Here is a 144,179-nt window from a genome sequence, read left to right as displayed (position 1 = left end):
TTCCTCCATCCTCGCAGATAAACACTAACATCTCTAAGACTATTCCAGCCAGTGTGGAAGCATCTAACTCATCTAAATACAGTATTTTTCTTCCTTCACCTAGACAGAAATCTTTAGTTTTGCCAGAGAATCCCTTTGACAACAGACCAGAGCCCAAATTCTCTTTCCCAGTCTGATTTCTAAAGGCTCCAGCCTGGAGTTCTGCATGTGTAATGGATGGGCCATCCTCTTCTGAAGCATTCAGAGGAGGCCAGCCTTTCTAGTAGGCTCCTTCCCTAAAAGAAGATAGTACAAAAGTAGACGTTCTGGGTTGGAAGTGCTCTGTAGATAAAATCCAGTGCTTAGCGATTTTTTTTCACAGATGCCCAATGCTTGCATGAGTCTAAAACCTGTAAGTCTTTCAATCGGTTTCTCAACTGTTATCCCTTTGATACAGTGCCAGTTTTCTCTTTTAAAACTTGTTAGAAAAGAAAAGCTCCTCAAGATAATAAAATGTTTTTACTTATGAATCCATAGAGAAGTCAGAATAGACTAAACATGGACAGATAAATAATTTTCATTGTTATTAAAGGTTAACTCAAGGTTTCTGGCTTCATTTTGTGTTACATTGTTCAATGTGGTAAAAAAAAAAAAAAAAAGAGTTGTGTTTTTTCCATTCTTAAGCAGACTCATAACAGGAATAATGTCATTAAAATTGTTCATATGTATTCCGTTCATCTTGAATGTGATTAGATGCCTTTATCTACTGTGCCATACAATTTGTTGTCTACTTAGCATCAGTCATTTCTATGTGTTCTGAGAGCATATTGTATATAATTTTAGTGTTACTAATGAATTCAGCTCCTTTTCTGAAGTCACTGATTCAGTTAAATATCAAAAGAGAAAACCTCATATTCCTTAGAATTCAAGAAATGATCTTAAATAACTGACTTTGAGCAAGGCTAAGCAGGCCCGTATCTTTCCCCCTTTCTGAGAATATAAATAATGGGTATCACTTAAAAGTGAAGCCTTTTAGTATGTTTTGTCAATCTTTTTTGATCAGTATCAAGGATTGATATAAAATAAAGGTATATTAAGTACCAGTCACCTGAGTGCCTCAGGACTATGTTACTATGTTAGTAGGCTATGAAAGAGCTGTACTGGATGACTAAAGGCCAACATAAAACTGTAAGTCTGTCTGTCCTGGTTTTAGCTAAGATAGAGTTAATTTTCCTTCTAGAAGCTGGTATGGTGCTGTGTTTTGGATTTAGTATGAGAATAATGCTGATAACACGCTGATGTTTTAGTTGTTGCAGAGGAGTGCTTACACTAAGCCAAGGACTTTTCAGCTTCTCGCTCTGTCCTGCCAGTGGGCAGGCTCGGGGTGCAGCAGGAGCTGGGAGGGGACAAACCCAGGACAGCTGACCCAAACTGGCCAAAGGGATGTCCCGTACCGTATGATGTCATGCTGAACATATAATATGGTGGGGCTGGTCGGGGTAGAGGAGACCACTGCTTGGGGACAGGCTGGGCATCGGTCAGCAGGTGGTGAGCAATTGCATCATACATCACTTGTTTTGTACATCTTATTGCTATTACTATTATCATTATTATTATTATTATTATTATTATTATTATTATTTCTCTTCCTTTTCTGTCCTACTAAACTGTCTTTTTCTCAACCCATGAGCTTTTACTTTTTTTTTTTTTTTTCTGATTCTCTCCACCATCCCACTGGGAGTGGGGAGTGAGCAAATGGCTGCGTGGTGCTGTGCTGCCAGCCAGGTTAAACTACAACACTATCATGTACCTTAATTCTGTACAGTCTACCCTTTGAATTTGCTGGAAGTTTTATGTAAAAATCAGTAGCAGAGAATCTTAGTTTTCAATCCCATATGAAAGTTTATTTTAGGCTGAAGGGATTAATGGTTCTTTGTTTTCCTCTAGTGAAGGACCAAAGACTACAGTACTGTAAAATGTGTAAACAAACATTTCTAAAGCCAGATGAATATATCACAGCGTGTCATTTGCATCTACAGAACTTGCTAGACTGTTTAGATATGTCTTACTTGACAAAGTCCTGATGCGAATGGGGTTCAGAAGTTTCACTGTGTGTTTTAAGAAAGGACAATTTATCATTTGAGAAGTAAGATTTCAATTTTAGTTTGCTTGCTAGATCCAATGTCATACAACAAATTATTCCTTTCTGTAGGAAAGGGATCTCCCCCCACCTTATCTTCTCTTCCCCATTCCCACTCTTCTTGGCCCTGGTCCTGCAGTATGAAAGGATCCCTTTGAAACAATGCTGATTTATATGAGAATCCATGTAGGGAATAAAAGTCTGACTTCTTGAGTCAGAAAACAGGTAAGGACATGTATTTATTAAATCAGAATGCTGCTGGGAATGTCATAGATCTCTCATCATCCATTTCAAACAAGTATTTAGCTGCTAATTAGATTAACTATCTGCTTAAACTGGGAAAAAAATGGAAAGTCAGAATGCAAGGGAGTTCAAATTGTTCCTACTGTAACACTGTCATCTGAACCAAGTCTGTGGTATTTAATGTTCTTAGGGGATTTGTTCCCTGGAAATAGATGGGTGAGATGGTGCATTGAAAGTTTTCTATTACTGCTTCATTTTCTAAATACCTATTTTTACATTTTAACATTTAGCTCCATCAGCCCTCCCAGACGCAAGTGGGACAAGCAGCCTCACAATCCAATCTCCTGCATTTGGCTCACAGTCAAGCATCTATGTCTCAAAGCCCAGTGCGTCAGGCTTCCTCTTCTTCCTCCTCATCCTCCTCCTCTTCAGCTTTGAGTGTTGGCCAATTAGTCAGCAGTAAGTATTGCTCCCTGTCTCTCCTTACTTCTCCCCCCTGTTTGTCCTCCTTACTGCTGAGTTTCCTGATCTGCTTTCCTTCCTTTTTTTTTTTTTCCATATATTAGATTGTATATTGCTAACTAGAGTGACTCTTACCAATAAGAACTCCTAAGTGCTGTGATGGATGGGGCTTAAGGTAAACATGCCTTGAGAAATTGCAAGCAATGCTAAAAATGCTCATTAAAATGGCAGCAGCTGTTAATTGACTTTGTCAACACTGAGCAATTCTTAAAACTCAAACGTAGTTTATGTTTTTCTGAAATTAGAATTTTTTGAATAAGTCAGTGTAATTATATTGCTTAATATTTGGTGGGCAGAGTCTCTTACTTCTGCTTAAGTTGCTTTTTCTTTATTGTTTGTTTGCTTAGTTATTGTAGCAAACTGTTTTACAAAATGTAGCACTGCACAAATCTAGAACAAGAGACCTTTCTTGCCAGGAAAAGCTTGTACAATTTAAGCAACCAAGAACTGTAAGATGTGGGAGAGGAGAGAGCAGCATGCTGCAGTAAAATAACTGAGTTTCGTGCTTGGGATTGTAACAGCTAACTTCCTGGCCAGCCCTTTCTTCTAATTCACACATTTCAGAGTCTTCACTGTTACCTAATTAGCATTAACTTTGGTCTTCACATAGCAAGAACAATAGGCTGGAAGTACGCATAAGAAGTATTAACAGTTTTTGCACATCTGCAAAAATCTAACTGTATTGGATGACCTTGTTCAAAGATACACTGTGTGCATACTTCGAGTAAACAGTGTAGCTCACATCGTGTTGGCAATGGAAAATATATGACTGATGCTAGCTTGTGGAGGGCTTGGAAAAGATGTTTTGTTTAAAAAAAAAAAAAAAATCTTGATTGGATTACTTCAGAGATTGTTTACATGGGAAAATTACTAGCAGAGCTATAGTGGTAAAATTATGCTAGTATAATTCCCAATGTGAATACTTTTATTCAGAAATAAACACAACTACATGGGTAGCTGTAAGTACATAAAATGTATAGATATAGATATAATTACAGTGAAATATACTGCTATTGTTCTGTCAGTACATTTTCTCATGTAGACAAGCTTCTGGAAAGAAGTTGAATAAGATGCTTCACATTAAAAATTCATAGTTACCCTTTACCTATGTGGGAAAATTGACTAAAATAGCTGGTGCAGAATAAGGTTCTTCTCAATTGCTGGTCCAGAATAGCTTGCCTTGCAGACACTGTTATAAAAAAATATATTCTACAATAACTGTTGAGGGGTACTCTACCCCAAAAAGTTATTCCAGTGAATTTCCCCATGTGGATTAGCACTCCACACAATAAAAGCAACCTGGAAGAAGACCTTTTAACTTTACAAGCTAAATCACTTGAAGTTTAGGAGATGCCAGGAAAAGAGTACTTAGTCCAACTATATCTAACTCCCCTTATAACATGTATTTTGTAATAACCAAATGTGTTGTGATTAAAATCACAGAATCACTATTTTTTTTTCCTCATCCTTCATTCTTTGCATCATTGTTCAATGGAGGAGTCATGTAATATGGGAGGACACTGTCCCAGGGTTTGTTCCCTACCTGGTTCACTAAACTGTTGCCCAGTTTGTGTGACATCTGAGGTAGGGACTTGTAGAAGGGTGAGGGTTGGTCTTGCTTCTGGCAGCAGAGAGCTGTGGAGCTCCAGCTCTGTCTGCAACATAATTACGGTGCAATGGCAGACAAGTCACATACAACAGATTTTTCACAAGTGTTGCCTCAATATCCAGCTTGAGACTCTGGACTTTAATTTACAGAAGAATGTGGCACTCACAATTCAAAGTGCACTTTTACTGTGGAACTGTATAAAGCACCATTTAAAGCCACAGTCTAAAAAATCATCTACTTGACCTTGACTGGGTAGCCAAAAATGCCTTTGCCTTAATATCTGTCCACTCGTCTGTGAATGAGAAGGGGAAGACCCTCATCTTACAGAAACATAAGAAAATAAATTAAGATTTCAAAAAATAGAAAAGCTCAAGAGGAAATGAATAACTATGTCTTTGGTGAATAGCTTTAGCAGAGGTCTGGGGCCACACACTGAACAAGTTAAAAGGCAATAATTTAATCAGTTCCTCTGTAACGAAGCGCAATTCATCTTGTGCGCTGGACAAGGCAGGAGTCTGTGGAAAAAAATGGCCCGGTGCTCAGACCAGCACAGCAGGCTACTGTTGTCCCAGCATTTTTAACTTCTTAGTGTTTATTTGTGCAACTCAAAGGTTGTTCTTTTAGCTTCATTTTTTGCTTGGATATATTTCAAGGTTGTTACAAAAGCAGAATAGTAATGTGAGTCAGTCATATGATGAGATAATACTTATATTCCAAGCTGGAAATATGAGATCTTCTGTTGGTTGAATGGATGAAGAAGCTGATAGGTTGTGTTATCGTCTTGTTTGTCCTGCTCTAAAAGGGAATAAGGCACACGCTGTGCTCATGGGTTTGGCTGAGGGCAGAGGCATACAAGGCACAGGAATATCAGTTCAGGGGAGAGAGGGAGGTGCACAAATTAACATAAACTTTTTTTACTTGTTCCTCTCAGGCTTGACTTCTTTAACACCTGTTCTGTTCCAATCCCATTACTTCCTCACACCATTCTTCACACAATCTACATTCCCTTGGCCGCGGTACTTCTTTCCTCAACTTTCTCACTGCTGTTCTTTCCCCCACAGTCCATCATCCCTCGATTTCTATTCTCACTTTAGTCATCTTCCAGCTTCCAGATGGTCTCTGTCCCTAGACCATCTCTGTATTCCTTTTACCAGCATTCTTATCAGGCAATCACTGTCCTCTTCTGTCTTGCTTTATCACTAATACTGCCTCTCTTTTCCCCGATTTTCTTTCCTCTACCCTAGTGAGTCCTACTTTCTGTCTGTGCACATCAGACCCTCTTTCCCTCCACTCCAAACCCAGATTCCCGCTCTTTTTCCCTTCATTTCTTTTTCTTCAGATTCAGGGTTGTTTGGTTTTTTTTTGCCTCTTCTGTGTCCAAATCCACTTCCACTCTCCCTGAAAGTCATTGGAATAGTGTGGAAAATGATGACCAGAAGAGAAGCAAGTCAGTCTCCTTGTCTTTACTGTCTTCATGGCCCAAAGCAGGCCAGATCCACAACCATAGCAGGAGGCGTTCTTCTCCATCTCCTGCAGTCTTAGGCTCCAATGTTCTCAGTACAGAGAAAAACATAAAGAAAACTCCATGCAGAGGTGTAACAAATCTCTACCAAGGAAATAGAAACTTTGGAAGCTCACCTGGCTGTTAGAAACAGATTGTTACTTGGGATGGCAAGAAGTCTACTACAGACATGAAAGTTATCTCCCTGACAGCTATCAAGGCCCAGCTTCAAATGGCAGGAATACAGAAGCTTCTAAAACAATCGAGTTTTGTGGTTTATTTATTTATTTATTTTTAACCTGGGCAGAACAACATATTTTATTTACCTCATTCTCAGAAGTGGTTGAGCTCTCAAATTTGTCTTATAATGGCAAATGCCAGGCAAACTTAGCCATAGTTAATACCTTGACAGTGATCATGAATGGAACAGAGAAGATAGTTGGAGTTTTTCTCCTTTGCCCAAAACTGAACAACAGCTTGATTAAATCAATAAGTGGGGAACTCAGGACAAAGAAAATACTTTTCATACAAGTGGACGGAGGGCTGTGTTGTCCATGGGAATTAATTCACTGGGACTCGGCTCTTAGGAGCATTCCAAAGGGGGAGGGTGATTATAGGAATTGCCTGTAAAAAAAGTGTGATTATAATGGCAAAAGAATATAAAGTTATGGAACTTATTTTTCAGGCTTCATCCAGTCCCTAGTTATTCAAGACCAAAAGGGTGCATAATGCGAGGGAGAGATCAACAAAACAGTTATCCTTTATAGTTATCCAGCATATTCTTGATAACATTTAGCCAACCACAAACTGGATTTAACAATGCTTGCATAAGCCTGCTTGAGGTGACCAAGCAGTAAGTACCAATGTTCCAGAGAACAAGAGAGCTACCCACTGGTTTCTAGTAATGTGAAAAGAGCCTACAAGAAAGAGGAAAATACAGTCATTTCAGCAGGAAAACATCAAACCGCCTGTGTAACAAAACATGAAAAGTAAAGCGAGATGCATTTTTTACAGTTTTTCATTGTTGTTGATAATAGCACCTTTTTAGATAAATAGTCTTAATTGATCTTCATGAATTTGAAAATTGCTTTAGGAGTATAAAAACCCATTTGCATACAACTGTGCCTGTACATGGGGAAACAAGTGAACAGAAAGTGCCTCCCTGTTGCAGGCACTTTCCCACTTGTAGAATACAGTCAATTTCTGGGTGCAGATCCCTGAAGGGTAGGGTCACTTCTATGCCAAGCACATGGCCCGTGATGGGACAGAACCTTCTTGGCATCCCAACACCCCCAGTGGCCAGCAGAGCTTTGTTTTACAAGCCTTCAGTTGAAACCTAGAGCCTGCCAAAGTCCGTCCAAAGTCTTTTGTGGGATAAGGCCTGCAATGAGTCAGTGGTCATGAAATAAATCCATAGGCCCATGGGCAGCAAGAAACGGAGAAACAGAAAACAAGAGGCTTGTGGCCTCCTGAATATCTCTTTGACTGTTTTACCACTTGTGAGGCAGGAATATGGTTATTTTCAATTTCTCATTCATTCCAAAGCTGTAGTCCAGCCTTCCAGAGTCAAGTATCTCAGTAGAGATGCACCATATTCCAGAAGCTGTTGCCAAATGTAATAAAGTTCAAGACAAATTCAGCTACCTTATTTTATTAACTGGGTTGCTTACAGCAACTTCAGTAGTTAAATAATTGGTTCAGGCAAGGCTCTGCACACTTACTGAGAGAGAGTAGCACTCTCTACCAGAGGTCATGTCATATGAGTGAAATTATTAAAATCCCTTGTTAAAGGGATCAGGATTGGTCTTTAGTAACTTCAGTGTTTCAGGTTCTTTGTGTTTATTCATTTCAGTTTTCATTCTAGTCATATTTTCTTTATGATATTACATTTTTTTAACATTTCCAAACTTCTAAGAAAGTGCATTTCCTTAATCTCGTACTACTTCCCTTCATTTATTTTATAGATTTATTCCTCTTGTGATGTCCCATAATATTTTATTTTATTTTATTTTATTTTATTTTATTTTATTTTATTTTATTTTGTTTTGTTTTATTGTCCTTTTTTTTTTTCCGTGCACTGTTTCATTCTTCATAGCTTCTCCCTTCATCCTCACTCCATCATTCCTCACCAGCAACCAAGGCTAGCTCTTCTTAAGACAAACTATTATGTTTCCAGAGAAAGGACATTTTAAAAGAAGGACTGCCTAAGTAATGACTGCAAGATTCATCTCCACTCTTCATGCCTTTTCTATGCATGTTTTTTTTTCATGTTGTTTTATCCTTTCTTTCCTTTGCTTTCTCTTCATTCAATTCTACATTGTCATTCCTCCTTTTTTACATTTCATTTTTTTCTTCTCAGAGGCACCCCTCTTCTTATTTCTTTACCTTTCTTACCATATATTCTCTTTATGGAAATTGCTGTTTGTTTTCCCCTCGTGCTTGGAGATTTGTGTCTCCATGAAGGTCCTTTCTTCCTTCCAAATTCATTTTACTGTTATCTGTTACTATTAAATTAAAATGCCTCCCACAAACAAATTATTCTCTTTCCCATGAGCTCCAGCCTATTTCTCATTAACAGTGTTTTGTCCCACCTCTCTCATCCAATTTACATTCTCTTGGACTTCCTCTGCCAGCTCTTTCTCCCCCTGTCTGACTTGGGAAATCACCTGTAATCCCTCCCAAGGCAGAATTCTGTACAACAGAAATTTGCTTTCTCTTTCAGGGTTCATTGATTCTCTGTAGCAACTCTTTCCTGTCACTATTAAAATCACAAAGACTTTGCATTCACCAACAAACTTGTGGAATTTTGAAAGAATTCAAAAGTGGGAGTAGTATTTCCTTCAAAAGGAAAAAAAAAATGGTTTTCAGTACAGGAGAGCCTGTGGATATTTTTCTTCTTCTCTGATCACCCACCTTCACCATTTACCAGGACATATGGGGGAATTTTAGCTGCCTTCCTTTTTGTTCTTCTGCTATACATATGTCCCATACAGTGGCCCCAGACAACTCTCATCTTTGTTCAGTGCCTGCTAGTTTAATAGACACAGCAGCAATAGAGTATGGAGCCATAATGTACCTTGGGAATATTTACTCTAAATACTGAAACTGTAGGTCCTAACCACTCAATGAGTTTGGTATTCTTTATTTTCCTCTTAGCACTGTGCAGCCTTCTCTAGGATATCCACTTAATTTGAAAAGCATCAGTTTATTTACAGTCTTCAATCAACTACTCTTCCTAAAATGTGAAGTAAACTATCCACTTAAGTGTTCTGAGAGCTAAGAACTTATTAAAAACAAATACATTATCTATTTGTGTATATTTATGCATGTGTATATATTAGTCCACAGGGTCCAAGATTATGTATTGATGGCATTTTAATGGCAACAGAGTAAAACAGACCGGTGCTGTTATATGATATCAGTAGGAAAGGCTTCATAGTACTGTATGAGTAACACGAAGCTGATAGAATTCAAGGGACTATTTCTATGGATTTCAAAGGGCTTTGAATCACACCTGAAGTAGTAGTGGTTCTGATTTGATACAAACACTGTTTTTCCTAGAGTTCATGGATAAAAGGCTTCAGTGTTTTTGTCCACCCATTAGCACGTTCTTCCTCCTAAAGACACTATATAAGAGTGAAGCCTTTTTGTCAACAAATGCTATGCCATATATATCTACTCCCATATTACTGAAGTGCATCATAACTTTCTTTCTTATTTTAAGGAGACCTCAGCCTAATTGTTCCATCATCCAAGACCCCCAAGCAGGAAAGGACTTTTCATGATACTCAGTTTTCTAAGCATTGTACCAGAAGAATTCAGCAGAACATGACAATTTCTGTATAACCATGAGCAAGCATATGACCCCTTAGCTTTCTTAACTCCCTTGTTATTCCTTGCAGGAGTTTGAGGGGGAGAAAGGTTACAGGTGACAGCAATAGAGTTTGCTACCTTGAGAGTTCTCTGGGAACATCTGAATTGTACTTTGTCACATCCCTGACCACCCTAGTCAGAGGCCTTAAAAGGAAGGAAAGCGGTGAGGAAAGTCACCATCTTAGTGCAATTTACTCAAGGGAATCTTTGAGGCCATTATAATTTATGATATTCTGTACATGTCTCATTTGCTCTTCAGAGAACCAAAGGGCTGATAAGCGTTCATCTCCACTCTGTATCTATGAAAATCCCAACTGGAATGCTAGGTAGACTGTGGATAGGATAAGTAGGAATATTTCACATCCGCAAAGGCAATTACTTTTCAAATCTGTGTAGCCTCTCTAATAGCTCCTCACTACTAATAAGCAAATAATATGTATCCTAACTTTACACTGATTGAGTACATGGATGTATGTACAGGTGAGCTCAAGCACAGCACTGACAGCAGGAGCATGGTGCATCGTCAAAACTAGGTCCAGCCTGTGTATGTGTGTGTGTTTACCTGTACACATAGTTCATGTGGTCCATAGTTATACAGATGTCTATTTTTTAAATCCTGTTTCTTCATGTGCTTCTTTCACTCAGGCTTTGAATAGATATAGGTTGAATTTATATAGCAGAAAAACTTCTTCCTCTGTCTCTATTATTGGACTAAAAGATTTTTTATAGGACATTTCCATTATAAGGGAATTTTACATCAGGTTTATAAACCACTGAAAATAAAAGCCCTGTTACTGTACTGCTGACATGCCCTTAGCTATAGCAGCACTAGCAGGAGCCACTGTAATATAGGGTTCAGAATAGTAATGTAGTCTAGCACTGTCCTTGGACAACTGCTTGCATTTACAGAAATTGATAGGTTATTGTGCTGTAAACTTTTCACCTAAGAAGTCTGAGGAATGAGGTGAAGAACAATAGAGATATCTCGCTGGGAGAATGGCTTCACTACACGCAGGATTGCACAACACTTTGAAATCTTCCACCATCCCAGTCCCATGCTGTCTCCAGCTTGGCAAACGCTTTCATTTAGCCAGGGATCAGTAGCTTGGGGGGGGAAAAAGTTCCATTCTCCAGCTGTTGTGTCATTTCCCTTGATAAGTCCTAAATTGACCGAGTTATCCAGCACCAAAGGAGCTTTCCTGTGGTAGACATGCTTTATTATGTGCCCTTTCAGGGACAAAGGCTTCTGTGTCAGTAAAACCGCTATGGAGAGGAAGGACAGATTTATTCTCACAGCATCATAAGCATTATCTTCTGAGGGGCTAATGTAAAAGTAACAAATTGTGCAGCATTACCATCCAAAACCTAATGGCCGATATTGCAAATACGCTGCTCCTTGATTATCAACCTGATGGGAGGCAGAAAGAAAAGCTTGAAAGGCTGCTTCTCACAGAGGCATCTTTAAAAGATGATTTTTAAATGAAAGAGTTTTTTTTTGTGTTTGGGCTTGTTCCTCTGCTGGGTTAGTTTGGATGCTTGGCTGGTGGTTTGAGCTGGTTGTTGCAGAAAAGGGAAGGAAGGTTTATGAATTTCCTTATTTAGCATTAATTTTAGATAAAGTGGAAAGTATTGTGACAATTAAAAAAAAAAAAAAAAAGCAGTTTATGTTCATGTTTAGCAGTCCCCATAGACTGCAAATAAATATATTAACAGCTGCCTTTCTTCTGTATGTAATGAGAAGGGGACAGAGGCAACACAACTTGTCGAAAGTGGGGGAGATATTGCAACGCAAAAACGAGTGTGGAGCTCAGCCACTCCCTCGCTCTGAGGTGAATTGGCCTTTTCTCGGGAGTTCAGCAATGAAATATGTCTTTGAACATCTTTCACCACCACTTGGAAGCACGGCTGCATAGTTAGCATTTTAGCAATCTGAACATGCTTCATAACACACCTAGCAAGGCAAGCTTGTTTCTGTTTGGGAAAGAAGCGAAAGGGAGAAGTATTCTATAATTAAAAATAAACATGAACAGCCTGACAATGAAACATGGGGTAAGCCTAGCCCATTCGTACGTAACATGAAGAACTGACACAATTCAAAAAATATTTCAACAGATCCTCAAACAGCCACTGGAGAAGTGGATGGGGTGAATCTGGAAGAAATCCGAGAATTTGCCAAAGCTTTTAAAATCCGGCGCCTGTCCCTTGGCCTGACACAGACTCAAGTTGGCCAAGCCCTAAGCGCCACCGAAGGCCCAGCCTATAGCCAGTCTGCCATCTGCAGGTAACAAGTTACATCATAAACTCTCCTCTACTCTCTTTGTTCTTCAGAATTATTCAGTTTATTGTGAGAAGCATGCTCAGAGTCATATGTCTTTAGAATGTATTATTTATTCTTGGATTTAAACTAGCCAATGATGTTGGTATCTGGCAAATAAGATGTTCTTCTTGTGTAGCCCTGAAGTAATGTTAGTCTTTTTTTTTTTTTTTTCCTTCTTCTTTTTTAAACAAGTGAGAAAAAATATTCCTGGCATCAAGACTTAATTCAGTAGACAAGCTGGAGACCCTGCTGGTGCTGGATAAGCAGCAGCTGACCCTCTTCATACTGTGCCATTTTCTACAGATAGGGTTACTGAACAAATATTTCATGGCTGCATCCCTGCTAAGCTAAAACTTGTATTACTATGGTTAGCACTTCACATATAGGATGTTAATGATGATTTACCTAGGCAACACAGAAAGGAAAAAATTATCCTTCCTGCTATCTTGCTATCTTGCAAACCAGAAGCTATTCATCTTTTAACAACTAAATGTTTAATTAAAAAATAAAAATAAAAATAAAAATAAAAATAAAAATAAAAATAAAAATAAAAATAAAAATAAAAATAAAATGACAACCCATATATGCAAAGCAGGAGTGGAAATCTGTCCTAATCATATGAAATTATAATACAGTCTTGACAGAGTTAGTTAGAAGCAAACACCGTATATTCACGTACGTGTGTTACAGTAATCCCATGTTTATGCATGAGGTAACAAACACACTTAGGTAACAGCTTTTTCCTCTTGGGCAATGCCTTATAGTCCTTCTCCATCAGTGAAAGCCAAGAAACCAACTCTAAGCTCATTTAAGTGGATTTTGTTCTTGGTGATCCATGAAATGCTCTGTCTTTTTATCTGCTCTTTATACTTTTAATGTATTCCCCATAGAACGGAAGTGTACTTTTCCTGCAGTTTAAGACTAAGGTTATAAATAACATCAGTATGGGGTAGTGAGCTTGCAGCTCACATTTTGCTCAATGATTTTCCATAAAACCCATTGATTGTTGTTAAATACAAAAAGCTCCATAGGATCCTCTCACTTCTATGGCCTCCCCTACTGTTTTTTCTTATAAGATACCTCCCTGTAGAAAATAACCTTTATTCAGTCTATACAAGGATACTACTGCTGGGAAATTTGTTTCAAGACTTGTATATCGTTATACCAAACAACTTGTACTGCAGTATCAACACTAACAAGCAATGCCAACGATATGAATGCTATTGCTCCCTGTTGCTAAGGATTAATATTTTTTTCTTTTGTATGGCCAATTGGTAAAGAATGCCTAAAACAGGTGGAGTTTTTAGCAATTGCCAATTTGTTGTAGCCTACTATACTTTTAAGTGACAAATTGCAGTTTCCTTTGCTTATGTCTAGTTTGCTGTGTCCTCATTTCCTCCACCTACCTCATGTCTGAGAAAACCACTGGGGATGGTTTGAATTTTGCTAAGAGAAAGTTTCTTCACTAATCTATTGTCATGAAAACCCAAATAAAGAGGAAGTTGGAGCACAGACATGGCTAACTAAAACCCTAAATGTGGAGACCTTTGACAGAGGGCAAATTTTGCCCCCTTAGAGGGGTAAATGGCTCAGAACAGGATACAGAACTGAATGCAAAAGCTGGTCCCAGATACATGCAAAGTTATCTTTTTCTTTTTCTTTTTTTTTTTTCCTTCCTTTGACCCTCACAAATGGATCTCATTTTGGGGTGTAATAATCTGCTATGACTGTGCATTTCTTGTTAAGCACCAAGACATGCTGCTTCAGTGGCAGTTTGCCACTCCTTGTAAATAGCAGGTTTAACATTTCTTTTAATGGTAACAAAGGAGATTCAATATAAACTCCAGGATAATGGAAAGGGCAGTAAGGTAAGCAAGTTGAACAACCAACTTGGAGGCAGAAGTAGAGTCTTCCAGTGCCCTTTGCAGGTCATATCAGCAATACACCACTTACGCCAGTATGTTCTGCATGCAAATAATGGCACTGTCTTAATTTGGCACAATGAGTTCTAAAACATACACTTCTGACCGAAATATCACTGGACACCAAGGAAGGACACCATGCAGTCAATCCCACTTTAGGATGCCAGGAACTGGTTACAAATTCTTTGCCATGTTACTATTTGAAATTATTTCTTGTCTCATTCTTTGTTTGTGAGAAATGCTTTGTTCCTTGCTGAAATATTTTTTGCAGCTGCCACATGCCGAATATAGACACTAAAAATCACTAACTCCAGCCACCAAGTTGTTTTGCACAAAAGCATTGATTCGGTCAGTCTCACCTCCCAGGCACATTGTGATTAGCAACAGCAGCAGTGTTTGAGCACTGGGTGGGTTGGAGAGGGCAGCAACACCATGCAATAATTGTCACCTTTCCACAGTGTTAAATGCCGGACTTATGATGGTGTGGACGTAGGTGAAGTGGAGAAATACAAATGGGTGGCATCAGAGGAACTGGGCTGACTTTTTTAATGCATAGCAAGAGAGGATGAACTTGATAAATGAAAGAAACAAGTACTTATAAGAACTGAAGAATGAACTCAGCTCTTCTGCTTGTTTTTGAAAGGATTAAAGCTTTGTGTAGCTGCTTTTCCAGATGTTTTATAAGACTTGTAAAATCTGGTTTGGCAAAATACTTTTGATGGCAAAATGATATATAGAAGACCTCATTTACAGGAAATGATATCATTCCGGTACCATTTGTAGAAATCCCACAATAAACCCAGCTTGGTGCCACAGCATATTAGTAGACTATTATGTTGGGTTTCATCTGGAAAACATGAGTCTGTCTTTGCACATTGTGGGGGTAGTCAAGATAATTGCAAAGTGTCCAGCTGTTTCAGATGAACACCACCGGAGCTATGGGAATCTGTTTCCGACCCAGAAAAGGGATATAGCGTTAACTTGCAAACAGTGAAAATTGCTAAAAAATGAAAGGAAAGGAAACCTGATATTCAGAGGCTAGTAACTGCCATTGGTTTGTATTATTAAAGCTGTGGTATTTGGACAAGGTGGTAATGGGGAGAAAACAAAGGGATTAATCGCAAGGATGAGATGATAAAAATCAATTGCCTTTGATGTCATTTCCTGTAATTAGACTTAGCCTTAAGGGTTTTGAAGATCTTCAGAAATATGAAAATGGTACGCATAACCTGTGTTACTTAGTGTGCTTAGAATTTTGTTGTAGTGTTCGTTTTGTAATAGCTTAAATATCTAGCTATATAATTATATTTATAGATATACCTATCTGATAGTTTTCGTAATCCATTGTAAATTACCTCTGCCAGTCAATTAGTCAGGCAGGCAGGAAGTCCCACCCTGGCAGAGCATCAGTGTAAGACTCTTCTTTCTCAATTTTCCCTCAGACACACCATCCTGAGAAGCCACTTTTTCCTACCACAGGAAGCCCAAGAGAACACTATAGCTAGCAGTCTGACAGCCAAACTGAACCCTGGCCTTTTGTATCCTGCCAGGTTTGAAAAGCTGGACATCACCCCTAAAAGTGCCCAGAAGATAAAGCCGGTGCTTGAGCGGTGGATGGCTGAGGCTGAGGCCCGCCATCGAGCAGGTATGCAGAACCTTACCGAGTTTATCGGAAGCGAACCATCCAAAAAGCGCAAGAGGCGTACCTCATTCACGCCACAAGCCCTTGAGATCTTGAATGCCCACTTTGAGAAGAACACACACCCCTCTGGGCAGGAAATGACAGAGATTGCAGAGAAACTGAACTATGACCGGGAAGTAGTTAGAGTTTGGTTCTGCAATAAGAGGCAAGCACTGAAGAACACAATTAAACGTTTGAAACAACACGAGCCTGCGACAGCAGTTCCTATGGAGCCCTTAACAGACTCTCTGGAAGAAAACTCCTAAAAGCAAAACAAAACAAAACCACACAAAAAAAAAAAAAAAAAAAAAAAAAAAAAAACCTGCACCAACAGAAATGTAACCGTTCGAACTCTGAAAATACCTGTTCATCACCCTTGTAAGTAAAAGACTGAGAAAACTACAAGAAGGACAGAACAGTTTATAAATGTCCATGGGTTTTCCTATATAAAAACAAAACAAAAAACTACACAACACTTAGTGTGTGTGTGTGTGTCGTAGAATTAGTTCCCCAAAAAAGAAAAAGCCAGTTTTTTTTTAAATGGACTTAAAGTAAACCAAATAACTGCTTACTTTTTTCTGTATATTATGAAAATGTGAACACATTTTAAGGAAAAAAGAAAAAAAAAAGAAAAAAAAAAAAGAAAAAACTTTTATCTGTTTAAAAGAGAATACAAGCCTGCCACCTGGAGGAGTGATTGTAGCCTTTCAGGTATCAAGTGCTGATTCACTATGAAAACTATTAACCAAAGTCAGAAACATGGCATTGCAAACTAGATTGTTAGTCTACTCTTTTATGGGTGTAAAATTGTGTTATGAATTTTTACATTTGTATTTTGAAAAGATGAAAACAACAGGATTAATTTCTCTCATCCTTGATTGCACCCCCTGCAGGTGTGTACAAACAGGTGTTAAAGCCATTCCATCATGGTCACCTCCGTTTCTTTTGTTTGCATTTAGTCAACATTTTTGCAATCTCCAAGTGTTTGGGTGCCAAAAATCATTTGTTTTTATTGTGATTTTCAGGGTTTGGTATTTCTCTTCTAAGGGTGTAAATCTTGGTTTGCATTTATATTTTTTGTTTTTTGTTTTTTGTTTTTTTCTGACTCTTTTTGCTGCCTTCCACCCTGAGCTCATTCTCCACTCCTTCCCCACACCCTCATAACCCAGTACTCTTTGAAGATTTTTAAAAAGAAAGTGCAACCTAAACACTTTTATATTGATATGCTGAAATGCAATAGAGGACAAGGAAGGATTAGAATTGTGTCTGATGAACTGTTAGCTCACACTGAACATTGTGTTTATTGTCAACTGCATAGCTTGGGATTTCTCTGTCCTTTGGCCACAAACCTGGAGAGGTTACCAAAACTCATTTTGTAGTATAAACATAAACTACACACTTGGTTCAGTACTGCATCTATATCACGGTTCTGTTTAAAGCAATTTCTCTCCAAAGTCTGCTAGCCAAAGAAATTTCTTGAGATTCTGATGAAAACAAGCAGACCAAGAAGTGATGAGGATGGTCTGATCATTACATTACAGTGGACTGCCTCACTGTTAGTGCTTGGTTCCTTCTGCCTTTTTGGTCATCCCAATATTTATGTTTGCCGTGTTGAATTCTTCAATGGGAGGGTGGGTTTCTGCAGGTATCTGCTGTGATCACTGGCTAGATTAAGCAATCAGGATTTAGGAAACCCATTGAATATCCTTTGGAAATAGTGAGGTTGGTCACCTGCAGTGTTTCAGGTGAATTCTCCTTTAAAGACAACTTTCTATGACTTCCATGTTGATGGGACAAGCATCTTCTAAAATACTGTGATCATTGGACTTAGGAGTGTACCAAGGCTCACATGGAGAGAAGGGTGTTAAAGGTTCTGAATGGGTTATGGGTGACCCATGAAGGTTACCTGCAATTTTCGTCTTGTGCTGATTTCTGCTCCAGACTCTGGACTTTAGCCCATTGTTAGGATGTGAGCTGCCTCATGATCAGGAAGCCCTTAACATCTGACATTCTGTTCAACTTACTGTAGAGGAAGTAGAGTAAAAGTTCTGCTGGTATAACTCCTGATTGCATTCACTGACCTCAGGATTGTACTGGATTTTTGGTTGTCTAGCCAAGACATTGAAGAAGGCTTACAAAGTACTGGGGTTTTCAAATAGCACCCCTCTTACAAAATTATGTTTTCAAGAACTCAAAAAGAAATAGTGAAAGAAAGGGGCTTCCACTGATTTCACTGGGCTCTGAATTTGGCCCTCACTATTTTATTAATGGGATTTGCCTTGTAACATAGGGTATTTGCTGCATGGCTGGTAGAGTTCTAAGGTTTCATCTCTGCCAGAAACTGCATCTAAATGTGAGTGCTCCCAAAGGTCAACGTTGGAGAGCACTGAGGATCCAGTACTCGGGGCTGGGCTCATGTCCAGTGAATGCATTTTAGGCTTTAAGCTTCAGCAGGGTATGTTTAAGGATATTTTCAGTATTGCTTTTATGAGGAGGAGAGTGTGAATTGTTATTGACTCTTTTCCGACTGTTGATATATAATTATCTGTTGGGGGAAAAAAAAATAAGTAACCACAGGTAAATTGTGTGAGGGACAAAAAAGCCACTTTACCCAAGCTGAGCATGTGAAATAGCCTCACAGCAACATCTGACCCTCTGGGTTCTCTTTTTCCCCCCTCTACCCGTGGATACCTCTATCTGTGGATATATATATCTCTGATATCTATACCAAACAGAGCTAAACTTATGGCCACAATTTGATTTACATAATGGTCAGGAGACCACCCAGCAGCCAGCAGGGACGCAAGGAAGAACAGATACCAATTTGGAAGTGGATGCTCCTGAAGCCCTACCCATGTCTCCAGTATGCTGCTAATTGTCTGGTCATTAATGCCATGAACATTTTACCTGTTCATCCACCCTAGAGACCGTATGCCCTCCCTTTGCCCCTATCATCAACAGCCTGGGAACAAAACCATCAACCATTTGTTGTCTAAAATCTAAATTTCCAGTTCTCCCAGGGACTGTGCTAAATTTTGTGAAGAAAAAGTCCCCCTAGAAGAAAAGTTAGCTAAACGGTGTACAAAAGCTACTAAATGTTTAAAACTATGCTGGCAGCAGTTATGTAAGCTCTCTTCTGTTCCACAGTACATATCGGAAGGATATAACTAGGACAGTTAAAATGTAAAATAAATATAAATCGCCAGCTTGGAAGAAAAAATGATGTTCATCCCACAGTCTTAAAACCATTCATGTGCAGTGATTTTTTTTACAGTTTTCTAATTTTGTATTATGTTTTGTAAATTATTTATAAAGTGTTGTAATGCTTCTTATATTAATTTTTTTATAAATAAATTTTTGCTATGAGGCATAAATGGTGCCTGAACAGATTCTTAGGAAGACAAATTACGTGTGAGTCATACATCTTTTGGGGGCCATAAATATTTTGTTTTATTTTGTTATCAGTAACATTTCTGGTTTCCATTTGTAAACAAATTTCATGTATTGATTACATTTGAATACCTTTTAATTTTGCATGTGACTAAAAGATAAATTGCTACCAGCAAATGAAACAAAAGTCTCTTCAGTCATATGTGAAGGTTTAATGGTTTTCCAATTTATTGATCATTGAATTTTTTAATATATATATAGAGAGAGAGATAGTTATTATTTGAATAATGAACCAAGGGTTCACTTGCTGTTCTGATTTTGTCTTTTTATGTTTTTTCACTAAAAAGCTATTTTGGACAGTTGAAGAAATCAAATGCATTCAAACGGTTCCAGTTTCTTTATGTTATTATTGAAAAAAAAAAAAAGGAAAAAAAAAAAAAGAAAAAAAAAAAAGAAAAAAAAAAAAGAGAGGGAGAGGGAGAACAAGAAAGCAAAAAGGAGCTAGGAAGGAACAAGTAGAGGCGTATCAAAGAACTCAAGCTATAACCAAAAAGAAATATGTAAAATGCCTTTGCTCGTCTTCTCAATGCTGGACCAAAGCTCAATGTATGTAGGTATATGCACATTGTATAGATATGGCTAAATGTTGCTGACAATCTTGCAATACTAAACTGTTACTATTAAAAAAAAAAAAAAGAAATACAAAAATAAAACTGTTCATCAGTGTTTTACCTCAGCACTCTACTTGTACCCAGTTATTGACCAACATTCAAATAAGAAGATAAGAGAGGAAGTTAATTTCCATGTCATGGTTGACTGTAAAATCTGTTTGGATAACATTTTGTAATGAGCTTTTTGTCATGTGGTTTGCTTGTTTCCAACTTGAGATTATGTGGGGCACATTTGTTTATTTATTGTTAAAAAGTGATATTATTATTATTATTATTATTATTACTATTATTATTATTCTTATTTTTGTCCTATGTGCTATAATCTACAGAATGGTCACCAGGGTCACTTATGAAGCACTGCAAAGAGATCTGTTTTTCCATGCATGGAGCATGCAGCGGGAAAGATGGCAGTACGAAATGGACTGTATTGTGTTCTTAAAAAAATGCTAATAATTCCAAAAGGAGTTGATGTGGTGGACTTGTGACCAAGAAACCAAACTGGATATTTAAAAGCTCCTTACTACTCTGACTTTGAAACCAAAGCTGATTTATCTGCACAGGTTGCTTAACATGAAAAATAAGTAAATAAATAAAAAATAAAAAACTGACAAAAACTGTACTTAATCTAGAGCAATATCTGTATGGTCAGTAAAGCTGCACTTTGTGTATTTCTTAACAGCTTCAGATCTGTCACTTTTAATTTGTACCATAAAAAATAAAGAATTGTTTGACATGAAAAAGAAGCTCCTTTCATGTGTTTGTCTTAAATCTCATGCATTATTCACATCATCAGAGCTCATGTAATTTCACATCCGTTCAATACAAAAATAGCTAAATGCTTAAAAGAAAGGAAGAATGAAAATCCGTTTGCACCGATGAGCATCACTTTATCTGCAAAACTAAACGCTGTTTCTGTACCCCGAGTGGGCATGTACATTGGTGATGTCTTATTTTCTCCACAGATATGCCAAGCAGAGGATCTGTGGAAGGAATATTGCAGAGTCATGCAGGTGAGTGTGTTTTATCGCCCACGCTGAGAGGAGCAGAGCGGGTGTGAAGTCCCCAGCCGGTGAATCTCCCAGTACCCCCCAGCTCCCATAGCAAAGCCAGGTAAGCAATGGAAAGGGAGTATGGCAGTGAGCTTGGTTCAGCCTTTCAAATGGCTTCCATGTCTTTGCAGAGCTCTTGAAGCTCATTTTTTTACTTATTCCTACTCATCTTACTCATCTTACTCATTTTGTTAGCGATGATGATGTTAGGTAGCAGAAATGCCCATTGTTCAGGCCATTTGCACTGAGTCATGTTGAATTCTGCCTAAATGTGTAATTCTGAAACACTAACAATTTTTGAGAAATAAATTAATTTTTTCTTATAAATTTGTGGGAGCAAGGCCTAGAAAAAGAAGTTCTGACAGCATTAGAACATTTTGTTTAACACTTCGGAACAACACTTTTGCAGATTTTTCCTCTGATTTTGTTAAACATTGTTTTACATTTCCAATACCATATATTGAATAATCAAAAAGGAAACTAAATATTTACTTAAACCAAAAATACAGGGAATATCTGGGATATTTGTTTATCCTGATTTTTTCCAGATGGCAATTTCCCTTGTCTGTTCATTTTTTACTACATTTTCAGAGATATGAAAAAGGTAAAGGAGAAAGGTAATTTTCCTGTAGACATGATGATACTCTCTTTATAAGCAGGGCAGAGATAACAGAGATATAATCTTTTGTTAGACCAGCTTGTATACGTGGAAAAATTAGTAAAGCTTTTAAGTGCAGAAAACTTTCTTCAGTCTGACACAAAAGCAGCTGAATCCAAAGCCAAACAGAAGTTGAGAACAAGGAGAACTAAGTTGTTAGGGTACCATGATGATTTGAAGTCACATATTAATATTATTTAAAGTGTCATTTATTTGTTCTATGGGCTAAGGCATAATATACCCGTTTCTGTTCAGAAGTGATGAGTACAGGTTTCTACACAGCACCTGTGCACAGGGAGTGCTTACACCATTCATCAGCCATATTTCAGACCCATCTACTTACATGATACAAGGATGTGAAGACTAACCCTGTGTGCTTTCCCAGAAGGCATTAAAATGTGAAAATGTATAGTTTCATTCTATAGTGATAAAGCACAAAGCAAACATAGATTAAAGGCTTCTTCCCCCCACCCACTTAAAAATGCAGAAATTTGTCCTTGGGTCTTATTTTAGGTATTTTAGGTGCCTCACAGGCACGTGATCCTACCTACCATTACTTAAATTACCCGGATCTGTTTTGTCACACGAAATAGTGATTTTGCAAATTGAATCAATTATTTTTACATTGATCACTGAAAGCTCAAAATAGATCCTGCTGAAATGAAACTGTAAGACCTCACACCCCATACTGACTGCTTAAACATCATATTTCTAGAGCATGGCTATGGCAGTACTCTGCAGCTCCCTAAATGCAACATTAAGGACAAAGATCTTTAGAAGCACAATTCTTTCCATGGTCTCTCTTTTACACTTCTTGCAGAAAAGAACATATTTGCAGTATTCTTATCACACAATCATAAGTCCTTCCTGTGCCCTGTCCGTCCCTTAAGTCAGGTGAGATGGAAAGAAAGCTGGAACCAAGAGAACTACACAGTGAAGGCTTGTTTGTATGTGGCCTAATCCCCTGTGCAACCACTTTATGACTGGTCACAGTCTAAATTTTATCTGGGAGAAAAACTTATAGTATTAGCAGGGTTTTAGTAAGAAAAAAATCTCTTCTGCTGACTGAAACTTCAATTAAGAAAGCATTCAGGAAGCCAAACAGACTGATAAAGAGGGAAGGGTCTCTTGGGGTTTGGTTTTTAATCTGAGAATTCAGATTCAATATGAATTGTTCCCATATGAGATCATGATGTTCTTGAAAGTAATTTAGATTAAGGAGTAAGGAGGTGATGTTTTTTTGTTGTTGTTGATTTATTTCCCCTTCTCTCTCCCTCTGCTCTGCAGACTTGGATGTTTGGGTTTGTTTGGTTATTGTTGTTCGCAGTCCTTTACAGTTGTATTTTTGCCACACAGTGGACAAAAGTGGTCAGGACTGAGCAGAGTCACCATGTAGCTCAGCAGCAGTGACCATGATTTTTAATTGAGACCCAACAGCTCTGGTTTCTTCTGAAATGCCAGCAGCAGCTTTGACTAATCAGCTAGTGCAGCTGCAGGGCGAGGCTTGGAGCAGCTCATGTAATACTAAGTCCTTTGTTTTCTTGTGTTCATGAGGACACTGAACTACTTGTTCAGCAGGCATGACCAGTGACCACAAGTCAGAACACCAGCTGATTTCGCAGTGCAAAAGCCATATGCACATGCACACTCACTGTGGGTAGGTCTTGGCTCAGGCCACAAACACACACACACAAGCTCAAGGGGCAGCTAAAAATGGCTTTAACTAAAATTGTTAGGGACTACACAAATAGGCCTGTCCCAAAAGAGCATGAGATCCTCTTTCTGTGGCACAGCAGCTTTAAGTTGTGGTGTGATCTCCACCATGACCTCCACCAGGCCTGGACTTCCTTCCTTCTGTTCGAATGCCACGTACTGATGGCATTCAGCTAACGAGCCACTGGCTTTCAATTAACAAAAACTCCATGCCCTATCCAGCTTATCATCCCACAAAGTGGGAGATATTTCCTCTCTTAGAGATGGTCCCAGGTTGGTTCCTCTATTTCCTCTCTTAGAGATGGTCCCAGGTTGGTTCCTCTATTTCCTCTCTTAGAGATGGTCCCAGGCTGGTTCCTCAAATGTTCCCAAGATGCTGAAGATCTTAAAGGGCAGTGAACAAGTTGGTGACACTGCACACATCTGAATTGTCTGGTGACTTGCAATTGATCCTGGGGGAGTTGGCACTGTCCCTACCACTGTGAAGTCCCCAGCTGCCGTGTGTAACCTCTGCATGCTCATCCTTTTTTCCTTTTTTTTTTTTTTTTTAATTCATTTAAGAACTTGTGTTGACAGTCAGTCTTTCCCACTAGTTTTTAATGCTATTATCTTTAAACATCTTGTGTACATTTCCATTGTTGACACCTTTCCTGTCTGTATAAAACTTGTCTTTTCACTACCAACTGTTATGAAAAAAGACGAAGGCATGAAGACCCTTTAATTTCTTTTCTCAAAGAAGGCACTCCACTGTTTTTGTGTTTTTTTACCGTCTTGCCTCTGTCCTTTTGATATTTTCAGTTCATGTCTTCTTAAACAAGGGAGCATGAAACTATATCCAAAATGACCCCCAAAATTCATCCAAGTTAAGATACCTGAAGAAAAGCAGTCATTTATTGAATACTAGCAGCTACTCTCAGTAACTAGTTGTGGAAACTTGCGGGACTGATCTTGCAAGTGTGTAATGTAAACAACTTTATTTGCCTAACTACTATTACTGATATCTTGATGCTATTTTCACAATACTTTTAGTGACGTGGAAATCTTCACAGGAATGGACCTATCCTAGGCATTTGTGAATCAATACTCATATTTATCACTTTTTCTAGCTCATCCATCAGTATATCCTGATATGTCCTTTACTGTTTTTGAAATACAAAAAAAAAAAAAAAAAATCAGAAGGGACTATATCTCAACAGGAAAGGTATGTGCATACTCTTTTTGAGGTCAGTACAGCGAGTGGTTTATGGCTCCACAGACGGCTGCCAGAAACACTTGCTGATGAAGATAATTTCGGGGGCAACGTGGGGAAAACAGGATAAATGCAAAGAAATGAGCTATTAAAAATTTTTAAAAACACTCATTTGTTGCACTGCATTTAAGATCCTCCCTTCTGAAGGTACCCTAACAAATTTACATACTGACCACTAATAAGAGACCTTACAGCAGTACCATCTCATGCCTTCTGTCTATATAATGCCAAGTATGTGCCTCAGCAATCTGACTCTGAGCATCATCAGCCAGCCTTGGCATCAAAACTCATCAGATGGTCTTTACAAACAGACTGATGAACACAAAGATCAGGGATCAAATATCCACGCCAATTTATGCACTTTACAGCTCACAATATCATCAAAGAATTTACTCAGTGGGTAATATGTAATAAAGACCACTTCTGAGAAAGGAAAAAAAAATAAAAACTGGCAGTCTTTTGTTTAAATAAAAAAAAAAAAAGAGAGAGAGAGAGAGAGAGGACGAAGAAGAAGGCAAAACTGACAGAAAATGTTTCTTCCTGAGATGTGTTAGAACAGCTGTACACAGTAATAAAAGCCTATCAATTGCTTGATATCAGCTGAGCATACACTCACTGTACATCAAGCCTGTGAGGATTCTGTATTATTTATAATATACTTTCTTCTGCTGTGGTTAAAGGTGTGATATCAAAAGCAGGTCCTGTGGCCCCAGACATCAACTGAAGATGAGAATATGACAAGTTACATTTATGACTGGAAAATTATTGAATTTCATGATAAAATTGAAACCTGTCTGTTCTGAACAAAATAAAAAATTTTAAAGGTAAATGTTGAGCCTAAGACTATTTCACTGGAGTAATAATAATAATTTTCCCAAAACTAATTTAAATTCTCCTTGATATTTAATCATTCACAGTTTTTAGAGAATAGGAATGCATTGTCCATTTTCAAAGAATCACATGGCATAGGTAATTAATTTTTGATTGTATACAAGTTGATGTGTGCTATTTTAATTATGTAAACATACTCTGTGATCTTTAGAAGTGAATGTATCTGTACAAAAATCAGCATCTCCATCCCAGTTTATTCATCTACCATCATGTCTCAGGTAAGTGATCGGTTTTGCATGTATTTAAATGTTTATGTAGCTGTGTTAGCTTGACATCAAAAAAACAACTCATTGCATGCTTGCTCTCTTCATCTACTTAGATTTTATATAGTTTTAATCTCAATTCAGTTACTACGTTTTAATCTTTACAACATTGGCCAGTCTCAAACTAACCTGATAGAAGGGAATAAGCCTCACAGATAGCTAAATTCCTACAGGTTTAATGCAAATACCCTAGAGAAGAAAGAGGCAGATTAGAGTCCCAGAAGAGAAAAAGGCTGTGGAAAGTTCAACCCTTATTCAACACCAGAGAATCAACATGGGGCTGGGAAAAAGACTGCCCTTCTATAAAATCTTCAATTGTAGAGGAAAAAAAAAAAAAATAACACTGAACCCACAAGTCACTAGGAGATGTGCATCCTAGGAAAAGAGATTTCATTAGTTCCAATGCTTACAGTGCTGCGTATTTTTCATGTGATTTACAGCCCCGTTCACCAGTGCCTTGGAACAGGCATACAAGCAAGGACCACTGGGCTGTCTGGTCTCACATCCTTCCTTTCACAAAGCCCACTGATAACCTCTTCAGAGGAGTAAATCTTGCAGGGGGGCATTTAAATTACAATGAATGGGCACAAACCTTTTCCCAGCACAACAGGTAAGCCTTTGTTTTCTTTAATACTGTTTCTTATTGTGGAGAGGTGCTATGTTTAAAAGAAGGCAGTCTGTCACTTCCATTTCTGCTGCAGTAGTTACACTGTAAGTTAGGGGGAAAAAAGTTTCCAGCTGAATGATAATAATAAAAAAAGTTCCATTCCTATTGCACTGGAAATGTGATTAAAAGGCAGGGAATAGCCTCCAAGTAGAAACTGTTTATGAGGTATTTTATTAGAAAGTGTGTTTTTCTGGCTCAGGGTTCAAATCAGAAAAATAAGATACTTCTGAACACAGGAGACAACACTAATTTTCATTCATTAACTTTACTAAATCTGCAGCAGGCTTGAGGCCATTTTTATTTGCTGTTGTCAGCAAGAAGTTGCATGCTGGATACAGTTTATTTAACTGGGGAAAATATTCAAGCGGACAAGGTTGTAAGTTTACCTTAGGTAGCTTTGTTGCTTGGCTGCTTGAGTGTTGGTTCCAGAAGTGGGCAGTATTTGGACATTTCTTTTCAATGCTGTCCTCTTCTTTTAAAGCTCATCTGCTTTCAAAGCATCTCTGAAGCTTGCTGCCTTCAGCACCTGTGCAGTCAAATGGGTTAGAGGAGGCCAGCAAATCCATATCCAATTCAAATTTTCAGAACAAAGGTTGATTGTGCTTGGCAGTGAGGATTATCTTCGAACAACAACAACAACAAAAACCCACGCTGTCCCTACTGTGGAGCATGGCACAAGCCACAAGTACTGTGAGGGTAAATGAAGCCCCACCACCCTTACAGGCAGCTCTCTGCACTGGGGGTGCACCCTCACAAGCTACCTGCTCACAGACACTGTGGATGGGTTAGGACACCTGCAACGCAGGCACCCTGAGCATGTGTTCCCCAGCTCATGATGTCTGAGGTTACCCTGGCACTGTAGCTGCAGTTTGTATGCCAGTATGGGAGATACAGGTAAGGGAGCAAATTTATTCCTCAGCTATGGGCACTGAGGAGCTGGGAGACACCAGGGAGCTGATCTTGCTGTCTCTAAAATGGAAAATTTAATATGCACTGATAAATTAGCAAGTTTAGCTAAGAAATACAGCTGATTAAGTTAACACACAGTTCTGGAGACCTTTTCTTTCATGAGCTGGTAAGATCATTCTTAAGTATAGTTCAGATAATCAACATACATTTTTTTCCCCCTTTGCTCAGTCAGTCCTAGTGATTTTCCTTCAAATTCTTCCGTGTTTCATCCACAACTTTCTTCTGCCTTTGATGTTTATGGCACAACCTAACTGGAGTCAAAGACTAAGAATATAGCTAGCAGATGCGATGTAGAGTCTTCCCCAACACCCTGACACCCAGATCAACTAGGCAACAATTTTCAGAAGACGATGATCCATACATTTATCTTTGTGTAGACAAATGTGGTCTGCAAACAGATTCAATAGTAGGATAGGCTACTACCCACGTTTTCATCCCTATACCCACCCGCCTAACATTGCTGCCTCTTCAGATCTTGCAGCAGATACTCTCTTGTTCTCACTCACTAACTCATTTCAGTTGGGACAACCTCAACAAACACTTGGTATCCCAATTTTCTAAGCTAACCCACTTCACTCTGACTGAAACATGTTGAAGAGCAATTACACAAGCTGCTCCACTGGCAGTCTGGAGGCAAAGGTGCAAAAAGAAAGGAATGAGGAAAAGGCTGAGCACAGAAGTGTCATCTGGATCCAAACACTCAGCCCCCCCGCACCTCCTCCCAAAAAGCAGATAACTCTTCTCTGCCTCAGTGTTTCAGCATGTCCTTTAGGGAGATTCACACCACCTATGATTGTGCTTTGAATTTTCTGCTGTCTTACATCCTCTCAGTAATATTTAATCTTTTATTTTCCTTTGGCAACATGAAGAACATGCCATATCTGTTTTGAAGAAGGAGAATTATTTGTTAGAGGACTGACATGCCAGAAATACCTGTATTTTTCTTAATGAACCTCAGAGATTGTTTCACCTGAATACAGAATTCTGTGAGAAGAACTGAAATGTGATCTTGTTTTCCATATCAATATTGAAGCAGTTTGCCCTTTTTCTTTATTAATTTTTTAACATTATGACATGACCAAAGCCCTTCTTTGTCTCTCAGTCTCATAAATTCTAACTTAAGCTGCCATTCTGGTGAAGATGAAAAATTAAAATTCATGATTTTTATTTCATAAGGTAAAGTGGCCCTGGACATGAGCACATCTGAGTAGAAAGCCAATTGTTGACCAATTGTTGACACTCACTGCAACCCAGGCTAGGAGGAGTTTATTGCATATGTAAAGTATCAGACAAGTAGAAAAATCAAGACCTGCAGTTCTCTATATATGATATAGCAGTTACAACAAGAGAGGGAAAAAAAAAAAAAAAAAAAAAAGGCCTATCTATGTACCCCTGCATAGACCTTGTCCTTCCACATGAGACTCCTGACAGAGTGCAAGCTCGTGTCGAATGTAACAATAGTTTTCCTGTAACAGATACTGCTCTGCTTTGAACCTGGTTTGTCATCAACAATTCACCTCACATAGGACACCAAATGGTGTCCCTCATGTGAAAACAACTTGTAAACTAATAAATAAGAGGAAGAGATATTTAATAATTGATAATGAAATGGAGTAAAAGCAGTGACCTTGGCAGGAAACATTCTGTGTCTTATTAGCAATTGCCAGAGCTAGTCATCCATCCTCCTTAAATCCATTTCCTGAATGTGTTGCATCTCTTGAATTTATACTGATGTGGCATCAAAGCATGAACATTGCATTTCTGATGTTTGCTGTCTTGCAGTCTAAATCCAGCAGACTTTGCTCCTCCTACCAGCAATGGCTGTTTCATCTATTTTTCCTACATACAGATATATGCTTCTCTAAATTCTCCACAAAAGTCTAACTGTAGAAGTATTTGTGGGTTCAATAATTTTATTGATCTCTGTAGCCTCAGGTTGCGTAGTGCCTGAGCACAACTGGAGTTTATGGACTACTGGCACGAGGTATATATTTCAGCATTCTCCTTATAAGCCAGAGGAAAAATGAGGGCCATATTATCCCTTCTACGAGTTTTATGGTGGAAAAAAAGTGCATTGTAGACAATGATTACTCAGTACGTTGTGCAAAAATCATTGCCAGGGACCAAAAAAACACCTTCTATGCAGTGTTGTTGGCAGTACAACAAACATTCTACACCAGTCTTTTTATAAGTAGCATTAATCTTTCCTGCTGGAGTTGGCCACTGTTAATGCACTGTCATGGTAAGGCTGTATGTTTAAACCATTCGGATGTCCTTCCATTTTAAATAAACTATTTTTCAGGTATCTTACAACCAAACCATCTATATTTCCTTTCTGCATCTTTTAGAAACTTAACAGGAAAGGCTGCTAGATTAATGTCACATAGGAAAGGGTGCTGAGATTAACCACAATTACCATATACATATATAGGAATATATATTCACACAAATTCAAATGAATATATATGTGTTTATGCAAATATATATATTTGTGTGTTTATATATATAGATACATACAAACATGCCATAGATGGAAGTATACATATAAAATTTTCAGATGTAGCTATTGCAGCCACATTTGAAACCATTGCTGAATGAATGGTTGACCCACTTAATCTTTTTCTAAAGAAATGCTTTGCTATGTTATTTTTGTCTTTAGTTGCATTTTGAAGCACTCACCCCTAAATTAAAGCTCGGGAGGTTCCATGCTTTAGAAAAGACTAGCCTTCACTTGTCTCCAGAACAAGAGCAGCCTATTCTCTGAAATAAACCTTCCTAACAATTTTTCTCAATGTGTTGTGTATTTTAAGGACTCTGCGGCGGCAGCAGCAGGGGAACAGGTCAAGTATTTTTGATGATTTCATTCCTTACACCACACAGCTAATTATTTTGGAAGGTGTTTTTTTTCCTTTCATCTTTTCATTCCACACAAATATGGATTGATTTTTTTTTCTTCTGCCATTGCCTGCAGCAAAGTGAAATGCACACATAAAATAACCATATAAAAGTCTAACAACTTTTTTCAAAGTGTTTTCTTACACATCCTCCTGGAACAAAATTCACAGAAGTTTGTTGTTTGGAGGGGTTGCAAGAAAGTGGGGATAGGATATTTATACATCTGCCTTTGGAACATTTTTAAAATAATAAAACCTCTTACGAGCAGCTGCAAGGAAGAAAGTGAGAATTTGGAGATTAAACTATAAGTGGCATCAATGGCAGTAAACAATAAATGAGAGTTGAATGAAAACTGGAAAAAAAAATCTCCTATATGTGTTGAAATTTGTTGGTGAGTTTTGATTAGTAGCCCCCTCAGTGCTTGCTTTCTGAAGGCATTTGGGATTTTGAGCTGCAGTGCCATCTTTATTGTCCAAGTCTAAAACTCAAATAACCATTTACTTACACAAAAATTCAAAGGGCAGAAGTGCTATCTTCACTAGCTACTTTGAGGGAGGTTACATAAAGCACAAATAAGGTAAAGAGCAGAAGCATCTTGCTGGGGTGTAAAAGTAGCCACTTCTGTATTCAGACTTGAAAATCAGGAGGGGTCTGATTTCCTCTCAGATTCAGTGGAGGAGTCCGGTTCAGTGGTGAACTGCAAGTTATATTGTGCAAGAGATGAAATTCAAGCATAAATTATCCTGTCAAGGTAGCCTGTCACTACTAGAAATTACTTGAAGCAATCTGCACTGGTGTTGAATGATGTTGGCTGTTGGTTATTTTCCACTACCCAGTATGATCTGAAGTAATAGAGCTATTTACATGAAAGTACATAAATTACTTTATTTAGCTCTGGGAACAATGACATTTTCCATCCCAACAGCCACTTGGAAGCTTGTAGGGATGCATCCACAGCTTCCAGAACACTGAAACCCAATTTGTGTTTGCATTTGGGCAGGGCACCCCCAAAGAAGAGCCCTACAGACTCTCCCTAGAATGGCAGAAGTCATCACAATCCCGGGCCAGACCGCTCCTCCTGACACCACGGACGAAACGTTCAGATGAACGCAAAGTGAGCTGGAACAGGTCTTCAGGGGCTGGATGTCTGACAAACTAAGGCATGCATCTCCTGATTGTCTTTGTCAGCTCTTAGTAGACAATGTTTTAACATTTACAGGTAACTGAATGCTGCCATTTCCAATACACTTGCAGTAAGAATCTCTCTCATCATTAATTTTACAGACTTCTATAGACTTTAAAATGGTATTGACATTTAAAGCACGCCAACTCTAATACTTGCAACCAACATAGACGTCTGCATATTTGAAAATAAAGTTCCACTCTGCTGGCAATTATTCTGGTTTCTAGAATTCAGCATTTGTCTTGGTAGGTAATGTGTGTGTGCATGCCTGTGTATGTGTATATTAGAAAATATATGGAAAGCTGGAGGCAATTTTAAAGGCACTCCCCTGCAGATTCAGAGCTGAAAAAGAGTCTTGAAAAACAGTAGCCATCTTATGAGACAGAGGTTGAGCAGGATGGTCCATCCTGGAAAAGCTCTGTAGGACTGGCAGAAAGGCAGCTTGCCTGCAGGAATCTCTGCCCCATCTCCCTTCTAGGGAAAACACAATTTGTGGTTGTATTTTCTGGCTTTGTCAGTTTGATCTAGGATTTGTTTTCTCAAGGATGAGAACCCACTGCAAAGGCTGATACCAGCAGGGCCCTGAGGGTGCCAGCAGCCCTTACTGGCCCTGCCCTCCTGAGGGCCTTCCCTAGTCCTTGCCCATTGCCCAGGACCCCAATGCAGCCCAGCCTGGGGCCTGAGGCTGATCTCCAGCTCCCCACAGCCTGATCCACAGGACAATGTCCCAGCATGGCCTCAAACCTGCCTCATCACCATGAACATCACCATGACAACTAAGAAGCTGTCCTGACCGCAGCTACTCGCCCTCCCCAAGCCTGCCCTGTTCACCTCTCTCTGGGATGGTGGGACCTGACCCTGGCTGACAAGCCTGTTGGCTGGTTCCTCCTAGCACCAGGGTTAGCTTTGCTTTGGACAAGGAGCAGTTTGCAGACGTTTCACTTGGGTCTCCATAGTGTCACCAGAGAGGCTCTTTCGACAGTTAGACAAAGAAACCTCTGCTTCCCCTGGCTTGTCCTTACTGTCTACATTAGAAATATGTGTTTCTTTGGACCCAGAGGCAGGACTGGGCAATGAGGCTTGATGAGGCACACAGACCAAACAGTAATATTTGATTGCATACTCCCAGTCTTGCTGTGGGCACAGACACACAGTGGAAACAGCCACAGCAGTTTAAGATCTTGATTGATCACCAGCTGATAGTTACCATCTGCCTACCCTTCCTACTTTTTGTTGTTGTTGTTTTTTCCTTTTTTTTTTTTTTTTTTTTCTTTTGACTTGCATCTTCTTTCCTCCTCCTTCCCCCCCCCCCAAAAAAAAAGAAAAAAAAAAAAAAAGAGCAAAAAACAAAACAAAACAGAACAAAACAAAAAACATGCTCCAGCTGTCCAGTTTCAAGTATCCAATGGCTCTGAATTTAAGGGTGTGGTTGGCCAATAAAGCTGAGTCTGTGACAGCTTGTAGGTCTTCAGAGTGGCTTGTTCCTGCTTCTAGTCCTAGTAGCTTTTTTCTAGCTACTCAATCTTTTGCTCTTCTACCAGCTCTGATGATTGTCTAACTGTGTAGTAAACACCCAGCTAGTTAATCTAGAAGAAAGTATATTGGGTCAAGGACTTCCTGAGTTATCTTTCCACTGAATTGCTAAACTGAGTTTGGCTTATCATGCTCTCAGAGGAGCACCGCAGACAAAGCACATAAAGGTGCCAGACCTCCCACTGATATGACTGAGCTGTAAGTTCACATTATACACTTATACGTGCCTATTATATACTTCCTCCAACATAGGAGGAATTTAGCATTTTATTAATGATCTGAAAGTAGGAGTGGAGTACATCCTCAACAAGTTTGTTGATGACACACTGAACTGGGAGGTGCCCTCCCTGGAGGAACAAGAATCTGGATAGACTGGAGCATTGCATGGTCAGTGACAGCATGAAGATGAACAAAGGAAAATGCTGGGTTGTGCATGTGGGACAAAGTCATGCTGGACACAGGTACAGACCGGGAGATGAGTGGCTGGAGAGCAGCCCTGCAGAAAGGGACCAGGGAGTGGGTTGCACTGAAGACAACACAGCCAGCCAGTTAAAAGAGGTGATCCTCCTGCTATAGTTAGCATTGGTGCAGCCTCACCTAGAATACTGGGCACAGTTCTGACCTCCACAATATAAAAAGGATCTTAAGGTCCTTGAATGCACCCAGAGAAGACTGTCAAAGCTGACAAAGGAGCTGCAAGGCCTGTCCTATGAGGAGAGGCTGAGGATACTTGGGTCCTCCAGTCTGGAGAAAAGGAGGCCAAGAGGTGACCTTGCTACTCTCTGTAGCGCCCTGGGGAGGGGAGCACAGAGCCGGTCTCTGCTGCTGGTCACCCATGGCAGGATGCATGGGAGCAGCACAGAAATGCACTGGGGAGGTTCAAACCTGGGCACTGGGAACATTTATTTATCTGAGGGTGGTTGGGCCCTGGAACAGGCTTGCTAGAGAAGTGGTTGATGTCCCGTGCCTGTCAGTGTTCAAGAGACATTTGGACAATGCCCTCAATAACGTGCTTTAATGTTTGTTTAGCCCTGAAGTGGTCAGGCAGTTGGACTGGATGATCTTTGTAGGTCCCTTCCAACTGAAGTCTTCTACTCTATTCAAAATATAAAAGTTCCCCAATGCTACCAATTTTTGTCATACTCTGACCTTTCGATCATGCTGGGATGAAGCTAGTGGATTTTATCCCACCCATGCTACCAACTAAATGCTAGCCCCCCACTCAGCAGAGCTGATGACAAACAAGGATTTGATACTTGCATTCCTGAGATGTGGTATATAGAGTCACCAGAAACATGGTTCTTGTTCTTCAGACAGGGGTCCTCAAAACAAGGGCATGAGAATAGACTGCGTAATTGAAGGAATGAAATGTGAAATAGAAAGAGAAGAGCAGAGGCAAAAAAGGGGGGTAAGGGGAGGAAGGAAAGGGTAAACAGGATTTAGCCCTTAGGGAAACATTTACTGCTACTTGGCAGTTGATTTTGGAAGTTTTTTGTTTTTTTTTTTTTTAAAGATGAGGAATGAACTTACAGGTTAATAAGGATCATTAGCAACCTGAGTTATTAATAAGATACCTTGAATTATTAGCATCTTTATAAGTTAGGGTAAGTTGTAAGGTAATTGTAGACTTTTGCAAGACCGCACTTTTACCTGACTGGCCATGATTACTTCACTTCTCTACATATATTTGCTTTGTGTTCATTACGTCATCAATTATTTCACTGAGATTATTTTTTAGGTTTCCCCCCACCCTGCCACAATTACTCAGCAATGCTACAACACCACAGTGCAGTTGAGACTGCCTCTTAGTTTCAAGCAGTGAGTCCTGACCTAAACTGATTAAACAGATATTCCTTTAATTAAACAACTCGCCTTTAGAGAAAAAAAAAAAAAAAAAAAAAAAAATCAAGAAGAAAAACTGAAAGGATACGTGCAAAAAAGTGCACACTATCTTTTTGATCTTTTACATTCCCTGACTCCACACTACATAGGATATGCCACATGACATGTTTTATGCTTTGTGCATCCTTATGTGGGAGTGATTGATAATGAATTAATAATATATTTTCTCAGAAAGTATCTGAAGTTAAGCTCTGAAGTCAAGATGCAGACTTCTAGCTTCTATCTGAAAGTGGAAAACACTTTTCCTTCACTACTCACTTCAAAAGGTGAAGAACTCAACATGCTTTCAAAATGAATTGAAAGTGGGGGTCCTAAAGGTGATTTATTTTTTTGACACCACCTTACTTCCCTTCCCATAAAGATTGGTGCTAATCAAATGCTCTAGTTGTGACATCAACACCTTAAATAAACACATACCCACTTGAAGTCATGGAGAATATGACTACTGACTCCTGGGTGTCAAAATTTGGTCCAGAATATCTATCTTCTGCATGATTACATTTCTACTATTAGGTCTGAAAAATGCAAAAGATGTCTTCATGTAATACCTTCTCCTTCCCACATTGCAAAGAGCAGCAGCAGGAGGCTAAGGAATTTACACAGCTACTGATTCTGTTTAAAGAACAGTACCCTCTCTGTTAAGCTTGACTTTTAAAAAGTGAGAGAAAGTTTTGGTCTAAGCTATGGATGGTATGGAGGGCAAGGGATTATTTATCAGTGTGCCCCTGAGAATCAGGAGACTTTGATTCTGGTTCTGCCTCTAATTGCAGCATCCCTTCCCTTCAGGAATGTACAGCCTGATACAGTAGCTTGCAGAGACTGATGAAGACATGAAGGAGACTTTGACCACATGCAAGAATTGTACACTATCACTGAGGCTTTGAACAGCCTTAGTGTGGAAGGTGTATCAGAGGCTCAGGTATTTTGAACCCATGACTGGGTTCTGACATAAGCCTCTAGGCAAATGGTAATACAAATAAATAGCAGTGGACAGGCAGCTTCTGAAAAGCAAGGCTCACCCTTTTAGGGACAAGAAGCCTGTGGAAATGAGGAGGTCAAGTCCTTAACAAATACGTAAAATCCTATTAGAATTTTGATGGCTGAGGATGTGATTGATTTTTGCTTTTATTTGTCCCCTTTCCATTAGCTTTTTAATCAAAATGAAATCTAATCACAGTCAGTTACTACTCTGCTGACAGATGGTAACTTGTTAAGTCATGGTTGTGTGATTGTATCCATCACTTGCCCATGCTCTGTGCCAGAGCCAGCGTATAGTCTCAAAAGCTTTATTAATGTAACTTAATTTTGCTCAGAAGTGACTCCAGACACTTTCCTACCTCTACTGTGAGATATTATCTTATTTCAGGTTAAGTTAATAACTGACCAACTAAATGTAAGATGCTCCTTAAGCCATTTAAGTTTTGCCTTGAAGGCTGGAAGATAAATGAGTTTAGAAGTAGTTTTCTTACACTGACAGTAAGTAAATCACTACACTTTTCTGTATTTCTAAAGTTTAAGTACACTTGAAGAAATGTCAAGTTACAGTGGTTCAAAACCATATTGTCCTTCAATCAAGCCACAGTAACAAGCTGAGCGCGTACTCTTGTAAAGTAAAACACAAGAATATAAATCTCCCTTTGCTAGATAACCTGCAGATTAACCTGTTTCATTAAAGTGTAAACCAGTATGAGTTACCTCGAAGTCAGATTGACCTCAGACGGTGTCTGTGGTCAGTTAACACATCTCAGCTGATGGGGATAATTAGTTAAACCATTTGCTATTTCAAAATGGCTTCACATGCTAAGTGCATTAACCAGTTCCATATTTTAACCACTTGAAGGTTGAAAGGCATTTCAATTTGAAAATTTCTCGTAGCTCTAATAAGCTTGATTCTGTCGCAGTCTGCCTAAAAGCAGTGGAATTCACCTTTTGGAACAGATGCACAAATGGATCTGTCTTTGATGTGTTTAGAGCTACAAAAGTTTGATGTTTTCAATTAAAACAAGTGCTATTTACTTCTATACTTATGGGTAATAGAGCACTTTTGACTTTTACAAAGTGCGTGTTATTAAAGCACTTTGCTAATGTACAAAGGCACTTTCATAAAACAAGGAAGAAAAGAAGCAGTCCTCTTTCAAACTGTCTCTGGAAAATGAGATGAAAGTAGAAAAAAACTTATGAGAAAAGAGTTCTTTAACAATAAGAGAGCTGTCTTCAACTGTTCCCTTGTACGATTTCAGTCATCATCTTTATGCCTAGAAGCACTTTTATAAACATTTGTAACAATTTAAACATATTCTATCACTCAAAACTTTTCACACAAGGGCTCTTCACCCTAACCTTTTTGATGAGGCCAGAAAACACTTATCTTGTGGTTTCCAAGGTATTCCTAAAATAGTACAATAGAAAAATAATACAGTATTGTTAGTGTTCTGGAGTAACTAGTACTGATTTATTATTTAATACCATCTCTGAAGCTCTATGTGGACCTCGAACTTCTGCAAATCACCATTTATATATTTTCATCAAATATTTCCTATATTGTGCTCTGAAATTGTAGTTTTCAGGAATTTACGTCCTTATTCAGCCAGGAACAGGAAGCGTTTCAATCTTTTCTGAAGCCATATTCCTCTTCTGCCATTCTTCTTGTCCTCTCTCGAATTTAGCACAGATGACAGAGTTCCACCACTCTGAAATCCACACAGTCAGGTCTACAACTCTTAACTATCTGATAGAATATGCCTAAAAACATAACTGTTATGTTAGGCTTGTTGTGGCTGAGTTGATGGAAGGAATGTTGTGTTTTTCTCCAAAGTTTTTCCTGTTAGGCCAAGAAAGGCTTTTATATTTCTTCTATTCCCTCTGAAGCTGAAAGACTGCTTTATAGAGGGGAAAAAATGATTTTCAACAAAATAACTCTCAAATTGTGACTGTCTCTAAAATAGCAGAGAAAAAAAAAAAAAAAAAAAGTATTATTCTTCAGGTCATATAGCAATGTTTCCAGTAATGTGGCGTTTCTAATGGAGAAATCATCAGCAGAGATGTTGTTATTTTTCTGCAAAGACCTTTGTGCAAGATGCTTAAAACCTCTTCCATTTCAGTTTCAGAATAAGGCAAAAGGATGGGCACCTTGCCCACTCTCTCTTAAATATATGTATTGCTTCTCATCTATAAGAAAGGAGCTTTAACCTGGGAATGATGATTACACTGCATTATTTTGCTTCTGCAGTGGTACCTTCAGAAACAAAAATGCCCTATGTTAGTTTTCTATTAAAAAACAGATTCTGATGGCTTCTTCTTCACATCTTGTCCCATCAATCTTCCTGTCTCTAAGTGATTTTTAGCTTTTCATTCTGTTATGTTTTATTGTTTCATAACAGATTTTTCATCTCTTCTCATTGGTATAAGTAGTCAAATAAATAGAACAAACAGCTAGAGCAGATGTTTAACATAGAGCATGTGGTGAAGCAGATACAAAGGGGTTTGCCTTGTAGGAGAATCTTAAAGTAAAGCATAGCTCTTGGTAGCTAGATTTCTGAGCCCAAAGCCAAAAAATACCTTTTGGGGAAAGGATGCATTTTCATGCTTCTATGTGCGTAAGCATTTATTTCTTTATTTACTGTAGAATAAAATGTCATCTCATAAAAGCATCAGCTGCAAACAGAGATGCTATTACAGGTTTTGTATTATTAGCACCCAAGAGTGCTGGGGGTGAGGGAAAGGTGCAGGAGCAGCAGGGGGCTGTTGCCATAAACAGGATTTCACAGAGTCATGAGTCCTTTCAGAGACATCTCTAGCTTACATTACTTCTAAAGTTAGCATTATTTCTCCATTCCAAATAATCAGAAATAAAACATCAGACAGTAAACACTCCCCCAGTGACTAACAGTGTTGTTTGGGTCTTTTCTCCCCCCGCTTCCTTGCCCCCCACTACTTTGCAGAAAGAAAAGACACTAAAAGTTCCTTCTGTGAGTTGCCAAGGTGCTCCCAGCCCATTGTGCAGAATCATTGTCAGGTTAAATTAGGGAGTACAGACTCCATGAGTGTAAAAAAATCAATACTTGATGGAAGATTGCTCCCCGGAAAATCTGTTTTGATTCCAGGATTAATTCACGACCAAAGGCTTCTGCAAAATGACATGCCATTAGTCAGAAAATGAACACATTCTACCCTTGAAATTGGATGGAAATATGTCAGGTGATTGACCTATTCATTCTCTTCGCTCTCTGGGCAGAGAGAGTAGGTGTGGTAGCTGTGAATTAGGCCCGCGAACCAGGTCCATTTTCCAAGCAGTAAGAAAAAAAAAAAAAAAGAAGAAAAAAAAAGTCCAATGTGAATTGCAAGTATTCTCTAGGCCATTGTTGTAAAGCTATTGCAAATGCATTCCGTCAAGGTAAATGCATTTGTCTGGAAGGCCTGACTCTCTTGTGTTTTCTAAATCTCAGAATAAACCATACTAAAAATCTTAAAATAAAGCAGGGATTTTTTTTTTCTTCTGCAAAAAAGGCTTGCAATATTAATGACAATGTAATTTGTTTGCAGTATATAAAGTAACATTCCATCCCCCCCGTTTGCTCACCAGTTTCTTCTACAAAAAACTTTCACAATGCAAAGCAGTGCTTGGCTGCGCTGGCTGTTCTATGCTCGGGCCTCTCTGAACAGTCCCAGCAACAAGAAGAGTGGTAAGCCATGGGTTGTGTGTGTCCCAGCCTTGCAAGGTGCCAAACCCTAGAACAAAAGGGCATTTTAATCTTTGTGTTTATGTATTCTGGGTTTGAACTATGACTGCTTATACTGTTGAAACATGCTGAATGTGTGAAACTGAAAGGTTGTGACATTAGATATTTGTATTTATTTATCTGGTATGGAACTGCCAAGGTGAAGCTCACCTCTTGGTAGAGAGACTTTTCCAGTAGAGATAGGTTAGAGCAGCTAACTCTTGAGCTGCAGTGTTAGACCTTATTAGCAGAGTGGGGAGGCTCAATGTCACTCACAGTGACCTGATAAGAATGCACAGAAATGGGAGGGCTTCATCCCCAAAATATTGATGAATACAAAATTGCTACATAGGCTTAGCTCTTTCAGAAAGAAGGAAGTCACTAGCAGAGAGGGTTTTTTGTTTGTTCGTTTGTTTTTGTTTTTGTAAACTCTCTGAAGACCATTGTGAGGTGGTATCCTCACTAGGATTCAAGAAATCTGGAGCTTTGCTTTTAAAACACCCAGAGGCCATCTACTGTGAGAAAACATGGTATGAACAGGTAGGATGGGAAGCAATTAATAAAATCACCAGAACGCATGTTGGAACTGACTGAACACTCAATAGCTGCCTAATCTACCAAACTACTAAGCACTGACATGTCAGGGGACCAATTCTCTAAAAATTACATTCCTTTAGCTATAATCCCTATCCAAAACTGGCTTCAAAGTAACTTTTGAGACTTTTTGACCTAATATGTGAAATCTTCCTTTTTTTTTTTTTTATCATCTCTTTTAAGTGTGGTATGATGTCTGTTGGCTTTCTCATAAAGATTCCACAATATAGGTTGAAATTAACATTTTAATTTTTATATCCAGTTACAGTGATTCTTTCATTCAAATTTTTAAAGCCACACATTGTGTAAAGAGCGGATGAGTGAAGGTGATGATCTAGGTTGCTGTGCAGGTGGATTTATTTCTCGCCTTCTACATAGGGTCAAGCTCAGCTTTTCAACATGGCCACCAATATCCATGGGGGAAAAAAGCTACTCCCTAGTACCACAGGAGTGGCTTGTGATCATGATACTGGAATGCCTAACTAATCCTTCTTCCTCTGACAATTTCACTGGCTAAGTGTCTTCCAAGAAAACCATTTAGATTTACAACACAGAGCTTAAAATCGGGAGGAGACATTTCTCTCCTCAGATTACAGTGATCTTCACTGACAGCCCACTGCAGCATTTCTATTATAAATGTGCATCAGACAAATGTTGTAACTTTCTGGTCAAGCAGAGAGGATCTTATCAGGCATGTTACACAGAATTAACTGCTATTTAACTTGGTAGGAAGCCTGGAGATGTAAAACCACCAAAACAGCAAAAGAGAATAATCTCCTATGCTAATATTATAGAGTAGGACCAGTCGATCCCTCTAGAGTCTATATCCCAATGACACTAGCAGAGGCTGCTAATTAAAACAACTCATCTTTAATCCAAAAGTCAGTGCAGTTTCATTGTGAACAGAATTTGTCTCAGCTGCAATTTTCTCATCTAAAAGCAGGATGTCATGTTTCCATTTACTGTGAGAGAATAACCTGACAAAGAGGGATGCCATGCTAAGATAACAAGGGTGAACTGGCCTGCAAAGTTCATTTCAACTAACTATTATTTTTAAGAGGAGTTTTATGTGATTAGCTTAGACTGGAGTCAGAAGCACTAACATTAAGTGAAATTAATTGCAGTTTTCATGTCCACATCCACACATATGCAGAAGAAATACAAAAATGAGCATCTCTTAGAAGCACTAAGAAGGTTCCCTGATTAAAGTTACTCTGCTATTCTTAATGGCAAAACTCCCACTGATTTCAATGAAAACAGGAAGAATCCATGAACTGTTTTGAGCTCAGTAGATGCTAAATGTTAATCAGGTTAAAAATGTCTTGGAGACAATTTGGGTTTGATAGAAAGAAAAGACCAGGCTTAACCTGTGGCAAAACCGGTTAGATTAGGTGTTAAAGGAAAAAAACTTCCTCAATGCAAGGTAAGTGGACAGCTGGGCTTAAGAGCCTATTTAAGCAAGCAGGAATTATTTAAATGTATCTGATTGTACAGTGAGGATGGTGAGACACTAACTGGTTGCCCCATCATTGGAAGTGTTCAAGGCCAGGTTGAATGTGGTTTTGAGCAACCTGATCTAGTGAAAGACATCCCTGCCCATGGCAGCGGGCTGGGCTAGATGATCTCTAAAGTTCCCTTCCAATCCAAATCACCTTGTAATTCTGTTTTCAAATATAAACTTCATTTTGATCATTCTGTACCAGTTTTGATATTCTCTAGGCTTCGTTTTTAGGCATTCATCTAGAAATTTATACGTGCAGAGGATGTGCAGGCATAGTAGGTGTGAGAGAGGTTTACTAGTTTCCTTAGTGCCAGCTCTCAGACGTTATGTATGTATAAGAACTTCTAGGCAGCAGCTACAGAGTGGATGCATGTTTCCAGACATCTGCTTATTGCTGACTTTATATTCCAGGCTCTTAAATACTCTCATCTCCTTTCCTCCATTTCTTCATTTTCACTCATTTCCACCTCTCACTTCTTTCATCTATATTGTCTGAGCTTCTCTTCCACTTGGGATTATGGCCCCCTGAACATCTAGTCTCAGCTCTAATTGTCCCTAGTTTACAAGCTGATAATCAGACTAGTTTTATGAGTCTAGTCTTCTTTATGTGAAATTATATTTCTTTACACAAGTAGGAAGTTGCAGGAAGGAAGGGATTTGCCTATATTTCTATTGAAATATTTCTCACTGAAAAAAAAAGAAAGAATAATAATTTGAGACTAAGGAGCTAAGAGGTTTTTTTTAAGAGAAGGCCTTAAAAAAAAAAAAAAATAAAAAGTATATGCAATTTTATGTGTACTTGTGAGCATCTTTTGTGGCAATGTGTCAGTAGGGCAGCTCCTCCTACTTTCAATAGCTGTTAGCCAAGGCTCACTCTTAATGGATCTAGAATTTGAGCTAAACTGGCAAATTATTCTAAGAGTGTTGGTAGAGCTTGTTTTCAAAATAAAATAAAATTGTTCTAAGAGCATGGAAAAATGCATTCAAATAATGATTTTTAAATGGCCTTAATTGATTATTTAATTACTGTAGCAAATTCTGTATATAAAGCCTTTGACCACAAAGATCTCCTAGACCTACAGTGCTGAAATACATGCTCTGAAGGGCTCTACCCTACCTCATTTTCCCATACTCTCTAAATATTTGTCATTGTTTCTGGCCCATCTTCCTATCATTCTTGTGCATGGCCACAGCTTTATATTCATATGTGTGGTCATCAACCCAAATGTTGTAGTGTGCAAATTCAAAGCAATGCTCCAGTGCCTCTACTGTGAACACCCTTTCTTCCCGTTCTTGTCTGGATCTCTCACCTCTTCCATAACACAGGAGTAACCTTCCCCTAGGACTGCTCCTGTCCATATCACAAATATGATAGCCACCTACAAACTGTCAGAAAAACAAACTCATCTTTACCAGGAATCAGCAGCCTTTCCCCCTTCTGCTGATCATAACTGCAGGCTATGCGTGTGCCTCATGTCCAGTCATGATTTCTTGAGCTCTCTGGACATCAGCATTTGAGTAGGTGACACATACAGTGATCTCTGGACACCCAACATTAAAAATAAAATAAAATAAAATAAAATAAAATAAAATAAAATAAAATAAAATAAAATAAAATAAAATAAAATAAAATAAAATAAAATAAAATAAAATAAAATAAAATAAAATAAAATAAAATAAAATAAAATAAAAATAAACTTTCCTGACAAATATGCCTAAAGAAGGAGGTATAAGTATAGTGAGACTGAAATCTAGGTACCATTTTATTAAAATGCTATTAAAGATGCAGGCATTTATTTCAAAAGACTGAAAATAGACCTCAAAGCTAATGATTATCAGAAGAACAAAAACCCCGTTAAGCCAGAAAATTGACTGTATGGTACAATCACATTTCTTTGTGAAGCTCTAAATGCTGTCCTAGAAAAATCCCTGTAAATTAGTGACTCTGCAAGAAAATCTAAAGGAAGGTGAACTCTTGGCATAGCTTCCAATCACAGTTTGCACATATAGTTCATAACAGTTAATGACATTTTTCTTCTCTTCAATTTCACATAAAAAGATAAAAAGGAAAACTGTGAGAATTTGTCTATAGCATGATGACTGTGGTCAATATCTTGCTATTTGCTCTGTCAATGCCATCAAAATATTGTTTAATAATTTAGAAGCAACCATGTAATTTTCTTCCCCAGTAGTAGCAAATTAGGCACTTACTAAATAATTGACAAAAATACCTAATTCTAGGGATGCCTTGAGGAACATACTATTATCTGACAGTTTTTAAAACTTTTCCTTGCATTAGTGATTATATTTTTGAATTATTTTCATGCCACTTCTTACCGGCATAGGAAACTGCACAGCTTGAGACTTCAACCTTCTCATTTTCAGTAACTAACCATCTTCTCTCACAGAAATAGAAAGGGAGTCATGCAGAGGATTCATTAAAAAGTAGATATAAGAGGGCAAGAATTCACATAGGCAGGGGTATACACTTTCAGGCATCATATCATAATGAATTAAGTTTGCATGCTTATTTCTTTGAAGACATAGCAAAAAATTAGAATTTCGAGCATGCAGACTTGATCATATTAAATGACTTGTACGTTTTAAGGCACTATTTTAAGAAATAATACAGGAAATGTCAACAACGTAGAAGAAATACAAATCTCGTTTTACAAACAGTTTGAAGAAGACAGTTTTAAATAATGCAGCAAACCATACACTTAAAAATCCCTTAAAAATCTTTATAGGAAAAGCTTGCCCATAGTTTCACACAGTTGACTTCTTCCGAAAACGAAGATGAAATACCGGTATCAAAATGCATTAAAAGCACCTGTAACTTGGTAATGTAACTTGCCCAAAATGCTCACAAAGCCAGCAAAGGAATTCTCTTGTGAAGCGATGTCTGAATCTTCTTTCAGGAAGAAAAAAATATAACATTTAGCTGCATTCACTTGTATTCTACCCACACTTCTGAGGCCATGCATTCTTATCCAACAGAACCATAGAAACTGTGTGCCACTGCCTGCTTGCACCAAAGGTGTTTCTAGGAATTTCACTGAAAAGACTTGCGTAGATAAGCTAGGTAGAGTTGCTCAGTAATAAAGGCTCAGCAGTTATCTTGGAAGAATACTTGGCATGTTGTCCTCAATTGTTTTTGCCAAAAACCTCTAGGAACAAGAAGTGGAGTAGATCCTATCAGCACTTTAACCGAGATCACTATAATTTAATTGATGAGTTCCAGTAAGACTACATTTTGTTTCTCAAGGAGAACAGATGTTGCTGAAGTATTTATTATATGGGTTCCTAGAACAGATCATTACAAAATATAACTGAACTATTCATTGGAAATTATTCATTTTTATTCTCATCATTCCATGTCTTCTGTTTTACTTCCTTTTGCACATGTTGAATCACAAAGAATCTGTTGTGCCACCAGTAGCTGGTCAGTAGATGACAGGTGAATTTTATAGCTAAACACTCTTTTCCTTCAAACTCAAATACTGCAAGATTCTTTATGCAATCTACTCCTTTAAATCTGGCATCCCAGTGCCTTGGAGGATCTTGATTGTGTACACTAGTACACTACTTCTGTGTTCTAGTGATTACTTCTAAGCAATCTCTAAAACAATGGGTTATCTACTTTGCAGAAACTAACAGGAATTTCAGAGAACTAGTAATCACTCAGAGGGTAGGGGAGAAAGAAATAGAGTAAAAACCCACCTCCTTCCTGCTCTCGGTGTCACCTGTTGTGTTTTTTCCAGTGTAATGCAGTTGATTCTAATTCCACAGTAATTGAATTACTTTTCTATCCATGCCAAAGAGCTCAGAGTTCTGCCCCACATACTGTATGAAACTCACGTAACACACACAGCTCTGTTGTTGAAAGCTCAGAATTTCTGTCTTTAGTTTGTGACTTTAACTGTTCTAATCAACTGTCGCAAAAGGGAAGGTGCTTGTTAGTTGTTACTTTTTTTTTTTCTTTTTTAAGAAAGAAAATCCTTATGCTTAAAAATGTTAGTGTCTAAGTGGTACAAATTACAAGCCTTGCCATTCACAACTTACTGCAGTAATGAAGTGGAACGGGTAAGTTGCCATCTGCTGCTGTTTGGCTGTAGACAGTTTTCTGCAAGACTAAGTTAACTGGTCAGCAGCACATCTGTTTTTCCTGTGATCTGTGATGCCTGTAATTGCCCACTGCAAAAATATAAAAGCATTATTTTAAGATGAAAATTGAGAATTTGCAGCAGATTGTTAGAGGCAACCAAAGCCAGCAGGGCGTCTCTGGGACTGCAATTTCCAGAGTTTTCTTCTGTTCCACTTCTGGATGGTATCTTGGAGGAACTGTGTGCTCGTATTTCAATAAGACATTATGGTTTCTGCTTTGAAGACAGAGAAAGAAAATTTGTAGCCATTCTACAGATTCACTGGGATAGAACAGGGGCAATACTTACTATGTTTGTTTTATTTCAAATTGGCTAATTAAAGTGTTAACATCGTCACAGCTGAGCTCAGCTACAGTAGATTGCTAATAGCAACTCATTATCATAACACAGAAGTCAGAAGTAGTCAGAAGTACTACCAAGACTTAAATATCTAAGCAGAGTCAGAAGTAATTTTCCCTCTGTTTTTAATGACGTTTTTAAGAACAGAGCAACTTTGCATACAGTAAGGCGTGTTCCCATTTAATAACTCAAAAGCCATCCTTGTAGATCTGTCAACAAATCCAGTTTATAATAGGGAATCCATTTTGATTTGGGCTTGGGGAAGGGGGTGTTTGGTTTTGTTTGTTTATTTTGCTGATAAGGCTACTTGGGAAAAAATGTTATAAAATCAAGAATTTTTAAGCATTAAATCTGTGGAGTCTTATGAGATCCTTGTGGAAGAGAGGTATTACCTTTTATACTTAATTAGTTTTTGTTCCAAGGATGAGAACAACAAAAAAGACAAAACACATTTCTAAGAATCTCAGGCAATGGCCAGATTTGAGCAGCTAAAGTTGAATTCTTTGCCCATATACATATGTTGTGCGTGTACTGTTAGCAACCAAGAAAAAAAAAAAAGAGTTGAAAATAAACAATCCCAAGACAATCCCAGTAGAAAATATCATATGAAAAAAAAATAAATAAATTGGTCTTAGTCACTACAGAAGTATCTGTGATATTATACAGCTTCCTGTGACTAACATACCTATATCAGAGAGATATAGGCAGTATTTGTCTTACTATAACAACAGAGAACAAAATAAGCTTTAAAACAGAAATAACAATAACTATTCTGTTGGATGTGTTTCCTGTAGGAAAACATGGATAGCATAAAGATTAGGCTTCTATGTATATGCAAGAAATATGAATCTTGCAAAGGGAAGTTAAACTGAAGAAATTAAACCATAGTCATTTTTATGTCTTCTTTGGAGCATTTTTCACAGGACAGGTCCAACTAAGGCGTAAATTAAGCTGAGGCAGGGGAAATTTAGGCTTGACATTAGGAGGGGGTTCTTCACAGAGAGGGTGGTTGCACACTGGAACAGGCTCCCCAGGGAAGTGGTCACTGCACCGAGCCTGTCTGAATTTAAGAAGAGATTGGACTGTGAACTTAGTCACATGGTCTGAACTTTTGGGTAGACCTGTGCGGTGTCAAGAGTTGGACTTGATGATCCTTAAGGGTCCCTTCCAACTCAGGATATTCTATGATTCTATGAAATTTCATCTCTCATAACAGGCAGAAATCTCAATTTACAGATCATTGTCAGGGTGGGAAGCATTGGATCTGAAGGCCCTGCTCTGGATGCTGTGTGGGATGAGAAAGTAAAGCACACAGAGCCATAGAATGACTCAAAATATTTTGAGTTGGAAGGGACCTTGAAGATCATCTAGTTCAACCCCCTTCCACTGGACCAGGTTGCCCAAATCCCCATCCAACCTGGCCTTGAACACCACCAGCGATGGGGCACCCACTGCTTCTCTAGACAACCTGTTCCAGTGCCTCACCAGTGCTTCTTTACCCTCTGAGTAAATTTCTTCCTAAGATTGAATCTAAATCTACTCTCTTTTAGTTTAAAGCTGTTACCCCTTGGTCTATGAATACACTCCCCAAAAGAGTCCCTCCCCATCTTTCCTGTAGGCCTCTGCTTAAATAAAAATTACATAAAAATTGTATCAGTGAAAGAAATCATTACAGTAGCTAGTAAAGCCTCTTTAAAAGACTCAAAATGCCCATGAAAAGCCTTAAAAATAAAAATTAAAAAAGGTTATTTTAGCTTTAATACAATGGTATAATTTTGTTTGGAAGAAGATCATCAGGTTTAGCCACACACTCAAAGCAAGTACAGCTTCAAAATTTAAGAAACAGAGCATTCATCTGCTTGGTGAAATTAAAAAAGAAAAAAAAAAAGTGCATATTATAAAAAGAAAAAAAAAAATGAAATAATTAAAAAAATTATTTTAGAGCACATATATTTTGTGGAATCATTTTTATCATTTGGTTATTTATTATTACACTGTCTGCTCTCTTGTTTTTTCTATCAGTCTGATTTCAGTGGTAAAGAAGAATAAAGTGAGAGAGAAATAGAGAGGAGTTACAAAAAAAAAGGTGGAAGACTAAAAAAAACAGACAAAATAGAGTTGAGGCTGAACAGAATGCTTTATTGTTATCACAAAATCTGAAAATGTCAACTTAATTTAATATTTTGGACATTTTAAAATAACTTCTGTGGAATACATTTTTTCACACCACTTTTCATCAAGCAGTAACAATCTTACAGAAACCTGGGGCTGGCCTTATTATGATAACTATGAAATTACACTTTTTTTAATTCTAGTATGTGTTTTTTTAATAAGAAACCCATGTCTGCTTTGTTGTTGTTTTCCTGACTTTCTCTACCCCAAGGTTTCCCAGATACCTGAGCTAGTTGTGGTTTCACCTGTGACAATGCTTGTCACAGCTTGTGGGTCCAATTACATTGACTATATTGTCACTCCTCTCTAAATTCTCTCTCATCTCTCTCGAATGAAAACAAACAGGTTTAAAAAATTGTCTCTAACCTTTTGGGAAAATAAGTATGCAGTCTGTTAATTTCAGTGAAATGAGAACAGAAGGATAGAAGGATAGAAGTCCTTCCTCTGAATAGGTCTAGGGAGAGATGAGACCAATGGCACATCAGGTACACATGGCAGGTAAAAGAGAGCAAGCAGACAGTGAAGGAGACCTTACAGGTTTGGTGGAGATAGCTAGAGGGAAATCAAGAGAGGCCAGGAAGGAAACAGTTTACAAGACAAGAGAGACCAGTAGTTTCAAAAGCAGCCAGATTAAAGACCAAAAAAAAAAAAATAGGCAAGAAGTTTTTGAATTTGCCCAGTAGGAAGAGTTGTGTCTTCAACAGGAGCAAACTCCTACTGAATACCTGGGTCACAATCAAAAAGATATAGATCAGATGGAAAGCAGAAAAGGTATCAAGAAATTAAGTGACTGGCTAAAGTGGAAAGGTTGTAGGAACAAGGCTTGTAACAGCATTGTATGCGCTTAGGGCAGTAAAATCATACATTTGGTAGGTAGTTGCTAGCCCACATTTCCTAGCTGTCATGTTCCAGCTCTGGCTTCTATGGTTCAATGAAAGAAAACTAGCAGGACAGGAATTGAACAGGAACCTCTAGTTAAGGTGGATGTTAAATGATATGGCAAAAAAAAAAAAATATGTAAGGTTCATTTAAAATATATATGTAGAGCATACACTGCAAAATATACTTGGCAAATAACCTTGCGTGAATACCATAGGTGAATTTGTCTTTGGTCATGAAAAGACTAAAATAGCACACCTAATTACTGAGCAGACCCTGGTAGCCTTACAAGTCATACAGTGTACATCTTCTTGTTACAATATAAATCTTTGCTCCCCACCCACTGATGCTCCTTGTTCCAGTAATCATTTGTAGTGAAATTCTGGGGAGAACAACTAATAGAGTCACAGCAGTATACCTGCATTATAACAGGAGGGGACAGTCATTACCAGAGGAGAATTTAAACAACTCAAGATTAAGTGATGCCCTGGCTGTTCTCATCCAGACAAAGACCTCAATGGACTTAGGCATTTCTGGTTTCAAAATTACCCACTATCCCTGGAATTTTTGTGGTTGTCTGTGTAGAATAATGCACTATTGACTATTGGTGAGAAAAAAAAAAAAAAAAAAGAAAAAAAAAAAAAAAGGAAATGACTGGTACTGTCCCAATTAGAGGAACTTACTGTCAGTTTTGACATTCACTGCTATCTGGTAGGACAAAATTATCATCATGACTTCAGTTGAACTATCATACAACATACCCGGGCAATTAAAGCAGTAATAAGCAACACCCTGGATAGCAAATGGTAGGGTATTTTCTGCCTATGCTTTGAAGTATGGGAAGGTAGTATTTGTTCAACCAATACCTATTCTTTGCAGAATCTGTTGATGGGGAAAGTTGCAAGGGTCATTTTCTTGATGTAAGATGCAGGGGGGGAGGAGTCTATGCTTATTACCCCCACTGTCCCAATATCTATAGTTAAAGTTGGACTGACACCAATGCATATAAATGGATGTTTCCACTTTGCCTCATGAATGTAAACATAGACTCAGTACGTGCAAAAAAAATAAAAAATAAAAATAAAAATCCCTGAAGGGAAGGAAAGGGAAAGCACATTCATTGGAATATAAGATGAATAAACTAATATGAATAAACTGGAGATGAACCTAGCCATTAATAAGGAACATTTTTAGTAAATCTCCCACAGATGTGGTGAAAAATTTTGTGAAAAACAGAAAAAAAAAAATTTTACAAATGTCCTTTTGAACTAAAGCATTGTCACTGCTAATATGAGCTAAAATTGTCATATTTATGTGCTTGGTTGATTCTATAATTCAACTTTAACCTGGAGTGCTTGAATTTTGGTGTATATTCATGGAAAGATCGTGACCTAATGCTGATCAATATATATAAATTGATTCATGTCTAATGTAACTCTAGTTTAGTTGATGGGCTACTTCCATTTGTGGTGTAACTAGAATGACATCAGGACAGATATTTATAGGATAAATTACTTGCCTTGTTTCAGTAGAAAATCTGAGCACAAAGCAGACGAGTGTTATTATTAGAAAAAATTACTGCTTATCAGTGTTTCCTGGCCATCTCACAGAAGTTAACACTTTCACATTTTCATTTCTTTAGACAATCAGCAAGTTTAAGGACCATGTAAATGTTCTAAAATTCAAAGCTAAATGGCAAAGAGCCTTGTTCTAGAGGCATCATACAGAAGTTTAACGTTGCCATAGATAGGGCAGAGGTGTTAAAAAAATGCAACAATAAAGCAAAGGGAGCAGAAAAATAAAGGCAGAATTCAGAACGGTAAGACAGTACAAGCATATCTATTTTCCTTTTAAATTGATGTTGAAATGAATGTACAGCACAATATCTAAATTCTTGCCATGTTTAACACGATGTATAGCTATGTCCTGCAAATTTTCCTACCAGGTTCTTTTCACAAAAAAGAACTGGATAGGGCAGAGCTGGATTTCTGATTACTCATCTGGTAGCAGTGAAAGGCCTTGACAGATTCCAGTTCATTCTGATGCAGTTTTCTGTCACTACAAAGAAAACAAAAGCAGACTGATACATAGCCATACCTGATAATGTCTCCCAACATCTGAGACTGTCCAACTCAATGGCTTTACAGTTTTTACCATGTCAAGAGAAAAGTCGTATCAGAACACTGTGTATACCCAGGCAACTTTTCCCTTCCCAGTAGCCTCTAAAGAGCTACTGAAGGAATATGAAGCAATTTTGTGTTGAACTAGGAATTTAAAATGCTCTGTTTTTCCAAAGATTAGATGCCTTCCAGACCACTGAGACCTGCTGTGGAGAATGTAGACATGAAGAAATCTGTTTGCATATATATACATCCTAGTTCAAGAACAGTGTTGGAAGATGAACACACATTGAATGTAACTGTTCAAAAAATTTTCTTCAAATTTTCTTCAAATCTTCAAATCTCCAAAAATTGGAAATTTTGAAGAAAACTTGTGGCTAGGGAGATGTGAAGAATTCATCCAATTCTTTCACAGTCAAATATGGCCACTGTTGGCCCACATTTTTATAATTTTTACAGGTCTTGTCTCAAAGCAACCAACCCACTACATGATGTCTGGTATATAGGGATGCCACAACTTTGCATGTTCTCCTACCTTTTTGTCAGGATGCCAGAGGAAAGGCATTTGAAATCACACACATTTAAAAGCTTTTTATAACTAAAAAATATCCACTACTATTACTGAAATCTTTGAGATTTCCTGCTGTTTCCACAGTTGACCATTGTGGTTCATTAAGTGTGGTTCATTAAGTGATATTCACTGTCTTCAGTAGAAACTTGGATACAAAGACAACCAGAAACTAAGATAACACCAATGGCTTTGCCAGGACAGCCTCCCGGCTGACCAAAGGAAATTATTGTAGGTAAACAGCAGGCATGCCACCATGCAAACAAAGACTATCTGGCAGGTCAAAACTGAACTGTACGTTTATGGTTTAAAATGGCGGTTGACAACAACCATCCTGAAGCTGGTCCCTAGACATTTTTCTTCTGTTTCACCTCTACTGTTTCTGTTTATAAAGTTATGTGATAGCAATACATATCTTAAATGTGCTTTAGTCTGCCTCCAACATGATGACAACTGTCAAAAAGATGTCAGAGCTGTATTAGAGAGCCTAGATGTTCACTGCAGATGTTCACACACACAGACTGAGAGCTCTTCTTTGATTAGCAAGCTGGGTTGGTAGTGCACTTATGTGGCTGCTCCATGCTGGAAGTCACAACCTCATCGTGCAGGATCTAATTCTGAGCTGCTGCTGACTTAATATTTCCAAGCCTATGTTAGGGCTCCCTGTGCCAGCAACTTTCCTTCATTTCAAGGAATCTTTCTAACTTCATATTTATCTATCAGAGCTATGTTAGTGATACCTGCAGCTTTATTGTGATCTACATGTATATATCTTCCAGGTATGTTACTTCCATCATACAGGATTTACGTTTTCTTTAGTTTAGTTCTGGTTCTTTCCATGGTTGCTCTGTGCCTCCAGCCATGCTCAGCTAGTGTTTTTTCCCAGATCAAAATGTCATTCCATTAAACCTTCATGCCTTCCATCCCATCAAATTATTGATGTATTTCCCAATAAAACACCCTGGGAGCTGAATGCATGCCAGTTCCACTTGCTGTTTTTGCCGGACTGAAACTTTGAGCTCTGCATGACTTTCTGCCTCGGGTGGCTCATAGTGGTTCAGATTTTCTGATGTCTTCAAGTTCAGAGCACTGACCATCCTCCATAACATTACTGTGGACTAGTTGATTTTCTCTATCTGGCAAACTCAAAACGTTTCATCAGGGGTTAATTTTGATTTTTTTCTGTAGTAGCCCCCAGAACTTTTAGATTCTACTCACAGACACATCTTCTACTGAAAATATATCTAGCTCTTAAAAATTGCTCTTCAGCCTTAGTTCTGTCACAAACTATTCTCTGGTTTCACCTTCAGTTTGTATTTTTCATTGTTTGCGGTTGTGTTGTGCCATACTCTGCAAATTTCCCTGTAACTGCTGTAGTATTACTTTCCTTTTGTCTGAGTTACATGGAAATTATTAGGCACATAAAGCACTTTAAAGACATCTATTCTAGAAATAGGGCAACCTTCTAGCTGATTTCCTTTTTTGCTGGCATCCTAATAGAGATGCTTGCAGACACAGAGAGATGTGCTATTTAAAACTTTCTATGAGTTTTCCAAACCTCCTGAGAGTTTTGGCTCCAATGGAGCTTTTAGTTGCTCCATTCTTTCACTCCAGTTCTTTTCTTGTTGCATTTTACAAAGACCAGGGAGTGATCAGTAATCATTCAGAGCTTACCATTCCCAGTGGAGTTCTGCTTTATTTGATTGTTTTTGCCAGCTGCTTTATGCACTGTCAGAGGGAGCAAAGCAGTGAGAACTCTTGCCATATGCCAGGAAGGAACATGCGACCACTGGCATGAAGGAAGATGTGACAAAAATCACTGGGAACTCTGATGGGAAGCAAGTAGGGAATGACATCTTTTGGTAGGTGATGGAGAGCATAGGTGAGCAGTGACAGGTGTCACAGGTGTAGGTGACACATATCTGTCAAATCAGAAAAGCATGCAGCCCTCCAAGCCTCTTGTTTCATGTGCATGAGCTTGTTTCTTAGCTGAAGAACACAAATTTCACAGCTGATGCTCTTTTCAACCACAAAAGAGCCAGGGATTCAGCTGCTAGCACCAGGGCCCTGTGAGCACTAACAGCCTTGACCAGCCTCACCTGAAGCCTCCCCCAACCCTCAGTTAAGGATGAGCCCCATTTAAACTCAGCCCAGCTTAAATACAAGGCTCTGCCTTACATGGGCTAAGCCATATTCCACTTATGAGTCTAGCCTTGCTTATTAGATGGACCTGGGACACATTATAGGTAAGTGCTCTCTAGGCCTGTCTTCTGGATGGACATGGAGCCTACAATACATCCTTGCCTGGGGCCCTGCCTACGCTGCTTCTGGCCAGAGGCTTGTGTCCTCACTCTGTCAGAGGAAGGGTCTTGTTACCACCCAAGCTCTGCTTGCCCACCCATGGGATGGTGCCCTGGCTGCGGGGGCTGGCCCGCTATGGGGTCACCTCTGGCCCCTGCTCAGCACCATTGCGGTGCAGCGCTGCTCACACAGCTCCCTGACAGCCACTACTTCCCTGCAGAAAAGAGCAACCTTACGCTGTAGCAGCCCTGTTAAGACAGGCATATGTTGTACAGTTAAGTCAACATGAGGTGTTAGAGCTCCTGTTACATGACACTTACTTGTCCTGGGTCTGTGCATGGGCAATAAAATACAACTTTTTGTCTGTGCTTTTTAAGAAAACAGACTTCTGCTTGCCACGTAGGGTGACCTAGAGTCAGATTAGCTGATCTGTACTTTCCCAGTCTTATATCAGAGGGGAAGATGGCCTAAGCATGTTCAGCTCAAGCACTTCCCAGCTGACATGTGTTGAGCTGAGAGATAACAAGATTAAAACTAGCAGAGGGTAGCTAAGGGAGTCAGGAAGGCAGAAGTTCCATGATAACTTTTTCAAATGCAAAACTTCAGTCTGAAGTCTCTAGGGAATACTGTCAAATCTCGCTGCACAAGCACAGAAAGGAAGAAAGCAAGCCACTGTCCTTAATATAAAAGCATCTGGAGAAGTCATAAAAACAAGTGAGAAGAGTTGGTGTGAGAGGAAAGGCACATAATATGCAACAGGTTTTTCTAAATGTATTTAGGGATGATGTTGTAGTACACAGACTTCACATATAATAGAGTCTGAAATGAGGTTCCTGCTGGGATGGCTGGCTGTCCAGCAGGGAGAAGTCATAGGCAGTTAAAAAGCCATCTGAGAGAGGAAGAAAATCACACTTCTCATTTCAAATATTACATCTGAACATTTAGTTACAGAGCTACCAGAAATAACAGTGCACATCGTAACAGTGAAGTCCTGCATTTAAACACATAATTTTCTACTAATAGTTGTCTACAAGGAATTTTCTATTTACAAACAATTAAAGGCAGTCAGCCAGATAGGCTGCTATTCCATTTTAGAAATTTTAGATACATATACCCTGAAGACATGTGAAACACTTCAGTGAATGCTAAAGGAATTCAAAAAGGTTTTCCAGTTTGTCTCTTATGAAGGAAAGTATTTCACTGGTCACCTATAACATTGTTGCATGCAAAGAGGAATAAGGAATTTACATCTGATGATAAAATCCATTAATACTTCTTTACAACATCTGTAGATTCAGAATCATAAGCCATAGAACTTTTGAAGAAATAGTGATATTGGTATTTTTCATTTGTGGGATTTCCCTGTGTGTCAAAGTGAAAAGTATGTGAAATTCAAATTTTGTTTCTTCTCTGAATTAATTCTCAGCCAGAAGAAATTTTTAATTCTGGGTTCTAAAACAAACATCTGAATTTGTGAGTGATTTTGTTTTAAAAACATAAACAGTGAATAAGTCACTCTATTTTTATCTGTGCCAAGAAAGTCAAACAAAAAAGTTACTCTTCCTGAAGTCTACAGATATTTAAAAAAAAAATTATTAACATTGCATCCATGTTTTATAGTTCTGCCCTTACAGGAAAATAAAATGGAAGATATTGTTATAACTTTGTACTAATTGCATGCATGATCCTTTCTGAGTTATTACATTTAAAAATAAGTTTACACGTCTTTCCTTGTCACTTCATATGTCAAGCTGTCAAGGTTTCTATAGGATCTATTGGTACTGATAACCCAAAACAAGATAACTAAATGACTTTTTTTCCTTCTTATAATATACTATGAAATGGTATTAGGAGTTTGTCCCACTATGTCCTTTTCTTTTGACGCTCTTGTCCTAATGTTTTTAATACAGATACAACAATTTTGGTATATAAAGTATACCAAATATATATATATTTGGTATATAATTCTGTGCTTTGAATCTTTTATAGCAGTTACCCAAATCTGTGTTTCTTATTAAAGTTTTTCTACTTTGTAATTCAGAATCTGTGCAAAAAGTGTAAGCCTCTTAAAATGTAGTGCATTATTCCATTCCATGTAAAGGCTGTGGGAACTTAGTGAGGAGCTTGAAGTAGACTTCTCTGACAAGCTAGTTAAAACTTGTTTTCTTTTGTTTGTTTGTTGTTTTGTTTTTTAAAGCGGTGGCACAAATTACCAAACTTTGCTTTGTGAAACTGAATGAAGTGTAAAACTGCGTTTTGTATTACACTGGGCCTCAGGTGCCTGAAGAGGCAATAAATAAGTACTGTGCTAATAGCAGGGAAACTGTCAGTTTTTTTGATGATGGATTCATTATTCTCCTATCTACCATGGATATAAACAGAAAGGGAAAATAAGAAGGCAGGAAAGAAAAAAATAATAATAATCAAAACTCCTTTTTCTCTTTCCACTGGAATTTAATGCAAGTGTCCTCTGCCCCTTGTCCCCTTGAAAATGTTATCTTCATCTTTCCATCTACTGTTTGGAGTTCAATGTTTTGGCAGGCAAAAATTCACTCTGATACTGAGTTTTCTACCAGCCCTATACATGTCCCAGATGAAGTTTTAACATAAGTCCAAAAGCAAGGAAACAAAAGGCTTTATATGAATGTGGCTGAATATCACCATGTCACCACTATTTTCTAGGTTGTTAAATATCCACATAAATTAGTGGTATAAAAGGGCTTCAGATCTTTTGTTGTTGTTGTTTCCAAGTGTAGCTGTATTAGTCATCGTATCTGTATAATCTCTGATTAGACTTCTTTTATGCAAATAAATGAAAAGCTCAGTCTGTTTTCCTCTTTCTTCAGTGACAGAGAGCTGGTGTTAGGAGAGTTCTTACTTCCAAGTCTTTTAGCACCACCTGCTGTTCACCACTGTGGTTTTCTTTGGTTTGTTAAATTGTACAGGAACTGGACAAAACCCAAAAATTAATTAAATTGTACTTTGGTAGGGGGAAGAAAAATGTCCATATCCAAAGTCATGTCTGAACAGGAGCCTGTATTGGATGACTGAGTGCAGAATACACTTGTGATAACCCAGTTGTTTTTTTTCCTAGGCCAACCTTCCAGCCATGTCTTTGGCAATGATAAACCATTGTGCAAACTGAAACTCTTCTCCTCCTGAGTGAAAGGAATTATACTCTCCCATCATGTTGCTGCAAGGTAAATTCAGTCTGGGATCTTTCTGTCCAAAAAGAAGTCCTCAGTAGGAAGAGTAGTACCCTAAGTGAAAGTCTAGAGGCAAGTTCCACACACTGTGATTTTCACCATAACATAGACCCCCCAAGAAATAAAAATCCGTTTCTGTTACTCTTTTATCTTCCTCCTTTGTAAAATATAAATCAGCTAGTGCCCAATGGATGTCACACTGTGCTTAGGACTCAGGGGATCTGCAGTTCTAGCTCTGCCATTCACCAGCTGCTTAATTTGGGGCACTGCCTGGTTCCCTCAGTTTTCCACCCATAAGGCGTGACTAACAAATCCTATTTTGTCATGTGCTGGTGCTTTGCTAACTCTCTGGAAGATGCAGAAACATATGTCAGAGACTAAGATGCTGAGGTAGCCAGGTACTGGAGAAAACTACCTACATTTGATAGAAGAATCTACATAGTTGGACATATTTCAGTTTTGTCAGTGCACAAAGTCCTTGTTACAGCTAGGACAAATGAAAGACCTCAGACCCTGTTATGTTCAGTGGCACTCAAAGACAAAAAAAAAAAAAAAAAAAAAAAAAATGGGTGAGAAAGATCTGACCTAATGAGTATAGTTGTCTATCTCTATATCCCACACAAAATATTGAATATGATTGTTTATGTAATATAATGAATTCATGTACTTAGCAAAATTTCTGTTTTTAAAAGAACACGTAGGATATACTTAGACAAATAAGAAATGTTAGTTTTCTGTTTACAAATGCTTTCTTCACACCATGTTATACAAATATTTCTATGTCCTTAGTTTCCATCTCTTTGTGGCACATCATCAATGAGATCTTCCCATTGGTATCATCTCCTCAGTGTTGTTTAAAAAGCAGGTATTAAATTTTTCTGCTTCTATGCCACCAATGGTTAAACTACTAAATGCAATATTCCTTCTGAATTATGCAAGCTAGAATCAAAAAACCTTCATGGTTTTATCTGCTACCTGATGTCAGTACTGCGTAGCCAATGACCTGAACACCATATATTTTAGAATCACAGATGATGCTATCCATTTCCTTATGATGTCAGCAGCCTTGTTATTAACTGCTGCTGGAAGAATCCTTATGTGAGAAAGAAACTCTGGGCTCACAATAAATATACTGTGAACATGCAAGCTATGACAGTGAGGTCAGGTAAATGGTGACAGAGCAATATGCTCCATCAGTGATTTGAGGAGGTGGGACCAAGATACAGTTGACCTAAGCAACCAAAGGTCAGGCCTCAGTGTATACTTAGTAGAAAGAAGGCAAACTGATGATGGAATCAAACATCTTTGTTATCTTGGCAAGTCTGTGTGTTTCCATAGCATTGATCTTTTTCTCTAAACACTGAATGAATCAAACGAGACCATTTCTTTACTCATGGCTTCTTTAGTTAAAGGGTATTCCCACGAAAAGCTTCCTTACATTGCTTTTTCTCTGACAACCCTTACCAGCTTCTATCCCTGTTGTGGTTTTCTATCCCTGTTGTTTGTTTTTCTGTCTGATTCCTTAAATTCTCACCATAATACTGCTTCAGTCATGACCACCCAAATGCAACTATGCAAATCTGGTCTTGGGTCTCCACAGCTTGTATAGTATATTTGCATAGTCAAATAGCTTAGTTCTGTCACTGTCCTTAAGCCTCGTTTCTTGATTATCCGTAGTGTATTTACATTACATTGTTACAACACATTGCTGTCATTACTTTGCTTAGTTTGAAAAGATAGGAAAAAAATGAAAGTGGTCATGTTTTGTTTTTGTTTGTTTGTTTGTTTGTTTGTTTTAATTATCTTATGGCCACCACACAAGACTCAGGTGAAACACAATGCATAGTGCACAGGGCTGCTCCCCTGCAGAGACAGACTATCCCCTCAAGCAATGTGGATTTAGGCCACTCTTCTCTGCATGACCAATGGGCCATGGATAGCCCCTGAGGCCAATGCCCTGGGCAATGTAAAGCTGTAGAGCTGAAAGCCCCTCTAGGCTAAACAGACGAGTCTCCTTTAGATCTTGTGGGGTGGTATGACTCCTGCCTTTTAGGGACCTGTGGTGTGACTTCTGCCTTTTAGTGACCTGCAAGCAAAGAGCAGCCATGGCCTAATATTATTAATCCAAGCCCGTTTCAATGATATTTAACCAGAACCATAAAAGCACACTTCATTCCTTGCAGCTTCACAGGCTCCTCAGCATGCGTCCATGTGCCTACTACTATTTTGTAAGTCATTAAGACCCTTCTTCCCTAAAGGACAGCACAAGACTTTTGACTCTCTTCATCTGTGCACATGTGTTAGGACACAAAAGAGACATGATTCTCCTCCTCCACTGAAAATCACTCTCTACAGAGAATCTCTCTTCAGTCATTTCCCCATTCTTAATACAGCACTTGTCGTTATACAATTCAGCACCTGATCCCCAGCAGCACAGGATGCAATTTCACATTGCACACAGCTCTATTCCACTCCCAAGTACATATGCAGTGCACACACTGTTCACTGCTGTTTTCACATCGTGAATCTTTTCTTTTAGTGTTAATGGGTCCAACCAGCCCCCTAAATCCAAACAGCACAACAAGCTACTCCTTTCTCTTCATGAATTTCATTTAACGTGTTGTGGCTGTGGAATTGAATAAACTAGTAGAAAACAAGAGCCCAGCACCACCATACTAAAAACAGGGATGTCCTTTAGCACCTAAAGGAACAGAACTTTATTAGGAAGCAGTCAGATATACAGAGACAGATTCAGGAGATTACAGCTGCATAGGTCAGCAGGAAAGAGCAGCAGTAATAAAGAAGACAGATGATCTGCAGTACTCCTGATTGTTGCTGCTACACCAGCAGAGGTGCAAGTGCTTCTACCACAACTGGAAAAGCTAATACCTTTGTCTTGGAGGTATTTCCTTGATGTGGAGTTACGTGGCTCTAGACAATGCGCTGTGGTGCATAGGTGGTGACAAATGTGCCCCATGAAGTGTCTCTAACGTAGTGTTTCCTCATCCTTCACAGTACAGCAAGGGCCTTTTTGCTGTTATAACCCTCCACGTAAAAAAGTATTACAGCAAAAATTACGCAGTCACTTACAGCTAAGATCGACTTCTTTCATGCTCAGTTAGAGCATTTTTGCTATCCTAAGAATTCTGAGAGAGACACTATAATAAAAAACTATTATAGGAAACTTCTCCTTTAATAATGATCTCCCTTCCTATTCTTTCTGCTCTACTAACATGAGAGAAGAGACACTTTTCCTTAATAAGAGGGATTGGAAGGTCTGAACAAGACCAGTCTCCAGCACCATAGCTTGCTGCTGCTATTTCTGTGGAATCTTTGTCTCATTGAGAGTTGCTGTCACTAGCATCAATAATTTAAAGCCACAGACACTATGAAGTTGTAAATAATTTAAAATATATAATTCATGTCCATCTTTATTGCTGCAGCTCTGTCAGGCTCCAAGATTTTTTATACTTATATTTATACTAAGGAGCACATACAGTAGGCAACCTGTAGCAGTTCTTTAAAAACAGCTTGTATTATTTTTAGTTTTATTTAGTTAACATTTCCACATTATGTTCTTGAGAGCAGAGGCCCTAGCAAACAGTAGCACTTTTTCATCCTGGTAAACAGCAAGTTCTGAAATTCTTTCTGTTAAAATGTTCCCTAGAAGAATAGGAACATCATTAAGTCATAGAAAACCTTTAAATAAATAATAAATTGACAAAAAGAAAGAAAAAGAAAAAGAAAAAGAAAAAAAGTTCTCACTGCTTGCCAGAATGTTATAGAAAAATGTATTGAGATGTGCTGCATCCAACTACTTGGGACTTAAAAGAGCTCTACAGGATCCTACCCTGTTCACAGAATGAGAAATAATGCTGTTTGTAAAGGAAACTTATAAAATTTTCCTTAAGGACAACTTTCTGAAAAGGACACTTTCCAATAACTTGAGGTTTCTTCCCTGATATGAAGCATTCATAAATCATATGCTAATTAGTTATCTGAGTTAAAAAGCTATTGGGCTAGGTAAGTCTCCCAAGTGATAGTGCCTTTGAACCACTTTGAACCTTATACGTTCCAGTGTTACTGGGATATATTGAGGGATTGGTTTTAGGTTTGTAAAAGGAAACATCAGAAATCAGTGCGGTTTTTGCTCATGAGAATAGTCCTTCAGATACCAAAGAAATTTTAATAATAATTAATAACTATTTTTGCCTATAGGGATAAGGTTGAGAAGTGACTAAGGCTGCTAAACTCAATTCTTCATATGCTGTCTTTTTTCTGATGACAGTAATGAAAGTCTTCTGCTTTGGACCTTGTCTAGGGCTTGAAAAAATGCTTTTTCTTGTTTACTTTTTTGTTTCTTCTTTTTCTTTTATAAAAGGAAGAAAAAGTTGTGATTTTTTTCCTAAGCATTGATGCTATTGCTTTAATAGACTATCCTGGGGGGTAAGGGGGTGTTGTCTCTGGCAGAAAGCCTTTGTTGCATCTCTTTTCTGTTGCAACAGTAAGTTTCAGAACCTGCAAAAGAAAGAAAATAAAATAAAAATAAAAAAAAGAAAGAAAAAACAAGTTTCTTGCGTGCTGACTACCTAGCTAAAAAAAAAAAAAAAAAAAAAAAATAGAAGTATAAGGTATACTATAATATTTGCAAGGGCACAAGAAATCCCTAGACAGAAAAAAGGTAAAAAAAAAAAAAAAAAAAAAAAAAAAAAGGTTTCTAAAGAAGGTTCATTCTTTTCTACAAACTTTTTCCAAACTCTTTTCATTCCACTTGCTCTCCCAGCAGCCTATGTAAAAATGCTTTATGTTTTCACCAGTAACATCTCAGTCCTGAAGAGGAGATATCTTAGACCTACCAAGTAGGATTAGATTAAAATAGATAAGAATAGATGAGATGACAGAGAATGTTTTTATTCATTTTGACATAGTTGGTCTTGTTAATTTTTTTCTGAACAACCTGTGTTCTTGGTTGCTCTTACTGAGTTTTAATCCATTGTGTGGTCTACTCTAACAAGGCTATTGTAAGTCATGAAGGACTTGGCTATATGTTTTAGTCATAGTTATATGTCATAGATGTTTTATATATGTCATGACTATATTTCATTTAGTCATATACGTCATAGTTACTTCAATGTATGGGATCAGGCTTTTCTGGTTGATATATGTGACCAAATGCAAGTTTACTTCTGAGCTAATAGTCTGGAGCACTTTTAGAGTCAATGGAGGAAAAAGACATGCAGGAGCAACAATTAGCTATGTCAAAAATCATGCCTTTGAAGTGCCTATTTCTCCCCATTAGCTCTAAGGGGAGCCAAGGATGACTCCTTCAGAAGTGTAAATATCTACACAGTGGAAATGTAAAGTTGTGTGAAATTAATCATATCTTTTCTCTATCATTCTGAATGACATGGCGATCTTCCAAGGGACAGACCATAACACATGCTCTAGATTCAGTCTTTCAACATAGGCAGAGCACGGTATTATTCCTAGTGCTGCTCGCACTCCTAGATTAGCCAGAGGAAAACTTTGCACAACAAAGTCAACCGCAGTTCTGCAACCGTCAGACAGGCAGGAGCTCTTCATTCAGCCACTACTAGTTTGAGGAGAATGAAAAATAACTCCGTAAATCTCAGATTTCTGTACACAAAAATGACTATACAACTTTGCTGCGCTCAGAATTGAACCCAGATTGTCAAAACTTAAACTGATTTGCCTTCTCTTGGAAATGCTGGATGGTGTCCTCAAGTTTTGCCCTTTTAGAATTAAGGATCTGATTCTAAGCACCTTTTACTCCTGTTGTCTTCAACAGCAATTCAAACATGGTGTCAGCTACACAAGATGTACAATGAGATCCAGGCACCAGTTTATTACCACGCTATTACTTGCCAGCACATTGAAATTAGAGACCACAAAGTTAAACCTCAACAGTTTCTTCTAAGGGCACATAACATCTGGCAGACATACACTGGTATCTGAGAGGAGGAGGCTAGGCTTAGAACATGGGCAAAACTATCATCATCTCCTGGCATGTGATGTTGTGCATGTTGCAGCTGAATAAGGGTTAACAGTCTGCAGCAAATGCACAGTGAAGTGTTTCACTGTGTAACATGGTCAGCAATAAGATTATTACAGAGCATGAACTTCAAGGTCCCATTTAGACTACTTTAAGAAGGTTTTTAAATATTCGGATCAGAAAAGAAATATCCAGGTAATGAAAATGGATTTTAAAATCAGCTGTAAACATCCTTTAGTGCTTTCAAAGGTAGCCTTAGCTGCTTTAGCTACAGAAATACTAAATTATTTATTTCAGCTAGTTAGGGTACATAATAACATTGAGCTTAAAAAGCCACACAGCTCCAAGAAATTCTGAGTGTGATCTCTAGTTTTATTTTAAAATTATTGCAGAAGATTGTATCGTTATTTGTAAATACACGAGCAAATTAGAACATAGACCCACAAGTCACAGAAATGTCAAGGTCTGGGGTCCTCAGGTACACTGGGAGCTTCTTTCCAATGCAGAATTACTAAAGCCTGATTTCATGCTGCAATTAGCATTGCTTTAAATTAGATCTTTTTATAAATGAATGTCTGTGGCAATAAGCATGGAAATCTTTTACTGAGTTATCTATTAGGCCAGAAGAGAGGTTTGTGGTTCAAATCAAGTATTCTATTTTTACCACCTTGGGTCCTACATCACAAGTCAGATGTTTTCAAACGACATCAAAGAACGGTTTACCATTTCTCCTCACCTTTGAGGAGAAAAGAAGGCTCAAGACAGGAAGATAATAATTCTAATTAATCATATGACTAAATTCTTTAAATTATAATCCTTTGCACTGTACATTTAAGCTTAGGTTATAGAACTTTCTATTTCTAGTCCCATTTTTCATGTAGTTATTAAAGGGAAAGCTTTAAACTGACATACGCCCAAACTGTTCCTATGTGTTCACTTTTTTATGTATTTTAAAAATGTTCAAGGCTTTAAAATTTCTTTCCCTGGTGAACTGGAATTCCTGCTGAAACTTTCATAGAGGATAATTATGCTTTACATCTCTTTCTACAAACTGTAGTAGTGGAACACTGGCCAAGCAGTACTCTGTTTACAGAGCTGTTTGCAGAGCAATGGTAGATTAAATAACATTTATGTAAGCAGCCTGTTAACACGTTATCAGATTCTACTATATCATTAGCATTAACTGGCCTAGATTCATCCCATATGACTTTGTATATTTACCTTGGAGGTCATGTTAGGAGTTGATCATTAGCTTCCAGTGTAGCTGGAAAAAACTTGAAATCTCAGGTAGACCAATGCTCTCCTGGAGATGCTTAAGCATTGCATTGATAATGGTCAGACAAGGTTTTTAATTCAGGTGTTCAGGAAAGTGCACGAAGTTAGCCTGGGTAAATCTAAGCCTTGGTGTCCTTAATCACTTACTAGGCTACAGAGTAAAGAATTGCTATTTGATGCTACCAAGGTTCCTTAGCTAGTTTCCTCGTATTTACCACAGTGTCTTCTGTGGCCTATTACTCACACAGCCCATCTCCCTGCCCTGTCAAGAGGGGAAGGAACATGCTTCTCTTTCAGTATTTTAGTCATTTAGTATTTTCTCAGACAGGGAAATATTAAGAAGAAGCAAGAGTAAGAAGGAGAATGGGAGAGGAATGGAGTCAAGATAGGCAAGTTCACGTCTGCAGGCCTCAGTATAAGACTTTAGAAAAACATAGTTTTTAGCTGATAAACCTAAGAAATCTCACCTTTGGAGGCAGAGAATATGCAATGAAATCCTTTTTATTTTATGCTTCTCTAAACACTAGAGCAGTTTCTCTGCTTCCAAAGCCTCAATAAATAATAGTAGTTACATATCAAAAGCATTGTTTTTGAGAAATAGTTATTTCACAAAAGTATACTAATACTTATCTGTTTCATCCGTATTCTGACTATGACACCTACAGGCCGCAGGAGAGCTGTGCAAAAGTGAAGATTATTTTTAGGCAGAAAAAAAAAAAAAAAAATCCTCACCCACTCTAAGGCAATAAGGGATATTCATGATGTTTATATATCACTCATGTTACTGAGCTAATGATAGTACTGAATTTGCATGCTTGTTTGTTTTGTTTTGTTTTTTTCCAAATTGAGAGCAGGAGCAAACAACTGTTTTTCTGAAACTTTCCACTGACATCTTTAAAGGCATAGATGTAGATTAGTGAGAAAGAACTTTACTAAAGGACTGTGTAATTCCTGAAAAATCTCTTCACTCTGTATATCTACATCGTTCCATACAAAAATGCATAGATATTAAAATAGAGTGCTTTTCACCAATGGCTATTGAAAAAAATACTGCCTGAAGACAATTGTGACAGTTTTTATCTTCTTCAAATTGAAAGAGGTCAGGAAAAAAGGAATGTCTGCAACTGGGCAAGGGATGCTGTAATTTCCGTTTGCCACTGTGTCCCATGAAAACAATGAGTTTGAGTTGCCTTGGGCTTGTGAGACATGGTGCCCAATCCAGCTATGATTATAGTTTCAGTAGTGACTCTATAAAATGAAAACTTGTTCAGAACTTGAACACATGGCATGGGCAAAAGGTTTCAATATAGAATCAAGAAATACAAAGGGGGAAAAGGTTTCAATACAGAATCAAGAAATCTGATGAAGACCAGATACATCTTTTCAGAAATGTCACCCATTCTTTTCACCTCTAAGCTCCTAACCATGTGCTACATTACTGCAGTCACTACTTGGATAATACAGTGCATGTAAAATATTGAATTGAAAAGGTCAACTTCAATTAACACCAAGCACTATCTGCTTTTCAGCTCTTAGTGTACTGCATAGGTGTACCAGTCTTATTCATCAGAGCTGCTGAATCCACATTTCATAAACAGCAGTACTTTTGTTCTTTTTGTTGTGCATGGCAAAATATCAGGTATCTGTTTTTAGGGTTTCCAAATCTCCCAGTCTTTGCTTGCTTTGTCCCTCTTCTTTCTCTGAAAAAAAAAAAAAAAAATAGCTTTTGATTCTTCTTCCTAGGTACTCCTGAGTACTTCCTAGGTACTCCTTAGTACTTTGCAATGGAAAGAACCATAGCCTGTGTGAAGAAATAGGCAGTTTATTTCAACCTACTCTATGAAAGAAGTGGAGACTCCAGTCAAAGATCTGTTTATTTAATGAAAGTCTTCTAACATGATTGTCATTAGCAAACAAGGAGCCAGATTTATCTGCTATTGAGTATGTTTCACTACCAAATCCATCTACAATCTCCTCTAGTCCATCTGGACTTATTTCAGTTTAACAGAAAATAATTTTCACCTCAAAGTCTATATCAAGCCATTGGTGCCACTGCCTCCTATTCTTCATTCTTAGCAAAGTGATGTGATACAGCTAATTCTTGTTTGTATTGTCTGTTTTTGAGAGATATGGTTCCAAACTCATTGTAGCTTTCCTTCAGTGTTATGTTTCAAGACTTACTGATTTACAGTTGAAGGAAAATTGTTAGCTTCATAACAGAAACAGAAGGACTTCCTGGGTTTTACATTTATCTAAGGTTATTCTTTGTTTTTATTATCCCTTTTTCTATTTATAGAGCTGTACTAGTTATATTTTCATTTTATTTTGCATGAGCAGCATCTCTGATTATTAACTGAATCTTGTAAGATTAGCAGAACCAAGAGTTTGTCATGCCAGTTTCTACTTCTGTACATTGAAGGATTATCAGGGTTGTCTATAGCAAGATGTCCTTCTACTTGAAATTTGTCAAAAAAATGTTCTGGTACCTACAATGGGAAAACTCTTCCTCAAGGATGTATAACCTAACTCCTCCTGTTCATAAAGCTTTGTTACAGACTGAAAAGACTATTCCATTACCTGAAATAGTGAAAGATTTGCAGACAACACCAAGTTGGGGCAAAGTGTTGATCTGCCGGAGGGTAGGAAGGCCCTGCAGAGGGACCTGGACAGGATAGCTCAATGGGCAGAGGCCAATGGGATGAGGTTCAACATAGCTAAGTGCTGGGTCCTGCACTTTGGTCACAACAACCCCATGCAGCACTACAGTCTTGGGGCAGAGTGGCTGGAAAGCTGTGCAGAGGAAAAGGATATGGAAGTGTTGGTTGTTGTACTAAGCTGTGGTGAGGCCACGTCTTGAGTAGTGTGTTCAGTTTTGGGCCCCTCACTACAAGAAGGACATCAAGGCCCTGGAGAAGGCCCAGAGAAGGGCTACGAAGCTGGTGAAGGGCCCGGCACACAAATCCATGAGGAGCGGCTGAGGGAACTGGGGGTGTTCAGTCTGGAGAAGAGGAAGCTCAGGGGAGACCTTATTGCTCCCTACAATTGCCTGAAAGAAAGGTGTGGGGAGCTGGGGGTTGGCTTTTTCTTACAGATAACCAGCGATAGGACTAGAGGGAATGGCCTCAAGTTGTGCCCGGGGAGGTTCAGGTTGGAAATTAGGAGATGTTTTTTCTCAGAAAAAGCAGTCAGGCATAGGAACAGGCTGCCCAGGGAGGTGGTAGAGTCACTATCCCTGGGGGTGTTTAAGGAATGGATGTGATACGTAGGGACATGGTTTGCTGGTGATATTGGTGGTAGCGAGACAGTTGGACCAGATGATCTTGGAGGTCTTTTCCAGCCTTAATAAATCTAAGATTCTAAGATTTCTCATGGTTTCCAAAATCTTTGTTTACCTTTCCTATTCTATGAAGTGATTCAAGAATGGGGGAGTTGGGGAGAAGCATCAGTATTTCCCAAACAAGCAATGTCATAGATGTCACTGTCCCTTCATGGAGACCAGGGGCCAGGATTTGTTTTTCTTATAAGACAACTTGTAACACTGGAATATGCAGACCTCAAAAGTGAGGACCAAACCTGGGCTACGTGGGTATGGCACAAACCCAAGTTACTGCCCTGAGGGGAAGGGATTGGAAAAGCAGCTATGACTTCTTACAGTGCTCCTTATATGTTATGTTTATAATACAATGTTAGGCTTTCTGGGCTTCTATTTGAAGTGTCTCAGGCAATGAGGTTTTAATGGCTTGTTTAGAAGAAAAGAGGTCTTCTTAGAAACTGACCTACTTTAGCTTTTTTTTTTTTCTAAGTTTTAATCTCCAAATTGAAGAAAGTCTAGGAATAGAGAAAGATACACATTTTGATTGAAGACCTTACCCTTAGAACCCTAATCCAGATCAGTTCAGGCTTCTCTCTTAAGCTATTATTTGTAGTCATAATCTGCTTTCTCTACCTCTAGCAATCACTTGTCTTCTGTGATGTTTAATATTGCTCTATTTCTTCTTTTATTTGTATGCATCTTCATCATGCACACACTCAAATCCAAGATCAAAAAAAATTCCTAAGAAATACTGTGACAAATAAAGGCCGTCTGGTAGGCATAAGCATAACTGAGATGTGAACCAAAAAACTCAATAAACACTGAATCATCATTAATCTAATATACATGCAAAGTCCCAAAACAGAATTATTCTGCAGTGAGTAATGTCTTGCCAGTGGGGTACTGTGCACAGTGTGATTAATTTTCACAGTCTAATGAGTTCCTCCCACCAAAAAAAAAAGCCACTCCAAATTTATTTTGCAGCATCAGTCTTAAATTTCATTCATTCATTTACTCTAAAGTATATTTGTTGTGATTTTTATCTATGGCAATGTATTGGGAAATGTGTTTCATCCACCTACACAAATTCTCATTACTTTGGCTTCAGAATTTGTAAAGTTCCTCACTTTCTGTTACAGAGGGGAAAAAAATGTATAATGCAGAAGGACAGTGACACAATTAAGGTCAGGCCACTACTTCTGATCCAGCCAAGAAGGAATAACACATTAATTAATCACAAAGATTTGACTGATGGTTCTTTTTGTTACAGGTGTAAAATGCTACTGAAAACCCACCCCTTATAATTAAACATCGAGTGCTAGCTTGTTCCCTGCACTGTGGCACATGTGTTTAAATTCTGCCTACTGAGACAGTGAGTTGTACCAATATCAGCAAAGCCAAAGTGTCACTAGGGCCCACACCTCACTATCGCATCCTGCTGCACTAAAACAGTGCATGAGAGCTACTGAAGAGAAGACCTGGACTCCTCTCAGAGCTTCTAACAGCTACATGAACAAAGACATGATATCCTCTTACCCCTTGCATGCTCTCCTCTCAACAGGAACATATAGGAGCCAGTGCTAATATGCCAAGGAAAAGAGTTCGTTCTCACCTCAGGGATTCTATTCTTTTCCATTCCTGAAATAATAGTTTATCTACTGTTCTTCTATTTTCTCTTAATGTTAATGACTGCAGAGAAGTTGGATGTTGAGGTTGGATATTGGGAGAAATTTCTCTACTGAAAGAGTTGTGCGGCGTTGGCTGCCCAGGGAAATGGTTGAGACAATCCACAGAATCACAGAATTTCTAGGTTGGAAGAGACCTCAGGATCATCGAGTCCAACCTCTGACCTAACACTAACAGTCCCCACTAAACCATATCCCTAAGCTCTACATCTAAACGTCTTTTAAAGACTTCCAGGGATGGTGACCCCACCACTTCCCTGGGCAGCCTGTTCCAATGTCTAACAGCCCTTTTGGTAAAGTTCTTCCTAACATCCAACCTAAAACTCCCCTGGCACAACTTAAGCCTATTCCCCCTTGTCCTGTCACCAGGCATGTGGGAGAACAGACCAACCCCCATCTCGCTACAGCCTCCTTTAAGGTACCTGTGGAGAGTGATGAGGTCGCCCCTGAGCCTCCTTTTCTCCAGGCTGAACAAGCCCAGCTCCCTCAGCTGCTCCTCGTAGGACTTGTTCTCCAGGCCCCTCACCAGCTTCACAGCCCTTCTCTGGACTCGCTCAAGCACCTCAATGTCCTTCTTGTAGCAAGGGGCCCAAAACTGAACACAGTACTCGAGGTGTGGCCTCACCAGAGTCGAGTACAGGGGGACGATCACCTCCCTAGCCCTGCTGGCCACACTGTTTCTTATGCAAGTCAGGATGCTGTTGGCCTTCTTGGCCACCTGAGCACACTGCTGGCTCATATTCAGACGACTATCAACCATCACTCCCAGGTCCTTCTCTGCCTGGCAGCTCTCCAACCACTCATCTCCCAGCCTGTAGCTCTGCTTGGGGTTATTGGGCCCCAGGTGCAGGACCCGGCACTTGGCCTTATTGAACTTCATGCAGTTGACCTCAGCGCATCGGTGCAGCCTATCCAGATCCTTCTGCAGAGCCTTCCTACCCTCAAGCAGATCGACACACGCACCTAGCTTGGTGTCATCTGCGAACTTACTGAGGGTGCACTCAATGCCCTCGTCCAGATCATTGATGAAGATGTTAAAGAGGACCGGCCCCAGCACCGAGCCCTGGGGGACGCCACTAGTGACTGGCCTCCAGTCACTAGTGGATTTGACTCCATTTACCACGACTCTTTGGGCCCGGCTATCCAGCCAGTTTCTAACCCAACGAAAAGTGCGCCAGTCCAAGCCAAGAGCAGCCAGTTTCTTGAGGAGAATGTTGTGGGAAATGGTGTCAAAAGCCTTGCTGAAGTCAAGGTAGACCACATCCACAGCCTTTCCCTTATCCACCCAGCGCGTCACTTTGTCATAGAAGGAGATCAGGTTTGTCAAGCAGGACCTGCCTTTCCTAAACCCATGCTGACTGGGCCTGATCGCCTGCTTGCCCTGCAAGTGCTGCGTGATGACTCTCAAGATAATCTGCTCCATGAGCTTCCCTGGCACTGAGGTCAAACTGACAGGCCTGTAGTTTCCCAGGTCTGCCCTCCGGCCCTTCTTGTAGATGGGCATCACGTTTGCTAGCCGCCAGTCGATTGGGACCTCCCCCGATAGCCAGGACTGCTGATAAATGATGGATAGTGGCTTGGCCAGCTCCTCTGCCAGTTCCCTCAGTACCCTTGGGTGGATCCCATCCGGCCCCATCGACTTGTGCACATCTAAGTGCCGTAGCAGGTCACCAACCAGTTCTTCATGGATAGTGAGGGCCACATCCTGCTCCCCATCCCCTTCCACCAGCTCAGGGTACTGAGTATCCAGAGAACATCCGGTATTGCCGCTAAAGACTGAGGCAAAGAAGGCATTGAGCACCTCCGCCTTTTCCTCATCTCTTGTAACTAAGTTTCCCCCCGCATCCAGTAAAGAATGGAGATTCTCCTTAGTCCTCCTGTTTGTGTTGATGTATTTATAGAAACGTTTTTTGTTATCTTTAACGGCAGTAGCCAGATTGAGCTCCAGATGAGCTTTGACCTTCCTAATTTTGTCCCTGCACAGCCTCGCTACATCCTTATAGTCCTCCCTAGTGGCCTGCCCACTTTTCCAAAGATTATAAACCCTCTTTTTCCTCCTAAGATCAAGCCACAATTCTCTGTTGAGCCAGGCCAGTCTTCTTCCCCGCCAGCTCGTCTTTGGGCATGTGGGGACAGACCGTTCCTGCGCCATTAAGATTTCCCTCTTGAAGAGCACCCAGCCTTCCTGGACCCCTCTGCCCTTCAGAACCACCTCCCAAGGGACTCCACCAACCAGTGTCCTGAGCAGCTCAAAGTCAGCCCTCTGAAAGTCCAATACAGCGGTTTTACTGGTCCCCTTCCTGGCCTCGCCAAGAATAGTGAACTCCACCATTGCGTGGTCACTCTGCCCAAGACAGCTCCCGACAACCACATCCTCCACCAGTCCTTCTCTGTTTGTGAAGAGAAGGTCTAGCAGGGCACCACCCCTGGTAGGTTCACTAACCAGCTGCGTCAGGAAGCTATCTTCCACGCTCTCCAGAAACCTCCTAGACTGCTTTCTCAGGGCTGTGTTGTGCTTCCAGGATATGTCAGGGAAGTTGAAGTCCCCCACGAGAACAAGCGCTGAAGATTTCGCAACTTCTGTCAGCTGCCTGTAGAATTCCTCATCCGTCTCCTCATCCTGGTTCGGCGGTCTATAGCAGACCCCAACCAGGACACTAGCCTTGTTGTCCCTGCCGATCCTAACCCAAAGGGACTCAACCTTGTCCTTCCCAGCCTCGAGTTCTACAACCTCGAAAGACTCTCTAATATAGAGAGCCACACCACCACCCCTTCTGTGCTGCCTGTCCCTTCTGAAGAGCTTATAGCCAGGCATTGCAGTACTCCAGTCATAAGACTGGTCCCACCACGTCTCCGTGATGGCAACCAAGTCGTAGCCTGCCTGCTGCACGATGGCTTCCAGCTCCTCCTGTTTGTTACCCATGCTGCGTGCATTGGTGTAGATGCACTTCAGCTGGGCCATTGCCTTATCCTCCAGCCTTGCCATTGTTCCCCCCTGCACAGCCCCAACAATCCTAGCCTCAGCCCCATCCCCCTTCCTACCTAGTTTAAAGCCCTCTCAATGAGCCCTGCCAGCTCCTGGCCCAGGATCCTTTTTCCCCTAAAAGATAGGGACCCGTCTGCGGCCATCAGGCCAGGTGCTGAGTAAAGTGCCCCATGATCGAAAAACCCAAGATTTCTGCGTTGGCACCAGCCCCAGAGCCACGTGTTTAACAGGTGGGCTTTCCGTGTCCTCTCTGAACCCCTCCCTGCCACCGTAGGGATGGACAAAAACACTACCTGCACTCCCGCTCCATCCACAAACCGTCCCAGTCCCCTAAAGTCTCGTTTGATAGCCTTCAGGCTTCTCCCTTCAATGTCATCACTACCTGCCTGGACTATCAAAAGAGGGTAATAGTCAGAGGGGCAAACCAGGTTGGGAAGCTTCCTGGCAACGTCCCTGACCCTGGCCCCAGGGAGGCAGCAGACTTCCCTACGGGTAGGGTCAGGCCAACAAATAGGGCCCTCTGTTCCCCTAAGAATAGAGTCTCCAACAACAATAACCCTCCTGTCTTTCTTGATGGAGGCAGTCCTGAGGTGTGGAGTCGACCTCCTCGCCCTAGGCATCCTCCTGGGAACACTTGCTACCTCTTCCTCAGCTACTGGTCTGTCGAGCTCCAGGGCCTCAAACCTGTTGTGTAAGGGCACCTGGGAATGCAGAGCCGGAAGGGGAGGGCGTCGCCTGCGATGTCGAGCAGGGACCTGTTTCCATTCCTCCTGAACTCCCAGATCCCCTCCCTCTGCCCGACGGGGATAGGGCAGGGGGTCCACCCCATTTGGGGTGTCTCACCTCGGTACCTCTCCTTGAGGCCCTGCAGGGAGTCGCTCCACCAGTCTATCTCCTGCTCACACTCCCTGATATCCCTCAACCTCTCCACCTCCTCCTTGAGCTCCGCCACCATGCGGACCAGGTCATCCACCTGCTCACACCTCAAATCCCTGGAGGTCTTCAAGAAATGTGTAGATGTAGAGCTTAGAGACATGGTTTAGAGGTGGATTTTAGTACTCTGATAAAGGTTGGACTAGATGATCTTAGAGGTCTTTTCCTACCTGAGTGATTCCATGAAGAATTTCAAAATCAAGAGTTTAAACCACAGAAAGTCCACAAAACTCTCCCAATGTGTATACAGAATAAACAGGGGGAAGGATGTAATTTCAGGAGCAATTCAAATTACAGATCATTTTAAATTATTTATTGATATTTAATCAATGAGTGATACACACTGTTCCATTATTTAGTAACTTATTGTAAAGCCCATCACAGATTGTCTTAGCAGAGAGCTCTGTTGAAGGGTTTTAGATCCTGTAGTTGTTTTGGTAGTACCTCTACTTTTTTTTAGGACCAACTACTTAGGAAATGTCCACTGAATTGAGTATAAACAGTGCTTCTACCTTCTAGCTGACTTTTTTATTGTATTCAGCTACTTTGAATCTATTGGCCGCTAACCAGGTATGTACAAAGAATCGAAGCTCACAGTAGAAGTTGAGACTGTCCTTTGACTTAGCCAGGTTTAACATTAAGTGTTAGGACCTTTCTAATTTCTCAGCTACAAGAGCCACAGAAACTTGCTTCATTTTCTGAACAGCTCTGCTTTCAATAAAAACAAGTCCCCATGGGACTTGTTTATAATTAATATATAGCATTGATGAGGTATCTGCTGTGATACAAGAGCCACAGAAACTTGCTCCATTTTCTGAACAGCTCTGCTTTCACTAAAAACAAGTCTCCATGGGGACTTGTTTATAATTAATATATAGCATTGATGAGGTGTCTGCTGTGAAATCTCACTGGTGGATGCTTCTACCTTTTACCATGTTTCTGACATACTTTAGATATGTGGTAAACTGTTAGTGTAGAATAAGTTCATGGGTTTTTAGTGGTTCTCCTAGAGTCTATAATCATTTTAACCCAAGATACTACCCCTACCACTGCTGAGCTCCAATGCTATGTAGTCCCCGCAGGTGAAAACTACTGTCAGACAAACATCACAGATAGCTCACAAACATAAGAGCATTACCAGAAAGCCAGGTTTTAGGGGACTTTTTTCCCACAGTCACAAACATAAGAGCATTACCAGAAAGCCAGGTTTTAGGGGACTTTTTTCCCACAGTCTGCTTTAAGCTAAAAAGAACATCAGGGTGGTTGTGTGTTCAGCATTGAAAAGCATCTTCTGCAGCACAGTACTCCCAAATATGTTAACAAATCCTTCTTCCCAAACCCCTTCCTGAAGGAATTGCATTAATGTGGAGGTTATGCCCCATGTGCCGTGACCTTCCAGCCCCCACCCTGTATCATTCTTTCTATTTCTCTACAGGTTTCCCTTCCCTTCCCTTCCCTTCCCTTCCCTTCCCTTCCCTTCCCTTCCCTTCCCTTCCCTTCCCTTCCCTTCCCTTCCCTTCCCTTCCCTTCCCTTCCCTTCCCTTCCCTTCCCTTCCCTTCTATAAATTTTCACCAAGAGAGGCAAAATTTTACCATATCTCTCTCACTGCTCTCTTCATTTTACAGCACACCAGGTCCTCTACCCTAATTTCAAACACCTTTTTGGCCCCAGTTCTTGCAGTACTAATGGGTACTAGTGACCCTCAACCATTCTGTGAATTTTTTCATCTCATCATTGCCTACACGTTCACATTGCATGCTGCTTGTGCACATGCTTCCCAGTCTCTGATTAGAGATGGTTTGGTTATTTTTACAAATGGTACAGTATAGGAATTCTCATCTTTTAATATTAAAGTAAATTATTCCCCTTCTTTACAAAATGAGCAGGTTTGTTGTTGATGATTAAATAATATACCTAAAATACATCATCTACAATATTTTTTTGCCCATCAATCATTCCATGAGTTATTCAGAAATATTCATTATTACACTCTGGCACTGGTTCTTTGGAGTCAGGGTTATAGATAAAAATATACTTTTAGCATAGTTTCTCTCAGCAGAGACTTGGACTGGGAGTCTATGGGGGGGGGCAGTACCTAAAAGTTTTTTAAAAAAAAAAAAAAAAAAAAAAGAAAAGAAAGAAAAGAAAACAGGAAAATGTAGATCAGATGCTTATGATTCTATCTACAGTGTGACTTCTTTTTCTCCTTCCTTTCAGAGGGGGGAGGTGCTGCAGTTCAGTAATGAATTTGCTGTATGCTGAATCCAGACTGAATCTCCAGGAGAGGGAGACAATGAATAGGACAGTAGGAAAGATTGAATGCTGATGTCAATTAAACCGAAACCATGAAATAAATGAGGAGTTTCAGCGGTTGTTCTTCACAGCCATTTCAGTTTGGTATGCAAGGGACTGCTTCCGTTTTATTGCAATAGTAAATTTCAGAGTGCCGCGCGAGAGAGAATATTGGCATTTCAATCAGGGCAGCTTCACACACACACGCACAGCCCACTCAACTCTGTGTTGAAAGCTTTATGAAAGAAAGCCTGCAGGATATCCAAGAGATTACTTACAAGATTCTAAGGGATGGAGTTTTACGAAATCCTTATAACACAGCCCGGTGCCCTTGTTGAAGTGAATTTGAAATATGCCCCTGAGCTCCTCCGAGTCTGCAGACAATGCTCACAGGTATCAGGGTATACATGCATACCTACATTTATTACAACACACAGACATACACTCCTTTCAAATACGAAGATAAGGTGTCAATCTTTGTGATTTTAAAAAATCAATGGTGTATGTAGGGACTACTATTAATTTTCATTACCCCATCAGTCATCCAGTGAACAAGGTTTTTCCATGTTGCTCTAGCTTCTGAAAAGAGAGAGCAGCTATTGCACAGGAATGAGGGTGTGACAGACTAAACAGGATTTTGCATTTTTGTGTAACTGCAAGCTACACCATCCCATGCCTTAATATATTCTAAGAATTTTCTTGAGAAGCTAATATTGCGTGAGGATAAAATGTAATCTTCAGCACATTAGTAAAATATTTATAAACTACTTTATTTCTACTAGAAAAAAAGGGACCTATCCCACATGTGCAAAGAGGATTCTCAGAGGACCTGCAGATATTCCTTGGCCGAATTATTAAATCACAGTATCTTTAATAAACTGGAAATGCCTTTGCCAAATGTTGTGATAAAGGATGCTCCCCAATAGAATATGATAGAGGCTATTTTCACGCTCACAAAGAGAGAAAATTAAATTAGTTACATTATTCAGAAAAAGATCCTGGCACATAAAATTCTGATAAAGTTCTGGAAACAGAAATGACAGTTAATTTTAAATTATAGCATGTTTATAAATAACAGGAATAGATACTGATACTAATAGTCCACAGACTGGCGACATTCTGAGACCTTACACTCCATTGTAATTGCTACACAAATTAAATTATAATAGAGCTCCCGGTTTAAGATGTATTTTTCATCTCAGTTGAACTATCCAAATAAAGCTACTGCAGTGAAACAGGTTTCTCAGAGTAATTTGATAGCTGTATGGGAGTTAGGGAAAGGACCAGAATTTGGATTTAAGAAGATATAAAATAAAGCAGCTCATTTCTGTAGAGAGCCTTTTGCCACCTCTGTGCACAAATTGCCTCAAACCAATTTTCCTTAAACTTCTCCTGTAACTTAGAGCGCCTGTCTCGATGCCATGGGTTTGACTCCAGACCTCAGGTGGTGCTGAATTCCTTTTGATTTTTGCTGTGCAATTGCTGCATTACTTGTAAAATTGTTTAGTCACAATTAGCCAGCTGATGCATCCAGTCAGTGACAAAATACCATGTATTGTTTCCTGAAGGTGTGGACCTCATCTGTTGAATAAAACAGAAAGCTAGTCTGAGGTTCCTGTTTTCTAGTTCTTTGAAGACCTTTGAAGTTCTTTATTGCTATTTAAAAGATGAGCCAAGCTTGCCTGATGTGAATCACTGAGCTACTCTACTCATTGGAGTTTGTGGATGAGCAAAGGCAGCAGCTTTGGATTTTGAATGTATCATACAATTACTCTAAAATCCAGGCCAGAGCTTGTAACATGACCACTGTTGTTTCAGTTTCCTCAAAGAGCTAGTGAGTCTTCTGCTGTGAAAATCTGATGAGAAAGCTCACCTCTTCTGCGATCTTGCACATGGAGATCCTTGCTCTGACTGCAAACCCATAGGGTTCAATAGCTGCCTGAATAGCAACATGCTTCTCTGCGCAAGTCAGTGTGGTAGACACCGGACCATAGTAGTTTTGGTTTTTGTTTTGTTTTGTTTTAAAAAAGGAGCCTAATGTTACTTGTTTAGATTTTGTTTGTTTGATTGTTTGTGCTTTTGTTTGGTTGGGTTTTTGTTTGGTTGTTTTTTGGGGGGGAGGTGTGGTAGAGGGTGGAGTCAGGTAGGTAAATTAACTGCATTGGTTTAGTCCCTAGAAAAATACAGTGGCAAAGTAAAGGCAGGTAACTGTATGTAAATGTATGTCATAACGGCATGTAGATGTATACAGTTAAGTCCTGCAAAATAAATTTGGAGTAATTATGCTGGGTCTTTTCTAGACTAGTGAGCGCTTTGGTTGGTCTTGTTTAAATATCAAAATTCCCCATTCTTTTAGCTGCTTGGCACCTGTAGTTGGTTTTGAAGATATCACTTTCAATTGACACTGACAAAAAAATGAAAGATGATCATATCTGTACTTGCAGATCTGAGAAAGCAACCTGGAACAGTGGTAAGATCGTATTCAAGGGAAGTCAGGAGAATAAACTCCTGAGCACTTAGCTGAGCACTGTCACCTCCATGTGGCTGAGCATAACTCAGAGCTAGAGCTGTAATCAAAGTAATCTTCCCCTCCAGCACTAACTGAAGGACAGGATTAAAAATGGGAGAAGACGAGCAAGGAGAAGGGGAAGTCACTGCCCGACTGACCTGCCTGGGGCAGAGCAGTAACGTCTAATACCCCACCTGGCAGCAGCAGCTATAAGGGAAAAATGGGCAAAAGTGAGTATAAACATTTTGCTTTGCCCAGCAGTCCTCTGTCCTTGGCAACTGCTTTTTGCTTCATGACAAGTGCAGGTGACAATGGCTCTGCAGGGGGCTGTAGCTCCCAGTGGGAGGGAGCCTGCCTCCCTCTACATCTGGGGCGCAGAGAGGCCTAGTGATGCCAGCTCGCTTTCTCTGACAGCCGAGGATATGAATTGCCCAGCAGCCTTTGTGCTACCACAGCCAAACAACCAATTATAAGCTTCAGATATGGCATACATGCTGTACTGGTATTGTTCACAATCCACATGCAATTCAAAAGCCACCATTTAACCACCCTTGTCATAACCTCAACCTTTCAGAGACTGTGCATTGTCACTGAAACAATTGTTTTCTCGTGGTTTCAGGTGCCAAAGAAATCAGCGCACTCCACAAGTCTTATGCCTTCTAGCAGTTCCATTCACTTCAGACAATTGGATCAGCATTGTACAGCTGCTATTCCTGCAGTTTTTCATCATTTGCCTGAGTTTATACAAGGGATAAAACAGAGGGCAATTCGTCTGTTAGCCAAAGGAAAAGAGCTAGCATTTCTCTCCTGTTGAAGCAATGCAAGTGTGATATAAAGTCTGTGGGATTTGAACGGAGATGCAATTCACTGGGGAAATTTGTAGGTAGAATCCAGCAGTTTCCTTGGACCGATTACATTTACAGTAATTGTTTGCGCATTACAATCAATTATTATGCAAACACAAAAGGCAGCTCTGCATTAAAAAAAAAAAAAATTAATCAGTAAGACAGAAAAATCTAATTGAAGGATATCTGAGTCACAGAGCTATGGAGTTCTGATTTATTGGTGATAAGAGAGGAGTCACACTCTACTCGTGTTAGTTTCATTAGAAACATGATACAGCCATGCAACTAAAATGTGTTTAAGATCTATTATATTTTCTATTCCTTATTGACTTAATATTCTGCTCATGTGGAATTTCACACTGAAAAAAATGGTTCACTATCAACAGACTGAAGATCTTACCCCACAGACAATTAGGAATATTCCTTGCATATCCGTTGTATAATCTAAGAGGCACAGGATAGTCCTATATTATACTCTGTCAACATTAATCTTGAGATGGCATATATAGCTTGTTTTGAGCTTGTTTTGATCTCAGCCATAACTTTTTTTTTTTTTTCTCCAGTGTTGGAGTTGTTATTGAAGTTCCAGAATGAAAATATGGACTACGTCTGGAAAAAACAAACCTTACTCATTTGAGGAGAAAACCAAGGAAAATGACAGGTGGAGGGGAACTGCATCAGAGTTAATAAAGTGTACCTGCTGCTCTGTTTAGTACACAATAGTTCAGAGTACAGTATTTCAGACTGCAAGCCTGGCTTCCCTGGGGATGCTCAAAGCAAGCCTGGGAAAAGCAGGGGAAAAAATATTCCTTTGCTTAACCACTTCCATTTAGTATTCAGCACAAGACAAACAGCTGGAAGGCCAGGGAATATTCAGGAAAGGTTTCTCCTTTAGCCAGGTCCTGAAATGGTTATGATTCAACACGTACAAAAAACTGCCCTGCTATAACATTTAACTATCAAAATTCTGTGCTTTGCTTATTCGGGGGAAGGAAGAGGCAGGTAACTATCCTCTCCCTTAAAAACACTTGTGTGAGAAGTAGTGGCAAAATAGTCATTAAGATTCCTGTGGTGCTTTGAAGCAAATGTTAGGCATTAACCTTTGATATATTCATTAATTCTTCCACATTCTTCCATTTTCTTCTGAAAATAAATGAGACATTTTGACCTAAACAGTTGTGTAATACTAGTGTATGTTATTAACTAAAAGGGAAGTGATTTCACAAAAACAGGGAAGTGATTCCTATGTATTACTTACCTTCATCACAAGAGGGTGATAAGGCTTTACTAGTAAATCACCTTAACATCCAGAATGAGAGATGTTATCGGAAAACACAGAAATGTATGTTTATTACAATTCCTTGGTAATAATCATAGATCCTAGGGGTTTATTTTGATCCTCTTGTTTAATTTAAGGTCATAGTAGTCTCCTGTGCTGTGAGCTGTAATGTTTAAAACCTCATTAAGCTTATGACCTTGCAGTTTACCTGCTAGCTCACTGGTTTTGTCACGTTCCTTCTCTGTGGTGGGTCTGGAAGCCAAGGTTTCAAGCACCGGAGGTCACTTTATTATTACTGCAACATTCAGCAGGTAGTAGAGAACCCTACCAAAGGGAAAAAGTGCATAAAGGGAAAATGCGCAGAACAGACAAGATCAGGACAGACATAGGCTGTATGTGAACATGAATAGGTTGTTCTTGTTTATGCAGGCAAGCCTCCTTATGCCCTGTTCTTCAAAATATTCAAGGACAACAGCCTAGAATCTGGACAGTTAGTAGAGCCAGATACCTGGAAAGGAATACAGATCGGACCATAGGCAGAACACACGTCTTGGGAGGGACTTATAGTTTAAGACTCCTCAGAAACATCATGCAATGTTTGATGACAATCCATGTACTGGTTTTATTAAATATTAATAGTCTTTATTCTCCTGACATTTCAATATCTCACTCCTTATCCATTATGATTTAATCTTGTTTACTACAGAGAACAAGTGAACTGTGATTTAACAGTGTTCTTGAAATCTATCCAAATACCATCTAAGATACGCGATTTCTTAAAACAATTAAACTACTCCCCAGATTAGAGCATCTCTGTTGTTTCATGACAACAAACATTGTTCTATCAGAGTATAGCAGGACAGAATAACTGACAGGGTAATCTCATTGTAAATAGTCTTCTACCCTGGGACTTTCACAAGCCGTAGCTCAACTCTGTCAGAGACAGCAGTACAGTACAATGGAAATTACCCTGGTGAAGGTTTGATAATCCTGCCTCTCATAGTAGCCCATACACTACACAAGTCCTGGCTACAGTAATCAACCACCCTTCAAAAAAGCCTGAAATCCTGAGATGTTCTTGTGAATTATGAAGAAATCCATTGGCTGCTCTTGTAAGGTTGGGTTTGAGGCCCTGATGACTGAAAGACAAGGGCACGTAGTACTGATCTGAGCGCCAACAATCCTTTATCTGAAGCAGTACCTACAGTGGTAACTGTGTAAAGGAGCAGCCCCTGTTGGTACTTTCATATATTTTACTTTTGGAGATCCATGTTGGTTGATTGCTTAATGGCAGAACTTAACAATAAGACCAGACTCACAGATATCTTTCTTAATGATCTCCAACAATCTCTTGGTAGCCCTAGGCTCTGCATGACCATGTAAAGGTCCCCTGAAACCTCCCTCAGATTTTAGCCAGATAGGTCACAATAAACTACTTGTTTATTTTTAAAGCCATTTGGGGATAACTCTTCCTATAGATTTATTCTGCCAAAACGCCAGAACTGTTTTGTACCCTGTGAAATGTTCTTGTGTTTTGATCCTTCAGAATGTGACAGAATGTCACCATAATACACAGGCATTGCTGTATTTAGAACACACATAGGTGTGAAAAACATCCCCACTGAGGCACTACACCTCACCCTCGAGCCCTGCTAGCAGTCCTGTCAAGGCCATCATCATACAATCAACTTGTCTGCAGCAAGTGTACTTCATAACCCTGTAGTCTTGCTCTATGCACACAATATGAGTCACCAAATTATCCACCCACAACTTCTAAGAGAAAGGGGTGGGAATATCACCATTCTTCATTGTTTCTCATAGTCATAAGGATTTATGTTAAACAGACATATGTGTAGAATGATCAACCATGATAAACGTAAGGCATTTAAACTGAGATAGTTTGATTTTGGGAAACTCAGAGTGAGTCCAAGTCATGACTTGTGCATCTATTCTAGAAAAGCAAGTGGCTGAGGGGAAAGAAGGTGATACGTAAGGTGTAGAGCTGGTCCAGCTGTACAGGGAGGGAGCACTCATGTTTAGTAATGCCATTATGACCAGTCATGAGGGTCATGAGTTTCTGTTGCTGTAAGGCTCTTTTGTGATTGTGTTTGTGCATTCAGGCTGTATTCAGCATTGTTTCATGTTTAAAAAAATGTCAAAACAAATCTCTACCACACAGGACATGGAAGTGATAGAACTGGTCTAGGAAATCAGCAATTATGGCCATATATAATAACTACCAGTGCACAGATATACATGGTTCTGGCCATCCAGAGGCACCAGTGTTGCTTCATCCCCCGACACACCAGTTTCTAGACATATTTGGGCTTCTTGGCCACTCACACCTCAGCAGCAACCAGCAGCGAGTGTCTGAGAAGGGCTGTGAGCAGGACAAGCTGTCTCTGCACAACAAAAAGGACAAAGGGAAGGAGTGCTGTGGCTGAGTCACAGCATGGGATCATTCATCCCTCCGTGCCTGCGGTGCTAGGATGGGCTCTGCTGCCACCCATGGCAGCCTCTCTTGCTCTGCCACGGTGAGCCTCACCAGCCTGGTGAGCATAAGGATAAGCTCGTATTCCAAATACAGCGTGTACCAAGGAAAACACAAAATAATTGCTGTACTTATGTCAAGATGATGGTGCTGTTTGCTCTAAGAGAGCAAACAATGAAACACTTGACTTCTGCTAGCACCCTTGTTATTAAAAAGGATTTAATACTGTGGCTGTCAAGAGCAGCTTGAGGGCACGCCTGACACGCAACAGGTTTCAAAAGCCAACGAGGTGGATTTATTTATTTATTTATTTATTTTTAATTCCACAATTTATGACTGAAAATTGTCCTAAATCCCCACTCTCGGGGGAACATCCTCCCTCGGGGTTAGTCCCGACACGTCCCTCCTTCCGGAGGGATGGAGAGGAGAGGGGCCGCATTAAGGGCCTCACTCGGTGCCCCTTCCCCGCCGCTGCCCGGCCCCTCGGCACGGCAGGAGAGCCCGGCCTCCCCGTCCCGCCTCCCTCAGGAAGGAGGCCGCAAGGCCGCGCCCGCACTCAAGATGGCCGCCGGCTTCTCATGCGCGGGACGGGCTCTGAAGCCGGGCGGCAGCAGGTTAAGATGGCGGCTCTCTGCCCTCGGCCAACATGGCTGCCGCCCCCTCTTCCTTCCGACGGCAGTGAAGCCAGCTCGCCCTCAGTTATGATGGCGGAGCCCTGGTAAGGGATCTGTGGTGAGGGGTCAGGGCGGCGGGGCCGGGTGAGGGCCGGGGGCGGCGAGGGGAGGCCGAAAGCTTCTCGCAGCGCGGCCACCCCGGCCCGGGCCGAGTGGGGTGGGCCGCGGCCCTTGCGAAAAAGGCGGCGAGGAAGGGTGCAGCGGCCGGGCTGCATCGAGGGCGGTCTGCAGTGGTGGGCTGGTGCCGTGCTGAGGCAACGCTGTGCGAGTCGCGGCTTGGAGATGGCTTAACTAAGTATGGATCTGGCAGCAAGTGTTCCACCGTCTCAGAATGTTTTGAAACAGTAGCTTCTTAAACCTGAAACGCTGTTGTGAAGTTGTACTAATTTGGCTGCTTTCACTGTTATGTGGTTGGATGCTGGAAGGGATAAGAGGTGAAGCAGTTCGCCTTAGTGGTCTGTATGAACTCTAAGAAAAGCTGGAATTCGTGTACCAGTTGTTCAACTGCGTAATCCCTCCCTAAACACCAAGTGTAATAATAATTGTGAAAGCTTTGCTGAAGATAAAAGTGGTGTATAATGATCCCAAAAGTGATATTTGTTGTCAGTTCCTTGTACTGATTTTAACAAGTAATCACAAGAAACAGCATTCTGTGGTTGGTAAGAATTTCTACCAATGTAATTAGTTAGTTATGAACGGCTTTTTAGGTTTTTCTCAGTGCAAAAAAATGGAGTAATCTCATAATTGTTGAATAAAAATATTATTATGAGTAAAGAATTAGCAAGTTCTGTAGTAAAGGGAAGAAGACAGAATTGGATTATCTTATTAAGCATTTGGCATAACCAGGAAACGGAAAATCAAAGGTGAAAGTCCTTGTAAGTTATCAAGGTCAGAATATGGCAGGCATTAGATATGTGTAAAACTTAAAGCACTTTGTGGAAGCTGTATGGGATTATTTGTTGGCTGCCATCAGAATCAAGTTATAAATTGCTTTTGCCTGCTGTTCAGGTACTGGCAACATTTAGAAATGTTAATTTGATATGTGTGTTACTGCCAGAAGAAGAAGGAAAGAAATTACTGTCTTAAATTGTCCTTGTAAATCAAGTAAGTTGCTTTACCAGTGATAATTTGTCTGTCTTCTTTTGACAGATGTGCCCCAATGGTAAATGATACTCACTTTCCATGTGGAAACAAGTGTACAGGTTGAATAATCAGCTCCTGAAATGGTTTCTCTGTAGATCTCACATTTTTTTGCCTATACTTCCAAAATGATGCTTAGCCAGAGTGACTTCTGAGAGTTTCTCAGTGTTTGCTTTACCACATAAACAGAGGTTAGAGTCATCGCTGCTGCAATGTCCTGGGTACAAGTTGCAGTCAACCAATCCAATGAAGATATATTTGATGAAGATGCAGACGAGATGTGTGTAGTACAGAAAGAATGGAACAGCACCATGAAAAAAAGATTGAAGGTATTTCCATGACCATGACGTTTATAGTTGTCTTAAGCATTTCAGATTTATTGATACATACCTTGCTATATGTGTGGCTGACTTAAACAGAAAACTAAGAATAATGGCTGCATAGAAGTTATTGTGGCATGGTTTCTTCTGAATGTCAAGACGATTGAGCAGGGAGTTACTATTCTAGTATCCTGTCAGAACAAACCAGTATTTTACCTAAAAGACGTTGCATCCCTCTGCACAACCATGCAAACTTCTAAAAGGCAGCACTAAACGGATGTGAACGATTTGTTTCATACATGTAGGTATGCCACTAGTAAATGTGGGACAATGTAGTTAAACGATGCTAACAAAGAATGCAAGGTGTTTGTTTCTAAGTAGAGTTCTTAAATACAGTAGAGAGATTTAAGATGTGTGATTCCTTGTGGAACCACTGCTGCTCATTGCAGTCCGTGTGGTTCTTCAGCTTATTTTTTCTCTTAGTAAAAATATATTTTATGAAAGGAGAGAATAAAACAAGTACACAAGCCTAGGTTTCTTTGACAGATATGTTGTTATTCACAGTAGGACCGGTAGGATTCATCAGTGTGTGGGTGAATAACATTTGGCTGAAGAACGTGAATAGAACCTGTTGTGTGTGCCATTGGTAAGGGGTGTTACAAGACGACTCTTACATTATTCTCCAAGGGAAAGTTTCCTAAATTAGAGGCCATTATAAGACTAGTGTTTTTCTGTTCTTACACAAATTCCTCTGGAAACTTTCTGAGTAGATACTACAAAAATCATAAAATTTCTTGAGGTCAGAGCTGTATGTTGGACAAAATAAAGCAATATTCCTATTCCTGGCTATTTTCTTAGCGAGTCCACCATGATTCTCTCATGATCAAATAGAAGTTTGCAGTCTTACAAGTTGAAAAGAGTTAATAGTTATTCTACATTGTGTACTAACATGATTAGAGGATAAATAAATAAATTTGCATCATAATCGTTAGCTGTTTCTTGCAGAAAGCAATCACAATATTATGTATTTTTCTATGAGATTTACCTGTCACCATCTTTTTTCCTGTATAAATCTTGAATTGTTTGAACGCTCAATAATTAGTTTTGTAACAGATAGGTAGTTTATGGGTAGGTGAGTACCTCTGCTAAAGGGGAGGTTTTGCAGCCTATGTATTTTTAGAAGTCTAGAAATCTGTATGAGGTATTCTCCAAGGAGTTTTTTCATAAGGGTCATCACAAAAGCAAGAGTGTTGTCCTTCAGATTTGTCTTATTTTTGATGTTTCCAAAAAATGCTCTCTATTTTCTGACCTAGCTGGGATCTTTTGGGAAAAGGACTGGATTCTAACAGATCGATAAATGATATCACACAAAAAAAACATCATCACAAAATGATGTTTTGTTTTGGCACTGGGGGTATATCTGGGAGGGGTGTTCAAGTCAAAAAGCTGTAATTTAAGAGACTGAGTTTTTTGTTTAAGCTTTTCTGTTCTTATGTAATGTTCATAGGTCCAGTTGTGCACATTGTGAAAAGCCTGTTTCACTATTTTTATTATAGGAGGGCTTTAGGGATGGTGTTGAGGCTGGGAAAGAACTTGCGCTCCAAGAAGGCTTCAATCAAGGTTACAGGGAAGGTGCTGAGCTGATGGTTACGTGTGGCCAGTTCAGAGGAACCCTGAAGTAAGTTATGAACCTTTTAGGATTGTGTGCATGTGAAAGGTGTGTGTGTGCAGTTGTGCTTTCTTTGGTTTGTTTTAATTTTTAAAATTGTACTGTAAGTCTGTCCAAAGCGAGCAACCAGAGAAGACTCAGCTCAGGTCGTAAATTCAGGTAATTAACTACAAGGGTGTAGAAAAATCCTCCTTCAGTTGCTTTTTTAACTGAGGTTACATCTTAAAGCTTAATATTCAGTTAAACTGTGTCAAATTTCCAGAAAATGCAAATGAAACATACATAAGCTTTTATATAGCAATGAGCTATATATAGTATTCAATATAACATACATGACATTCACTGTAATTTTGACATATTGTCAATAATATATTGACATATTAATTCACATTATATAATACAGTATTCAATAACTGAAGATCTGTGTGACTATTTGTAATGATTTTTTTTTCTTCACTTTCCAGTGCTCTCTCATCCTGGTGTCACCTTAATGGACATAATTCTGCTTTAAGTAAGATAAATAATCTTCTAGATGTGGTTGGAAAGCATGAAGATGATCTACTTAAGTGTCTGAATTCTATCCAACAACAGCCACATGTGGGAGACATTTTAAATGCTGTTCAGGACATGGATTTGAGTCATGCAGCTCCAGATGGGACAAAGTACGATGAAGTTAACACCAAAAAATATGAACACGTTGGCAGCTCTGCTGAAAACTATCGTAGAACTAATGGTGAGGATGGTTCCTTGCAGTCTGAGTGCAGCAAGGCAAAACTCTGTACAGATCCTGAAAGGTCAAGCCTTGCTTGGGTTAAAAAGCAAACTGTTTGGCTTGTAGAGCAGCTGGGTTTATCACTGGACGTACTCCATCATGTCCAGCAACTGGAACATTAATTTTTCTGTTTCATGGTATTTAAAATTATCTCAACTGGATTGGATTCCCATTTTGAGGATCACTTTAGGGAAGTCTGATTCCAGTACTTCCCAGCAGATGTTATTTTTGTAAATCTTACTTTGCTTCAGCTCATGGCCAATAAAATCTTGGTTTTCATCCTAAATATCCCTTTCACAGAAAGGGAGATAATTTTAAAAGCGCTCCACTGATTTACTAAACACGTCTGTACTCTGTGACAGAATCTGTTATTTCACCTTCACTTTGCCTACTGGTATCCTTTTGGAAATGGAGTGGGTCCCTTTAAAAACCTCCTCTAATACTGAAAAGAAAAAAAAAACAGTGCTATGGACAAGCTATTATTGCAGAATAAGCCACTGTTGATGACATTTTGACTATGCAAAATAGAACAGGATCTGCTGATTACTATCCTGGTTACTATATTTAAAAAAAAAAAAACATTTTTTTCACGTTTTTCAAATTCTTACTCTTGCCTTTTGTAACCACTATGGAGTGCGCTCTCACAGTTAAAATGTATGAGGAGGAAAAAAATCAGTTCTAATTTTTCAGTTTTGCTGGAAGCACACCTCTCTTCTCAAATGCTGAACTACTGACAATACCATTGTCTTGCTGTTCTAACAGCATATTATCTGCTGTTATCCTGTTACAACCCATCTATATGTTTCTAGTCTAATGAATTTTCTTGTGTTATTTTGGTACTTATTTTGCAAGTCCTTCAACTCTCTTCCCTTCATTTCCACAGTTTTCCCCAAACTCTTAAAGGAAGACAAGTTTATTCACCGTCTTGTGGAAGCATGGTCAGCCACAGATGCATTTTGTATTTCTGTGCCAACCTTCTGTATTAGACTCCTTTTTCTGTTGCTTGCCTAAATTGTAGCTGCAAATTCCACTTGTTAGGAAGTCTTGTCTTTGTGAATACCTGTCTCTGTTTCAGAGTAATTAAACTGATGTACACAAAGTCAGAAGTTCAGTTGTTTTACATTGCTTTTAACTTTCTTCAGTGCCTGATACAAAGTAGGTCTAGAGAGAGACAAACCTAAGTTTTGAAAAACTGACTTAACTAAAAAATATAAAACTTTTGTGATTATTTTATTTTTACTTTGAAGCTAGAAAAAGCCAAGGCACAAATTACTTGATTTTTTCTTCAGAGAATGAGTTTGTAACTTTCTTACTAAAGACTATTGTGAGTTAAGCTGTAAGTTTGGTTGCTATTCATACCACTTTTGCACTATGAGGAAATGGAACTGTGCAATTAAGAGTCTTCCATTGAAATAGTAGAATTCAATAAGGCTGTTTGCATATGTTACATATGTAAAGAATTGTATACATTTTCTTCGTTTATTTAACACAATGCTGACATTGATAAACATTTTGTACAGAGCATGTTATAGCCTGCATTATACAAATCAAATGTTATTTCTATACTACAGTAGAATATGATGCATACAAAAAATAAAGGTTACTAAGTTTTAAACAATCCAAATTTGGAAGTTTAAAAGTGTAAAATCAAAACTCTTACTTCTCTATAGTTAATAGTATATAAACAGGAAACTTCATTCAGAAATTACTCAGACAATGAGCTTGCCAAGTTCTCTCCAACTACTTCTGCAAAAGCAATCTACGCCTGAGAAAGTATTTCTTTCTTGTTTGATTATTAAACAATAGGTTATGTGTTTTACATATCTTTCATAACAGCTTCTGTACTACCTGTGGAAGTACTTTCCTCCACTCTGCACAAAGTTTCCATGCTGACTGTGGGGTTACTTTTTTCCATGTTATCACCCAAAGTTTCCGATTTGGCTGTGGAGAGATTTTCTTTTGGGCTGTCCGGAACACTTTGCTTATCTGTTACTACCAGATCTTGATGACCAGCCACAGAAGGACTTTCCTCAAGACTATTTAAATCAGTAATTTGCTCACATGCTGGTTCAGGTTTTTGTTTTGTGTCTACTTGCATTTTGCTATCGGCTTCCACCTTGGCAGCATTCCTGAAAATAGCTCTCATGACAACTGGGACTGACATGCATCTAAAAGAAGAAGTAAAGCGTTAATCATTACTACAGACTTCACCCATTCTTCAATTTAGTACTTCTTTTTTTAAACTGTGGCTGACACTGTGTGATACCCTTTGTGACAAACAGCACTCCCTCCCTCTTTGCTTTTTGTCTCTGTAACCTAATAGGATTACACTAAGTACAGTACTACCTACATACGCTATACTGGAAACTTAACTTTGGTACAACAAATCCATGTGCTGAATCTTTCAGTTTACCAGTGCAAAGATGTTTTGATAGAAAGAGTGTGAAGTGTTTGGAAAAAAAAGGTTAAGTATTTTTAATGAAAAATCTCATAATAATGAAGTATACTCATTTTCACTGAAATTTAATTGTAATTTTCATGTTTTGGATGAGATGGGTGCAGAGCCTTTCTTCTCTAAACCTGTATCTACACTAGAAGGTGTTTATTTTGTGTATTTTTTTTTCCTCTCCTCTATTCTACCAGTAGAGGTATGTGGTTCCAGGAATAGCATCTAGTGTCTTGTGACTCAGGACAAGGCAAGTTAACTAAAAGGACTCAAAATCCAGCCTGCATTGATTTTGCTGTCAAATAGTTGTGTACTAACCTATGTAAAATGAACTCATGCTCTTAGTCCTTTCTCTAGCATATGAACATATGCCACAGCAGCTGGCCTTTCTTGGAATTTTGGTTTCAGGAAACATGCCAGAGCTGGTGTTGTAGACATATCTTTTTAAAGAGAAGCACTACTGATGTTAGGTAGATGTGGAAAGAGTCCTTTTCATACTATTCTATTAGTTGTACTACACACGCATTCTAGTGGAAAGAAACATCAATGATGAAGTGTTTGTTTCTGAAAGAATTACTTATGACACTAAAACAACTCATTATTATAACCTTTTACTAAAGTGAATTTGTCTGGTCAGCTGAGTCTATGGCATTGTAAATGCACATGGCATTTCCATTGAACGGACATAACACTCATTCTAACTGCTGCGAAATGAAACTACTTACCGCTTCACAGCTCTTGATATAAAGCCATCACTAGAATTCAGAGTTGGATCTCGAGGATTTAAATGAAGGCTACATTGGACTTCTCTGGAGGTTACAACATCAATTATCACTAAGCAAGAACAGAACACAGGTATTTCAAAATAAACATTTTTACAAAAAATGAAGACTTCCCTTTCTTTCTGATACTTCAAGAAAGGTAAGACTGGCCAGTGGGTAGGGGTCTTGCAGCAATGCTCTTGCACAAGGCTTATTTTTTTTTCCTAATATGCTAACAGTCAGTAATAAAGGTTAATTTATTTATTTATTAATTAACTGCAGGCCAAGACAGATACTGGACTTGAGTATTTGCATTTACTTTGTTTTGTTCTGAGTACAGAGCCTTCTTAGTAAGCAATTTATACAGAAGTGCTACCTCGTGCTTTTCATAGGGTTGCACGCCATTAAGTGTTGCCCTTAGAATGTATTTGTAACTGAGAAGCATAGCGCAAGAGCGTCCATAAAACCAACCTAATAAAAAGGCCAATAACAATTATTTCACACATACCACAGGCTAAATTCTCTTTCATAGGATGAAGGAAGAAAACAGAAAAGCTGGTGTTCTTGTGTGGTGCCACTTCAAAGTAAAGCAGTTCTGAATCATCTAAAAATAAAATTACTAATTAGAGGTATCCCTCCAATGAGCCTGGACTCTTTTTGGCTGAATCACATGCCAGAATTTTAAAAATAGTGATATAATAGAATCTAATCATTCATTACTTTAGCAACATGATTTACCCTTCTAGAAGTGTCAGGCCTCAGAGGAGTTTTTGTTTGTTTGTGTTTTGTTTTGTTTTTAATATTCAACAGAGTATAGTATGAGAATTAAGCATTTTTGATCACTTAAAACACTCTGCAAGTAAGACAGCTTTGGCAAGAGAGCAGTAAGTCTATTAACACCCAGTCTAGAGCTAGTTTCTCTCTCATATTCTGTCATTACTTCCAACCACACAATTTACCTCCGTTTGTATGCTTCTCAGAGATACAGCTGCTAATAAGGCTGTTGTATGCCATTTGATGTCGAAGAATCTCTATTACATCAGGCACGCACTTTGGGTGGGTAAATGGGATTTTACTGACCAAGGCTCCTGCCAAGTCTGATTTTGCTGAGCCTGTGTTTATGAAGTAACAGTGCTTTGGGCTATCTGAAAGAGACTGAACAACAGATATGGTGATACTTGAAGCACTGGAAATGAGAAAATAACAAGAATTAAGGCCCAATGTTGTCAGGTGATTGCACAATCTCACAGCAAAAACAATTGGGAAGGCACACTTCTAGCAAGTCCACCACGTGTCTGTATTTCAATAGAAGTATAATCTATAGATAGTAGCTAAATGAGATCCATTTCACTCGCAAATGCATCCAGATTAGGGAAATATACCTTGAGCTACAAGCCAAGTACTCAGGAATTCAAGTCCAATTCTTTCAACAACTCTTAAGAGCCTTGTGGACTGTAGAAACAGTAACAACCAAGATCTTTTCTCACAGGAGAATGCCATAGTAATGCTATTTGTTTGTTGTACAAATAGGATAGTTTTGCTCTTCAGGGCATCATCTGTTGGTCCTTCCTCCAGCACTGCTGCTTTCTTTAGAGAAGCATATTTGGCTAGAATATCTCCGGATGATTCAGTTGAAGAGGAGGAGAAGAGGAGATAGTAAGAAAAATCTGCCACCTGTCTGTGTTGACAGTGATTTTATGATAAAATTGGAAGTGCAATATTCCGTTATCTACTTCAGGATACCAAAGGGGAACTATCACCTTAAGAACAGGGCAGGGCAGTTAATTAGCCAGGTCTATATTAAGAAAAGCTAGAGAAGAGAATAGCTTTTCCCTGTGTGTCTACAGAACAGAAGGATTTTCTCTGTCTTTCTTTCAAGGTTAGATTTCTATTTAGTAACGCTTCTAGAAATAAAATCTTTAACTCAGAGAAAAAAAAGTCTCTCATCAAGTATTAGTATTTTAGAGAACTGCTGAAGTTATAGAACTTTTCATGTTTCACTAACAGAAATAAAAATATCTTCCTATCTTACAGGTACTTCCTGCTACTTCTACTAAAAGAAATCAATATTTTTGGTGTTATTCAATCAAGAAGCCTGTTTTTGTTAAAGCAGTAATAGACATGTGGCATGATAAATATCTTCAAAAGTCTAAGTAAGTACCTTCTTAGGATTTCTCGCACCAAGTTTACTTCTTTTTAAGGATAGAAGTTTTTAACAATACATAGAAGAGCAAATATTCTGAGTTACACATAGATACATCACTATGACTGCGACAGCTATGAGTATAGTGTCTCATTAATGAATATGAGAAGTTTGTTTACTTTAAAGAATTTAATATTATTTCCTAAGTAATTGAACTATTTCCTAAGGAGTATTTAAATGCCCTTTGGTATTATGAAAAAGATTGTTTGTTGATATAAAAATGTTTCAGGATATTCATTCAAGAAGGGTAGTGTCTTTCAAACAGTCTACTCACCACAAAGAAACAGGATTTGTGTGTAAACAAGTCTTCACTGCCTTTTTCCTTAAGGGTAGACTGAACAATCAACTCATGTAGAGGAGCTAGTTTCAAGCCAGTAATCTGAATTCCTGAAAGCAGATAACTTTTATTAGCTTTTAGATTATGTCTGGGCATGAAAGCTAGTATTTAAAAACAAAAGTTTTGAAAATGCACAGACATAAGTAAGATGAAAACATTAACCTCCGATCTTATTTCCTCTTTTGCTGATGGCAATCAGCAACTATGAGACATTTTAGAAAGTGCTCACAAGTTTGCCTCAGCTGCTAAAATGTTACACGTGGGTTGACAAAAGACTTCCTAACCCATCATCCAGTTTTTACTCTTTATTTCCATATGCTAACGTAGTAAGGAAGTAATGAGCAGTCACAGAAGCACTTTTAGTCATAAAGATAATTGTAACATGCCTGTGAGTCTCTGTATCTCCTCAATGCTGGATGAGGACATAGGAAAAGGCTGGTGAAACTTCAACAAAAAATAAGCAGACAAATCCATGCTGCGTTCATCAGTCAGTGGCAAAAAAGCAGGGTTGCTGGAGGGGAAAGAAAAAAAAAGGTTGTTACAAAAATTGATATAACAAGGACACAGTGCAAGGCCACAATCAGGTCTCTAGTGGTTTCCTATGATCCATATTTTTTCTGCTTCAAGAAAAGTTTGACTTTTTAAGTGCAAGTACAACCCTTGTGTTTTAAAGCAAGCTTAATGTGAAGACTGGCAGAAAGGAAGAGTGAGCCATGGGAAACTGAGTAACAGTGCACAAGAATGTTTGCTCTAAATCAGTCTATAGTGATTTATTTCTGAGAATGACTTCAGACTTTTCCTGCAGGCTTGTACTGAAGCAGCGAGAGATGAGGTGTCAGCATCCGTGATGGGATGACAAACTACTTTATATGGTTTAGGTATAATATCCCTCGATACATGCTTCATTTATTCTGAAACTGTGTGGGAGTTGCTTGTTGCATACTAGGAGGTTAAGTAATACTATCCCAATGGCTCCTTCTGGCTTCAAATCTATGAACAAATCCATAACTCTATGTAGCTGACACAGTTAAATATGAACACAACAATATTCAAGTCCACTTGGGAAAACAGTAAAAGCCACAGGTTATACATGGTATAGCTATGGGAGATAATGCTGTCAATAAAACAGAGCTTCCTGGGCTTAACAGTGAGCTGTGTATCCATTCTATTAGCAGAGACTAAATGTAAGTTATGCTGGGGTTAGTGCCAACAATCTGTAAATCCATTTCCATATTCAGAAGTATCCAGAACCTCACCCATCTTCTCCAGGTTGAGAATCTAGCAGTGGAGAAAGAGGAAGTTTGTGAAGCATATCCGTGCCCTCAACAGTTACATCTATTTTTGCTCCACATACCTGGGAACCTGGAGGAGAAAGGCAACTGCATTATTTTCCCCATGGTGCTGTAGATTAACCCTACGCATATGAAACACACATTGGTAAGGTCTTGTAAAGGTCAGGTCCAACTAACTGCCACAATACCTGGGCAGCAAGGAGAAGCTTGCACAAACCACACCTAAATGGCCAAATTTGCCCAGTGGTGGTCACAGCAATAGCTGGGGCATGCCATGGAACAGATCAACTAACCAGCACTGTTTTGTGTGTGTGCACGCTGGCTAGGTGGTTATTTTGTTTGATACTGCTCTCACTTCAGTTTGTGTCAACAGGAAAGCAGTTTGCTGATGGACATTATAACTGTGCTGAAATGCCACACACAAATCATTCTGCTAAGCTAAAATTTGAAATCAAACTTGTTCCACTTAAAAAAAAAAAAGACAGCAAAACAAACAAAAACAACATTCTAGTTCTGCAATGAAACTCCAATATAAAGCATGGTTTTACTAAAATTTCTGACTTATTTAGTTATTTCTAGTTTTCTAGCTTTACCAGGATTGTGCTCTGCTTCCAGAATTTGATACGGAGAAATGTAAAATTCAATGTTCGTAGGAGTTCCTGAAGAATTAAAAAAAAAAAAAAGTTACTACAAACAACAATAGAGGAAATCTGTTAGGTATCTTGATGTAAAGAGGAAAAAAAAAAAGAAAAATGCAGGATGGGCAGAAGGGGATGCCTTGTAAGAGTGTATCTCTAACTATAGCATAAGTTCAAATCACAGCATTTTACAGCTAAACCCTCAGCATATGAAGTCATCAGACATCTTTCAAAAGATTAGATTGTTTCTGTCTTGCACAATAACCTATTGTTCAGTCTTAAAAAAATATTAGCTGAACTGCTAGCTTTCAGCAACAAGCCTAAAATACAAGGGGAAGCCATAATACTTGCGTAAGGGACCTTCACATCAAGCTGTGCAATGGCATAGTAGTAGCATGTATTAGAAGTACTTTTATGAACTATAATACATCAACAGTCAAAGCTCACTATTGGTGGGATAGATAAGACAAAAAAATCAGCTGAATGTATTTGACTTTTAGGCAACATCAGGGCTGCCATCTCATGGTTACTCCCAAAATGTGGTTTCCCACATAACCTCAGAGTATTGCTGGCTTTGTTTTGCAGGTTTCTGCAACTCAGTGTTGCAGTAGCTGATAAGCCACCTGGCTGCTTTGTATTTTCTCCTTGCGTATGTCTGTACAGTATCAGAGACTACAGACACAGCAAATCCATGCAGCACACTTATTTATAATAGAGGATATTTTCTATAACCAAGGATCAATACAGTTTTTATTATTTGAAGAAAAAAAGTCACCTCCGGTTCTTGGCACCAGGTGTCCTACTTTTCCATGAAGTACTTCAGTAACTCTGTTTACATCCTGCGTTCTAGTGCAAAACACATCTTGATTAATGTTTCCTGAGTTGCAGTGCTAGCTAGGTTAACATAAAGGATGATTTACACCCTTAATCAAAGGGAGACGGTGCTTTCTTAGAAGTAGATTGTGTCTCCATTTATTATGACAGCTTCCAAAACACTATCATTCCACTCATGCATTAATCCTATAACTTGGGCTTCCAGCTTTAACCCTGTATCTCAGCTATTTCTGACTGAAATTTGTTGTACTGTTTACCCAGAGTGAAGGATTACAGAAATATTGAAAAGGTTGAGCAAAGAGAGGAAATAACCTGGATAAACTAACTTAAATGGAGCCAATCTCTAGCCTCAAATATGATTGTACTGCTGAATACATACAGACATACAATTATATATAGGTGTGTATTAAAGCTCAGCAGTGCATTAACTGATGTTATAGAAGGGACAAATCTATTTAAAATCTATTTAACTCATAATATTTACTGAGACATGCATGATTAGCAAGGACAGTGCATTTGTTCATGGAGTTAGTATGCTTCATAAGGGAGCACTGTACAAAAAACAGGACAAGAATATGTTTCAAGTTACAGAAGGCCATGCTTGTTGAGAGAGTATTTTGTAGGCAACATATCAGAAAAAAATCTCTTAATAAAAAAAAAAAAAAAAATCAAGGAAAGCAGTGCTTTCAACTCTACTTTTCTGAAGGTAATGAAAATCACTGTAGAATTACTTTTAAAACTGCTGGTAATCTGTCCCCATTTATCTATAGACCTGCTCCTAGAAAGAAGAAATTAAAAAAGAAAGAATATAGGTAAAGTTACCACACCCCCTAGTCCTGATTTAAAACTTGATTAGAAAATGAGATATCCAAAGAGATATCCAAAGATATCCTAAAGACATGTTTTACTTCTGCCGAAGGGTGATTTAAAATGACTGCTGACTTGAAGATGCACCGTGTGCTCCCAGTGGGTGGTCACATGCATACACACCCAAGCTGGGCAACCAACCAGTTTCACCACAAACCTACTAGATAAAGAACAGGAGCTCAGCAGATTATCTTGTTTGGCATGCCTGGAGCTGGCAAACTGCAGAAAGGCTTCTAGCTTTCCAGAGGAAGAAAACTCATTAGCCTTCCACATCCTGCTCTACAATTAGATCAGCTGCCTTGCTTTTTAGTGAAGTGAAGGGGTGGGGGTAGAGGGAAAGGGAAGATGAAGCAGTCTTTGAGTCACCTGTCTGGAAGAGACATTGAATAAAGATCCTTTTCAAGGGACTGCAACGCAAGGTATCCCTTACCCTTCATTTCACTGAGAGAGAGAGAGAGAGAGAAGACAAATTACTGGTTTTGTCACTAAACAAAAGCTAGACTATGGATTTTTAATTTTTTTAATTTTTTTTTTTTCCCCCAAGTAAAAACTAGTTGCAACCTGTTTCCTGGAATTTGATACAGATTTGACAGGTTTTCTAGAATCTTTCCAACAGCATCATAGTTCTTCATCCTACCAATAAAAAACAATTACTACTGTGTTACTTAATGAGGTGGATAATAAGTCTTTTATATTTAACTTGTTAGAAAAAGCACCATTTCAAACGGAGTGACATAGGCCCCCTCCTTATCAGATCTGGCATGTAGCAGTACTGCTTTTAAGTTTTCTTAGAAGATACCAGGAAATGTGAATCCTTGGCCCTGTTGCAAAAAGCAATGTAATTATAGCTGACACTGGTTTAATATGCATTACTGAAAGCAGTAAATATGCACAATACACAAATTTGACAGTTTGATATGTAGTTCATCAGCTGCAAGCACTGTCCCTGATGTTCCAATAAAGTTAGTCATCTAGTTACACTTCCCTAATAGTATGCTCTCATACATTGTATTTTTCATCAAAATATCAACAACTGTATTAATACTACTCTTCACAGCACCCTGTGAGAGAGGAAGATCTAAAATACAATTGACAGATAAATCAAGGGGAGAAAAAAAAAAAAAAAAAAAAAGAGAGACCCCCCCCCCAAAAAAAAAAAAAAAAGTCAAAAGAGAGATGCATAAGTTTGTTAAAGAATGGTTCAAACTGCTCAAATACCAGAATTCTTGCAGGTTCTGCCTAGCTGGTTAGATACTGCTGTGACAGCATGGGCTTACCCCTTTACTCATCTTCTTAAATGGATTCTGCGTGCTCTGCTGAGCTCCCCGATGCTGCAGTCACACAGAGCGCTGTGCTCCAGTCATAGCTCTGCTTTCAGTACAGGTATGGCTGCAGTGCGGGTCAGCAGACAGACAAAATAAACCTGCCTGGACTTCCACATTGGGACAAATTCCCTCCACACATAAAACTAAGCAAGTCACTCTGCTTCACGCGTGACTCTTTCCAACTGGAAGAGTGGAGAAGTAGGGGAAAGGGAAGGAGGCAGGCATGTAGGTACAGGCACACGCACAGTGCCAGCTTGTGCATCAGGCATAGTTCCTCAGGAGTTTGTAGTTACTTTGAAACTCCCATGAAAAGTTACACATACAACAAACTGCCTTAGGACCAACTGAAATATTACACCAGCAGGTGTAGAAGGGATACTTGTACTATGTGCCATACCCTAATTAAAACAGGAAGGCAGGCAAGTGGTACCCGTAGTACCAACAGTAGCTATCTACCACCACTCAGAGAAAAACTGCTGGTAGTTAACACTTATCAGAGTCTAAAACCTACAAAAATGCAAGTTAAACCTCTAAGACTTAGCTGTTTATACATATAAATCTAGTATAACTTCATTTAAGAGGAAAGACAGGACTGGAAAAAGTGATTATGCATTACAGACCCACATAAAAGAGCTGAAATATGCAAGATCAATGATTATTCTTTCCTCTTTTTATCTTCTTTCAGTTGTTGGAGTTGAACAAGGTATTTAAATAATAATTCAGTTTCTTAAATATGCTCATTATAGTAAACCCTGATAAGATTGGCTGGGGAGCTTCTAATTGGACTTATATGGTGGAGATCTGATTTGGAACTGCAACTGTTCAGACAGAGCAAGATGTGGTAATAAAAAAATCAAACATGTGGGAAGAAAAATAGGTCATGTATTATCACCTTGCTTTCACTGCTGTGACAGAAGCCTAGAGAATGTATAGTTAAAACATTTGCATAAGGCCAACACAAAGGATATTTCATATTTGATGGAAGAAGAAGAGGAAAAGTACTATATGGTTTGAATTTGTAAATCTGCCAGTTCTGAGCTGCCATTATTAGTCCATTTCCAAAACTACGGGTCCAAGTAGTTGTGTAATTCTTGCAGTCAACAGAAATAACAATATTCAAAGTCTGTGTTCAACTGGCAGCTAGAGTCAATGTACTGGGAACTACTCTTTGCCCACTGCTGCTCATAGAAGCAAATGGAATTTAGCTGTCTTCAATGAAATGACCTAAGAAATAAGTGATGTCTGGAGTACCTTTTCAAAATTATATTTTATCCTTGAAGTTGCAAATTGGAAGCAGGTAATGATGATAACAATAACCACCAATCTTCCAGTGTGGAGCAACTTCTCACATAAAATCCAAAAAAAAAAGCGTCAGTTCACCTGTTGTTTTCTGGACTGTTATTGTTTCCCCATTCTTGCATTGTTTTTTTTTTTTTTGAGTTACTGCACTTAGATTATTTTGTCCTTGACCTTTCCACAGCAGTCAGATAAACAAGACTCAGAAATTCCTTTGCTTTCAACAAGAGATTTTGCACATGATTTTTTACCTTAGATGCTCCACCAAGTCATCACAAATCTAGGGAAACAGGAGATAACAGTTTCATGTTTCTTACTATCGTGTATAAAACATCTCTTAAGAACACTTCAGTAGTAATGATAAGATTAGCTATTAATTATAAATAATTAGTATCTTTGAACAATAAGATTATGATAGTTAAAAAAAATATTAACATAATAACTACAAAAACAAAGGCTCCAAGGAGAGCATATAATTAGCACCGTTTGTTGATATTTCAGGAAAAAAAAAAATGCATCTTTGCCAGTTTTTCTTTTACTATCAGTTACTGTGCTAAAATTCTCTGGCTATGTATTTTCATCCTAATAGTATTGTCCAGCACTGATTTATTTTATTATCAATTTTATTATTTACTATTTATTTTATTATCAATAAAATTCCGAACTTCATTTTTTCATTTGCAGACATCCCAGGAATTTCAAGTTTTTCTGTTTAACCAGCACCAATTGTTTAACCAATAGTTTTAACTTTGATCCAAATGATCATCTGTAACTTCAGACAACTGCTGAACATGGTATATGAACTGCAGAGTGATATTTTGCCAATATTTTAATTTTTATAACTTTTGCAAGAAAAAAAAATCCTCATTAGCAGGAATGAACATACTTGTAAAGACGGAAGAAAGAAAAACAGAAGCTCTGGTAACAGCTCCAAGGCATCCAAAGACATATCCGCTGGGAACATATAGTGCACTACGTCTTGGTAGGAAAGTATTTTAAGACCCTGTTATTTACTGTATGTTTATACCATCAAGTATGAGAATACAAATATTTATGCAGGCTACAACAAACTTCCTACAAGTTGGGCATGTCAGCTGAGTTTTACTTTAACTTTTAGAAATACAGTAGTTAATATCTGTAGCAAGTTGTTAGTTTAAGTGAGAGATTCAGGTGCCTGAAGAGGCATCTGGTATCATGCAGAGGCTAGCAGGTGTGACAAGACCAAAAGAAAGCTGAAAACTTTCTTCACATTGCCAGCTGGAGGCCAGGTGGGAAACTACAAGGAGGTGATAGACAGAGAAAATTAACTTTACCACGGGAGCCTCTCCAAGGTGAGCCAACTTTGCATCTATCACGTTTCCATCCTTCTCCAGTTGCACTTCAATATAAAATATGTCTGATGTTATGTAGCAGGTAGTCCCACTGGGGCTAACATGAGAGTTAAGCCTAAGGAGAGAGTTTAAAAAAAAAAAAAAAGTTTGTGTATCTAAAAGTTCTGTCACATGGAGAAAGGAAATGAGCATAGTTTACTTGGTCATGGGAAGAGACACCAGGGATGCTTCAAAAATAACTCTTCCTTGGCTCAGTTTCTAAAAACTATCCAAGCAGGCAATATAACCTTGCTCTGTTCTTTGCATTATTATGTCAGTTTGCTAAAAACCATTTACTTCAGTCTGCTGCTCTGGGACCTAGACGTAAATGCCCTCTCTTCACCCAGCAACCTCCTCCACAACAAGCTAATCAAAAGTGGCAGCTAAGTCCACTCCAAGTAATACACCCCAGTAAAATACCATGCTACAAAAATACTGCTGACAGTATCCAGATAGTGTTCCTGAATGGACCTGGGGGCATGCTTGTTCATTTGCATTTATTCATAAACAAACTTACCCTTTTTGTCTGGATAAAGATTCCAATCTGTTCATCATAGAAAACAACGATTTAGCTGTAAGAAGGGAAATATTATTTAATTAGGTTGCAATTATCAAGAAGGAGCAACGTTATTATCCTGCTTTAAAAGGAATGCTTCAGGTAATAAGAAAATAGTATATCTTGCATGACTTCTTGTTATTAATGACAAGTATGATTAATGAGTGCTGTGCTGGGGTAGAACTTCTTCTCAGACTTGGAGAGCATCTGTAGCCCAAAGGCTTAACCCAAAGATGAGTCACAAGTCTCGTATCATATCCACTTCTGTGTTTGTACATTTGGCCCCATCATGCAGAACATCACCAGTAGAAAGGGATGGGCAGTTTTCATAGAATATTGAACAAACACTCTCAGAGATATCTGATAGCTTGTTATCATTTAATGTCCTCTGTATCTTCTCCATGCACAAGAGCAGTGGACTGTCTGGATCGTTACTGACTGGACATCGAAGTGGCTTATCCTAGCACATTTATGAAAACAAGAGACAGAGAGAGACCCCTTAAATTACCAGCCAAGAGGATCATCACTACCTATAGGATACAGGACACTCATGCTCAGTCCAATAAAACAGTACATGTTTCTTTTTGTCAGACACAGAGGTGAGCTATGCTTGTAGCTCTCTCTAAAGGGGCAGCACTGAGTGGATTTGTGAAGACCCTGTTGTGCAGTAATTATATACTTGGAGGCCTTTGGTGCAGAAAGCAGCTTTCTGTTCCATTTGCTTTTAGGCTGAACACAGGCTATATCTCCTGATGTGAGCTGCTTTACCATGCTACTGGAGATCAACTAAGAAAATATGTAGGTTTACATTTTAGGAGAAATCTGAATGAAAACAAGAGATCAGTAAGCACCATAGGCATCCTTTGTTAGAGTCAGGGTGTAAGTTCTAGTTGAAGATAATATAAACTTCAGTGTTAAGTAAAATCTCCAAGTTTCTCCTCTAGTTCTTGTCTGAAAACTCCTCATACTTTGTTAATTGAACTGTGAAGAACACTCACTGCTGAAAAGCTTTCAACACTGTCAAAGTCAGGGCATCATTTTCAGAGGAATGCTTTAGTTAAGCATTAAAAAGAGAAGCATGGAAGCAAGTGTGACTTTTTATATTAAGCTCATAGCACTTGTGCTAAACTGCCTTTTACAAAGATGGCTCTTTATATATAATTAGCCACTGATTATATATAAAGCCAAAAGGACAGGAAGTATGCACTAACTTAGGTATATCACAGACAAAGAGAATTCCAAATGGCATCTTAAGCACATCAGGACAGTGTCTGAAAAAACAGTCCTATGGTAAGAAATAGACTACTCACCATGAATATGCTAGTGATAATGAATAGAAACAATCTGAAGTATCAGGCAATCAGTACTAACCCCAGGAGAGTTAAAATAATGCAAGAAACAATTACTGAAGTATTAAAACAATGGAAGAAACTTTTTCATCACTGCCCACATTTTCATCACATAAGAAAAAACCAGCAGCCAGCCTTTAAGAGGCACTGATTTATTTATTTATTTTTATTGTTATTTTTCTAAACTAAGCAGTCTTTGAACCAACTTGGCAACTTGCTCTTAGACATCATTCTCTCACCCAACCTGAGATTCTTACCATGCAAAAATGGACAAGTTTCAGAGTTTCAGTCCACGGTTTTTGTTGATATTTTAGATACAACTGTTCCATTAAAGCATTTATAGAGGTAACTGTCATAGCACCTGAAAAATATCATAGAATCATAAATAATGTTCTAAATATAATCCCATCTACTTGCACTGGCAACTGGAAAAGTTGAAGGAGGAAAAAATATAAAACTTACTAAGATTAATGGTGTTATGCTTCAGAAGAGAAGGCAGGAGAAAGAGTTTTAGATTAATTTTGCATATAAATTTCTGATTTTTGTAAGACTTCTGTCAGAAAAAAATAATGGGGGGAGAGTGTATAGGCAAATAATATTAAATACAGAGATGCTGCCAGATCTTCAAGTTGTTCAACAGCTAGGCTTTCTTTATCTATGCATGATCTCATATGCGCATTCCTAATAAATAAAGTGAAGTTCCTGATGCACAGGCAGGGAGATTTGAGAGTGATCAGCCAGAGGAAATCAAGTTCCTGCAATATGCCCCACATCATTCTCTGCCCCTTAGCACTAGAAGAACCATTGCAAGTTTTTTTTTTTTGACCTAGGGGGCACAAGAGCTACAGACAACTGTCCCAGCTGACGCGGCCTAGGACAGGAACCCCTACACCCACTGCATATATCAAGAGAGGAGGGTGAGTGAGGCCTAGCAGCACATCCCTCCTGAAAAACCACAATCCCTTAGAAAGGTCATCTCAAAGCCAACCAGAGGAAGGAAAAATAGTAGAACCAACTAGCTCTTGCAAGCACCCCCACAAGGGGAACATTCCCACTCACTCATGCCTTAATGCCTGCAGGAGAGCAACAGCTGTAAACCACCCTGGACCTCCACCTACACCACAAGCAACCAGGGCTCCTACTTGTAGCACCTGCACCAGAGCACTCACAGGTGCTTTGAAAGGCAGGAAGCTTGCTCCCTCACAAAATGGGTTCTCAGGGATTAGTGTTTGAATGAAAGAAGCTTGCTAAGTACATCAGTATCACCTCTGCTAATGTTTTAGAAGGGGTGAGGTGCCTTCTCAGTAATGCTCTTCAACATCTCAGTCCTAAGGAGAAGGCAGAATGTCTGTCCCCATTTTTTCAGAACATGCAGCAGTCTCAGGGAAGTATTTAACTAAAATGCAGGCAGAGGTACGATTGCAAAATTTGATCAGCAAAGTAGGGAAGTGCTCCAAAAGGGAGCTTTCAGTCTAGCCCAGGGCTGTGAGGGTGAAAAATAATTATGGTTTTCTATAATGCTTTTCCTTTTGTAACCACCTCCTGTGGCTACTTTCCTTGTACACAGGTATCAATGTACAATGGCCGGGTTAAATCCTGGGCCTTTGTGCAGGCACTAGCTTGAAACTTGGTCACTGGTGAATGCCAGATCTATAGCAATAAGAGTATGTCTCCTATGTAAACCTCATGTGGGCAGTGTTTCAAGCTGTTTTACTGCATGCTTTCTGTTTTCAGCTGTGTCACCAGTCGTGCTGCAGTGCCTGAGATAGTCACATAAGATGTAAAGGAGATTACAGAGAAAGCTATGCATGGACCTGGGAATTGTAGGAGAGTTGCAAGGTGTGTGCAAAAAAGAAGGCGTTTGTTTACAAACAGAAGAGTGTCAAACATACATGTATAACATGCTGTCAATGCAGCTGAAAGAATTAACTATTTTAGTATTCCAGTTTTTACAAAGGAGGTGAAAGGTGTTCAAGTAAATTGATGATGTAATTGCACACTTGTGGTAGATTTCACATCCCTAAAATTAGCCTGGGTTATGCTTTTACAAATTCATTTGTTTTTAAGCTGACACTAGAAGTGACAGCAGGTATAATCATGAGCTTTACCTGTGACATGGCATGTCCATGTAATATTGTTCTTAGCATCTTTAGAGAGGCATTTTAGTTTAGTTTTGCTTGAAAAATGCATCAAAATGTTTTCTGCTAAGGCAAGATCATGTATTATGGCCCATGTAAAATAAGCAGGTTGCCTCAGTCCCAATCATGTGAATGTGTGTGTGCACGTGACATACCACAACTTGGTAGTATTTAGTATTTTGGGGGGTTATTTTCATAACTTTCTGCCCAGTTCCAGAATGTATTGAAGTCTCTGTGAATGTGACAATGACTCTAGATGACTCTAGCTGTCCTGTGAACAAATGAGGGGTTGAATTTTAAGTATTCACAGTCCAGCACGGTTGATAAGCCTAAAATTCACTTCACTTTTTAGGTACTGAATAATTTTTCTATTGTGCTCAGCTGTATATATTTAGATAGATGAACTGAAATTGCTTTGTCCAGATAAGGGATATTGGCAGTTTTTCATAACAAGACAGATTCCAAGACAAGCCTTCCTACCTATATAAAACTGTAATATTGACTGAGAACATACGTGAGAAACATCAGCCTAAGTACTGTCAGAAAGTTCCTCCCATCAAGGTGCTGTTCCAGTATTCAGAACTGCTATATCAAATTTCCATGCTCCAGAGAAGAGTTAAGTGTTAAATAATTGAAAATGTTCTAATTATAGCATCTCACAGCTATTAGATACACTAATCTTTAACTGGGTCAGTTCATATACATATATATAAAAAAAGGCAATTAGCTAAGCATTGTTATCAGAGTACAAGATAAGGGGAATTGCCACACGAATCCCATGTGCCTACCTCTTTTAGATTACTCTCTGTGTGTTCAGCAAAAATTTTATCAGAAAGAAACTTTAATGTGCACAGTTACAAAATAAGTTTTCCCCAGATAAATTTTTCTCTTATTCTCAAATAATTAGAGGTGATGTGGTCCCCTTTGGAAGGGTTAAAACTGGTATGCTTCCTTAGAGACCTCTTAAGAAAATCATTATTATTACTACTTTGTTTATTTTTGTCAGTTGTTTTCTGCATCTTGCTAAATTCCTGACTCAGTAATATGCTTGACAGTGCACACCATGGGAACATTGTGATTCATGTGAAAAATTAAATTTTCTGTAATTTCATATTTCTTCCATTTCTGTTTATTTTTCCATTTCATTGAATGGTACTTTGTTTTTCTAAAAAAAAGAATAAAAATAAAAATAAATAAATAAAAAAGGCCTGATAGATTTTCAAGTCATATTCTTGCATAAATTCAAGTTAACTATTTGTTTCATTGACAATACTGTACTCTTATTATAGAACAAAGGAAAACTTTGCATACTGGTAATACTTTTCAATGCCAGCAGTTCAGAAGATATTTTGAATTCAGTATTCAGTGCAACTTGCTTTTTGTGGTTATTTTTTTTTGTTTGTTTGTTTGTTTTTGGTGTTTGTTTCATTTTGTTGTTGTTTTGTTCTTTTTGTTTGTTTGGGGGAGGGCACTTTTTCTATTAATCTTACATCTAGTGATCACTTTTTTTTTCTCCTCTGAAGAGTAAAAATCAAAATAAATCACCAGCAATATCTTCACTGGTCTGCTTCCAGCATTTTCTTGGAATTGCATCTTTCCAGAATCCCTCAGCTGAACTGTAGATCAGAGAAAACAGCAGCTCCCTAACAGTCTACAGTAACTCAAAATACAGAATTGGGGTCTGGGACAGTGAGTAAAATCAGTGGTTCCAGTTAGAACTACAAGATGTATAAAAGATGTTGTTGCTGTGATTATCTGAATTGTTGCTGTGATTATCTGAATTGATGATTGGTCAGGAGATCAGAGGTAATGTGTTCTTTCACTTAGTGCCATGGGATTTTAGAGTGATCAGCAGTGATACAGCTATAAAGTCAGCATGTAACTGGAACTTCAGTAAGAGTTTGTAAAAAGTGATGATGTATTCAAACAATTATTTTATCTATCCTGGCTGATCTTCTATCTAAGGTTAGCTAAATCCAATGCTGCTTAGCTTTTATGAACCAACAAGTTCTAGCCTAGTTTAATATGGCCTATAGTTTACGGCTTTACAATCCATAAATACTACATGTTTTTTCATGTTACCTTAACGCTCTACATCACTTCCACAGTTATGGAGTATAAATATTTTGTTCCAGAGGATAACATCAGAATAGTGGTATCTGTATTTATTTTACTACAGACATAGAGACCAAGCCAGTTCTACTTCACAACTTACTGAATAGCACTTCTGGCACTGTAGACAAAGGCATTTAACACTGACAAGCTTTGATGTTTTCCTCCTCTCTCACTGAAGGTGATTAAGATCCTCTAATGCCAATAGACAGAGATTTAAAAAAAAAAAAAAAAAAAAAAAAAAAGTTTCATAGCAAATAGTCATGTATGTAGAAATGCATTTATGCTGACAGTGCATATCTTTTCCTCAGAGCATAGTGGAAATATGTCTAACATTCGATTTCTGATTGATGTTAGCATTATACTCCCCAAGTGTTCATTGTCTGAGTCTTTTCCCAAAAGTACTAGGGACACATGACTTAAATTAACCTCATGACTGGATGTTGGAGGGCTGGCTTCACATGCACACATTTTCCATTTACAGGGTTTCACAGGACAACATAACTGGCATTCATAACTGGACATTCTTTGCTCAACCCACATTTCTCATCCTTCTATGATTCTTCTGATCATTTTTATAACTAAAAGCAGATGTTGCACCATCATTCAAGTTCTTTGGTGATCAGAGCTGAAATCAGTGGAACCATGAACTGTTCCAGCTTCCCTTTAAAGTAGAGACAAAGTGCATGTAAAGGGCCTATAACCCACATACTATGTGAATATCAGTAATAACTATGATATGTTGAAGTTCTACATTAAAAATGTTACTGTTGTAAGGAGAAAAGAGGGAAGAATGAGAGCTAAGAGTTAGCTGAAACTGAGGAGCTGAAAACAATGGAACTCATTGAGAAAGTAATTGAGGTAGAGAAGAGATGAAATAGATGGGAAAACTGTGCTTAAATGAGCTTCCTACTGGTATGTCTCAAAGCTCAGGAGATCAGCTTACTTATCTTGTTCTTCCAGATAAGGAAGCAGAGAGCTAGGGAGTGAAGGTAACTGCTGAAGTTTGATGCAGCAGCAGAACGAGCAACCAAGCTGCAGCTTACCTGATTCCACCATAACACATCCGGAACAGAAGTAAGGAGGAAGCATTCAAAGGAGAAAAGAAAGAAATTGGGAAAGAGACTAGCGAAACACCAGAGGAAAAACTGTAAAAACACACACAAAAACTGTGAAAAAGCAAAATGGAAAAATGGGAGCAAGAGAAAATGAAGGGTATGGAAAACAGAAAAGGTATAAGGTGAGATAAATATTGATATAGACAACTCTAAGATTGGAAAAATAAGTTACAATGGGTTTATGTTATTCTCATGACAGAAGTGTGAAATGACTAGGTCTACTTTGAGCTATTTTGAACCGATATTGGTTTGGATGTGATTGTTAGGTTTAAGTGTTCTGACTGTGTATATATTGGGAACTGAGTAATATAAAATGCAGACTGAAAGAGAAGCAGCACTCAGTGGTAAATACGGATTTCAGCAAAATAGTGCATGTGGGAGGGACACATTTTTCAGGAAAGGTAATACCATAAAGGACCTTAGTCCCAACACATGCCATTTAAAAGTGTTACACAAATGCCATGTGGATATGTTTTCCATGTAAGCTACATATTTTATATCATCCTATTCTGGTTAAGTATTTTGATATTGCTTTTCATATCTTATGATGGAATAACTGACTGGGTGGATGAAGGGAAGGCAGTGGATGTTGTCTACTTTGACTTCAGCAAGGCTTTTGACACTGTCTCACAAACCATCTTCATAGGGAAGCTCAGTAAGTGCAGCCTAGATGAGTGGACGGTGAGGTGGGTTGAGAACTGGCCGGATGGCAGCGCTCAGAGGGTAGCAGTGAGCTCTCTAGTCTAGTTGGAGGCCTGTAGCTAGTGGTGTCCCCTGGGGGTCAGTACTGGGTCCAGTCCTGTTCAACTTATTCCTCAATGGTCTGGATGATGGAACGAAGTGCACCCTCAGCAAGTTTGCTGACAACACAAAGCTCAAAGGACTGGCTGATACCCCAGAGGGCTGCGCTGCCATTCAGAGGGACCTCAACGGGCTGCAGGGTTGGGCCAAGAGGAACCTCATGAAGTTCAACAAGGGCAAGTGCAGGGTCCTGCACCTCGGGAGGAATAACCCCAAGCACCACCACAGGCTGGGGGCTGACATGCTGGAGAGCAGCTCTGCAGAGAGGGACCTGAAAGTCCTGGTGGTTAACCACAAGTCAGCGTTGTGCCTTGGTGGCCAAGAAGACCACCTAGGTGTCCTAGGGGGTATTCAGAAGAGTGTTGCCAGCAGGTCAAGGGAGGTGATCCCTCTACTCAGCCCAGGTGAGGCCTCACCTGGAGTACTGTGTCCAGTTCTGAGCTCCCCAGTACAAAAGGGACGTGGAGCTACTGGAGCAAGGACAGAGGAGGGCTACGAAGATGATCAGATGACTAGAGCACCTGTCATACAAGGGAAAGTTGTGAGAGCTGGGCCTTTTTAGCCTGGAAAAGTGAAGACTGAGGGGAGACCTCATCAATGTGTATAAATATCGGAGGGGAGGCTGTCAAGAGGATGGAGTCAGTCCCTTTTTGGTGTCTGCAACTGACAAGAGACAATGGGCACAAAGTAAAACATGAATATGTCTGAATATGAGAAAACTTTACTGTGAGGGTGACAGAGCACTGGCACAGGTTGCCTGGAGAGGTTGTGGAGTCTCTGTCGCGTTAAGGGGTGTAGCTGATTAACCGTTACGGGCCCGGTCAGATTCAGGTTACTGAACCAGTCGGACATTCACCAAAAAACACATTAACCGTCTGGGGGTCCAGTCAGACATTCACCAAAAACGCATTAACGGCCTGGGGGTCCGTTCAGACATTCACCAAAAATGCATTAACCGCCTGGGGGTCTGGTTAGATTCAGAACACTGAACTATCACGGATAACCACCCTCACCCTCGTTGCACTCAATGAGAGTTATCACAATGCAATCAAGTATGGTTTATTACAGCAACAGATAATCAGGTTCTTTTGGATTGCCGGCGATAGTGACTGTCTGCAAAAGCAAGTTAGTATGCATAAAATACACAGGTGTTATAGGTGTTGTAGGTGTTACAGGTGTTATAGATGTTTATAGATGTTACAGATGTTACAGAGGTTATAGGTGTTGCAGGTGTTACAGATGTTACAGGTGTTTACAGGTGTCACAGGTGTGCAGCCTAGAAATAAACGCGTTAAAAGGATCAAAGACTCTATAGAGATTTATAAGCAAGTATTCAGATCTCACCCAAAGGCGTCCCAATGAGGGGGGAAGAGAGGCTCAGCCCGTCGACTGATCCCAGGAGTCAGGAGGTCCTAAGGATATTGTCCTCGGGATGGTATCTCCCCTGACGGTGGTATCTTCCCTAACATCCCCTTTCTCTTGGGCCAATTTATATTATTTTCTATCTTTTAGGTGGAGCTTGAGTGGCTCTAGTCAAGCATATCTTAGTTATGATTGGTGTAAAGTTTTCCCGTCTCCGTTTAAAGCAATAGGCTCCGAGAAATTCAGAGCGCATGCTCAGTGAGGGGTGGTCGCACCTTGGAGGCGGGTAGCTTTTGGGATGGAGGTGTGTTTTGGTATTATAATGATATTATAATGAGCAAAAAGTACACTAGGGTACAGCATTTGTCAAAACATGACAGGTCTTTGGCTTAGGGTGGCAAAAAGTGCAGCTTTGTGCACAAGAACAATCGAGGTCCCATCTGATTACAGAGCCTAGCCGTGGTGTCTCCACTCCACTCTATGCTCCGTGCTGTTCCTTAGAGCTAGCACACCAAGTTTCCCCAGCGCGATAGCATCTAAGGCTGGGAGCCTAGGGAACGCTCAGATAAAGCAGTTATGCCCTACCCTGAAAGCCTCTTCAATGCTGTACCTTTTCCTTAAAAATGTGAATGTTAGTTTTATTTTCCTAGTTACTTCAGGCATTTACACCACAGTCTCCTTCTCTGGAAATACTCAAAACCCTCCTGGATGCAATCCTGTGCAATGTGCTCTAGGTGACTCTGAGCAGGGGGCTTGGACCAGATGATCTCCAGAGGTCCCTTCCAACATTAACCATTCCGTGATTCTATGATAAACTTTTCCAGTTGGTAAGAAAGTTGTGAGTGCTAAGTGCCATGACTAGCCCAGATGGAGTACAGAGAAAAATGAATTTGTAAAGCTACCAGAGCTAAGCAAATGCAAATATGTCATTACCCAGCTGTTTATTACAGTAATCCCACTATCTTGTTTTTAGGGAGTACATAACTGTTCGCAAGTGTAGGGGGATGTGTGTGACAGGTTTGGAGGCGGTCACTGATGATTGGAAGCTCCTCAATCAGGTGACATTAAGATGTCCTTGCATTGAGCAAGAGTAGTAGGAGCAACTGCCCACACAAACTCCTTGTGTGTATGTGTTCATTTGTAGTGTTCAGAATCTGGACTGGATTGCTTCATTTTGGTAGTAGCTGATGTTTATCTGTACACATCATAAAAATATTCTCTGGGTTGCACATGCAGTGAAAGCATAGAAGCCTTTTCCCACATCATAGAGTTCAACCATCTACATACAGAAGGCAGGTGAAAGTTGGGATGGGAAATGGTTAGAGTAGACTGTCCAAAATCAGAGCAGACTAATGACAACATGAGATGAGAATGAAAATTACTTGAATCCCAATCCAGTAAATTGTCCACTAAGACCTGCAGTTGTTCTGCGTAGCAACAGGCACCACAATAAACTTGGTCATGTCACATTATCCTGCTGGTTTTTGGAGAGAAACAGACACACTCAGAGGGATGCTCAACCCCCTGGTACATGTACCATCCCCTCAAAGCAGCTATTGCCCTCCCTTGTGTAAAGTGGAAGCTATGTACCAAGTCTGCACTTGAGCATGCCAGTTATGTACCATAAGTACAGTAAGTTACTAAAGCCTGTCAACCCTTACACAAACACAAAAGCACACAGAGGTATATAGTTGGGACCTAGGAGTATGTGTATAATTAATCAAGCAATAGTTTGCCATACTCTTTACTCATTGTGACTTACTTACTTCCTCATAACTGGTACAAGATGGTGCCAAGTGAAAGTTTCTAGCTCTTTCCTTTTGTTGGTGGGTGATTCTCTCCAGAATACATGCTGGATTTGAGCCTGGTGGTTTCTATTCTTCGGTCCTGCTACTGAGAAACTCCATTAAATCACAAATACATTTCACACATCCTTATGCATTGGTAATAAAATGTATAATAAATTCTAATACGGTTGTGCAGCCAGCATAAAAGAGAAGAACTTACCCGTAATACCAAGAAATCGTACTAACCCTGTATTGATTTCAGCTCAGGAATACTTCACAACACAAAGGCCTACACACCCACAGGCACAGCAGATGCCAGGCTAATCGATCCTGCACTGCATTTGGAGGGTGGGAGTCCTCGAAAACAAGTAAGTGGTTTTGTTCCCTTTCTATTTTGTCCCTTCAAAAAATGAAGTCTCTCTCACCTTGGAAGATTTATTGAGATTCTGAATGAAGAACAAACATTTTATGTGTGGTAAGGTGGTAAAGACTGCCTTTTCTAAAGGCCATGATTCATGTCAACAGTAATCTAAGATAAAATTACAGTGTTAAATTATGTATACTTTAGATATATATTGTGTGCTATAAAATGTATGCTAGCATAAAGAAAACAAGTATGTTTTGCTTTTAAATTTGTTCTCTGGATAAGGAAGTTGCACATCAATTTTTATTTTTTTTTTCCCCAAAGATTTGGGCTTGTTTTGCATATTCCATCGTATCTTCAGCTTTTTAAAATAATTGAAATTCTTGCATCAGTTGATTTCTTAGTTTATTATGATATCTAATGAATACTAGTAGCATCTAATTAATTAAATCTCTGCTTAATTACACTTTGTAATTTTTCTATGCAAGTATTTCTCGTGTAGAGCTGTGCTGGCACATACACTAATACATTAAAAAAAAATAATAATAATTCATATATCCTTAGGGCCACACAGCAAGTGCCTGCTACATCCTCTGTAGGGTTTTAGGTGCCCGCTGTAGCATTTAAATACCAGAGAGCACTGAGTTATTCAGACTTGCATTTACCTTGGGCTGCCCAACCCTGTGCAGTCAATGAAGAGGATTAGTAGCAAAAGGCACTCTCCTCTGACATTCCAATTGCTCTGTAACACTGAAAAGCCAGAATAACGCCCTAAAATGTCATGGGTGCTGTAGAGATGCTTTCACTAAGGCCACTTGCTAGCAACTGAATGGGAAATATTCATGTAATGCATTTCCATGGAAATATTTATGCTAGTTTGGGGTTAAAGAGCTCATTTTTTTCCACTTGGTTTAGGCAAGGTGCCAGGGGACATTTTACGCATAATGAGGATTTTGCTATAAATTGTTTTTTATTGCATTACAATACGCAGCTTGGACCACAGAAGAAAAAAAAAAAAAAAAGAAAATCAGAATAAAATGACATTTGTTATCTCAAATAAGATAGCTCTAAAGGGAGATCAAAAGGACAAAAGCTATGCCTATGCTACCAAGCAGTGTAGTGCAGAAGGAGCATATCTACCAACTTTGTAGATATGCTCCTTCCAAGTTGGTAGTTGGTTAGAAACAGTTGGCATTGAGGACCTGACAGCCATACTGTATGTATTACGGGGAGGAGATGATTTTGGTCCAACTCGACCAGCTCCGGTCTGGTCCTGTGGACAGAATGTCTATTAATGGTGGAAGCACACTCCTGCAGTACGTCTTAGTCTTAGTGTCTCATCCTAAACAAATCCAGTGTGTGTGTTCCAGGGCATTCTTCGATCCAAACCAAATCAGAGTAAAGCAGGACAATCCAGAGCTTAGTTTCAGAGGTGCACTGCCAACCTGAACCATTAACACTAGTGACCAAAAGAATGTATTTGATATTTTTTTAATTATCATCCAAACTGCTGTTAAAATCAATAGAAAGACTTGGTTGATTTTAGCAACAGGGTTTCCTTTTCCTCCACACAAGGTGGAGGTAAAGGATACAATTACTAGACAATAAAAGATGAAGGGAACAAGAAAGGGAGAATAGGAGTGCACATGCATGTTGTCATTCACCAGAGATGCCTTTTCCACGATTAAGCATCTTTAAAGCTGTGTGATTTCGGGGCATGGTTGAATGTGGATTCTGAAGATGGGAAATAATCACTGGAGGCAAATTTAACATCCTGATCTTGGTGTCTCTGGACACTTGGAAGTATTAAACAGCTGCAGACCACAGTATTAATGACACCAGAACTATGACTCAGCCGCTCTTCCAAAGAAAGTGTTCTGCAATGTGTATTAGGAATTAAATTAATACAGCGTATAAGTACTAGAAGAGATGCTGAATTTGGACCAAGATTCCATGAAGCCCACTGAGTCAGTATGTGTACAGAGTCATGCTACCACTCTTCCAACATTTTTATGCTTTCATTAAAAGACTAAGTGTAGCTAGCATGCAGATTTTCCCCCGTGGTGAAATATCAAAAATGTTTTGTGTCTCGTTTTGGCTGTTGTGTTGATTTGGTATTATCAGCTTACTTTTTTTTTTTTTTTTTTTTTTTTTTCTTCTCCAGTTAACAGGATCCAACATTTCTTTGCGTAAATGAACGTATTCTGGTAATAAATTGGAAAGAACCGCATCTGGATTGCTCTTTTATTGCCAACAGTTTCTCCGACTCTGTGGAGTATGCAAAAATTAGCTCATACTGAAACACGAGGCCAAAGAAACTAAATCCTAGAGGGAGATGGCCTAACACAGGCTAAATGTTTAAGATGTTAGAACTCACAGAAAGCTGAGCACAAAGGACAACAAAGAAGGTTTTTAAGTGCACCTGCTTGGCAGATTGCACACAAAGGTGGCATTATGTAGAGGTGGAAGGTTTCCAGCGGAGGTGATAAAAACTGGAGCTTCCAGACCTGGAAACAAGGTGCTGCCAAGGAATCGCGAGGAGGGGGGATGCAGTCAAGACAGTTTGTGTAGCCCTGATCACATTCTCCCCTCATTTTTATCAATGTTTTGAAAAAAAAGTCAGCTGGCTTCAATGCCAATTGCCACAGGTATTCAGTGAGGTGAACGTTGTAGTGGCTACAGCCTGTAAACCAAAAATAGACGCTGAGCACTCATTTTGTGTATTGTGCTTAGGTGACATTGCATCACTTACATTATGTTCATATGATCACCCTGCGTTTACACAAAGCTCCCACTCCAGTCACCGATTTAATGGTGGAGGACGCAGTTTACTGAGGGGTTGCTGTTGTTAGTTGAGTTATTGTTATGTGGAAGCCCTCCTCTCTCCCTGGTTTATTTGGCAGCCCTAAGCCCTTCATGCACCGATCCAGCTAGTAGAAACCCCATAATCTATCACCCCCGGTGCTTCGCGTTCCCTCCAGCTGTCCCCTCGGCGCTGAGGGGCACGGCTCCACCCGCTGTCCCCCACCGCCCCCTCAGGCCGCCATGACAGGGCCGCGCCCCGGCGGAACCGGCTCCCCCCTCCCTCCCGGAAGCGGGTTCCGCCCGGCGGCCGGGGGGCGTGGCCAGGGCTCCCGGTAGCCCCGCCCCTCGCGTCCCGCCCCGCCCGCTCGCCCCGCGGGCCCCGGAGCTCGCCCCGCGCCGCCGCCGCCGCCGCCGCAGGTGAGGGGAGACCGGGACCGGGAGCGGGGCCGGGAGGGGGAGCGGGGCACGGCACCACCGCGACACCCGCCCCGGCCTCCCGCCCCTCCCAGACACCCCGGGGACGGGCGGGAGCACCCGGGGGGTGTCGCGACGCGGGCGGGGTGTCGCGATACCCGGGGGATTGTTGTGACTCGGGAACGTGTCGCGACATGGGGGGGGCGTCGCGAGCGCATCGAGGGAGAGGGAGAGGGCTGGGTTGGCTCCGGTGGGCCACCCCCACCCTCCCCCATGGCGGACAAAAGGCTCGGTGGGCCCCCCGCGTAGGAGCACCCTTGGGTGCTGCCGCGGCTGGGCGAGCCGCGAGAGGGGGGGGGCTCCGGTAGCAGCCCCCGGCCCCGGCTCCTTCCCTCCTCGTAGGGCGAACGGGCCAGGCACCGCCTGAGCCCCCCTGCCCCAGCTGGGTGCCCGCCGCCGAGCACCCCTGGGTGCTTCTGGTAGGAGGGCAGTGGGCTGGAAGCGACCCCCGAGTGCTCAGCCTCTGCGTGCTGCAGCGCCCAGCCTCGCGGTCCCCCGGCTGGGAGCGGTACGGTTGGCTGCTGGTGAGGTGGGTGGGTAGGTTATGGAAAGGTCTGCAGAAAAAAAAAAAAAAAAGAAAAAAAGAAGAAAACAAGCTCAGCAGCGGCTCTTCATCATTTTCGGTCAACTTTCAGGCTTTTTGGGGAAAGAGGGGAGCTGCGTGGACTTGGAGAAGGTACTGATGTTCCTGTAGTTATTAGCACAAATAATAGCGATTCTTCTTTAAAAATCACGTTTCTTCTTTTCAGCCTAATTGACCTAATAGCACGCACCCCAACACCAAAACCCTGGGAAGTTGCATGTGTTCCTAATAGGTGGCAGAGGAATTACACGACACCTAATGGCAGAAGTTACAGGGGTTGCTAGTGTTGGTGATGTTTGCCTTTTATCCCCCTCCATGAAAATGAAAGAGGTGTGCTGTTGCACAAAACAGTCAAAAAAAGCCCTCAGTACTCTGCATGAGAAGTCAATGGTGGGGCTAAATATGCTGTGACATTAAATAGTGACCGTGCGCCTTTACTAATACAAATTCCTTCATCTCAGTCTTCGCTTTGCCATGTTCCTCTAAATTTGAGGAGGGGAAGATACAACTCTTTTAGGATGAAATCAGTATTCTAAGAGTTGCTTGCGCTTTGGCACTGTTCAAATAAGGTCTTTCTTGTTTTCCTAAACCTTAAGGAGAGTGTCTCTAGCCACAGAGGAGAAAGCTAGAATGTGGGCTTGCCATGCATTTGTTGTAATCTGTTACCTGTGGGCATGTTCTCTTTATATACATAATCCATAGAAATTGGTTGTCTGGGGGAGAAGGTGGAGTCAGGATGGTGAGAGATGTGGCTCTGCAGATAAGGCAGTGCTGGCTAAAAGCAACTAAAGGGGAATATGAGACTGTTAAATAAGCGTTGTTATAGGCCTTGCAGTGACCTGAGTCTCCCCTGTATTCAGACACCCATCCATAAGAACAGTTCTGCTCTTAACTGGCGCTAAGCCATCCTCTGACACCCCTGCAGTGACTTTTTTTAAGGGGCTGCCCTGAAGCAGGAGTGTTCTGTCTGAGATGAGCCTTTGCCCCTGTTAAATTTCAAGTGCGTCTGACTTGGAAGGTAGAACTGCTGAAGCAAAGGATGTTGCCGCCTTAGAAACTGATGTAGCCCGCTCCTTGGTATCAAAGAGTAATGTAGGTACGGTGTCTGGTTACGTCAGAAGTTGTCCAGGCAAACATTTCGGCTGATTGCCAACAGCATTGTTTTCCCCGCGGCTTCACAATTGAAGAAGAAATAATTGTATGAGAAAAGTCATGTAACTCGGTGATCGGATTTGTTTGTTTTGCCAACCAAGCCAGTGCTATAGGATGTAGTGGACCTGTTGTGTTCTGGGCAGGGAGCTTCCCACCCCCTGGAGAGCGCTTACAGCCAACTTCCAGCAAACTTCTGATGGCTCCAAGCTATTGAAATTACTTTGCATCTAAATTGAGATCTATTTTAAGTGAACAAGGTAGTTCGGTATGCTAGTGACAGCTTTCTAGTGAATATATTACGGCCTACCCACATCACACGCACAATTATGGGACGACTGTTTTAAGTCTCCTTCCTACCTTATGAAGAATGGATGTAAGGAACCAAGAAAATAGAGAGTCGGTCTAATTACCGCAACTCCACTGAAAGTTCTGCAAAATGTTGTATGAATTATTAAGGAGGGAAGAATGGCTATATGTTATTAGTCTGCCTGATGCGGTGTTCAAGAAAATCAGCTCTTGGGGTGGTAGGTCTAAAATGTTACTGCTAGGTTTTACTGTCTGCAGAATCTGAAACTTCCAGTTTTGGTTTGCAGACAGCCCAGGGAGTTGTTAAATCTTGGTTTGCTTCTTATGTTTTCTCAACTTTTGGGAGTGGGAGTGAGCACCTACCAACCAAGGCTTTGTTGGTGGTCACACCTATTTGTCAGATCTCTTTGGTAGCCACGAACCCAACAATCAGAGCATTTGGCTTATATGGCTGAGTCTTAGAAGCCCTGCACAAGAGCAAAAAAATCTGAAGAGAAAGCAGTGCTGGATTTAGGAGTGGAAGCAAGTAGGGAAGAAGTGTGGTTTCAGCTAAGTAATACTGCACTACAACTTCCTGATGAGAGAGGATTGATTGCCCTTGCATACAGCCTGGCTTAGTCTTTGTTACTAATGTTTTGTTTTGGATTAGTTTTATGTCCGTCAAGATTTCTAGCACCTCTCGGGCAACAGATTGGTATGCTGTGCACAGAGGGGAAAAATGGAGAAACAGGTGTGTAGGAGATGTTAGGCAATGTAAAGAGGAAGTGTAATGAGCGACAGTTACTATAGAGAATTCAAAATAAGCTGTGCTGTAATCAGTTTATGATGGTAATGTGGAGAGGAGCCAGGAATGCAAAGAAGGTAGCACAAACAAGATATGGAGTTGGTTGCGTAGTAACTCTGCAATCGGTACTTAGTAGAATTGATGATGCTTATTTTGTGATATTGGCTCCTTAGTTCAGCGATTACAGTATAAATTGAATTCCTACCGGTACAGTTCATTTAGCACATTGTGTTTTTTCTCCTTACCAGTAAGCTTACTACTACATCATCTGATGCAACAGTGTGGAAATGCCTGGTGCAGTGGCCCACAAGGTTTCGATAAAAAATTGCGAGTAAATGCACCGTATGACCAAACTGGCATTTCTGCAAATTACGGAAAATGTGATTTTGCAAAGGAGCTCGGTACCTGTGCTTGGTAGGTAGGTAGAAAGGATCTGCCACGCGTTCAGGCCTCGGTACCTGTTTCACTTTACTCTCTGAAATGCTAGCTGTCCCCTTCTGTGCTGCTGTTAGACTTGATCTTTAACTCTGATCCTTGTCTCCAGTAGTCTGAGAATGCTTATGAGTAACGCCCACGTCAACACTAAACAGAGTGCGGTAAACATGGAAGTCTTCCAGGCACGGAGCTTCTATTGAGAGCAGTAAGAGCCAGCTACACATTGTATCACCTGCTCTTTGCCAGTGCTCCTGTTGAACGGAGCCCATTGGGCAGCACATAGTAAGGCTAACCTGTCGTTTCAGGGTTGTGCAGTCCTCTCGGCATAGCTCTGCTCTTCCCTGGGAAGGGTGGTTAGTGTGGAAGTAGTTCATTCCAGCCAAACTTTCCCCGGTGGAATTTATTTCAGGCTTTAAAATGAAATAAGCTATACAGACCAAAAAACAGTGTTATTGTGACTGACTTCTGCAGGCATGCAGTGCCGGTCCCAAAAAACACCCTTGACCAAAAAACACCACCTTGACGTGGTGCTGTGGAAGCTGTTTGACTAGATGGACCCAAAGGCTCTACTCAAAGCAAGGGTGGGAGAAGCTCATCCTTAATCACTTGTCACTGTTACTATGGATGTCAAAGTAAGCAAAATTGGATACTGAATGAAAGCAATTACTGTGTGCCAGAGCTGTTTTGGTACCACACCACTAAATTAGAAAGTTTTTATGTACTTAACCACCTAAATTAATTCCACTTTTGTAATGTAACATGCAAGTAAAACTTCATTCCAACCCTCAGGACTCTTGGTTTTTAAGAAATAACTTTAAATTGTACACTCTAACAAGCAGTTTCTGTGAGGTCAAAATTTGTATTTAACAATATCTCGATGAAGACTTTAATGCAGTGCTCCAGTGACTGGACCAGTGTGATTATTACTGTTAGCTCAGTAGTCATTATTGCAATTTAACTTCAAAAACGTAAATGTATAAAAGGTCTGAGATTTATCACTGTTTTTAAATGTATAATACAAGGGTGGTTTGGGGCTTTTTTTTTTTTTCTCCACTGATGTAATTTACATTGGGAAATCACTGATGCAGCACTGGTCCATATCAGTATTAATTGTTGAAGCCTCTTTTCTTCATCTTTTGGTTGTGTATTTATTTATTTTTTCCCTGCTGCTAATCAAACACGATGGCTCTGAGATTCTAGTTCATTCATATGCACTGGAAGTAAGGTACATAATAAAATAGGAAAACTTAACCTAGGAAGAAAACACTCCAGTCTGGACTCCTCCTCTATACAGACCTGCATGGTCGTTCAGAATTTAGAGAGCAAATGCATTAGGCTAAATATCAGAAATGACTTTTCATTAAGCAAGTTCACCCTCTAAAATTATTAAACAGCATTGCAGTGAAAAAAAAAGATGGCATACATGTAACTTTCATCATGAAATTCAGTGTGGGCTGGAACATCTTGGAGTACCAGAATAGGAAGATATGCACTGTAACTTGTTGACATGCATAAAATGGTATTACTTGATTGTTTTGTCCCTGTTAATTGAAGACTACAAAAAGAACAATAATGGCTTTAAGAAAGCTACTGGTCTGAATTACTACTTTGGTTTGCATCAGTACTAATTTAGTTTTAACTGTAGTTCAACACAAGGAACCATTTTCAGAACAATTCATTCAAAAATACAGTTGCATTTGTTTCAGAAGTATTAAAAATCCAAATGATTTGTGTAGCTGCAGTGTTCTTTCTGGGAAGAACTTGGGTCTTTCAGTTGTGGTTGTGTAGCAGAGCTTGAGCTATCACGGCTCTTTGGACTTAGAGGAGTTAAATTCTAAATCTTCATCCAAGTCACACCTCAGTCCTCTTGTTTAAGTCTTGTCTTGATAATAACTTGGCTCTTATGTTGTGATCTGTGCTTTTTACCCTTCTTTTACTGCTGTGAGGAGGGAAGAAACTCGCTTTTGACCCATACATATGGTACATCTTTAATGTTTCTGTGCTTTGTTTAAAAAAAAATAAGTAATAATCCCATAGCAGACATTGCTGGTGGGTATTTCCTGTGTTCACAATAGGAGGGTTATGAGATTGATGTTCTTCAAGAGCTGATCCAGAAAGTGTTATAGGAAAGCCTGTATGTGTATTCCCATGTGACTGGCTCCTTGTCAACCAGTAACTCTAAATGAGTGCGTATAGTTATTAGCTTTACTGGTAGGGTTTACAGTTACAATTACACTTAAATAATGATTTTGTAGGGCAGCTGCTTACCAAAATGCTAGTATTTCTCAGCCACTTTTTGTCCAACTACTGAAGAGTGGGATATGCAATGTTTCTTGAAATCATTCAAAAAGTTTAGAGGGTCCTGCTTTTTTTATTATTATTATTATTTTATTTTTTATTTTATTTTAAAGAAACTTCTTTACTGTCCTGTCTCTGTCTCTTTAAAGGCTTTTCTTTTGGATCCTGTTGCCAAACTTGATCTTCTTAGGTAATCGTTGGTTTGGCACATGTTGAACTTTTGTAGTAGAAAAGCATCTGTTTTTGTTAAGATTGCATGAAGGCTTAACCCTGTTGTCTTTTCTGTCTTGCAAGGGCTGTTCTTAATAGCTCTCAAAGTCAAATGGGACAGAAGAATGAAATAACCCAAGAAGAGCATTATTCTCTGCAAGGCAAACTAGTTAGGACTGAGACCATGTGTGTAATGTGCGTAGTTTAAGTGAGTTTCTTCAGGCTGGAGTATTTTGAAAAGAACTGCAAAACCAAATTAGTATTAGCGATCTTACGTGTAGTTTGGCAAATTTGAAGAAAACCACCAACTGCTTGGTGAACAAAGTTTAATATTGTAATCTTTCAAAGACTTTTTTTTTTTTAAAAAAACACATTTGGGGGAAAAAATAATTATTGGAGGAGAAACTGAAGCAAGAAACAGTTTTGCAGCCAAATACTAGGATTTTTAAAGAAATATGAACAGTGAAATACAATATAATACAGTGCTGAAATATTCATAACTGTCCCAGTCAGGCTAGCATAGTTATTCTCTGATTTGTCAGTAATTTGAAGGAGAGATTTTCAGAAACTTGATTTCTCTTTCTCATCAGACTGAGGTCTTTCCTGCTGGCCATTATCTGTGAACAACGAACTGGGTTTTAATGAAGCTAACTCTTCGAGAATTTGTGCGGGACTCAGCCTTTATGTATATTAGGGAGAAAGAAATAAATCCCTAAGGGAAAAAGGATGTAGAATTAGGTTCTGACTCTGCAGAACTGACACTGTTAGAAGTTATTGCAGCTGAATCGAGAGCATGCAAGTGATCAGCTGGAAAGAAAATGTTTTCATAAGTCAGCAGTAGGGAAGGTTTTTCAGGCCAGAGGAAATCCTATATTACACGGTGCAATGTTGAAAAGGTGTTAGGTCACATGCTTCTCATTGGATTTTAAATGTTCATGGGTGCTGAAAGGAATACAGCTCATACTTAGTGTTTAGTGTTGCAACGTGTAGGTTTAACTCAGTTAAATGTTGACAGAGATACCAGATTTTGCCCTAGACAGTTCTTCCCTGGAGGGACTGACCTTTACAATAAACTGGCTGTGGTTAGTGAGCGCTGCTAGAATGCCATTGTCGTTGTTGTGTCGTGTGGCTGACCACAGGAAGAGAGACGCTTGAGACCCATCTAGTGATGTGTACCATCCTTACCGTTGCTTGTTCTAAGATTTCTTGAATTTGGTGTGTGATTGCAAAACTAGTTATGTTTTTGATATCTGCTTTACCTGGTTACCCAGGAACTCTGGAATGCACATCATGTTTGCTTCTGCATTCAGAGATCAATCTGTGATTTTCATGTGCATTTCTGTAATAGAAAGAACGCTTTTTTAGAGATTGTTATGTTAAAACTTAGAAAATTTTATTCTTTTAAGTCATTTAACAGTTCTGCAGTGTTTTGAATTATGTGCACGGTAAGAGCTGTAGGAATTCAAGTGAGAACAAAAAACAATTTTTGAAGTTACTTTACATTTTCAGAACATTTAACTTGGAAATGTCTTCTGCCCTACAGCAGAAAAAAAATATCAGTATTTTAAGCAGGACAAAATCAAAACCGCTTTGCATGGGGACTTAATGTGGAAAGTGATGAATTAACCTGAACGTTAAAAACTTCATGCTAAGTTAATGAACCAAATGCCATCCATTTCTATCAACTGTCTGTTTTATGTCCATAGTACGTGAAATAGCCATTAAACTCTACCATTATCACATGACTGGCAAGTATACATTGAACTAAAAGGCAATTAATTGCTGATTGGGTCTTTTAGGTCTACCACACTGACTGCCAAATTCTCAAATGATAAATATAATAGTTTAAGAATAAACTGTGTCCAAGATTGGGAGGGATCAGACTTAATTGTATTTCAGCTTCATGAGTGTCGTATTAATATGCAATGTCAGGTCTACAACCACTTGTGCATTTGAATCACCTTCTCAAAAGGTTAATTACAAGTCCTCGTGTATTTGCAAACCAGTCTCATTCACGGAGTCATGCATATGAAATCCTTTTGCCATGAATAAAACAGAAAAATTATTAGGATTTTAGGCAGAGCAATTTACACTGTACAGAATGTAAACAGGAGGGGGGGACTTACTGGAACATATATGGCTGCAAAAGTTATGCTCTTACAGTACTACTACAAAAGAGTACTTACACATTTGCAATGGGGTGGTACAACAGATGGTAAAGTCATACAATGATTAAGTAACTTACTTTGCCAAGTCAGATTTCACTAATGAAATTTGTTTGCTACAGCTGGATGATTCCTCAGCGGAATAAAAGGATTTTTTTTTTTTTTTTTGAAATGCAAAATCCAACACACTCCTATTTTGTTAGGTTCCAGTTGGCTGGTGCATTGATGCAGTCTGCCTGTGGAGAGGGAGAACGCTTGCCTGTATTTGTGAAGAGGAGACGGAGAATTTAGTGGTACCTGCTTCGTGATGTCTCTTGCTAATAATCTGTGTTTGGTCCTGTGTGCTTGCACCACTTGTGCTGCGGCCTTTGATGTAAATGTGCTTGTACCTGCTGAATCACTTATTCCTGCATCTGTCATTGCCAAAAGCCAATTAAGAAAAAGAGTGGGGATTACTTGTTAGGATAAGTTGGTATTCTGACTCTGCTTTTGTTGAAACTTTGTCCAGCTGGGCACTGGTCACACAGAAGAAGGCGGTATCTGCCTCAAATGCTTTATTTGAAAGCTTAAACTTTTTCTATGTCAAGAATTTCATAGGAGTGTTATTCAAACAAGGCTTCTGTGTTCATTCTTTCTGTACTAATACCTTAAAGGATTTAAGGGTGTCCATGTGATTCTTTTACCATAATAATATATGAATGGCTAATGAGGCAAAGTAAGTTGTTTGGAGCAGGAGAAATTCCCTGAGCTATTAACATCAGGACTAGTCTCACTGCGCAGCGAGGTGCATGCAACATGCAAACACTGATGGCATCCCTTCTATAGATCAGCCTGAGAGTGTTGATGCAGCCTGCCATGAGCCTAGAAGGAACTTGTTTTTGCTTTGCAGATACCATTGTTTTCTAGATTTCTGTGTAGCAAGTTAACTTTTCTGCCTATAGACCAGCGAAACTATTTGGCTGGAGTTTCAGTCTGAGTAAGCGGGGATCTTAAGTAATCCTTTCTGGCCTTAAAAATGACTCGATTGATATTTGCTTTTTCTCAGAAATGCACATCTGACATTCTGAATTTCTATCTGAGGAAAGAGTATGGTGTTGTTAACAGTAAAAGTGATTCTTGTGTTAGAGAAAATCTTGATTTATGGACATGTTCTGGCAAATACATGTGTTTCAAGTACATCTTTCGGAAGCCTTCTTCATTCTTTGTTTAAATACCTTACTTTGTCAAGCCAACTCAGAATGCTTGCATTTTAATCTTCCTTAAATATGTTTAATGGATGTTGAAATGGAAGTGTAAAGGGGCAAAAAGGGCACGTTGATGTAGTTGAGTTTTCTTTTGAAATATGGTTGACCAAGGGGGGAAAAAAAGCTGGTTTTATGACACTGAATATGCTGTGAGCAACTTTCTGAAAGCAGAGCTCTTGAACTGCTTTTAAAAGTGAAATGCTGAGGCTCTTGCTGCAAGTTCTGGCATACTGCCTTCTAGGGAACTCCATTTTTGCTGCTTTCCAGAACAGCTGAAAAGCGGTAGCTCTGTGCAAGTGTGAATGATGCCTGACTTATTCTAGTCAAAAAATTGTAGCTTCCTGAGATGCTTTCTTGCCCTTGAAATGCAGGGTGAAAATGTCTCTGGCTAGTATGTCTTAGGTGACAGTAGTTTAACCATGTCCTTGAAGTGTTTCCCTTGGTCCTTAGTCGAATAGCACTAACTTATTATTAACCACCAAGTTGTTGGTTCTGTGCTAGGAAAATTCATCCTTGTGGTCTATGCCTTGTTGCTGACATTTATCTGAAAGGGAAAAAGGTGATTTTTTTTCTCCATCAAATGATGAATAAAATTAAATATTAGCAGATATTCTACATGACATCTCCCATGACAGTAAATTGACTTTTGTCATGATACTTGATTATGGGTATTTGGTATGCAAGCTTTGTCTGCATATGTCATCGTCTTCAGTTTTAGTCTTTCCTTCTTCCTTAGTGTTGCTTATACTAGAAAATCTGGTGGAATACCTGTTTTTCTTTTTTGCCTCTGAATCTTTCCTAGATGAACCTCTCTGCAAGCCTCTAGCATCGATGAATTTCACAGGCTAGTGAGATGGCTGTTCAGTCTTCTGTCATGACTGCTGTTACTGTTAATTCTCTCCTCATGCTATATAAAGCTATACGGAATGAGAACCTTCTGTTAATATTCTGGGTTAAGTGCCTAAATGTGTAGGTTTGAATTCTAAGAGAAGACAGGGCATTTACACTTTGTGTTAAAGCAGCACTTCAGTGCTGTCAGTGTCAGAAAGCTCGGGTTCTCTCAGTGATTACGATAGACTTAGATGGGGTACCAGCCAGGTAACAAACTAGACTGTGGTGTAAATGTGTATTTTAACAAAATTACTTCACAATGTAACTTCGGTCATTTGAACTATAAAAACAAGCTTGCTCTTGGTTTTAACCCAGCTTCTGGGCTTGAGCCTGTTTCTTTTCACACTGATCTCTGGATCAGTCCAGGTGAGCTATGGCAGGTACCTAGAAGGCTTCCAGATGTTCCATGGCAACCATCACATAATTTGCAAAAGGTGAGGAATCTTCAGCAGGTACTAAATTATGGCTGAGCGACCTTGTAACGCTTGCATTGTGTATAGGCTGCAGCTGCTGTAGTCCAGTGTTCAGTCAGGGAACAGTTTGGCAATATTGGTCAGACTGGCAGGCTCTGTTTATATCAGTATCACAGGCACGCAGGTGGGTTTGTGTTGCGTGTTTTGTCAGCTCTTTATGTAGACAGCGATGTATCTTGCTCACTTTCTTTTTGGTACACTGCAAGGTTTAAAATCTGAAGGCCTTGATCTTGTTCCAGAATATTTCTGGTGTTCAGTTCTTCAAGGCTTTTTTGTGCTGTTCCATATGGGTTTCAAGAAACTTCTTTGTGGAGGCGCCTCCTCAGAAGTCTACTTGCAGGATGCCAAAGAGGCTTTTTGATAACCAAATGCTGAAACGGTGACTTAAAACCTGTAGAATACAGATCCAGTCTCACTTCAAAAGCTGCGGCTTACTTCCCGGCTGTGCTCAGAAGCTGGCACTGAGGCCCGGTGGAGCCTCAGAAAGACTGCAGGACAGCTGGGAGCTTGGGTCCCGTTTAGTGGCTTCTTGGCCACTCTCAGTTCTTGCAGTGATGTCTTAAGAGCACAGTGCTGCTGGCATGAAGGGACCTGCTGTTCTTTATAGTGGTGCAGTGTAATTTTTAGGAAGGATGGGGCCTCAGTTACTGGAGGAGTTCACTGGTCGACTCTTCTCGTTTCCGTGCCTGGATACTGTGACAGTTCAAAGTACCCATCTCCAGAAGCTGGGAAGTACAGGTCTCTTGCCTGAGGAGATTTGTTGCTGCTGAGAGATTGAACTTAAGTCACTTTTTGTTCTTTACTCTCTTTAGTAGCTGTGTATCCACCTTAGTAAATTTGTTTTGTGGGTGTGGGAGAGACAAATGCCTTTTATAGTATGCATTAGAAAGCTTTGGAAAGAGGAGTTCCTACCAAACTTTGAATGTGGTTTGACTGCCTGTTAAAGTCATGGGAAACTGAATCCTAATTCCCAGTTACGCAGGTTTATGTCAAAGGGTTATATGCAGGAGAAAGGAAAGGACTTAGAGGAAAGTGTTTCTGAAGGCCTGTTTCTTTGTATAATGATACTAGTTATTTCCAAGATAGGTTTGATGTAAAATTGGGGTTCAATTTCATCTTTCTTTAGGTTACTACTTAGAGTTTATAGTGATTATTTAATATTTAAAATATTTGTTCTACCTTAACACAACACTGATGTTACTTCATGCTGAGCTTGACAGATGTTGCATGTTTAAACTGCAGTAAAAACACGAGTCAAGCTTGAGACATGGAATGTCACTTATTAAAGTAATGCTGATCTAACCTCAAAAGCTTCCTTACTCTACAGTTCTTAAAGCAGCTGGCATCGTGTATCCTGTCCTATGTCCTCATGTATCCTGTCTGTTCCTGGGTCATGGGGTGTTTCTGCTGATCTGGTTTGAATAGTGTAATTGCAACCAGCTGTTGGGAGGGATGACTAGTTAGGCTCAGCCTGCCTGGAGTTGCCTTCTTACATTTCCAGGAACATTTTTGTTGCAGGAATATCTGAGTCATCCATGAGTTGTCTTCCAGATACTCTGAATCTAGTACGCTGTTCTGCACTGATAATTTTCAAACCATACATTCTCGAACACGATTTTGCGATTGTTAACTGAACTGAAGCTACTAAAAATGAAGTAGCTGGGTGAAACGGTGATCTTTTAGTAACCAATAAGGTAGAAATAAGGTTATATTGCTTGGTGATTTCTGGGGACAGGAAATGCATTGGCCCTGTTGTGTTTTTTTATTTATTCTTGCTTCCGTGCTTTTTCCTCAGAATGCTGAACTTTGGCAACCTGTAGACTACATGAGACAACAGAGTTACGAGTTGCTTTGCAGAAGTTGAGAAACTTCAGCGAATGTTCAAACTCACTTAACATGGGGTTACTGTCAAGCAATTACTATAAATTTTCACTTCAGAATGAAATAGAAAGTTTTAGCTTGTGTTTCTGGAGTTGATAGTTTATATTAATCATAAAGTACGTAATACTGCAGGTATTTGCTTAATGAATAAAATGAGTTATTTGTTCAGAAGGTCATGGGTTTCCATTATTAAATTTCCTTTAATTGTTCAGTAAGCAATCAGTAGAATATTTTGCCTTTCTGGATGTATTCTGGTCAAAGCACGCTATTTGTAGTTCTTAGTATTGTACCCATAACTCGCGTTTCAATGAAATCACTTCTGTTCCTCCAAATGTATCAAATTCTAGCTCACTGAATAAAAAAAGAGTAAAAACAGGTGCTGTGATGTATGAGCTACCAGTTGTAATTGATGTTCTCCATATGAAACAGTCCTCAGGGAAAAAAGTTGGTCATCATAAAAATGAGTGGGTAATGAGGTTAATATTATAGTCTTGCAAATCTTGATGCAATCTTCCATTAAGGAAGAGAATAGAAACAAAAGACTAGGAATTCAGTTTTGATGTCATAGTTTTAAGAAGGCTATACAAATACTAATAAAAGAAACTGTTTTATAATTGAAGAAAGGCACCACTATCTCTTATTAACTAGAATCTACTATACTAACTGTACCGATTATCTTTAAACACAAAGCTATGTTTAACTAGTCCCCTTCAAACAAATGCCTGCAGCAAATCAAAGTTCGCCTGTTAAGGACAACTGCATTTTCACAAAGCCTGCATTCAGCTTTATGTATAGCACTGCAGAAGATGCCAGCTGAATTCTTGCCTGTAATGATGCGACTTTGCAGTATAATGCTTCTCCTTCCCTGCTCTGCTCTCATTGACATTGCATTTATGAGACTCGAGGGGATCAAAATGGACAGAGTAGCTTCTTGACCCCTTTTAGTCAAATTCTTTTTAAAATGAGTCTGTCTGATCATACGCTCTGTTCTTCCTTAATTTGTGGCCTGTTGGCTGGTTTTAGGTACATTTTGACAGGGCTGGGTGCATTGAATTTGATTGTTCCCGTAAGTTGCCTGAATATCTGATGCTGGCTAAATAGGAAAAAATCTGTGTCAGTGTTCTCTCTATAGGAAAGAAAGCAATGTGAGCTGGGCATGCATTGTCCTGCTTGGGTTGGTGTGCAGCTACTCTGTTGGCCATGTTTTTTCTCCCTTTTAACATGAGTACGAACATCAGGACTATGATACTGAGGAGGGATGTAGAGGACAATTGGCACAGAGCTGTAAGGAAGCCTGCTTCAATTAAATGTTTTGGAGCAGGTTATTCTGTAAGAAGTCATTTCCAAAGAGCATCTGAGAAATTGGGATAATCTAAGAGGAGTCTTCTGAATGAGCAAGATGAGTAAGGGGATAAAAAGCATATATTTTATTTTTCACCCATAAATTTATTTTTAGGTCTCAGCTTATTTGGCTGAAGAAGTAGATAGGAAGGCAAAATAAATATTTGTAGTAGGGAGATCAAAGATTCCTATTCTTTTTTTCTTTTTTTTTTCCCGCCCCCCCCCCCCCCCCAGTCACATACTTTAAAAGATACCTGGCCAGAAAACATTGTCCCTAGAGATGAAAACCTCTTTTTGTCCTGTTACCTGATCATCCTACCTGCTCTTGTGGCTCTGGATAACCAGTCTGCTTCAAGACTTTATGCAAGGGTTAATGTGATGCAAGCATCTCTAGTTTCCTTGTCCAAGTCCCACTACAGGAGCGCTCTCCAGCTTGTTCCGCAGGTGAGTAGAGCTGACTATCGTGTTTGAATCCACTGGGGACTAGAGCTACCACAGTGTTTCTTGCACAGAGGATGTACCATGCAAGGTGTGGACCTCTGGAAAGGTCAGCATTACCAGATGTACATACCAGTCGCTCAAGAGAGGCAGCAATTTTATACCTTGAGTCACAAGTATCTTTTGCTACACAGAATGATCTTAAGTTATTTTCCTACCTGGTCTTCTTCCCCTCGTCTAGATTTCTGTGCTGTTGGACAAGTTGCTGTGACTGATGCTAATGTGAACTATAGTTGCTTCTCCTGCAGTTCTCTTGATTTAATCTGATCGCTGCCTTACCTGGCTCCACAAAAAGTGATCCTGGCTCCAACTGGAAGCCTGCCATCAGATGGAGCACAGAACTGTGGGGGTGGCTATCTGCAAGCAGGTAATGAACAGCTGTAGGAGCACAGAGAACTGCTTACTTTGGCTGAGCAGCCACCGAGAGTCAATCATTTGTGCCCTTATTTGCTCAAGCATGTTGGAAAGGGCAGTTTCCTAGGAGTTTATCAGCAGCAGAGGTGAGGAGTGATCCACAGCATGGTGGTTAGACAGCGCTCTGGCCCTTCTGAGTAAAGGTATGGAAGTACGTTGTTGAGCCAGTTAAGCTTTCACTTCCCTTCCAACTTGTTAGGCTACACAAAGGACTGTTTAAAAATACTCTCGTGTATGTCATCAGCATTATTGCTGGGGTGGGGATTACCAATGGGTGTGGTAAAAAGCTGACCTGTACGAATGCATTATACAGCTACTGACAACACCCTGCTTGGTTCTGTGTGAACCTTTCTCTGCTGTACAATAACATGGGGTTCTGCTGCAGGAGGGGCCTGTGCTTATCTTCTGGCCTCACAACAGTTTTGCAACTTCAAGATTGGACAAAAATGAAAATAAAAAAGCACTTTAAACAAAACATGAAAGTGTTCTTTTTTTTTTTTTTTGAGCTATGCAAAAGAGGATTCCTTCCCCAGTCTCTGTTAATTTCATCATAATTATTAAGTAGGACAATTAAAAAATGAGGTATGACCCAAATTTATACTTTTTTAATGAACGCTTATGAAAATAAGTCAGGCTACATGAATTAGGGATAGAGAAATATACCTTGTATGAAAGATCTTAGGTTCTTTACTGTTAAAATTGGATTCTATGCTCCACTTTGCTTTTAAAAGCAGACTGAAATAGGTAGAAGTATGTGGCAGTAACTTAAAATCTACCACTTTCAAAGTCTGTCTTCTCTCAGGTGGAGTACCTCTTCTGAAGCAGTCTCTCTGGATTGAATACCGTTTGCACAGAATCAGACCATTCCTGCTTGGTGTGTAGCTTGTTTCTGTCTGCTAGCTTCATGTCTACTGTTCAGCAGGCATGAGTTTGCTCATCTTGTATCTTTATTGGATTATGAAGAACTTGAAATCAACTGACCGTGCTGAACCTCCTCCCGCTGCACAATGGGACAGAATATTTATGGCAAGCTTATCGTTAAGATTTGGAGTATGTGGTAGCACGAAGTTTCGCTGTCTTCAGTATCTTACTGGAATGTTGTTCACTGATGGTTATTGATGACTTGATGACTCAGGATACTGCTCTGACCGGTTGGGTCAGGGTTTTTTTTGTTTTAATTCTGAGTTTTTCTTTGACTCAATCTCTTATGCTTCTTTGAAGAGATGTTATCAAGGCTTCTGAAAATGATTGTCTGCCAGAGATTCTTCCTGGTTAAAAGAGTATTCAGTTAAAAGGAGCATCTTCATTAACTTGAGTGTTTATAAAGGTCTTTCTGTTTGGACATCAGTGTTATGCTTTCCGAGTTTTTTGTCAACTGTTGCACAAAGTTCAAAAAGTGGCAGCTTCTCTTACCTACCCTGGGATCCTCCCAGTTCAATTGAAGCTTCTGGTAGGAGGGGAATATTCCCATTGCTCAATCTACCTAGGGACTGTAGGTTAATTTACAACAAATATTACAGTGAAACGTGACTCTTACGTATCTGAACATTTTCACAAATTGTAGTATTGACTTTGCAGAAACACACCTGACAGAGATCCTGCTGAATTCGTTTGAATTTGCTGCAGTATTGGGGTTCTTGTAGAAGAATGCTATTTCCTTGCTTAGTAAGATTAATACAGACCCTATCTGTGTATCCTGGTGCTCTGGTATCTGTGCTTCTGAGAGTATGCATTGTAATCTAAACTTGTCAAACTGAGCTGTTCTCAGTTGATAACTGGAATTCGGAGGAATGCTACTTCATAGTACTTGTCTGAAATACATATTAAAAACCTAGTAAGTGTGACTTTCAGTATACATTTATTCTCCTAAGAGACAAGTGCAAAGCAAAACAACGTGGAGTAGTTCAAAATGTGGTGTAGCAGGTTGAAAGTGTACACACAGCTAAGAGATATTTTCATGTTCTCGTACTCCCTCTTAAGTAAAAATAAAGCTATGGTTCTTTTAAAGCCATAATGGCCAAAACCAAAATGTGTTTTGTTCTCTGCTACTTGGTCTGTCTCCTCCTTAAAAGACTTTATAACGTAATGTTAGTTATTTCTCTGCTATATGTCTGTAATTAGTACGGCAGCTTACTCATGCTCGTTTCACTTAGATAACCTTTCTGGGAGAAACAATTTAAGCCACTTAATATTCAATTGCATTTTCAGGATTCTTTGACAGCGTAATGGGTAGTGTTATTGATGTGATCCAGAGAGTTTCTCATGTAGGTTTCTTCTTCCTTTTCTAAGTTTTTTTTTTTTTTTTTTTTTTTTGAGTTTTAATTCCAGGAAGGATTGGGTTAGTCTCTAACAAAGCTTCAGTCAGCATGCATTTACAGATAACTGCCTCACTGCTAACAAATCATAGTGCACGTCCTGAGCTAGGGACTTTGATACAAGTTTTTAAAGAACTGTCATGCTTGATGTTCCTGTTGTTTAAACTGCACACAGTGGTGATTCATTATGCAGGAGGATGTAATTTTAGCGTGAGATTGTCAGATGATCATGATGGCTAAAGGTAATGAGGTAATGGTATCTTGTTCCTATGCTGTGTTGTTATCTGGTAGTATAAAACCAGATGATGTTGTCATGTGACTGTCTTCTTTCAGAGCTTTCTGATCGGCAAAATCCAGGTTATGTTTGGTTCTTAGTTGCTGCTGTAGATGTCTCTTGTGTTTATACCCTCTGTAATGGAGAAGTCATTGTGCGTTTTGGATATCAGAGCTAGTTTTGACCTTAATATATGGAGGAGGGAGATCCTGGAGAAAATTTAAGCATTCTTACGAATCTGTGCAGTGAGTTTCCCCTGTTTTAAGACAAAAAGTTCTGTCTTCCATTAAACAGAAATACAGTAGTAATATTGTTGGGATAAGCAGCGAATTAAATGATGATGTAGGATGATAATAGTTGGAGCTCTGCTAAAACTGATTTATTTTATTTTTTTTTAAGGCTAATGGGATTGTTATTTTTGTACACGTGCACGCACACATTACAGTGTATGTGAATGACCTGTCACAGAGCCCTTTGGTTTTACTGAGGTGCAGAGATTTGTGTTTGAGCAAGTAGCTGTGGGACTAGGACAACTATTCCAAGCACAGTGGGTAACTGTGTTTTTAGTCTACAAAGGCAAGCTGAGTCGTTCCACTCTGCCTTAACCAGATTGTTCTTTTGATTTTCAGATTGACTTGCTGAAGCTGATTCATTTTAGGATTTAAATGACACATGTGCCTGATTTTCTCTGGAAAAAAAAAGTACACTAACCAACCCTTGCTGTTGTGTCTTGGTGCCTTCTGCTTAAGCTGGAAATTCCTTCAAACGTCTGTTTTCTTTCCCTTGCAGCTGTCATATCTCATGTTTTCTTGTGTGATGTTGACTCAATGTGGTTTACTTCTTCAGTTCTTGCTTAGTAAACTAACAAGAGTTCGCAACAAGTACCATGTCTCTAAAAGAAAACATTACGTACCAAAATGTAAATCATTTTCCCTAATTGCTGTTGGATGCTGTGAACCCACCTGTGCCCATTCCAAATGGTGAATGCTTTCTTTGCTTATGCCACAAAAAAAAAAAAAAAAAAAAAAAAAAAAGATGGATTTGTTATAATTTGTGAGATGTTTTCCACAGTAAAAAAGCTCACTGCTTTTTTGAGGAACAGAACTGAAATTTAAGCCCTTAACTATGCAGGGATTTGAAATGGATCAATTTTAAGCAGTGTATATGGGAGGGAGAAAAGAAAACAAATGAAGATGTATTTTTTTCTTCTAGGTTTTTTCATTTTATACCTGCAAATTTTCCACAATCCAAAGATGGCAGCAAATAAGCCTAAAGGGCAGAATTCATTGGCTTTGCACAAAGTCATCATGGTGGGAAGTGGTGGTGTAGGAAAATCTGCTTTAACACTACAGTTTATGTATGATGAGGTAAGAATGTGTGCTAGAAATTATCTCATGGAATGTCTGCTACACAGTGTTATTTAAGCATTTAATTGGTACAGTTATTTTCTGAAATGGTCTAAATGTATATGACGTGGTATGAAAGCCAGCTATCGAACTGAGCAAAAATAAAAATATCTTTGTGCTGGCACAGGTTGCCCAGAGAAGCCATGGATGCCCCCTCCCTGGAAGTGTTCAGGGCCAGGCTGGATGGGGCTTTGGGCAACCTGGTCTGGTGGGAGGTGTCCCTGCCCGTGGCAGGGGGTTGGAACTGGATAATCCTTAAGGGTCCCTTCCAACCCAACCATTCTATTATTCTTTGAGATTTCAGATTTGACCTCTTAGAGACACCTGTAAAGGTATAAATTGACTTTTAAGCAAATTGATGGCATTTTTGGAACTTGCTCCTTTACGGTATGTTTTCTTATTTACTAGACCTATTAAAACTTATGTAAATATTATAGCTCAAAGCTTCTTCAGTTTGGTGAGTAGCTTGATGCCTGAAATGATGACCAATTTTTCTTTTTTTTTTCCCCGCTGATGTTGGAGAAGAAAAAAAATCTGTTTCTTGTGTCCCTGCTTTTTTGTCAGTGAAAATCATTCTTTTTGTTTAAGAAGTATAAGTTACGCCTTCAGTGTCCATTAAAAATTGATACTAAATATATTTAAAGTCAGGACTGCTTGATAGCATAATGAAATGAAGCCAGATGTTCTGGTTAACCAGAAACAGACACATAGTTTTGCAGTTACCTCTAAAATTTCCTTGTAATGTCTGAATAAATAAAAAAAAGTTACATCTGTGTTGAATAGTGTGAGCACTTCATGTAGCCTAAATACATAAGCTTATTTATTTGTTACTGTAACATTGTAAGATGTGTGTTTTATTCTTATATGCAAATAGAAACATTTGCTTTGTACAGGCATGATTTTTTTTTTTTTATGTAGTAAAAATTGTGTTTCTAGTTTGTAGAAGATTATGAGCCCACCAAAGCAGACAGCTACAGGAAAAAGGTGGTTCTGGATGGAGAAGAAGTCCAAATTGATATATTAGACACAGCAGGGCAGGAGGACTATGCTGCAATTAGAGACAACTACTTCCGAAGTGGAGAAGGCTTTCTTTGTGTCTTCTCTATTACAGAGCTGGAATCATTTGCAGCTACTGCAGACTTCAGGTAAGTTACAAGGCAAGATAGTTATTGAATTATAGTGAGGTAATTACAATCACTTTCTTTGTTGTTCTATAATATCATTATGTTGGTCCAGGTTAGATGACTGTAGTCACATTGTTTTCAATAGGTGCCTAGCCATGCCTTTGCTATCTGCATACCACTTCGGATATCTTTACTGCTGTGTTTCTAAATACCAAAAAGGTTACTGCTACAAAGCAGCTACACAGCAACATTCAGAAAGCTGCTGCCTTTGAATGTCGCTATTGCTTGGCACTGCAGTGCAAAGAAGCAGTATTTGTGAGTAGGCATAGTGCTATCCCAAGTAATGGATCTGAGAAAAATTGCTTACTGACTGTATGGATATATATAATGTATGTGCAATACCGCATACTCTCCAGAGGTGTCTTTTTTAGTTCTTGCTTGGTATGGCAGATTATGTTGCATTTCTTTAACCTTTGAAACACCACCTAGAGCAAAAAGGTAGCTGTAGCATGTCCAGCTGTCATATGGTAGGCTACTTCATAGTTATAAAGATGACATGACCAGGTTCCATCTGAAAACTGTTTAGATCTGCATCTGGTGATGTCTGTCTGCAAAGTCTTAGGCTATGCAATCTATGTGCGTTGTAGTCTGGGAAGACTGAAATGGGTAGTGTAAGCAATACAACTATTTTACACCTTAAAAGTGTTTTTAACAGCAATTGAGAAGTATTTTTGACTATTCTGAAGCAGCTATCCATTTTGTGTAAAGGTCTGCTGTAAATCTGTCCATCCAGTTTTATATGGACTGAATTCTTCTCTGTAAAATATACTGATGTAAGTTTTTGAATTTACAAAGCAAACGTCAGTGGCTTCTGTATAGGGTTAACCCTTACCATCAAAGTTAGAGAGAATATCACTTAAGGAGCAACATGCAAAATAGAGGCTGGATCTTTCTGCTGTAATGAGGATTTAACAAGCAGTTTGTTGTTGTTGTTTGTTTTTGAATTCTCTTCACACATTCAACACATTAAAACCCTTGTTTTGAGTGGGGAGTTAGACAGAAGAATATTACAAATGTTTGATTTTGTTTGATAGATAAAGCCAAATTAAAATGGTCATCACTATACATATATGCATATATAGTGAAATAAGTAAATCAGTAAAATACCGTATTGCTATATTATATATAGTAAAAAGAAAAAAGACAAGACCAAAAAAAATTTAACAGTTCAAAGGTAATCAAAACAGGAGAGGAGATCATCTTTGAGATAAAAGTGAGGAAACAAATATAAAAAGAGATAATCTGCATCCCACCGAAATAAGGTTTCTTAGAGATATCATCATAGTTTTAGTTAATTAGTCCTAAGTATCAGAATACATTTAATATCACATCTAAGGGAGAAGAAGATAGGGAGAGGAGAGAAAGTGAGCTTTTCCGCTTCTGTTACTTCTTCATTTGTGTGTCAGTATGTGTATGGGTGTGCTTATATATTTAAAGAGAGAGAGGGGTGCATTACCAGTTGTTGCTAGGTATGTCAGTTCTGGAGGGTTATTTAGTATAGTTGAGCTCTAGAGTGCAAAATGACCTCTTCAGTCTGTTCAAAACCCTGTTAATGCTTCAAAGTGCATGATCTTCTACAGACCTAGAAAAAGTCCTTTCTAAGCAAAGGTGAGAGTTGACAATATACATGCTGAAAGAGGAGAAATGGAAGAAAAAGTCCCTTCAGTGAAGAGATTAAAACTCCCAAATCTTTAAAGTGCCTTTCAAGTTGCCTTTCAAATTGTCGAAGCCTGAGTGCTAAAATATCTCATAAAAATGACATTCTTTCTGCTCCATGTAACCTGTATCTCTTGAAGGTACAGTTACAATACATTTGGCATTGTTGAGCAGCCAGAAATAATACTACTTAGAGACAGAAAGAAAATGACAAGAATCTGGATGTTTTAGTTTTTCCATGAAATTTTGCTCTGCTGGAAGGGCAGGACTCCAACAGGAGAGTTGTTTACTACTATCTAGTGTCTTTGGGTTTTCCAGTTTGCTCTGAAATGCCACTGCTCTTTGCCACTTTTTCAGTAGAAAGCAGACCTGCAAAGACTACATTTTTAAATATTTGAAAGGCAATTTGATAAAATGTGCTCCTGCTTTGAGTAGAATTGGTGTGGCTCTAATGATAATTTTTTGTTTGTTTGTTTTAAATTCCAAGCCAGTATATCTAGTTTTTAGCTAGAAGTCTTATTTGCACAGATAGTGTAGTGGTGCACAGAATTCTTATCTATCCACCTGTCCTAATCCACAGACTATTCAAACTACTTTTGGATATCAGCAAACACAGTTAAAAAAATTTGCTTCTTTGTCAGAGAGGGAAGTAATATGGCATCAGTTATACCTGAGAGAGGAATGTGTGTGTGTTACAAGGTGCCTTGAAGACTTATTTGTTGGTTTAAAAAAACAAAGGTTGAAGTGAGGGGATGGGTTGGAGGGCTAACTCAACAAAACTGCATGCTATAAAAAGCAGAGCATTTTATAACAGGAGAAGGAACCTGATATACACCAAATCAAAGCTAGCAAGATGATCAATTAACTCTTTCCAATTTCTCTTCATTCTACATTAAAATCTGGTAATAGGCTTTACCTCAGCCAGAAAAGGGAATTTGGTTCCTTGAGCTTTTTGTTTATCTTTCAGAAATTGCTCCATGATAAAGGGCTAAATTTCACTTACAACTTGATACTCTCTGAGACAAAAGAGAGAAATTTTGTTCTTCCTCTTAAATGCATTTCCAATTAGAAGAAAACCTCTTTCTTTTTTTTTTTTTTTTTAAAGTCTTGAAGGTTGATGTACCAAAGCATTTGTAGTACTCAGTTTTATTTACAGCTTTAAACTCTTCATCCTAGTGGTTCAAACAGAGGTAATGGTCTGTCCTCAAAAACCTGATTTGCAGCTTGTTATCCATACATTGGCTTATAAATGAATGAAGACCTCTCTGTAGAGAGTGAATGCAATTGACTTCAGAAAGATTTGTCAAAGGAATAGGTTTTCTTTTGTTGTGCTGTATCAGTTTACTACCAAAGTAGATAATTTTATCAGCTTTAAACGGCACATGCATTTTATTGGGAAAAATAAAAATGAATGGAAGACGGAAGTCTGGGTAGAGCAAAAGTTGCAGTTGGAAGTAGTAACGTAAAGGTAATGGGAAAGACTCTCAAGTAACACCTTTAGTAAAAAGAAGACTTTATTAGTGTAAATTTTCACTTAAACCAATCTTGTTCTACTCTGTTTAATCTGTTACTGATTCACCTCCTTCCTGCCTGGAAGATTAGTTATCTGTCTTGATCTTCATTGTGTATAGTGTCATAATGAGGTTTAAGATTTTACAGTTACATAAGCTTCATAAAAGGAATAAGTGGGTTTTCATTGTAAGATGGAAGAGTATTTAGTCTGAGTTCTTCTGTCTGTGTTCTAAGAATAGTAGTCCATGAAATACTTAATTCTTTTTTCCCTTTTATTTTTTATTTTTTTTTTATCTCCAGGGAGCAGATCTTAAGAGTAAAAGAAGATGAGAACGTTCCTTTTTTGCTAGTTGGTAACAAATCAGATTTGGAAGATAAAAGGCAAGTTTCTATAGAGGAAGCAAAAAACAGAGCTGATCAGTGGAATGTTAACTATGTGGAAACTTCCGCAAAAACACGAGCTAATGTTGACAAGGTAATAACTCACCTCATAATGCAAAGAATCTCTCCATCAGTTTTTACTTTATAGCTCTCTTCCATGGGCCATACTTAGTGTTCAAGTTATTCTAGCCTTTTTGTGTGTGTGTGTGTAAATTTCAAATTAAATACGTTTCTCCCGTAGCTTGCGATGAGTGCATGACTAGGTCAGTTCATGTAGGACAGTAAAAATGTTTGCCGTCCCAAGTCTATCCTATCTGAACCTGCAAGGAGTAAGTCATTAGACAGGACCCCTTTTCATTTAAAAATTTCTTGAGGCAGCTACTTTGGCCTAGCCTTGTGTTTTCTGTAAAGACAATCTGTTTCTCAACAGTGAGGAAAGCTGTCCAAGGAATCAAGTTAAAGTGGGTAGGAGAGGGATTGGAACCTTCTCTACCCTCATCTAACTAGGTGCTTGGCTGGATGTTGCTTTGATGAAGAATAGATGAATCCTTCTAAGCTTTCAATGGCCTTAGAAGTGCCTCATGAGTTTTTTGGGATAAAGCCTGGTTCAGAAGGTCATGAAATAAGACACAGAATACTTGTCTACAAGAAGATAAATTATTGATTAAGCATTTCAGCTATAATTTCAAAAGACAGGACCTCTTGGAACACAAATCAGAACAACTCTCAATCCTGTAGGCTGCAAAAGTAATGGATGTATGGTAAAAGAAATAAGTAGTTTAAAGTGCTAATCTTTCCTTTCAGACCTATCGATACAGTTGATCATACATTGAAAAATTCTCTAATATAAATGCTTACATCTGAGCAGTTGCAGCATTACAGCAGTAATGGGAGTTCTATTCTGCAGTGACTTTAACTTGGCTGTTGTCATCTGTCAGTTGTCTCCCTGAAGAAATGGCTTGTTCAGTACTACAATAAGAACTTCATGCTTTTCTATAGGGAACATTAAGTCAGTTAAATACAGTGTAATTCAGATGTGTTGAGTTCAGCTCTGACTTTTTTTTTTTTTTTTTGTAATAACAATACTTGATCTTTTAGTTTTGGTGCATAATTGCAGTTAACATCCATCTATTTCAGTCATGTAGAAATTCCCAGATCTTCTAAATCTACTTCACCATTCTTTAGCAGGTGGGAAAAAAGTATTATGCAGATTGATTAAAATATATATCAAGCTTCTGCAGACACGTGGTAGGCTACTACAGAGCTCCAAGTTTCTTTTTGGAGCAGGTGGCATAATGGCAAGATTAGCAAATTACATAGAGTTAAGGTTTAAAAGTCCATAAATTAGGTTTTGTTGGCCCTAGTAAAAAACAGGTATTCTTAGTTCCTTGTTTTCTTGGAGCATCTGAACTTACATGGTTTATTAGGTGGACTTAAGTTAGTATCCTATAAGAAATGTACTTCTCTAAATTCCAAAATGGTGGGTTGCTCTTTTGGGAAAAACACTGTTGGCCTCTGCTTACTTTAATAAAGGTAAGCAACTGAGCACTTCTCAGTAGGTTATGTACCACCGGTGTAAAGGCTTAAGCAAGTTGCCAGTTGCAGCATACCATTAGTAAAGATTTGAGTAAAAGCAAGTAACTTAGTCCACACCTATAAATCTAAAGGCAGCTATATTTCCTGATGGAAACATTTAGTTGCATTGATTTTCCTCTAATCCCGTGTAATAAAGGTTTATGCTTTTGCTGCGATCAATATGAGATTAGTGTAATTGCAAATAAAATCCTACCGTGCTATGTAGAGGAGCTTTTCAGCCCCTGCACTGTCTGTATTGCACTGAAACAGACCAAGCTGATATATATCTCAAAGAGAATTTTTCTGAGACGTTTTAGAACTGCTAAAGTCATCATCTGAACTGCTACAGTAAGATTATAAAGATAGTATTTATTTGCTGCAGTCCATTGGAAGTCAAGATCTTCTCTTCTAATAAATGAAGTAACTTTAAGCAGCCCTGTCACAAGCTTTAACTGGCAGTCTGTTCTCTCTTAACCAATCTACTGGTGTCTCCAACTTCGTCACTTTTGTTTCCTACTAAACCACTTGATGAAAATGAAGTTTATGCATACTTTGAGATAGTAATATGGCAGTTGAGATTCTAAAAAATAGCTTATATAGTTGTATAGTAGATAACTTCGTTTTAAGGGAAATGCTGATTTATTTTTGTGCACTAACTTTGTGCTTAGACTTGCATTGTGGGACATGCAATGAAATGTTCAGGGTGTGCTACTGCACCATTAATATACTTCTAGAATTGGTTATGGCACTTCTTCATCCTTTACAGTTCATCACTAAAAATACTTGAAATATAACTTGAATTATAAACTGATTTCCCTGCGTCTCCCCAGTGAGATGTAGATAATAAAAATAAATAAATAATCCTGGGCAGTAATAGGAGTCTTGTTTCAACCCATGTGGAAAATTGTCTGAGAGGATTCATAAGCAAGTTCCAGAAGACAGGGGAACTATGGTACCATGAAAGAAGCACATTTGCATTATATGGACATGGCCTTATAAACCAATGAAAGACTTGTTGGATTTTTATTTGTTTGCTCAAACTGGTTTTGTATAATTGACTTTATCCTAACCCACGGGAATGGCTGTCACCAGTGATAGCTTAAATTAACTCAAGTATCTGAGAGAGTTTTGGCATTTACATTCTTCCATCTTTTTTTTTTTTTTTAGGTGTTTTTTGATTTAATGAGAGAAATTAGAGCCAGAAAAATGGAAGACAGCAAAGAGAAGAACGGGAAGAAGAAAAGAAAAAGCCTAGCTAAAAGGATCAGAGAAAGATGTTGCATTTTATAATCAAAACCCTGAATTCCTTTCCTACCCTGACCATACTAATAAAAAAAACATAATTTATAAGCATGCCATTGAAGGCTCAAGTGACTGAAATTACTCTAACGTGTTGGAAATCGTAATGTACCACTAAAAGCATGAATTGGAGCTGCACTGAAAGTCAAATTCACTGAAAAAAATTGATGTGGCTTCAAGAGAAGCAAAGTTCAGTCCATTTCATAATTGCCTACCTTCTCACATTTCTTCTGAATGTAGTGTTTCATAGGCAGTCTTTTCTTTAATAGTAAACGGGGAGGGGGGGGAGTACTACTTTGTGGTTTCTTGTAAAGCATACATTTTTTTAATCATTGATAATTGTCACTTCATCTTGTCTTTTGTTGCCTTGAAAAGTACAATTGTGAACGTGATACCTAACAAAGCGGTATGCAGTTGTTTTGCCATGGAGTTATGCAAATCGGAAAAGAATAATGTATATGCGAACAGTTATACTGGGGAAAATTATATGTGGTTCTGCATTACCTGATTAACCTAGAAGAGTGATGTAATCTTTTACATTGAAACATTTGAATATGCCTTAATTTTAAAACCTAATCATAGCAGGTTGCTTAGTCAAGGGTGTATTTTCAACTTGTTTGCATGGAGACTGTCCCTGTGCATCGGTGCGAGGCTGCCCTCCCTGTAGAGTGCAGTTACGTGAATGGTTTTGCTAACCAGCTGTCTGCTAGCAGTGTCTGTTCTTTAAATGTGTGCCATACTCTGGTATTGTGAATAATACAGAGCATATTCAGTCATCTGTAGCTTGGTAAACAATATGGTATCTTAAAGCTAAATGGTCAGAATACGTCTGAGATGGAGGTCATAAGGCTATGGCACATCTATGCCTGGAATGGTCGTTTAAAACTTAACGCGCTGATACCTTGAAAATTCCCTTTTGCGAGTAGTTTTCTGTCTAGATGTTGCTTGGGTTTTAACTCCCTGGAGTAGGGTGGAGTGGAGATGATTCAGTAGCGCAACTCAAAAAGTATTTTGAGTTAAGATGTTGTCCAGGAAATTCTGGTGTCATCAGTTAATTTTTTTTTGTGTGTTCCTGATACTCAGCTATGGGAACACGCTGTGTTATGCTGAAGCTCTTTGCAGGTTTTGTACTGTTTAGTCGAGTTTATGTTGATTTTAAAACGGGGAACATTGTAGCTACTTTTTCTAGTTAATGCTGATATTAAACAATCAAACATGCTTTGCAATAGAGAAACACTTACCATGTGCATCCAAAATCCCCAAACAAAACGTACTGCCGCAGTTGCTTCAGAACAGCAAGAATAGCACACGGTTAGCGTGCTGCATCTTAACTAAAAATACACCAGAACGTTTGAGGGTTTTGGACTCCTCTGGGGTAAGACGGGCTAGATCAATTCCACAAACTGTTATACTTTTTATACATGTGTAAGCCTATAACTGATAGTTTAAAATGTGCTCAAGCAAACTAGGTAACAAATACTTAACTTCCATGCTAACAGACATTTTAGGGACTCAAGTCTTAGAAGTTATATTTGTCATGTTAAATATTTATCAATAGGAATTTTGTATGTGCATTTAGTAGACTGCCAAGTGCAGAATTAAAGTTACTCATGTAACTATGGCAAATAAGCCAGTCCTCATCTTACTGTGTACTCATTTTGGTCTATTTAGCCAGGGAGTGTAACCACTAACATTGTGACTTTGCTTTGGAACCTGTATGCTGGGAACTGAGGTGTTATGAAGCCACCAGACACGTGAAACTTGTCTTGGCTGATGCCTTACCCTGTCCTTTTATTTGCTATTTGAGCCATTGAAAGATGAATAAACTTCCACTTTTTTTAAATACTTGTGCAGTGTTAATTGATAACTATAGCATCTGCTATAACTTCACTGTAAGTTCAGCCTTCCATTGTGTATGAAACTAATACTGAATTTTCATTCTAACTCCATTTTTTTCCATACCTTTGTAGCTTTTTCCATACCTTTGTAGCTTTAAAAACACAGGGGACATTCAAAAATGCTGGCTAAGGACCCGATGGTCTATTTGGTGGCTTCTGTAGCCTCCTGATGAGCACAGCTTAACAAAAGC

General features: G+C 39.2%; 4 protein-coding genes across 7 annotated transcripts in view; 3 read left to right on the top strand and 1 right to left on the bottom strand.

The window, feature by feature from the left end:
* POU6F2 (POU class 6 homeobox 2) overlaps positions 1-16,053 on the top strand; it is a gene marked incomplete at its 3' end in the record, with an annotated part of 316,938 nt that extends 300,885 nt beyond the window's left edge. The window contains exons 8-10 of the mRNA XM_082752801.1: positions 2,653-2,821; positions 11,980-12,148; positions 15,549-16,053. Coding sequence (XP_082608927.1) covers positions 2,653-2,821; positions 11,980-12,148; positions 15,549-16,053 — 843 coding nt within the window. The remainder of the gene's footprint in view (positions 1-2,652; positions 2,822-11,979; positions 12,149-15,548) is intronic.
* Positions 16,054-83,546: 67,493 nt separating this feature from the next.
* Positions 83,547-90,290, top strand: YAE1 (YAE1 maturation factor of ABCE1). Of its 3 annotated transcripts, XM_082754131.1 has the most exons (5): positions 83,547-83,721; positions 84,827-85,146; positions 86,694-86,815; positions 87,271-87,539; positions 88,462-90,290. In XM_082754131.1, exons 2-5 carry the CDS (start codon positions 85,030-85,032, stop codon positions 88,587-88,589), a joined length of 636 nt encoding a protein of 211 aa, XP_082610257.1. In that variant the 5' UTR covers positions 83,547-83,721; positions 84,827-85,029; the 3' UTR covers positions 88,590-90,290. The 3 variants fall into 3 exon arrangements, with proteins under 3 accessions (XP_082610257.1, XP_082610256.1, XP_082610255.1); XM_082754130.1 differs by having other exon boundaries at positions 85,007-85,146; positions 87,271-90,289; XM_082754129.1 differs by having other exon boundaries at positions 87,271-90,289.
* On the bottom strand, positions 89,395-103,208 carry LOC309875680 (mediator of RNA polymerase II transcription subunit 1-like; the record flags this gene model as incomplete). Its single annotated transcript, XM_082755350.1, has 16 exons — positions 89,395-89,746; positions 90,750-90,858; positions 91,294-91,389; positions 91,745-91,940; positions 93,263-93,375; positions 93,712-93,836; positions 94,582-94,687; positions 95,211-95,276; positions 96,031-96,101; positions 97,323-97,397; positions 97,518-97,589; positions 99,829-99,857; positions 100,891-101,023; positions 101,465-101,519; positions 101,780-101,963; positions 103,110-103,208. The coding sequence occupies 16 exons, from the start codon at positions 103,206-103,208 to the stop codon at positions 89,395-89,397; spliced, it is 1,881 nt and encodes a 626-aa protein (XP_082611476.1).
* A 12,481-nt stretch (positions 103,209-115,689) lies between these two features.
* RALA (RAS like proto-oncogene A) lies at positions 115,690-143,923 on the top strand. 2 transcript variants are annotated; one of them, XM_082753296.1, is made up of 6 exons: positions 115,718-115,756; positions 123,950-124,039; positions 134,290-134,444; positions 135,420-135,628; positions 139,136-139,310; positions 141,959-143,923. In XM_082753296.1, the coding sequence occupies exons 3-6, from the start codon at positions 134,331-134,333 to the stop codon at positions 142,079-142,081; spliced, it is 621 nt and encodes a 206-aa protein (XP_082609422.1). In that variant the 5' UTR covers positions 115,718-115,756; positions 123,950-124,039; positions 134,290-134,330; the 3' UTR covers positions 142,082-143,923. The 2 variants fall into 2 exon arrangements, with proteins under 2 accessions (XP_082609423.1, XP_082609422.1); XM_082753297.1 differs by lacking the exon at positions 123,950-124,039 and having other exon boundaries at positions 115,690-115,756.
* The last annotated feature ends 256 nt before the right edge of the window (positions 143,924-144,179 follow it).

The sequence above is a fragment of the Aythya marila genome (genome assembly GCF_965140915.1).
Source record: "Aythya marila genome assembly, chromosome: 2".
In the NCBI taxonomy this organism is placed as follows: domain Eukaryota; kingdom Metazoa; phylum Chordata; class Aves; order Anseriformes; family Anatidae; genus Aythya; species Aythya marila.
The sequence above is the reverse complement of the archived record's forward strand: the minus strand, read 5'-3'. Positions and strand labels throughout refer to the sequence as shown.

Coding starts and splice junctions, on each gene's coding strand:
- YAE1 (XM_082754130.1), top strand. CDS start 85,030: ATGTCCTGGGTACAAGTTGCAGTCAACCAATCCAATGAAGATATATTT. Junction 85,147..86,693: donor CCATGAAAAAAAGATTGAAG/GTATTTCCATGA, acceptor TTTTTATTATAG/GAGGGCTTTAGGGATGGTGT. Junction 86,816..87,270: donor CAGTTCAGAGGAACCCTGAA/GTAAGTTATGAA, acceptor TTCACTTTCCAG/TGCTCTCTCATCCTGGTGTC.
- RALA (XM_082753297.1), top strand. CDS start 134,331: ATGGCAGCAAATAAGCCTAAAGGGCAGAATTCATTGGCTTTGCACAAA. Junction 135,629..139,135: donor GCAGCTACTGCAGACTTCAG/GTAAGTTACAAG, acceptor TTTTATCTCCAG/GGAGCAGATCTTAAGAGTAA. Junction 139,311..141,958: donor CACGAGCTAATGTTGACAAG/GTAATAACTCAC, acceptor TTTTTTTTTTAG/GTGTTTTTTGATTTAATGAG.